The sequence below is a fragment of the Homalodisca vitripennis genome, chromosome 8 (genome assembly GCF_021130785.1).
Source record: "Homalodisca vitripennis isolate AUS2020 chromosome 8, UT_GWSS_2.1, whole genome shotgun sequence".
NCBI classification, from domain to species: Eukaryota; Metazoa; Arthropoda; class Insecta; order Hemiptera; family Cicadellidae; genus Homalodisca; species Homalodisca vitripennis.
This window is the reverse complement of record NC_060214.1, coordinates 16,199,833-16,344,011: the sequence shown is the minus strand read 5'-3', so window position 1 is coordinate 16,344,011 and position 144,179 is coordinate 16,199,833. Positions and strand designations below refer to the sequence as shown.

The window sequence follows — 144,179 nt, the reverse complement described above, 5'->3', positions numbered from 1 at the left end:
CGGGTAGCACTCTGGCTTTACGCTGGCTGTGGGGACAAGAAAGGTTCACGTCTTCAGTTTAGAGGAACGGAAAAGTGTATAAGGGTCATGGCAAGGCCATGAGGGATTACATACACAGCATTCAAAAACAGTAAGTAGACCTTATATAGTCACATTGGGTTCAGCTATTCAGGATGGTGGAAACTTCTTGTGGCTGATATTAATCATAATTTTCACACAAAGAATGTCATAAAAACATAGGTAGAGAAATGTCTTGTTTAGCAGCTAGCCACCCATTTTGTATTTTTATGAAACAATTAGCAAGGGAGCGGTGTGCCCTCTTTGGGTAGTTTTAAACAAGGGTGATGAATGTCCCCAGGAGGGACCTGATAGGTTGTTTTTCTGCAGTTTGTGGAACTGCTGAAATCATAGGCTGGTATGGCCTCATGGTGTTGCTTCCGGGGTGCGCAAAAGACCCTGAGGCATAAGTGCATAGCAATAGGCCGCCCCATAGAAAAAGAAAGAAGAAGAAACCTAGTTAAGTTATTAAACCAAATTTGGCACATATGTTTGAGATAGATAAGGGAAACATTAAAAAAATTATTGTGTTTATTTTCTTAATATTAAAAATGGTATTTGTCGAAAATTTTTTGAAATTAAGTAAAAAAAACACCAGTATTGTTATAAAAAAATGTACTAAACATTAATTGTTTGAACATTTTTCTTAAAATTCCAATGCTACTTGTTTCAACAAAATCTGTCAATGCACAAGTGAGCCACAAACTAATTTAAAGGTAGGCTTGCACAAGCGGGAGCAGCAAAGGGTTTTTGCTTATTCATAGGCATCAGCTGTTTTAAATAGCTTTACAAAAGTTTTTGCAATATATCAACTATTTTTATATCAATTCCAATGGTACTTTTGTCAACGAAATCTGTAAACGCATTAAGCGAGCACAATCACTTTAGAGATACGCTTGCACAAAGCCAGAGCAACAAAAAAACAACTGATAGCTGTGTACAATGATGTGTTTGGCACTTTTTATCATGCTTTTTAAATGAAAAGCATGTAAATTGTTTTGGCATTATTAGCAATTGGGATTGTTCACATTATAAATACCCCAACAAGATTTATTATTAATAAATTTGAGAATAAATATCCTTCAATGGTATTCATTAACCCTTGCCGAGCGGCATATTAAAGATAGAAAAACACTTTACCACGCATAATTTTTTTATTAAACTTTTTTTTTGTTTTTTAACATTATTTAAATTTACATAACAGCATAAAAAATATATAAAATGTTTTTTTAATTAAATATTTACAAAAATTTATAATTAAACACTTGATATTTTTCAATCAATAATATGAAATAAGTTACAATGCCTATAATTTGTGTTAGTGAGTAAAATACTTGTATATTACCCATATTTATATGTTTAGAAATATTATTTGTCAGTATAACTCAAATATACTATCTTGAAATGGCTTTGGTGAACATGTAGTGTAGCGTCCTTGGACTGGCGGGGGGGTTCACGTCACTAAGATGAGCGAGGCATGGGAACGGTGCAGCACGGCAACATGTCCGATTATTACTTGTCACTAATTTCCTACATTAGTCTCTACATTATTTATATATATAACTAAAAACACAAACACATAAAAATACAGCTGAAACAAACATAATGTAAATGTAAGGTTACTTCAGAATCACTGATCATCGAGTTATTTGTTTTGTTTATTTTACAATGATCGCATTGGAAAAGGCGGGAAACAGTAATGTGTACAGGGCTACATTACCAAGTGCTGCTACGTAGTAGGTGACGTTGAAAGTAACGTGTGGCAACAGCGTATCAGCCAGATGGAACGCAGCTAGCGCATATATACAGATGCCGCCGGGCAAGGGTTCAATTGTCAGTCTATTTAATTTTTGTTCATTGGCACAAACACGCGTTGTAATTGTATTTGTTTTATCATTCAAAAATTGATGTAAAATGTTGTTGAATTAAAAAAAAGTGGAACTAAAAATAATCCCTGAAGTACTCCATACTGTATATATAACATCTGTTGTTGACTACTAAAAATTAAAATTATTTAAGATGGCTAAAGTGATGTAACTGTTTCCTAACTTGAAGAAAAAAAGTGAAACCAATTAAGGTTTCTTGACTTCAATCTTGAAAAATTTGGATCATGGTTATTTTTTTTCTTATTGCTAGTTAACTGGAATATCTATGTCATAATTGAGAAACATCTACTTTTGTGAATAGATTTTTGAAAAAGATTTGGTGTTCATATTTTAATAACAGAGATGATCTGGGTTGCAGGGGTTGGCAGCTGGTGTCTGCAGGAGAAGACGGCTCAGTGCGGCTGTGGGACTTGCGACAGAAGTCCCTGACGAACGTCAATCACCACCGCACTCACACGCCAAGGTGGAGCGTCCCTCTCTCGGCAAGTGGTCGGGGACGACCGCCCTCAGCGAGGATTGGTGGTCAGTTACTTGAGCCGTTTCTGTGTCTAACAATGTTTGGGTTGCGTAGAAAAGGTAATTGTTGCATTGTCAGTGAATACAGGTTTAGAGTGTACATTAAACTTCAGGTTTCTGTTTCTCTGAACACTGGACTTGTACATGAAAGGTAACAAAAATCAGGGAATTTTTATTTTCAAAAAGCTAATTCTGAAATATACATAAATCAAGTGGGAGATCCATGAAAATTTAATAGTGATATGTATGTAGTAGTGATAGGTGTAGTGGTATGTAATTTATCTTGAAACATACCATTGCACCCTAAAAATGTTTTAATCATTGCTTTTCGCTTCTATAAATTGACAAAGTTATTAACATTTTTAAAGTAATCTGTTAACCAAGTGACTTAAATTTTTTTGGGGTATAGGAATATTATTAGTACCCTTTTTTATGACACTTCTATTATATGAAAATGGCCTCAGTTTTTTGTAATTTAACTTTGCAACACAAAAAAGCATGGGAAATAAGGCATTGTCCATTATAGATTACCAAGTAATTAGTTAGGATCGACCATTAAGAACTCGGCTTTACTGGCCAGCCATATTGATTTTTATATCCATTTAAAATAATGTTAAATCTTAAACACTCTTACACCTTTATTTTTAATTGTATAATTATGGGAGATTATTAGTTTTAAAGACATAAATTATTATATGCAATAATATGCTTTTTTTTTTTTTTTCTTTATTTTTATCGGTTTAATCAGACAATTTTCAAATTTTTTGTAATTTATCATTTAAGCATTTAAAAAGTACAAAGTTTAAAAAGAAAAATTAATGAATTTTAATAAAAACTAAAGACACATTTGCATTCATTTTAAATAATTCTTTAAAAATTAGAATCTCTTATAATCTTATTACGAAAAGTAAAAACTTTTCAAATTTGATTACATTTTAGAATGAATTAAAAATTTATTTTAAAATAAACTGTTTTATAAATAGTTCTCTCTTTTATTTTTATCAATAAATACGCTAGTTTTAATGTAAAATGCCCTGTTTTATCTACGTTTTTTCTCTTTTATAAATTTAGCTGTAATAAAAATTAGCTTTGAACTTAAGAAACAACAAAATTTTAACTTGTCTTGGAGGTGTTATAGGAAAGTTTAATGGGATTTTTTTTTTAAGGAGAGGCCGATCCCCCTTTTAAGCCTTATTCTGTCCGTCCTCATGGGCCACTGGCCTGTGCGAGGATCTTATCAAACAGAATAAAATAAAGGGGGAGAGTCGATACAGTACAAGGTCGATGGTACTGATAAAAAGTGCAATGGTCACAGACAGGATTTGTGAACTCCTGCGCTATCTCTAGCTCAGACCCAAAGTCCAACGACTCTTTAGACCAAGACCACTCGATCGCCATCTAGGCACTCCCATTATTATTTGATATTGAATTTATTTAGATGGTGTGCAAAGGGTTAAGCTGTGGTTAAAGGCCACATGAAGACTAACTACTGCCTTATATCAAGTAAACACATTTCTCAACTTGCCAAGAGTAGAGTTTCTCACTTGCTAAACGTACCCTAGGTGTGTGGAGGAGGTCCTAGACTGTCCTACTGTGGGCACCTACGTACCAATGGACGTCCATGGCGAGCTTCCATTCGTCGATGACTCCGGTCTCCACGTCACCAGGTTTCTACGAGGACCGTAGTTCTGGCAGAGGTGGCACTAACAGCTCCGCACCTCTACCACCTTTCTCTAACAGGTATCTGGTCATGCAGGTGTCCAAAGAGGGGTTGGGGAGGAAATTTTGCACCACAGAAACATTGAAAATTACTGTTCTATCTCGCGCAATAAAGTGGAATCTGTTATGTTTGTGTCATCTCTATGATGATTTATAGTGAGTTACCACCCTCTATGGTGTACTAGAGGGGGGAAACAATCTTGAGGTTCTTAAGGATCAGAAGTCACTCTCTCTCAAACATTTTTGAAGATTTTTGTGAGAGTGAAATTGGAGTAAACAGTGCGCTGTGTGTGAATTCGTACGCAGAACTGTATGAAAATTGTCGTACCTCTAGTACAGCCGAAACTGTTGTTTAATTTGTTGTAAATTGTAGCTGATTGACTAAATCAATTGTAACTTATTGTAAGTTTATTTCTATAGGGTAAACACAGTTGAAAACTATGATTTATAAATAGAGGTATGTACAATAAAATTACTAATATTTAACTGTTCAAACTATGGTTAAAGATTTTAAAATGTTTACTTTTTAACTTTTTTAGATACAATTCTTTCATAGACGAAAAATGCTCTTTGTAAAAAGAAATATTTTGTTAGTTTTGGTAATGCCCTTATAATGAAAAATATGCCAAACATAAGAGGATAAAATGGAAGTTTTTTTGACATTTCTGTTATTGCTTTAATAATTTTGTTACAAAAAAAATTGAATAATTTTGGAGATAAAATTACTGGTAAATTAGTGACAACTGGACCAATCAACTTGTTACCTGAATTGTTATTGCCAATTCAAAATAAACAAAAAACTGTAACATGATGAGACTACATAAAAGTGGATATTGTGTGCCTAGAACATGTCAATTAGCAGTTATGTATTGAAAGTCTACTTGTCAATTGTTAAAACTACTTTACTGTTTAACTATACAGGCAACCATTATTTGAATAAATGAATAAATGATTTATTCCACCAAATAAAATATCTACAAATATTACAAAGGTACAATACTTGGGAATTAAACCGACCACTGTTTCAAGTAGTGTGGCCGGTGATAAACATAATGAAAACATTATTATCATCCACAGTCCAGAGTTTCAAATTATAAAAACACCTGACCGGCGCTCTCACTGTGACGTTCTGTCAGGTATTACACAGCTGACCAACTTACACTGCATAATACATATCATACAAATGAAATGAAAAAAACTAAAGCATTTACTGTTTATTTTTTTAAACACATTTACTAATACTAAACAATTTAAGAAAAGGAAAAAGATCTCACTTTACCAATAATATACTCATAGACCAGGAGACTACAATTTATAAAATAAATTAAATTCTGCTGAGTAAACACCATATCTTATTAATCCTTAGTTACAAAATTTACCTAATATTGCTTAAACTTTTTATTTCCAAAGGCAACTTCATTAAATAAATGTGGTCCGAGATAACAAAAAGAGTGTTTAAAAAATGATTTGTTAACTTGTAGGCATTCTGAAAATTCTCTACGGTAAATATTTTCTTGTAGCATATATCAAACCAATTGTTCCGTGGTTACCACATCTTGAATAAAGAGTCTTAAAAACTTTGAACACAAAAAGATGCTGAAGGGGCAAAAATTCCCAACTCATAAAATATATAGGGAAAGAGCTATCCCTTCTAGTTTTTTTTGAAATTATTCCTTAAAAAGTAGTTTTGAATAACTCTTATCTTTTGAAATAGGTACCTAAATGTCCCGCCCCAGCAAACTAATCCGTATTGTAATCTGGAGTCACATTAAAGCAAAATATAAACTTGCTCAACAAATCTTTAGAACAAAAATTTCGTAAAAAATAAAATTTCCTAATTGAAGATTTAAGTTTAGTCTGTAAAGTTGTTATGTGTTTATTCCAAGTAAGTTTGCTGTCCAAAAATTACGCCAAGATATTTGAATTGTGAGACTTTACTGATCGTTTCACAGTTGCAGTTAATTTCATTACAATTTAGAATATGTGATATTTAATTTCTTTTTCAAAGTTAAAATGTTTGAAATCAAAATTGACATATTGCTTTTTTTTACATTCAATTGCATTTTATTTAAATGACACCACTTTCTTAGAGTTCGCAAATCTTCTAGTATGTAATTTAACAAGGTCATTATATATTTGTGTGAATAAAAAAATGCTAAACGTCCATCAGAAAACGCATTTGGGCATGCCCTTTAGGTTCATTTTCCAGGAGATCGTTTATGAATATCAAAAACAGGGTTGCAGATATGACGGAGCCCTGAGGCACACCCAGCCCTGACTAGGAGCGGTCCGCTCAGGAACTCGCCAATCCGCACCCGCTGTTCGCGGCCCAAGAGGAAACCGCGAAACCAGGCTGAGAGCAGGTCCTCTCACTCCCAACAATTCCATATCTTGTGTAGCAAAATCTCATGGTTTACTAAATCGAAGGCGGATTTTTAAAATCAATAAACAGTCCTGTTGATTTATTCCCTGAGTTTAAACTTTCGTAAAATCATATTAGAAATGTTTAGAAAGCGCGCATCTTCGGTAGATTTTCCCCTTTTCTGAAACCGTACTGATTGCCATTGAAAAACCCTATGTTATTCAAATATGCAGTAAGTCGTACATTCATTAACCTTTCAAATATTTTAGAAAAAACTGTTAGCAGAAGCATGATAGGTCTTAGATTTTCTAATTTAATCGAAGACAACCCGCTTTTTTAAGTATAGGAACTACAACACTGATTTTAACTTATCAGGAAAAACGCCTGAAATAAAACTTAAATTAATGATGTGTGGACAATATGGGTGGATATTACTTCTGCAATTGTGTTTTATAAGAGCTGTACTTAAACCATCCGATACCAAAAGATTTCTTGTTTTTTAACTTTTTTTAATTGTTTTTAAAACTTCTACATTGTCTGTGGGTAATATGAAAAAATGACGTGTTTCTGGTTGCGCAAATTGAGTGGATCTAAAGTTCACTCGGAAATACACCGCTGTCCTGACCCGACTGTACTGCGATAAGATGTTATATTTTACTTCTTCCGCAACAATATGAGGATAGGTTCCGTAATGACTGTACCATTGTTTAGCTCAACCCGTTCAACTCTTCTTCTCTGCGGATTTTTCGGTTTAAAATTATTTATAATTTTCCACTGAAGTTTCGTATCACCTTGGCAATTTTGAAATTTTGATTTGAAGTAGTATGAATGTTTTACTTTACTGATTTCATCTTTAAGTTTTCTGACAATACACTATGATAAAAATTTACAAAATGTCTGTCATACAGTCTCCTTCTAAGAATATTATACAACCGTTTCCTTCGGTCTATTTTTGATAAAAGGCTTGAATTTATCCAAGGGACTTATCGATTTAGCTTTAGATAGCTTACTATTGTTAAAATTCTACAGACTTTTTACAACTATTAAACAACATTACATAAAACATCTCATGGAAATTATTTTTAAAAAAACATAAATTAGCATCTTCCATTAAATAAAAATGATCCATATTTGATTTTTGAAGACCTCTCTTTTAACTAAATTATAATCAATAATGAATTTGTTTGAGGTTGTTTCAAATTTACATTTTGAGTTACATAATCATTTTTTATTTATTTTTAGTCAAGTAAACAATGGTCTGTTAAACCAATGTCAAATACTCCTGCATTAAATATCGATAAATCTCGATGTCTTACGAAAATATGATCCAAACAGGATTTAGATTCATTTGTAATTCTTGTTGGAGAGTCAATAAATTGGGTGAAAGCCGAAACCACTCATTAAAGAAAGATAGTTTTGTGTGTTTTGAGACTGGTCCAATATATTTAAATTTCACATCTCTATCGCAATATAGAGTCTAATTTGGCAAATCAGAAAACTTAATGCTAAAAACTCATTAATAAAGTCCTTTTCAGAGCAATGAACTATGCAGCCTATAAATCTTTAAGCGTTACTTTTAGAACTAGTGCATCGGCAGTTGTTAAGAGTTATATTTAGATTTGAAACATCTATATCATTAGCTACAAAACAACACACACCACCTGACCCTATATAAACTCGTTACAACAGTGATAAGCATTATATAACCTTCAATATTATTCATTCCTACTTCATTGCTGTTTATCCAAAGTTTTCACACAAAACTAAAATATCAATTTTTGTTTTTAATCTGACTCAACTCTAAAATAAGACTATTAAAATTCTGCCGCATGCTTCTAATGTTTGCATAAATTATTTTATTAACTATTATTCTTATTTTGGAGGGAAAAAAAGAAAAAAAATAAAAAAAACTATTTAAAGAATTTGAATCTATTGAGTTATGTGTATTAATCATTTTTGAACGCACTAAAAACTAAAGGAATATTATTTTTAAATTTTTAAATGAGGTGCTGCATGAACTTACTATCAAAACTAAACTATATTTACACCAACTTTTGTACGAATCCTCGAAGCTGGTGATTCTCTTGGCCGGCCGGCTCCCCCTGACTTTTCCTGGCGAAGAATCTCCCATCACGTGACCAGGCGAAAGCGTAACCGATCTCCTTACACCTCTGCTTGAGTTTGGAGAGAAGTAGTTTATTTTTATCTGGACAGAGAGTGGTCATTGATGTACACAACGCTGTGCTGGGAACTTCTTGTTCACGGGCTGTCAGGGTCTTGATCTGTCGATATTTGCTGATCCAGTCATCTCTCTTAGCCTCTGTTGACAAACTGCACGATGAAGTGCTGGAGAGCGTCCCCCGGTCTCTCCTGTAGGACGGCACGCGATGTGCTGCCGCTATGGGTCGTGGTTCTCTACTTGTAGACCAATAGCTGTACCAACATCTCGCAGTAGGTCACACGCGATGTTTTTCCCCTGCAGTAGGTGGGTTGAGTCTAGACCGTTGATCTCAACATTATTGACACGAGAGTATAGTTCTTGGTGTCGCAGCATCCTGTCACGAAGAACTGTGACTTCATTCTTCAGAACCGCTACGGTGGAATTTCAGTTCCTCATTTTCTTTCCTCAATTCAGTCGAATTGAACAGACACACTTTCCATTTAATTTGTTTAGAATCGTCGATTTTATTTGAGATAAACTGCACCGAGGCCTGACAATTCGATCATTTCAGACCGGAAAGTAAACCCAACTCCGCAAACACTTCTTTTTTAAATCCGTCTAGAGCTGCAATAATAAATTCTTTGGTGAGAACATCAGAACTGGAAGAAGAAGACGACTTTACGCTACTCTGTGTCGAAGTACCTCTGCATTCGTATGCACTTGAAATCCCTTCCAGACCTTGTTTTCTTTCCCTCTAGGTCCGGTTTTGATTACAGGGATGCGTGGAACACAAACCGCACGTTTACCCGAACACTTTATGTCAGTTGCTCTTCACCAGTAGATCTCTTGCAGACGCCACAAATTGCCATTATCACTTAAAAAACGTAAAAATTCACTTTTAAAGCTTGAAGTAAACACGCAGATATAGGCAGACTATCCAAAACGTGCACGCACGAACCTTGAAACTATAGATACGGAGCGATAAGCAATGAGAACCTATCGGCTCGGCTGACACTGAGCTGGACTATTTGTCAGTGTATTCTAGAATCTGAAAATTATCCCTTAATTTTGTTGTAAATATTGCCACTATTTTTGGAGTGTTGGTTGTGGTAAATGAAGCTTAGGAGGGTTCACTTCTGGTCTGGTTTTATAACCTTCTCAGTGTGAACCCTCTCTGGGCACAGCAAAAACCGGTGTGTCACTTACATCTGGGCAACCTCATGGATGTTGAAGAGAAGGTGTCCCCACCACTAACCTCAAATTAATGTTGAGATACTGAGGTAAAAAGGGTTGATCAATCTAGTTTACTGCAGAGGATGACTGTTTTCCGGAGGAGGAAGTGGTGGAATTTCCTTAATGTTAAAAGACCTTTTGAAACCTAATATGAAGAGTACCTTCATGTGGTTTGTCTTTATACCCTCCACTTTTTTTTTTTTGCTTTGACTGGGAGGCGCTAAAACAGAGCTAGTCAAAGCGGGTTGGAGGACTCTACCCCCTCTCGTCCGTTAGTTAATAATCTTTAACACTAGAGAGCTAAAGGGAACACCAAGGGGCTCTTTCATTGAAACAATCACTCATACCAATTCAAATCAATCATAATTGACAAATCCATGCTATATACTCATTGTAATCAAATCCAAGCCAACATTTTTAACAACTGCAATATATTTGAAAGTGCTTCGATACCAATTTTTCAAAAGTTTTGTACAATTAAATCTTTACATGCACCGTTATCATTATAGAGAAAGCCCGAGACTATCATTATAGCAAACTTTAGACAAACCTAGTCGTGACCTGAAACAGTGACAGGACTTCCACCCGCACTCTTTTTTCCCTTCACCAGCCAATTGATTGTTTTGGCTCTTTATTCTAGATGTATATCTAGGACTATACTCTCTAGGTATCGATACCATTCCAAATTATTATTGCTGCCAACAAACAGATTTCTTTCTCCTTTCTTATTTTTGTTTCTTAAAAATCTCTCTTTTCAAATTGCCGGTTCAGAATTTTTATTTCCAAAATAAACTACATTTCGTCCAGGATTTCAGATTAGAACTGAGTCAAAATTATGCTCAGTTATTAACAAAGGCAGATCTTGGTTCAGCTCAGACTTACACACAGACTCCCACCAATATAGGTATGTTTCTGAAGCTAAGAATGTATGTTTATTAATGTTTTGCAAAGTATTTTTTAATTTTAAGTTATTTTGTTTTAGTATTCGAAAGATGATTAATTTTGAGTGATGATTTTTTCATATACAAACTTTTTATTTGCACAAAACTTTTTTTTAAATTATTTATTTTATCTATTTTACCTGAAATAAATATATGTATTAGTTTCATTAATACCTCCATCCATTCCAAAATTCATTATCTGCAATCCACTTCTTTCATCTCAATATCTCAACATTTGCGGTTAGTGATCTGTCAGCTCCTGGACATTCAAGAAGGACATTTCTGGGTTAAACTGGAAGTTTTTTTTTTTCTATTTGGGACAAGAAAGCCTAGAAATTGCACCTAGTCCTATAAGGACCTTTGCATTGCTTACAGAGTGACACAATGTTTTTGGATAGGTAAGGTTGAGGGTAGGGGCCGCCTCTCCTATCGAGATCCATGAGGAAGAATTTTAGGGCACTTATCTCAAGTCATATCCCCTCGAAAGAAGGGGAAGTGAGGCCCAGCTCTGAACTAGTCTCTCCAGTCAAAGCAGTGCAGAGGGGTAGCACACCCTTATGTCTACGGCTAGCAGGAACCTTTGATTCTTGGGGGAACGAACCCCACCAACTCCAACTGTCATCTCTGTAGTAGACTAGACCTATCGAATTATCCTTTCACTCCAGAATATAGACTTTGCAGTTAGTGATGTGCCGCTTCTGGACATCCATAAGGTTGCCCAGATTTAAGTGACTCATAGGTTTTTGCTGTGCCCAGTGGTAGGATCAACTGGAAGGTATAAACCAGCCAGAAGTGAACCCTCCTGAGGACTAGTGAAGCATTAATTATTCCCGTCTCAAATGCTCCGTACTGTTGCAGGCGACATATACGCGCAAGTGGATGTCTCCGCGACGACAGTGTTCTCCGTAGCTATCCAGGAGGCACCACACAAGGTGATGTGTATAGCCGGCTCCAGCCCCGACATCGACGTCTGCACCAACTTCTCGTACCGGGAACAGGTCATCTCCTTCCTGTAATCCCGTCATCCTACTCGCTGTGGTTGTTGCATTTTGTTATCGTTTCCTAAGAAGGTAGATTAGTTTTATTTATTCGATTGCGGTTTCTAGTGAATTGTATCCAACTGAATTCTGTAGTTTAAAGTGTCTTTTGTATAAATTAGGTTTAAGGTAAACTGAAGGTGGTTCAGTTGATTACAGTATTCATCGTTGGTGTCTATTTTAATAAACAATCAAAGTGATTTTGTTGTGTTTATTTTTGGAACTCCTAATTTTAAATAAGTGTAAGGTTGTGAAGAGTCATTTTTGATCGAGGTGTAAGTTTTATTTGTATTTTTTGTAAGGCTAATAAAGGACTTTCTAAAATTTCAATAAATCTGTGCTGTTATTAATTATTAATTTATTGATAGACTAACCAATAGTGTATTACTACAGATTGTCAACGCACTGTGTAGTCTGATGTCCATAGACTGTGTAACCTTATCTGTGGTATTCCTGGTCAATAATAGTTTTGCATGCCTGGATTTGTCTAGGCCTCTATCAATGTCAGCTATCACTTGGCCAACAAAATCAGATCAGCACTGAAGTGTTTAAAGCCCATGTTAAACTGTAAGTTCCTCCTTTCCCTTATTCTACACACCATTGAATTCTTGCAAAAAGAAAGCTGAATCTTTTTGTTGTAAAAAGGATTATGATTTATTGCATTTAACACGTTCAAGACAACATGTACACGCATTCTTTCACAACTGCCAACGTGTACCCAATTCGGTACACACTGGACTTTTGTAGAGTGCGTTGTGCGCCCAATGGGGTACACGTTGCTGTGCATTTCATTATTGCGTTTTTGTTGTTTGCCTGTCTTGGTGGTTTGTTAAATTTGATCCCACGCTTCAATAAATACCTTAGACTATCGTGTACCCCGTTGTGTACGATTGCTTAATTTTTAAGGTAAATTAATTATTTTTAGGGAACCCGTAGGGTACACAGAGAAAAAATTGAAAACCAATAAAACAACGGTTTTGGTGCAAAATTACGAAGCCTACTACATACCTTTCTCGTTATACTTAGATGTTAGACGTAAAAAAATGATGGTTTTTTGCCATTATTATTGAAAAATTCAACGGCAAATAAAAAAGCCCAGGAAAAACACTGACATCATGAACATGTTAATACACCTGGTCACAGGATATTGATGAAAATATTAAGTATTGATTTTGTACACATTTTTATAGCTGATTCTGTTATTCGAGTGAAATAACTGGTAATTTTGACCAAAGTATTTATAGTCGAGTGGTGTATTCAAAGTTTATGACTTGGTGTTCCAAAATTTGTCACTTTAAAAATACTTTCTTTAAGGAGTACATTTTTTAGTACCCCTTTTAAGCCTTACTCTGCCCACACTTGCCGCTTGCCTAATAGTGCAAGGGTCCCGTACATTTGAACCTTTAACTCTTTAACTCAGATCAAAGTCTAAAGTGATAGACAACATTTTATAATTTGAGTAGAGAACATAAATTCTCTCTATCCTCCTGTATTCTCTGTAAATACAATAACATGACGTCCAAGTAACAGATTATTCGTGCTTCCATTTGTATTCAAGATATTTTATTGTCATTAAGCAATTTTCATGCAATAGACAAAGTCATACAAGCAATATTTAACCGTTTACTCTAAAACATGAAATTTGGCGTCGTAGTCAACAACTACGCTGTATTAGTAGAGTTGATTTGACTGTATCCGCCTGACAATTTGCTGCGAACTCGTTTGACACTGCATAATACTGATATGTTACAAAATGAAGACCTTGTTATCAATTGGAGAATAATTTCGCTCAACATTGTGGAGTGTTCATAAAGCAACTGGTATGGGTCTTTGAGGGCCATCTTGGCCTTGTAATAGTATTGCTCCAAGACCCTGATTACTGGAATTAATGGTAAATGTGAGGAGAGCTTTGGGTCATTTTTGAAGAGAGTGTAGCTTTTATTTGGTTGAAAGCTTAACCACAGTCCTTATTCTACTCCCAAGTACGTACTTAAGTATGGGGGGCTGCTCCAAGAAAACAATGTATGTTCCAGAGTTGGTTTTAGGAGTAAGAATCAATCATTCCATGATCCAAGATGTTTCTTTTAAACTTGAATATTTTGCACATCCTGGTAAATCTTTTTTTTTTTCTTTAGCTCTTGAATAACCGAATAACCTCACAAAGATTTCCTGATTCTTTAAAATGCCATCCTGCAACTTACGTGACTTCCAATGGCCAATGGAACAGTGTAGTGGGTACGGCGGTTATCGCAAGATAACCAGATCAAGCAATGTCGAGCGTGGCTGCTGCTTGGATGGGTGACCGCTGAGCGATCCTGTCTTTGCAAGCGGCCCGGCTGTTGGTGGTGGTTCGGAAGTCACCGGTTGGCAGTCCGATCCAAAAATATTTTATTTTATTCGATTTTCAGTTTTTGGTTGATTATTATTCTTTGAAATCTCCTTTTTGCAACGATATACTACACTTAGTATACAAAATTGTTTTTATATTTGAAAAACAAAAATTTGTAAACACATGTCACTCAGTTTTTAGACGAGATTTTGAGCCTCTTGTAGCAATGTGTTTCATACATACTGATTATTCATAAAAATTTTTTATGGAATTTCTATAAATTAAGTTCAATTTACTGATCACAGAGTGTTTAATTTTCTAACGATACAAACATACAAAGAAACTAATCATAACATTAACATTGAGTCCTATTTGCTAAATAAAAATTATAAACAGGAATAAATTTCAAGTGAAGCGACGTATTTTGAATGGAATTGCTATAATTGTATATAATATATATTATTAAACGTATCCAATTAAAAAAATTATGTATAATGGAGTTTATTTTATAAGAAGATTTCCATCTCTTAAAAGAAAATAATGTGAAAGTTTAAATCTATGTTGTATATACTACAACTTATTTTCCAATATTAATTTTATGTTTGCGAAACCTTTCATAATCAAAGATTTTAGCGTCAGGAAAACTTTTTTAAAAATTAAATTTGGAAAATATGCAGTAATTTACTAATGGTATTAAATGAAAATATTTCCAATGCTCCTAGAATCATCATTCTCCTACCTCACTTGTCTGACCACGAATGCCTTTTACTTGGAAGTTTCTCAGTAGCAGCTATGCTTAACCTGGATAAATTAAAGTAAAAAATGTACTAAGTAAAACAAATAAGACTTTAGGAAAGTATTGCAACTAGAACTTTGGAATAGTGTTTTCAATAAAATAGACGTTTAAAAACCTTTTAAAAAGGCTATCTCTTTAATTAAAAAACATCAGTTTACAAGTAGTAATAATGGTTTAGTTGTGAAATTAGAAATAAAAGACAAGGACTTCAAGTTTCCTATATTGTACAGATTAACGGCCCACGAGAATTGAAGAATTACTACAACTTAAGGAGGGTCGGTAGGCACAAACATTTGTTTTAATTTTTGTTGTAAATTATTCTTTAAATATTTAGCTTTAATTTGATATAGGGCTTATGTGGAAATGTCATCAGAAAGTATTTTTAATCCTTTTTCAAAGATAACATTGCAAAATAGGACGACGTTGCTCCGGGGCCAGTGTGAGGAAGTTCGTTGTAGTACACAGTATACTTCGTTATGTTTTTGTGTTGCATAAGTTGGCAGCTTGCTTAGAGGCTTTGACAGTCGAAACAGATGATTTGTCAGAAAATTTGTTTTCTTGTTTACGTCTAGAGTATTGATTATTTATACATCTGTTCAGTGTTTGTTGACAAATAGTGTTGAGTATTCTTGTCCACCTATACACTTATACTTTGTGACAATGATAAAACTGAAAGGGGATATTAAAAAGAGGGAAAATGTTGGTAAAAGAAACTAATGGTTATAGTTAGTCCTGCAACCAAGTTCTTTCAGCCAATATTAATCAATTCTGCCTTTACAAAGCTAACCTACGAAAGTACAAGCGGAAAAGCTACTGAAGATATTAAAAAAGAACCTAGACAGAGAATTAGTTGCCAAGAAAAAGCTGGAAGGTGAGTTTTTAGCTGAAGAAGGTCCAGATAAGTTTTTCCCATGGTCTTGGAATGTATTAGGTATCTAAGATTTTTAGTCACTATATTCTTCTTTTGTAGCTGTATTCCGAAACTTAAGTATTATAACATAAATAACCCATTATCTCAGAGACTAATCAATACATCCCAATTAAAGTCTGTGCCCTTATGAATGCAGTATAGATACAACTTTTAACGGATATATTTTGTTGTAATTATTATGCAACAAAAAAATTTTTAAGCTATGTAAACTTTTGAAACATTTAGATATTTAGTAATAATTATTATTTGACAAAAATACAAGGTTGAAATGTCCCCACCTTTTTCTGTAAGTATATGTTTGAAATTAGGAAGTGATCTAACCACTATTTCCGAGTCATACTAACTTGCATTAACTTACTTACTTTCAACTTACTTACTTACTTTCAACTTACTTTATTAACTTACTTTCGACATTAATAAAGATGAGAATAATGTTTAGACTTTTATAAACTAGCCGTTTAAAGTGCCTCGGTAAGTGTTCAATGCCATTACTCGTCGTCGCTCTCACTCGATTATTGTTACTACATTACACTAATTTAGTTCTATACTCAACTGTGCTTATTTCTTGAAACCAATAATATTATGTATTAATCTCAATTTGGGCTTCATCATAATCCCTCCATAATTGCCGCTGTGTCTTTATTTCTTTAAAAAGATGTAACACTTTTGGTTCTCAACAATTTAAAAATGTAGAAAAGAAAGAACAATTTGATTCTTTTTCTGAGGCAAATAAGGCTTTTGACGTCGTTAACCAGGGAATGTCAGAGTTTCTTAAAATAGTGAGAGTCAAGACTAACATATGGAATAGTTTTCTGGGAAATCTTTCTTCAGAATTACAAAAGAATTTCTTGCACATGGTTTTCCGTATAGTGTTAGGTCTTGGAACGCGAGAAATTTGTAGAGCATAGTTTTCGACCAGATAGTATCTTAACTGTATTCTCTGTTTATATTTATCGTTTTAGACTATTAGGTTTAGTTTTAATAACGACAATGTGTTTAAAATACCAGGTCATAGAACAATAGAAACTGAAATCTAAATATTTCTAATAATTGAATTCTCTATTTTGGTCATAAATAATTTAGTAATTAAAAAAGTGTAAAAGTACAAATCTCAACTTATACATTAAAGGACCATGATATTTCCTTACCTTGGTAGTACATATAGTTTTAGTGAGCATTTGATTATTAAAATATGATTTAAAATCAATTAAACACGTCATTGCATAACTTTAACATATTTTGTAGTAATTTTATTTCCATACACAGATCAACTATAATACAAAATACGTTTTGATAAATATCAAATTTTCTACATTTCCCTATCTTAAGTTTTTTTTATAGAATTTTCTACCATACTGCAGTGAAAAAATTTATTTAGAAACTTGCCGAGAAGTGTAACAGTAACAGCGAATGAAATAAAAGATTTAAAATACTACAATCGGCAAACGAAAAGGGGTGCTTTTATGTTTTTAGTTAAAACTAACACTTGCAACACTTATCATTAACAAAAGTTACTAATATACAACTACTTTCAACATTAATAAAGATGAGAATAATGTTTAGACTTTTATAAACTAGCCGTTCAAAGTGCCTCGGTAAGTGTTCAATGCCATTACTCGTCGTCTCTCTCACTCGAGCGCGGAAAGTGCTGCTGGATAACAAATTAATATTTGTAAGCAGAAAATCTAACAATCAGAAACATTTTGCATTATTTCCATGGTAATCAAAATTAATTGCTCATTCAAAATTCAAAATTAAAGCATCAACATGCTACAAATTTTAGGCCGAATATTATTTGATTTATAACCATAGCTGTCACCTCCATTTTGGATTTATCTCCATAAGGAATGATAGATTGTTAAAGAGCTTGTTAATAGCATGTCAGCTAGAGTTTTACCCCGTCAGGGCGAAGTAGAATGTGCCACCTCTGGCTAAGTTTTGCCAGAGGTGAGTGTATGGTCCCGTGTCGGAGAATGCAGTATAAAGAAGAGTGGAGGATGACGGATATTATTATGGACACCGGCCGGATCAAAATTCATGGTTCCCGTACCTCTACATTTTTTGACTGCTGAGGCCAAGCTGAGTGGAAACCGGCCGGATCAAAATTCATGGTTCCCGTACCTCTACATTTTTTGACTGCTGAGGCCAAGCTGAGTGGAAACCGGCCGGATCAAAATTCATGGTTCCCGTACCTCTACATTTTTTGACTGCTGAGGCCAAGCTGAGTGGAAACCGGCCGGATCAAAATTCACCGTTCCCGTACCTCTACATTTTTTGACTGCTGAGGCCAAGCTGAGTGGAAACCGGCCGGATCAAAATTCACCGTTCCCGTACCTCTACATTTTTTGACTGCTGAGGCCAAGCTGAGTGGAAACCGGCCGGATCAAAATTCACCGTTCCCGTACCTCTACATTTTTTGACTGCTGAGGCCAAGCTGAGAGGAAACCGGCCGGATCAAAATTCACCGTTCCCGTACCTCTACATTTTTTGACTGCTGAGGCCAAGCTGAGAGGAAACCGGCCGGATCAAAATTCACCGTTCCCGTACCTCTACATTTTTTGACTGCTGAGGCCAAGCTGAGTGGAAACCGGCCGGATCAAAATTCACCGTTCCCGTACCTCTACATTTTTTGACTGCTGAGGCCAAGCTGAGAGGAAACCGGCCGGATCAAAATTCACCGTTCCCGTACCTCTACATTTTTTGACTGCTGAGGCCAAGCTGAGTGGAAACCGGCCGGATCAAAATTCACCGTTCCCGTACCTCTACATTTTTTGACTGCTGAGGCCAAGCTGAGTGGAAACCGGCCGGATCAAAATTGACCGTTCCCGTACCTCTACATTTTTTGACTGCTGAGGCCAAGCTGAGTGGAAACCGGCCGGATCAAAATTCACCGTTCCCGTACCTGTACATTTTTTGACTGCTGAGGCCAAGCTGAGTGGAAACCGGCCGGAGCTAAAATTCACCGTTGTCGTACCTCTACATTTTTTGACTGCTGAGGCCAAGCTGAGTGGAAACCGGCCGGATCAAAATTCACCGTTCCCGTACCTGTACATTTTTTGACTGCTGAGGCCAAGCTGAGTAGACACCGGCCGGAGCTAAATTCACCGTTGTCGTACCTCTACGTTCGACTGCTGAGGCCAAGCAGGGGCATAGCCACCGCACATTACGCCTTGCAATCATTATATATTGTTTTCGGCTGGACCCTTCAAATTGTATCTAGTGGAGTGGTCTTAGTCTTGTAACACAAGATTGAGGGGTGGCGGTGGGTTGAGAATATGTATGTTCAATTATTTTTTTAATAAAATTTGAAAAACAGTTATGTACTTTTGATGGTTACATTTTTATATAAAATGGTTTTATTTGCTAAAGGAAAAAAATGTGTTCTCAAAGGAAAGTTGTGATTGGTAAGAGGCGCATTCGTCTTCGCTTTACAATTAGAACAATTGCTGACACAGAAGCAAAGCTGATTATAATTGAAAATTTAATTTCCTATAAGACCTTGCCATTATTCATTTTCAGAAAGTGTTATGGAATTGTAGAGCAGGAGGAATTATGGTATAAGTTTTACTTTTTGTTGGTGGTCATTTACGGGGATATGTAAGCTATTGGTTGTTGGTTCCATGTTCAAACATTGACTGCACCAGAGGTAGTAAACTTATATTTCGATCATCATGCCCAACCTATATCACAAAAGTAATATTATGAGTCACATTGTAAAAAGAAATATTTGTCACAATAACCATAATGATTAAATGTACCAAAAGAGTATTCTTAAGTATTATAGTTGAGGGAGAGGGGTTTCTGGACGAAGTTCCAGAACTTTGAGGCAGACTAGTTTTGGGCCTGTTGCGAGATTCAAACGATATAGGCTATCCATAATGCGGTACAATTAACTGATTTACAGGTATAATAAAACCAGTTTAAAGAGTTTTTGGGCTGAGGTTTTGAGCCCAAAACAAGAAGACTATACCGTAACTCAACGTGTTCGAAGTATATTAGCTTGGCTAGATGTACATAGCAGTATCTTCTCAACTGAGACACAAGATGAGATGAAGGTAAGGATACAAAGCATAGCTAATGTTCCAAATCGATTATTGTTACAACGGCAGGGAAGTCAGTGGAGTGGACATGGTTCTACTCAGTGAGGTTATAACTGGTCACATCGGTGGGTGCCGTTAAATAATGTCTACCTGTGATAGTGTACTATTTTACATTCAAATGAACAATGTTATATATAAACAAAACTCAATCACCTCCTTAAAAAAAATTAAATAGAAATCGCTAATACTTATAACAATTATTTTACGACGTTTAAATCGTTCTGGATTTCTGTGAATAAACATATAGGCGTAATCAAAAAAATGATATGACATAGCTTTGATAATAATTTTCAAATATAGGTGTATTCTTATGAGTAAATTACAATAATAATTGTGGTTTATGTGTTTTTTACTTATCACACTGAACCACAGTATATGAGATTTGTGAAGCATACCGAAACTTACAATTTAACTACATAATTATCAATAATTGTACAAAAGATTGTGCCATGAGAACGATTCAGATAGTGCATAAGTGCTCTAAGAACGGCCTATCTTAAGGAAGAACTTGCAATGTTCGGAGTGTACTGAGTATTTCTTCTTGTAATGTTGAAACCTGGTGTGAGTGAAGTTAAAGAAAATGTTGTCCTTCACGAAAACAATCGATATAACGAGATCGTACAGGGAAACCTTTTGGAAAATTACAGAAATGTAATTATACATTATCCCTTATACATAGTGGGATTAAGATAGGCTGTGATACAGTGTAGGGTAGATTATATTAATAAAATGGATGATGATATTATCACTGACATGTATTCCTTTATGGAACTCATACACACAAAAAGTAATACAAATTGTGACTTGTTGGGTTACGTATTTTGAGTGCTGTGTAGAGTCAAAGAGAAATGTAGTTTTTTTTGTTGGTCCAAGAGGAGATAATAAAATTAATTTCGATTTCGTACATTCAAAAATGTGCTATGAAGAAAACAACTGTACATCTTACAAGATCTGGAAAACCTTCCAAAACTATTTTGTAGTAAGTAGAAAGTTCGCTCCGATAGGAAAAGGGTTTGCCAAAACTGATGTGATAAAGATTTAAAGTATTGGTTGTGACTGATATCACTGACAATCCTTTGTTTTCCGATGTTGTCATTGATAAATCACCACTGTACTCTCAGTTAATAGTTCTATAATTGTTGTGGACCTCTATATATTGAAGTCTGACAATTTAACTGGTATAATGAAATAGAGAACAACAATTTTAAACATTTATACATACAAATTTTGCCCAAACAGGTTTGATATATTGAACCTCATTATATTGACATTCCCTATATATCTAATTTTTATTTGTCCTCTTGAGGTTCGATACATTGAAGATCCACTATATCAATATATATTTATCCTAAAATATTGCTTTATATTTTATATTTCAGTTGGTTTTACAACAAAACAAATATTTTATCCAAAAATATTAATAGTTTAGTAATCCAATATTTTCAGTTCTGTTAAAAGAAAATTATTTGAAAAAATCTAATATTTCAGATTTTGAATAAAGTTAGGCTATATTTGAAACTATAAGAAATAAAGTGAAACTATTTTTAAAAAATAAATGAAATACTGATAGGAAATTGTTCTTCTTTCAGATGTTCGTTTTTACTAATGTTACTGTTCAACATAAACTCTAATGTGTCAGTAAACAAAAAAACTTAAAAATTAGTCTTACAAAGTATAGTTTAAATTGCTAGCTATACAGTAAACATTATATTAATTAAATTTATTTATAGAAAGAATGATCAAGGTGATTAATATACCAGGTGTCTCAAAGTACCACTATTACGTTAATTTCTGAACGGTTAAGCATTTTCAAATTTATTTTAGAGACACATAATATGAGGACAATAGTATATTTTAGGACCCTACATAATTCATATATGAGCACAACATGTGATATTAAAATGAGATGATGAAAAGTTTGACGAGGTGATATTGGATGAAGTCAACTTAGTGAATTTTAATATGGTGGGATTAGAGTTTATAATCTATTATTTACCTCACTCAAACCATCATTTTGGGACTATAGATTAAATTTCTACTTTAATCCCTATTATCTGATACCTAATTGTTGATGATAATAAGAGAAGATTGATGTTTAAAATTAGATATCTCTTGAAAAATATCTCAGAACTTTTGTACCATCAAGACTTTAATTTGAAATATTATTTCGTGGGTTAACCTGGTTTTTTGGGGGAATAAATCTTTTCATAACTACACAAGTTAGATATAATGACAAATTAGGCACATGAAACATTAGAATACAGAAAAATGCAATAAAATGACAATACTAAATTACTAGCGAAATTTGACATTACTAACAAAAGATAATATAATTTTAAACCATAGAATTAATGAATAAAAACTTCAACAAGAAAAATAGTGTAAAATTATCAAAAATCAGGCAGATCCTAAAGTAAAATTGATGACATAGTGCTTGGTATTTGGAAAAACAAATAGTCAACCACATTAACCGCCCCACTCCCTTAACACACCTGTATAAAAAATATATTTACTGGCAGTTTCAGTTAAGAAGCTGGCTGCGCTGAAATAGTCTTGAATTTTTCATCCATAAGAACAACGTTTAACATCAATACATTGTTGGAAAATAGAATTACTGGAGGTTTATTGTTCTAAAGGTGACTTTAACAAATGTTTTTACTTTTCCTTTTAATATGTATACAGTTTGAGTATTTATTCAAAATAGAAAAAAAGCTTTTTTTAAATAACCAAAAATATGAAAAAAATAAAAAGCGTTTGGATGAATAATAAATATATCTTTAAAATGAGACACCTCCGATAATTCTATGACCACAAAGGGGCGTAAAATTATTTGATGATTAACATTGTTCTTATGGAGTAAAAAATCAAGATGGTCATCATTATACTCGGCTCTCACATCTGTTGGATTTGGCTTTACCGTCAAAACAATGTAGATTTTACTGTTAGTTGGTTCCGTCATTTATAAAATACAGAAACATACCAAAGGTCTATTTCAATCTTTAGAACTGTATTCAATGTTATAACCATCTGTTTTAATATTAAACAAAATTTTTAAGAAAAGGATAACAGGAATTCGGTCATTTGCCATCGTTATAGATTGCAAAGGTATAACACAGCGTTTCAAGGATTTAAATCTATCCTCTTCGTCAGGTAGGAGAACAAAGAACATTAGAAAATTGGCTGCTCATGGATTGTATCTTTACCTTTTTCACTTGAAAGGAAATACACAAATTTGGAAAATTTATAACTGCGAAGTTGGAATAGTTTTGCGGACAGATAGAAAAAATCCCCTAATAAAAAATACAAACATCTATCAGAGAGGTAAAAGAGAAATTGTGCCAGCCTACTGAGTGGCAGACTGGAATTTTACAAATAGTTAGTTTACTTATGTTAATATGTCACATGCTACATTGTCATATGATTTTTCTCAGTTTGTTTACACTTTCTTCATTACGCGGTTTTTTTCGTTCCCTTAAGCGGTTGGTCCCCAGGTTAAGTGTTTGAGAGGGCTTCTTAGCCCTAACTTCGCCTGGTAAAATAAGACATTCTTTACTTTTACTTCCTTCTTCCTACGTCCAAAAGTAAATGTGAGAATTCATCAGCTACTAGGACAATATTAATTTGTAATTTTGTGTTTACATGCAAAAATAAAACAATAACAATCCCACTGTAGCCTGTGCTAGTGTGATGTGAGATTTGTGCTCGGGACTTGCATCCTGTGCAATGACGTCTGGACTGGACTCCAAGCAGCTTTTGGGTACGTTTGTATCCTTTTCTTTACTTCTTTCTGTTGTTTATTTTTGTATGTATCAATACCTTCCTCCACCTGACGAAGAGGATAGATTTCAATCCTCATAACGTTGTGTTATAACTTAACCTATAACGATGGCAAATTTCTGAAATCCTGTTACCTTTCAATAACAATGGGCCAAGACAGGATGGCTTAATACAGACTTTAGCTTCATCAGTGCAAGTTCCTCGGGGTACTACAAAATCACCAGCCAGCATCTGTCACCCATCCTGTAATTGACACGCAGCTACACATGTCTTGAGAGTTCTGCTCAAAGCCATAGCACAATCGTTCAAGACAATGGGTTACATCCTGGAGAAACATGGGCTGAGTTGGGTTGTTTTGAAATGTTGGACATTGGAGTGTCAGTAATCAAGTTAAGGGGTAATTAAATGCTGAATGCGCAACATTCCCCCACTCAACAACATGGTTGCTATTCCAGAATATACAACCGGTTTTACTATGGCCTATTCTTTCCTTAGACTTTAAATTGACTAAATATCTTTCCCAAAAAGTAATGTGGGAATGAATCGGTTTTTCAGGTTAAATTATATTCTTATATTTACACCAAAAACACTTCTACCATTAGGCAACAGGAATAAAGTTCTGCTGGAAGATCCTGCTCTCATAAAACATGTGCTCTTATGGATACCAAGGTAAATTATCCATCTTAAAAAATATAAAAGACTGTTGTGTATGTAATTACATTTAAAGAAGAGGTTTCAAATAAGAGAGGGAATATTTGTAATGACCATTGATTTTGCCATTTAAATACAATTTCTAGAAAATTTCAGGAATATTGCAAGGATGGTATGTCAGCTCCTTCGTTAAATTGAGCTAGGCAACATGCACAGAATACACTGAGTATCTAACGCACTTAAGTGCTGAATATTTCAAAATCCTTCATAGTAAACACCTAGATTAAAAAAAAAATACTTTTGCTATGATTCATGGTTCAAACCCTTCAATTTTTGAAGAAGTATGATCAGTCAGTCAATAGTATTTGACTTAAAAAAAAAATAGAAAATATATAAATGGACAAGCCTCACCATTATACCAATTTTTTCATATTAAATTGTATTTATATTTAATGTCAAATATATTATACTTAACTTACATAAACAAAATATTTGTGTTTTTTAATTAGAAAAATTTTATTGAAAATTTCAAAACTATATACGTACATAGCACAGTTTTTTTTAGCGCATAATCATGTAATTTAAAACGATTTATTTTGGGGCCAGTTATAATGATTATGAACACAGGGCAGCATTTGAAAGATAACAAATGGGAGTTAATGAGCTCCTTCCTCAAAATAAGCAAGGACGTAGCCAGGAAACATATTTGGACGGTCCAAACAACTGATATTTCCTGGTAGTGAACAGAGAGTAAGGCCCCATTTTGTTCCTTAAAAAGTTCTTGACCCGTTTCTTTGTTGAGAGCAATCTGTCAGCAGTACATGTCTGTAAAACTCAAATTATTTCAACAATAATAAAAGTTTACTAAAAAAGTAATTTAAAAAATTGAAATTTTGGGAGGTTTATCCGAACCCTTGAACCCCCTTACTGGCTACTTCCTTGAAAAGAAGGTAGGTAATATGCACATCAACTTAGTTTTGAATAGTTAACGTACTTACAGGTTGGTTTTTTCAAAAAATTTTGTGTACGCATCTGTATTATATGAAGAATGTTTGCGGCAAGTTTCATGGTCTAAAGCCATATAGTTTTTGTTGATGCCTTTCAAGTGAAAAACTGCTGCTCCCGGCTTGTGCAAGCGTACTTTTAAAGTGATCGTGCTCGCTTATGTGTTAATAGATTTCATTGAAAAAGTATCATTGTAATTGTAATAGAAAATTACAAAATATTTGGTATTTTGGTTAATTCTTATAATAATGCTGGTGTTTTTATGTGACTTTTACAAATCAGACCATCATTCTTTAAATATTTCTACTATTTATCACTACCTATGTGAAAAGTTTGGATATGTAGCTTTACTAGTTAAAGAGATAATAATTATTTTCAATACAAAATGGCGGCTAAAGGCTAAATGACACATTTCTCAAACTATGTTTTTATGACATTTTTGTTTTGAAATGATGAGTATTATCATCCTCGGAAGTTGTTACACCCTGTATGTTATCATGTAATAATTCTGACTACTTAGGCAATTTTGAACTAAATTCACCCTTAAGGCCCTCTTCTCTGTGTGAATATAGTAATTGTTGTTTACTAAATTGGATGCTGGGTGGCCATTTTCAGAATTGTCAATAAGTTTAAACTCGTTTTAGGTCTAACTCCACTTTTTGTTTAATCAACCTTGACATGATTAGTTTAAAACAAACCCGCTCAAAGTGTCCAGTTTTACCTCATGATCTACAATTAGAAAGTAAACCTTTGCAGAGTCTACATTCCCTAAGTTTAACTAAGCAACATGTTATATTAATTTCCACAATTTTAGAGAAACTTTAAAACGCCATCATTTTGGACAGGGTAAATCTTTTGAGGTCTGGTTTGCGCATTTGTTTTCTACTATAAAAGATTTTTTATTTGATGTAAATCTCGACCTATGCTGTAATTTAAGACTTTCTTCTTATTCCTTGCGCTCTGTCCCCCTGATCAGGGAACACCTGTCAATCTGACAAAAATTAGATTTTTATGGGTAATATTGATATACTCTCATTGCTTTACAACAAATGGTTAAAAATTATTAAACCGCTCCTGGACTTTTCAAGCATACTGTATATTGAATATGAGGATTTAATATGATGATGACATTAGCAGCATTATCGTTTAGAAAAGTCGTATAGGTTTAAAAGACTTCACTTTGTGTACGTGAGGATCAGTAGTTACATTCAGTTCATTATGCTGAGAGTACGCTATTTATAGCAAACAAGCGTCTTTAACAATGTCATAAAGTCTTGCATCATCTCCAGGGTGGGCTTCTCTTGCATCCTGGGATCATCTAAGCCCAAAAAAAACTAACCCCGCAATCTCTCTTCAAGCGTGTTTTAAAACTTATATTATGACGTCCCTGATCTCGAGTGTTCACAAAATGAAATATAGGCTGTTTCTTTATCCCTAGTAATCTTGCCAAACTGAAGATGTCTTTCAGACAATTAATATGATATATTAATTCAAACAAACTCTCCAATAACATAAAGTTTTTTATTTTTGTGAGGCCTTTCGTACTCAATGAGTACATCTTCGGACTCACACAACTGGAATTTATCAAATTAATTGTGACAATTGCGATTTAAAATACATTGGCCAAACAAAAAGAAAGTTAAAACAGAGAGCTAAGGAACATAGGGCATGTTTAAAATACCAACAGGAAGAAAGATCAGCCATGGCAAAACATGCACTTCTAACTGGACACTCTTTTTCAAATGCAAAATTATTAAAAGAAGTACAAAATAAAAAATTCCTTGATGCATATGAAACAATTTTTATAAAAAAGAACCAAAATAATCTGGTAAACAACGAACCTGCACCTTTTCAAAATTCACCGTTACTTTATTTGATTTAACTAAATATAAACTTTATTTTTATATGTACATATAACATACTGTGCTGTCATAGAATATTACCTCTTTGTATTTTTAATGACATATGTTTTTATTTAGTACAAAATTGTTTATGTTACTATTGTTATTATTACTTTCATTCAGTTGTGTGAGTCCGAAGATGTACTCATTGAGTACGAAAGGCCTCACAAAAATAAAAAACTTTATGTTATTGGAGAGTTTGAATTAATATATCATTTCCAATAAGACAAGAGCTTCAAGAATGAATTAATATGATGTTTTATGCTTGTAGAACTCTTATAAAACATAATGATTTTTTTCAAATTCAACTTGCACGTAGGAGTACAATGACCTGTTTATATTCAGCACCAAGGACGTAGCTAATGAGAGGGCCAAAGAGTCCGAACCCCCCCCCCCCCAAATTTTCAATTTTATCAATTACTTTTTTAGAAATTATTATTATTGTTTAAATAATTCAGTATTTACTGACATTTACGGCTGAAAGATCGTTTTCAACAAAGAAACGGGCGAAGAACTTTTTAAGGAACAAAATAAGTAGGGGGCCTACTCTCGTGTCCACTACTGGAAAATATCAGTTGTCTGGACCTTTTCTAAAAAATTCTTCTGGCTACGTTCTTATTCAGCACCATTCCATTTTAGCAGTAAAATCCAGCAGTAAAATTTTAGCAGTACATTAGTTTATGTTCAGGATCAAAAACTCAACATTCACATAAATACAACCTTTCGCACCATAGACCTAAGTTATGTATAGAAAACTCGTTTGCTGTAGAGATTGTGTCTGCAACATCGTAGTTCACTCAGTTGTACTCCTGGTGAGACAATAAGAATACACCTTTTCATTTAGATTGCACTATATTTTGTAGTATCTGATGTCGAAACGATGTAAAGAATTCATTTTGAGGTTCTTCATCGCCGACTTGATTTGCATCTCTTTTTGACGAACACGACTCCAAATTCCAGAGGTCAAGTCTGCGATCCCAGACGCAAGAGGATGGTGAACTGGAGCTTAACTTAGTATTCACATAGATCCAACCCTTTCCACCATATTTACATTACATTACGTGTAGTATTATGTTGTTCTATTATTCACGTAGATTTCCATCTCAAACCGTTGATCATTGTTGAGTCTCCTCTAAATTCTTGTATGTAAGCATTTTACCAACTAATTTTTTGTCGTAAATCCTCATTCCACATCGCCATATTATACAATGTTTGTAATATTTCTAAAATAAATCAACAAACTAGGTAAAAATGTAAAATTTGTATTTTTGATCTATAACTGTCCATTTCAGCAATGAAAACTAAAACATAAAACCTTTGATTTATAGTTACACAAGAGATAAATAATCCAAACGGACGAGATGTGCTCCGTCCGGGAGATTTATCAATTAGTTCTTAGATCTGACGCTAGGCTGCGCCACCTAACTGATTGTTGCAGTTCTAATGTTTTCTAACTGACCTCTCACTTCACAGATGGCAGTCCGAGCGCTATCTTTACCGTGCCTTAATTTATAGCATTGGATATGTTATCTCTTGAGCAGCTAATACAATCAAAGATGAAACAAACGATACTGTTAGTTTATATTAAACCCGGATAGGTTCACAATCTGCACTGTCGAAGATGACTCACTCAGTTCGTCAACACACCACTACCGCTCGGTGACCTTGGTGTAGTAGAGGGCGTGTTGTTTTGTACAGTACGGTACAATATTAATACGCTTCAGGCCTGTACTCGGTTTTTCGGACAATTTTAGCGGGGCCTCTGCCGGGCCCGCCACACGTTTATTTGAAGGGACCGTGTAGACGGACGAGATAGCTTAATTTAAAAACTGTAACGTTTTTTCAAGATAAATTTATAATAACGTTTATTACAATTTCGAATAAACTATGACTATTACGTTTAAATTAAATAATCTTACTTTTGACCTACCTAGCAATCTCGATCGTGTTTATTTTTATTTATATTATGCATTCAAGCGGAAAAGTCAATAATAGTTCCTGCGATCAAACAACAAATAGCTCAACACTTGCGTTCGGTCTTACCCAATGATTCATAACTGTATGTAATGTCGTTACAAAACACGAATTATCTTCATTTGAAAATACAAATAAGATTTAAAAAGCACGCCTTTTAAAGATTGTTCTCATAATCTTTAATATTTACAAAATAATTTAAATCGAACAAATACAGTAATAGACTACTTTGTCATACACTAGCAGTTACCCGCGGATTCGCACTTAATTCCTCAGGTTTTGCACCTGTATGAGCACGTCTGGTTCGAGTAAATTATATTTCTGACGGCAATGTTGAGTTTGCCTTCTACCCACGATCAAGAAAATATTTAAAAAAGTGTGATGGTCATTTTAATTTACTCCGGTTTTAGTATCTTTTGTTCCTAAGCTGATTTTACCTCTCTCCCGATCAAGAATATATATATATATATATATATATATATATATATATATACACACACACACGCACACACACACACACACACACACACACACACACACACACACACACACACACACACACACACACAGTTCTGAGAAGCCTACTTTTGTCAAAAGAAAACTTGGATAGGTTTCATAACAGTCTTTATATGTATAGTAAAAGTTAGACTACATTGTCTCATATCTTCACTGCTAGCAGTTACCCGCCCCTTCACACGCAATTTAGTAGGCGTAGCACGTTTACGACCACTGCTGGTTCGAGTGAATTATATTTCCGACGATGATCAAGAAAATTCGTAAAAACGTTTCCATTTATCGTAATTATAATTTACTTCGTTCTTAGAATGTTTCATTCCATAGTTAATTTTGTGTTGTTTCCGATCAAGAAAATGTATAGCACAGATCATAGATGATGCCTACTTCTGTCAAAAGAGAACTAAGAAGGGTTTTATACAGGGTGTCCAGCAACCATTCGAACAAACATTGCCACATTAGTTCAGCAGGCCAAAACTAACAAATAATGCAATATAACAGGTGCCCTATTTCGCTTCGTTTAGCGTCTGTCTGTATGTGTTTTTTGGGAAAAAAATTACTACTTAAAAACCACTTAAGATACAGAATTCAAACTTAACAGTTATGTTAACCTAGTGTTGGTTCTTTTCAGTGAAAAAAATAAAACAAATATCTCATTGCATTTCAAAATGGCGGCCGTTCAAAATTTTCAAATTGTATTAGCTTTGAAACGGCTACTTTGACAACAAATTCACCAGGATAACTTTTTTTTAGCGTATTTTATTACAAATTCAACAATTTTTGTTTCAAAAAGATTGAATAACAAATAACTGAGTTACAGCACCAAACGTAAAAACAGGTTAAATCCATGCATTGCAAGTACATACAACAATGTAGTGAATTTTTACGAATAAACTTTTTAAGGTTCTTTATTAAAATACTGAACAATTATTATTTGATTGGGCCACACATTATACCAAACAGACTGAACGGACCTACTTATGAAGTTGGTCTGGTCTTTAAAAACGGGCGATTTGAGGGGGTGGTGAAGCGGTACGACGGGGGGCGCCACAGCTGAGTACGGCCCTGATGAGCACTCAAGAGAATATTCTCTGTACGATAATACCCACATAATACTGGTTAAGGGTATTAAAATATCGAATCGGAATTTGACATCGTGGGTTTTGCTGGGGGTGAAGTTACGGGCTACTGCTATTGCGACATTACTGATTTAATTACTACGTCAGGATGTACCAAGGTGGAGGTAAACATACCGGTAATAACTGAAAATGGCTAAACGATACTTGAATAACATACAGGGTGTCTAAGAAGTTCCGGGACGGTTAAATATTTTTAAACCGTTTCAGGTAGAGCAACAAAACTTAGTACAGACTTACTGGAGAAAAAAATCTAATTTAACACATATCCAGTGACTCGCTACTCCCTCAGAGGTACGGCCCACTGGGAGTCAGAAAAAAGTTTTAATCTAAGCATAGGTTGGTTTGTAATGTGCAATGTGATAAACCCGACCTCAATCGGACAACCGATCCGGAAACGGCAGCCGTTCAAAGATGGCTTGAATTTTTAGTTAAGTAATGTAAATAATAAACAACTGTTGCTTGAACTATTGCCATTTCATCTCTAGACCATGCCATTACAATGGGGTTCAGCAATCATCTAGTGTTGCCTGTGAATAAGTAAATCAAACTACCAAGACGTTTGGTTACGTTTACTTAATCATTGTAAATGCAAGCCATCTTTGAAGGGCTGCCATTTCCGGATCGGTTGTCCGTTTGAGACCAGGTTTTCGGAATTGTACTATACTAATAAAAAACTTTAATTTGGCCTAAAACCAATTATGCTAACATTTATAATTTCCGTGTGACTCCTTGTGGGCCGTACACCTGAGGGAGCAACCGGTCCTGGATATGTTTTAAAATAGATTTTGTTGACCAGGAAGTTGGCTATTTTTAGTTCAGCGTCTGAAATCAGACTTGACTCCTGAAATCTGGAGTCATGTTCGCTGAAGAGATCCAAAGAAAGTCGGCGATGAGAAGTGCACCTGATGAGACAATGAGACTGCCACTTCACCTATTTATTGGTGTCTCTGAAGTCGAAACGATGTAAAGGTTCGTTTCTTCATCGCCGAATTTCATTAGATCTCTTCAGACGAACATAACTCCAGGTTCCAAAGTCTGAGACAGCGTCAAGATTCCAGACGCTGCACTAAGAGGAAGGTGAACTGAAGCTAGACTCAACATTCACATTGAATCAACCCTTCCTACCATAGCTACGGTCGGGACACACTTACCCGCACTCATTGAAGAAGTGAGGAAGAGCCTTTTTACAGTAAACTAGTAATGTTTCTTACTGCGCTAAAATTACAAAAAACATATTAGGCGGCATTTAAAATTTGCTAATAATAAAACATTATAAAATAAGTTGTATACTTAGTGAGTTTAGAGCGTCAAAATTAAAAATAATGTAAAATATAATTTTTTTATTCAAAAATAACAAGAATGGTTTTACTTTTGTTGTATTGAAATTACTTTTTAAAATGTTTTCCTGTATTTTGAAGGGATTAGATTTAAAACGTTTCTATGACATTTCATACTTATTTTTTTTACTTATTTTATTTTATTTTTTCTTATTTTATTCTTTTATTTTTCAGTCTTAAAACTAAAATATTTTATTTGCAGTCATACGGTTTGACGGTACGAAATAACGTTATACTCCAGTGTATATTATTAAAAGTTGTCATAAAAAGAGATTTAACTTGCTGAATGTTTTTTTAAAGTATTTGTCACCTTAAAATGTAAAAGAAATGCTCTAGTACAATCAGTGAGATTTTTGCGCTCGGACAGCATACGGACATAGTTTCACAGTAAAGGCCATGTCACATTACCGTGGCGTCGCGTCCGTCCATCCATAGTATGAACGTCCGCGTATGCCGCGACGGTCTCGAATCCCGTCAAACTACCGGACACGAATCCGCGTACGCGGCCAACGCCACGTCTTTCTAGGAGGGTGGAAGCTCAGTATACAATAAAATGTCTGTGCCGGTATTTTGTAGTGAACCAGGAGACCATACTTAACGTTCAGCAGTTCCTTGGCTGGGCGATTCCAGCAGCGATAATAGCAGCAGTGATGACGATTTGGTTTTATTATATACAGTGGCACAAAGAGATCACTGGGTAGGCTACATCCTATCAATAAAAAACGAACGATGTTTAGCGAGTACCGTCATTTAATGCATGATCTTGAAGCCGATGATGACAAATTTCGTACTTATTTTAGGCTAAACAAGTAAAGTTTGTCGAAGTTTTAGATTTAATTGACCAAGGTACTTTATGCGCATGCGCGAGCCAACGTAGCTTCGCCGTCGTCGGCCAAAAATCGCTCCAGCCGCATATCCCAGCAGACGGCGGCCGACGCGACGAACGTTGCGCCACGTCGGTTATGTCAGTGTGACTTGTCCTATTTGACAACATGGTTAGCGATTATTTAAAAAATCCATCCGCAGATGGACGGACATGACGCCACGGCAGTGTGACATGGCCTTAACCCAGTACCGACTCACGTGTCGCGTGTGTTTATGCACCAGAACGGTAAACTACAGATTGCACGCAATAGAGCACCAAAGATTATCACCAAGAGAGGGATTCAAGGGTGTAAACAACCCGGATTGTTTTTACACTGCGGTACACCTTGGCTGGCTAGCAAGGACGACGCCCTCGGAGGCTACACGGCGGTGTACACCCCAGCCCTAGGTGTCGTGAGTCACGGCTGGAAAACACCTCGCCACAATAACAAGTAACAGCCCAGAACATGACTCACGCTCTGACAGATCAACTGTTTGTCTGTACTATTGTGGTCCTCTCTCACCTTGGAGACTGTTTACAGAGGCGGCGTCACCTTGTTTAGTCTCATATACCCAGAATCGGCTTCAAAGTCCTTCCGGGGTTTTAACTTTTACACGAATCCTCTCGTAAGATCGGGGAAATCAAGCAATTATAATAGTGATTATTAAACATTGCAACCAAGAGCATAGCCAGAAAAAAATTTGGGGGGTCAAGACAACTGATATTCTCCCATAGTGGAAGGAAAGTACGGCCCTATTTTGTTCCTTGAAACGTTCTTGACCTGTTTATAAGTTGAGAACGATATTTCAGCAGTACATAACAGTACTGAATTATTTAATTAATAATCGTTTTCTAAAAAAGTAATTGAAGATTTTGGGGGGTTCGGACACCTTCGCTGGCTACGTCCTTGATCCGTTTCTATGTTGAGTACGATCTTTCAGCAGTACATGTCAGTGTTACTGAATTACTTAAATAATAATAATCGTGTTCTAAAAAGGTAATTAAAAATGTTTAATGGGGGGTCCGGACCCCCTTGTACCCCCTCGATGCTACGTCCTTGATTGGAACATACACTGAAGAGAGCGGGAACAGTCACGTGATTGATCAATGGGGAGTGTGAATGGGTAGAGAGGGTTTCACGAAAAATCACTAAGTTTTGTTGGCGAGATATGTCATACCCCCCTCAAAGGATAGGGATACATCCTCCTCAACATTTTCCTAAAACAAATACAAATATACGTATAAAAGCAAATTCAACTTCTTTGTAATACTGAGTATAATGTTTTACTTTGAAATTAGGCCTACATTTAATAGTTTAATTCCATAACTCCCGGTAGAAATTAGATTCAATCCCCCCCCAAACCAAGTCCTAGTTACGGCACTGACAACAATAAAGATGCCTTTATTTACCCAGCATGTTTCAACTTGCAGTTGCTTTTCAAACCATCTGTTGTCCAGTAAATACACATAAACAAATAAAATCAACTTAACCCAAAAGATAAAAAAACTATTGTAATCATCGCACCGTGGCCTTGTGATATATTATAAAGTGATTATCTCTTTAACAGCTTTTATACAAGTATTTGTAATCTGCATACAAGACTTTTTTATCTTGCTTATTAATACGATCTTGCCTCTGCAGACACCGGAAATACCTTTAAACATTGAGTATTTTTTTTTTTTAATGCCTCTCCTTAAACGTTTCGCGTTCATTTAACGTAGTATTACTCAAAATCGACTTCACAACAGAGCCAATCATTATATTAAATAATTTCAAATAGATTTATTGTAAAAACCCGTTTTAATACCCTACCGAAAATTGAAGTCCTGTATTTTCCAATATATTCACAAAACTCAATAACTATAGCTTCTTAACGTGCCCGGATTAGTTCCAAACTGAGCCACCAGGGAGCAGCACCGGAATGAAACAAACCTTTCTGTTTTCCTCTCAATTTTGGACCCATTTAAATTGTAAACTAGGCGATCATACAATTTAATGGATGGAAACAGAAAAATTAATTTATTTATAAGAACAAAATGACTGCACATAACTTCTATTTAAACTTTAAAAAAAGTCAAGTAATCATTTTGGGGTTATATTATTATGTTATGAATTTTGACATTTAACATGTAAGAATTGGTTGAATAGTTCGATCAGAATCCATTTTTTCGTTATTTACAGTATTTATATATGCGTCACTGCCCCCCCCCCCCACCATACGTACTGGCTTTAGCAATCCTCGTCTCTAGCTGTAAAAAAATGTAACATTTTCCGGTATGTTCATCATTTAAGAGCCAGCTGTAGAGAAACGACCTTAAGGGCACCCGAAGTCCAAAAATTGTATTTTTTTTGGTTTTTGGGTTTTATTCTCTGAAATCTTCTCTTTCAAACGATATATAACACTTTATAGTAGAAAATATCCATGGTTACAAAAATAAATGTTTTTTAAATGTCTGCACTCAACTTTTAACAGTTTTGGTGATAGATTCTGCTCACGACCATATTTTTAAATGTCTGCACTCAACTTTTAACAGTTTTGGTGATAGATTCTGCTCACGACCATATTTTTAAATGTCTGCACTCAACTTTTAACAGTTTTGGTGATAGATTCTGCTCACGACCATATTTTTAAATGTCTGCACTCAACTTTTAACAGTTTTGGTGATAGATTCTGCTCACGACCATATTTTTAAATGTCTGCACTCAACTTTTAACAGTTTTGGTGATAGATTCTGCTCACGACCATATTTTTAAATGTCTGCACTCAACTTTTAACAGTTTTGGTGATAGATTCTGCTCACGACCATATTTTTAAATTGTTATGTAACACATTAAAAAAAAAAATTCTAAACAAATGTTTCTTTTACTCTACCTTCACAAAAATCTACGCGGAACTAAACAATGCACCTAGCTTTAAAATAAAAAAAGTTTGGTTTCTAAGTGCTCTGGTTACAGAAATCTGTCACATAAAGTTAACATTGTCGTTAAATGGCACTTCGGGTGCCCGGTTTCCTCTTAAGAACAATGCTAAACCTCTTGCAATTTCACGTCCTTATTCTTCGCCGTAGCTTTATGGGAAATTTCTTATTTTAAAGATATAATTAATATATACAAAGTTATAAAAAGTCCCGCACGGGCTTGATAATTCCCGAACGATTACAGGTAAAGTGATAAAACTGGGTACATCATTACGGCACATATAAATCTACATTTTAAGTAGCTGCTTTTTTTTGTCATGTCAGGGGGATGGCCCATGAGGAGTCAGAAGTAAATCTTAATTGAAAGCATAGGTCGAGTAGTACGTCAAATTAAAGTTCTATATTGGTAGAGTACAATGCTGCAAATCCGATCTCAAAGGGTTCACTATTTAAAACATTACGTTAGTTTAAAGTTCCAAACATTTACATTGTAAGCCCTGTTCTAGATGGTTTAATGTTCTTGTCTTGGCTCAAGTTGTGAAAGTTAAACTTGTAAATGAATACTGCACTTAAGGAATAGTTTTAAAGTAGTGACTCTTCACATCCAACAGAGGATGGTATACAAGGAGTTGGGGGGGGGGAGAAATTTAACGTAAGCATTGTTAGATAAAATGGTAGTTACTTCAAAAAGTACACTTACAGGTTCCGTAATGATGTTCCAAGTTTTATTGTTTTACTTGTAATCGTTCGGAAATGATCAAGCCCGTGCGGGACTTTTTGTACACCCTGTATAAAATTAATACGCACACAACCCCTTGTTTCTTGTGGATACTTTTTGAATATTTAAACGATAAAAAGCATGGAAATGTTTTGGATTTTAAAATACAAACGCTAAAAAATTAAAATATTTGGATTTATATTAGCTCTATTTTTAAAATAAGACCTCACATAATTCTATGACAAAAAATAAAAACGTATTTGAGGTGTAACGTTGTTTTTATGACGCTAAAATCAAAATGGCCGCCAATACAGCTGACTCTTAAGAGGACATTATGCAAAATGTTGATAGATTTTGATAATGTAATGTGATATATCGAATAAAAAGTTTTTATGAAAATAAGTGACAAACATAAAATCCCATTTAACAAATAATGGTATTTTATTTCCTTAACTTATTATTATAAATAGTTTTTGGAACTTAACGTATTCAACCCATATTTTTTCTCTGAACGAGTTGGCAGAACTTGTCTGTTGGTATGACTTGTGATTGTACAATGTAGGAATGTTGTTATTTTTCTTGTTTTAAATTTTGTTGTTAAATGTTGTTATTTTACATTTTAAAGTTGTAAGTTGACGGTATGAGTTTTAACTATAAACTTTTACAGTTTTAACTCTGTTTTGGGAACGTCACAATTAATAAGACTGTAAAGTAATTTAAATTTGTGAACTAATTTTAACAATTGTGGCATTTTATGTGAATGCGCCGCAATAAAGCAATTTCTACGATGTTTCTATCCCAGTCCCTGAGTAGCCTAGTATTAAAGATTATGATCCATTTAATAATTAAAACTTCAAAACCGAGTAACTATGTAAGTTGTTTTATTCATGTATTTTACTATAGCACAGATCAGATCTATGGTTACTTATCTCAACATTCGCTCAACTACTAGTTTAGAACATCGGCCTACCGGACATTTAGAGTTATCCAAAACAGTTCTTGAAACTTTTGGGAAACTTGGGGATTTTGTGTGTAAAAGTGAGAATATAAAAGAGGGTGCTGAATCTGTCCATTACAATGTTATAACGTTTATTAAGATTTAAATTAATATTATTCAAAAGATGACGTAATTAGCAGACGATGTTAAAGCGTCGTAAATTACGACTTTGCCATTTCTAGTAAATCATGAATTAAGTAGTGTGTGTCCATTAAAAGAATCAAGCAATTTTACCCTTTGACGAAATCTTCTAAACTCTTATTGCATGTATCTATTAGTCCATAAAAAGCAAAGAAGGTTGTCCATATAACCTGTTGCATTGCTACACAACTGAAGTTAAGTAATAAAGTTTGTGTAGTTTTTGGCACTTCGCATAGGGCTTGCTTGAGTGATCGATCGCCAAAATATTTATGAAATTTACATTTTGACCAAATATTTTCAACTGTTGTTCCATCTATCAAACCAAACAAGCAAAGATTGAAGTTAATGGACGAAAAGTTCTTTTCCTAAAGTCCATTTCTGAGGAATACGCTAATCCTCGAAACGCAAGGGTTTTGTAACAGTAACGATGGAAAACATCCGAAAACCGGATGTAGCATTAGTGTTTTCTTACTTTAATTATTCTATGAAATAAGTGGAAAATATTGAAACCGGGGGTGCAAATTCAGCGCCTTTACCGTGTCCGTGCACTGAATAAGCGCCCCCTTGAAACCGGGGGTGCAAATTCAGCGTCTTTACCGTGTCCGTGCACTGAATAAGCGCCCCCCTTGAAACCGGGGGTGCAAATTCAGCGCCTTTACCATGTCTTTCTGCTGAATAAGAGGGTGGTGTGGTGACGTCAGAACTCCGGAGTTACGTATTCTAGGGGTACTAAGGTAGCGCCTCCCTTCTTAGGTTTAGTATTGTTCTTAGGGAGGCTACATTCAAGATGGCCTCGAGTACAACCGACTCTTAAATTATGAGTTTAGCAAATTACCTTTTTGACCAAATCAATTGGATTCCTCTTGCATCTATCAAACCAAACAAAGCAAAAATCTATGTTGATTGAACTATATCCACACTTGTATGTCACGTGTTGTTTTCGGCACTTCACTGAGGGCTTGACCCACATCTCGTTAGTCGGGCGAAGCCGGCGTCTCCAGAACAGCATCGAGGCAGCCTAATGTTCGCATCTTGCACATGTACAATGGCGGCAATTAAAAGCAGAAACTCAGTGAGTTGATGGCATTAGTGGTGGCGCCTAGGCGGTGGCTCGGCGGGGACGCATCTGTTTCGCTTTATCCTCAGTGTCCGGCCCCGTCAGAAACAACACTGTCTGCGCCTTTGTGGGCGACGGGCGCCGCCATTCATGCCCTTCCACATCTACAACTCTCTGGACCATCGCTGTTTACTCGGGGACAATTGGGGAGTATCTGTTTCCTCCCTTCTACACCACTGGAGTAAGTGGTTTCATTGAGTTTTGAACAAAGGGTTTTTTTACGAATGAGCATATCGCCGCTTTCTGCAATGCGAATAGTGGAAGCAGAAGTTATTTTCCACCCTTAATAAGAATGTTATTGCAGTTTGAAAGATTTGGGAAAGACGACATGGGTCTGTAATTTACTACATTTCTTCGATGATCTGTTACATTTTCATTATCAAAGAACAAATTGAGGTGTGATGACATCATTGTGAACTGTGAATGAAAGATCTTTAATTACGAACCATTGCTCTCTAACAGACTCGGTCTTCATGAAACTGCAATATCAAATTCTATGAACTAATCCGTCTTAACAAAGCGCCAATATTAACCCTGTGGTAGTTTATAAATAGCAAATAGCTTTCTGGAACAAAAGCAATGCGAATAGTGGAAGCAGCAGTGATATTTCACCCTTAAAAAGAATTTTATTGGAATTTGAAAGATTTTGCAAATACGACATGGGTCTGTAATTCACTACATTTTTTCGATGATCTGTTACATTGTTCATTATCAAGGAACAAATTGAGGTGTGATGACGTCATTGTGAACAGTGAATGCAAGTCTTTTAATTACGAACCATTAATAACCTTTCTCTCTTATTTCTTATCCAATTCCATGAAATAATTCGCCTAAACGAAGATCCATGATTAACTTGTGGTAGTTTATAAATAGCAATTACAGTTCTTTTGAATTAATAAAATTATATAATCCCTAAAATAAAATAAAATAATGATTAACAACCAATCCATATTAATGTATCCCATATAGATTTTAATGAAAGTATACAATACAAGATTTTGACTGTAATAAGCTTCAGAGAATAAAATGAACTTTACAATTTTATCAGAAGTATGTTGGCAAAATGAGAAGGATAAGTATCTAGAACACTTTCAAAAAGTAAGGATGAGAGAACGTCAAAGAAAACTAATAAGGATAAAGACATAAAGGATAGAGCGAAAGGTAGGATATAGTTAAGATGATAAGGTTGAAATGTGCTGTTGGTGTTGTTGAGACAAATGCTTAACAACTATAGAACTGTTCCATCAGAAGTATGTGTTCAAGAAAATAAAAATTTGTGGACACATTACTGCATTAAGGTGCAGTAAACGAAGATTATCAAGTACTTATTATACTGTTCTTAGTATATTTAGTGTAAAATTCATTATACGGCACTATCACTGGTAGAATTTTTATTCAAAACACTGTGTTTTTAATCTCCTTGTAGAGCACTTCTATCTCATTGTTAATAATTTTATTTTCTTTGTTTACTGTTAATTATTGACGATGGAAGGTTTGAAAGTATAACAGGATTTCGGACATTTGCCATCGTTATAAGTTATAAAAGGTATAACAACGTTTCGAGGATTGGAATCTATCCTCTTCGTCAGGGGAGGTTTGTATGGATTTATACCTCTCCGCCTGACGCAGAGGATAGATTTCAATCTTAGAAACGTTGTGTTATACCTTTTATAACCTATAACGATGGCAAATGTCCGAAATCTTGTTATCTTTTCGATTTGATTTTTGTTTGAAATATTATGTAGAAGCGAAATTGGACTGTGGTTATCTACAGTTTGGATCATATGGGGTTCTGGGGATTCATTCCAAACATGGAGGCGCTCTAAAATTTGATTACGGTGCGTAATAGTTCAGTAAACCCCTAGTTAAAAGATCCATAAAGCACCCTTTTATGAATTTAAAAAGCGCTAAAAGATTGAGTAATATTGTTATCGGATATTACTCAATCAAACTGAATATGACACTAAATTGAACTTTTTAGATGTAGAATCAAGTTGTGTAATTATTTCCATCCTTCGAAGGCGAGGGCTGGTAGAAAATACTTTCTCCAAATCTGCACCTGTAAAGAACCATGTGATAATGTCTAACGTGAAATATATTGGTTTGGTGAAGTGTCGCGCCCAAAATGTCATAGAGGATGTTCCGGAACTTGTCCATTGTTCCATTTCTCGGCCTCACTTCAAACAAGAAACTGATGAATTTAGAAACTGTATTAGATGTCACAGACCTGTAGCCAGAACGTGGTGTTCAGGGAAACAATAGACTGTGACAAACCAAGATCCTGGCACTTCTCCAGATGGACGGCACCTGGCCCCGGTATCAGGTACGGGCATGGTTTACACCCGCCCTCGCGCCAATTTTGGATTTGGCGGAAACGACACAAACCTGACGAGCTAGCACTTCATGCTCGTTACTTTCATCGTCTCTAGAGACCAGATTTATTCTATAGCCTACTTTTTTTGTAACCGCAACAAACATAAATATTTGGACTCAGTATCTACTCTGGTGTAGTCCATTCTAAGATTTCTAATCGTAAATCAAACTTATATTCTGAAAATTTGATTTTCTTGTCATACCTCAACATAAGTTACCACAATTGTCTAGGATTCGAGAACCAAGAGCTAAAATCAAATCAAATCACATTTATTTCCACAATTTACTGATAAAACAAAACAAATATTTTATATTTAAAAAGAAAACAAATGTGGAATTTGGATATCTAATTGTAATAAAATATACGATAATATTCAAGTAATACAAATTTGAAATAGTTAACATTAGATAATTTAACGCTAAATAATATTAAATAGTCTTATACCACAAAGACATTTAATCCATATATTGAAATAAAGAGAGAAATTAAAAATAAATACTATAAACCTCGGGAAAACGGCGTTTATGATTCAGTTAATTTGCTGCCTAATTTCTGTATAGTTAAAAATAACATGGGAAAAGAGCCTACATGGGTCTTAATGGCCTGTGCGTAGACTCGAGTTGAAATTTTGAGGATTAGAATTTTATCTTGAGAAGTATGTAGATAGTTTTATAAAATTGTAATTGAAAGAAGTTAGAATAACTTAAGTCTGAAATAGAATAACTTATGGATATAACTTGAGAAATCTGATAATTAGCAATGTTGTAGAGAAAGTAAACAAAATAAATAAAAATATTGAGTGAACAAAAAGCTTAATACAAATAGATAATTACATAATGAGAACGGATTTGCATTGTATAAGTAGGGAACCATTTTTCTCTAGGAACCACTTTTTTGTTTTATAGCTGATTTTTTCTTGTTTCTCGATCAAGAAAGTATATATCACATATCAGAGAAGCCTAATTCTGTTAAAAGACGACAAAGATGGGTTTTATAATCGTCTTTAAAGTTAGATAGTAACTTTGTCTTTTATATTTAATACTCAATGTACGCTACAAATCAACAGTGAAACGTACATTAACAATAACATTATTTACGTAATTGTTTCTTTATAAAGTGAAAATATTTTCGTAGAACATTTAGAGCTGGAATAAGGGTTCGTTCAAAAGTCCAGTCCAGTGATCTCTCATCCAGCATAGTTCTTGCCGACTACTTCAAAGGGAGTCTTCGCTGTCAAAATCATCTTATGTTTTAGGACAATTTCTAAGGTGGAGTACTTACCTAATCCGTTACAATAATAACGTTTACATACATATTATTATTCCTAATCCCTGAAATCTAAAGCAGCGTGAAATCTAACGGTTACTCCTTCGAGAATTTACACACGATAAGTGTAAAAATATTTTTTTTTTTAATCTAAATGCCTTACGGCTGACTTGGCATTACACCATGAAGTCAATTTTCACTTAAAAGAATGTTTTGCACTGGTTTCATCTGCTATTAAATTGCCTCCGATCATTATTTCACTATTATGCTATATGTTTCTTTTTATGGTTGTCAGAAATCGATTTATTTCCTTATATAATTTTTCATCATAACTAGATAAAATTTTTTGGAGTTTTTCTGAGGTATCATTATCAGGTATTCTTCTAATTTGTTAGAAACATGAGTTTCTTGCATATTCAAATTGTGGACATTTCATTAGAAGATGCTCCGCTGTCTCATTTACTCCTGCAGTACAATTTAAGCACAGAGGAGTGAAATAAAGTTTCATTAGATGAAGAGTTTTGTTAACTGTGACATGTCCAATTCTTAGTCTATTATATTTACTATTTCCCTTCTGCTAAGTCTCATATCTTGGTACCATGGTAGTAAAGGACTGATAGGTTGTACAGTATATAGCAACAAGTTGTTTTTTTCATCAAGTATCTTCCTCTTTCGGAAAGATTTAAGGTCAGTTAATGGAAGGGCGGTGTCTTGAACAGATATTCCATTCACCACTGCCTCTTTTGCGAGCTTGTCAACCATTTCATTATATTTCAGACCCACGTGGCTAGGTATCCACTGAAAGGTTATTCTATTCTTGGAGTCTACACAGTTTTTTATTATTTCAAGAGACATGTTATCTTCTATTATGCCATCACATATACTTTGAAGTGATTTGATGGCAGAAAGAGAATTAGTGCAGATTAATATGTCACAGTTGGGGAGGTTATTCATAAGCTGAGAACACATGTATAGAGCAAAAAGCTCAGCTGTATAAATCGATGCATTTGGTGAAAGTTTATATTTCTTTTCCACATTCATTTGTGGTATCAAAATTGCTGCTCCTGTACCTTCACCTGTTTTAGAACCGTCTGTAAATATTTTGATCCTGTCTCTATAGGTTAAGTTGATCATTTGGTTAACTATCTGTTGGAAAACTTCCGGAGAATTATCTTTCTTAGTTAAAATTTTATCATATATTGTATCATTAATCTGTACAGAAATGTTTGCTAGTTGAGGGGGAAATTCTCAATCAGTAGATCTGAATTTTTTCTTATCCATTTCAGGAAAGTCTGGGATGAAGTTAACCATGGAATCTATGGCCTCAAAATAGAGTGGAGTCTTTCTACATTTCCAGTAAGGGTAAAAATATTGAAAGTAGTGGTAAAATTAATTAAACATATGGTTGTGAGCCAGAAAACAATGTTTACACATATCAGTTGATTATTTGACAAGCTCTTCCCATTAATATAACCTTAGAGACCAATATGGGATTTTTGGCTATTTTAAAGACCAGTGGGGCGTAGCCCGGGGGGATTTTCGAAATAATAATAAGCCTATATCCATCCCAGGGACCGTAAGAATGACCATGTAAAATGTCAGTACAATCGGTTGAATAGTTTACGCGTGAGAGCAAGACAAAGAAACAAAGGCATTTTCGCATTTATAATGTAATTAAAATGTTAAATCGGCGTCAGTTAAACTAAACACATTCTGTACAGACAAACCATTTTGGTGAAAGAAGTGACAATCATTACCTTAATTTATGTAAGGTGAAAAAATATCGATTGATATTCTTAACCCTTTCTGTTCCCTCCCTTTTCGACCTCCACGAAACAAGTGGGACTGACATTCAATTTCTTTCTAAAGTGAAATCCCTCTATCGATTAAAAAAAAACAGGTTGTGTGCCTATAAAATTTGCTGCATTCAGCTACTATAAGTGCATTTATGCGGAATAAACTCATTGTTTGACCAATATTTTGAGCTTACTAGCAGTTACCCGCGGCTTCACACACAATTTTCAAAATTGAAGGATGTAGCCTACTTAGTGAAAACAACTATGAATTTAATATGATGGGGTCCTATGATATTTTTCAAACCTAAATAGACATATATTCCCGATAAAGGAAATATATCCATACATAAGCTTAAAAAGCTTAAATATACTTCCGTCGCTTGTGTTCTCCTTCCGGTATCCTTAAGGTTAAGATTGTGCCATCGCTTTGTGTTCCTTAAGGTACAGTAAAACGATGTCATACACAATGTCAAGGGAGCCAACCAGTTTCAAGTGCTATATGTGCTAACATTCACAGCTTTGTTTATTAATGTGGGTTTTATAACAGTATTTAAATAGTATTTCCAATGCATTAGATAGTTTCCCTTGATGACTGGTTCAGTATATAATAAAAATAGATGGACTTTGCAATATGCATTACCCTAATGATCAAGGACTGTATATTTAATATATTCTAAAATGTAAATGTAAATAAAAGTTTCTGCCTCTTTGGTGAACTTCAGTTGAAAGTGCCTATAGCTGTTTGTGTCAGTTAAGTTTGTATTACACTTCGCAAATATTATTATTGCTTTCCCGGAATTCTAAAAAAATCTCAATTGTCGTATTATACAATTTTTTATACTTTCTATGATTAAATTATTGATGTATCATACCTAGGAACCTGCTCTAGTTCGTAACAGAGCCGACAGTGTATCAAAATTCGTTGAGTAGTTTGGAAAATATCGATGCACAAACAGACCAATTTAATGGTTTTGTTGGGGTAGGGAGGGAAGGGTGCAATTAAAAAGTTGTTTTCAAAATAAGAAAACATTTATGAAAATCACCAAAGTAAATGATGATATTCAAAAACCATATGACATTTTTGACAATATGTGGATTCAAAATAGTTAATCCGACAAATACATGCTGATACTTCACTATCACTTACTGGAAATATCAACATTCGTCCGCAGTTATAAAGGTGATATTATTTACCGATATATTACATTAGGCCTACTTAGCCACTCAGCTACGTAAAAGCCAGTAACTGAACATGTCAAAATCTGTTTCATATCAATAACAGTTGTTAGAGGATATTCCAGTTTTTAATTTACGTCATTTATATCACTGATATGATAACAACTATAAATAAATAAAAATAAATACATTTTATAACACTTTTAATACTCCTTTCAGCTCAGTCGAAAGAAGTAGGTAGATTTTGTGACAACTGAAATATTAAAACAAAAAATATATAAAAAAATAAAATAAAAATAAATAAATATTAATCTTTTGCGTGATTTACTTGTAATCTCGAAAACCATTTGAGATACGAAATGACTGTTCGTTAAAAAAGTATATGCAATTTTATAAACATTCCAGAACACTTTTTATTTTTGTCTAGGTCCATAAATAACGTTGTTGTGTTGTTTAAAAATTCAAACGGTCACGAGAAAATTGTCAGTTAGGTTTCTAGTTGCTTCAGCTTTTTTGGGACAGGTATCGTTTTCACAAGCCACGACATTGCATAGGTAAGTCGTATCCTTTTGTAACGGGGAGGGGGGTATTGCGCTCTGGTTGGGGGGGGGCAAGTACTAGTACTACTAGAGCACAATTATTGCAACAGGCCAAAATTGTAGCCACTACAAAATCTGTATACGACGGAATGTGTAGGAGTTTCAATAATGTAGAGTTAAAATGTTTATGTGTTGCTGCGTTAATGAGTTACTACAACTGATGAGCTAAGGATTTCAACTCAGCAGCTGTCGTGTCCATGAGAGATAACATGTCTGCGAAGAGGAAGAAATGTGTCAGCAAATTGGTTCTTAGACATACCTCGTGCATGCAGTCTTCTGCAACCCGGTGTCTATAAGATCTGATTCTGTGAGTTTATTGTAGACCCTCGGGATGTTGTTGTTAACAGTGTCGTGGTAAAAGTTGGTTCTGGTTTAGGTTTACAGATTGTTTTGTTAGGATCCCTGACGGAGCCGGGTCCCGGCGACCTCTCTCATGCTAAACATCTCATTTCAAACGTCTGCCACATTAAAATTACTCAATATTATCTCGGAAGTAACGTTTTATTGTTTGGGCAGTATTCACCCATGTATTCGAGTAAAATAAATAGTATTTTGTGTGTTATTGTGGGTTATGATAACCAATAATATGGAGAAAAACACTGTTTAACTTTTAAGCTTTCTCCACTTAACACATCATTATTCAAAAATTAATGTAAGTAAAAACATTCTTATACGGAATTTGTTGTATATGCAGGCTGTCCCGTAGGTCTATGGACAAAGGTATACCACGTTATTGCTCAGGTCAAGAGAAACATATTTCACCATATGAACATGGATCTCCAATGTTTAGTTTTCCATCTGTCTGTCTGTATTTAAAAAAACTAATATCTTAAAAAGTGATAAATTAAATTATACCAAAGTTGGTTCACATGTTTACGATAACAAGGCCAGTTATTAAAAAGATTATTATGAAATTATCTTTAGTAATTTCAAAATAGCGACCATTAAAACTATTAAACTTTGAATATAAGAACCTTCTGTTTTGCTCAAAAATTACAAGAATGACACTTTTTTGAGGATTTTATCACAAATTTAATGACACCAAGAGTATTTAAATCGAATATTAAATGACTTATTTAGAGCAGATGTACTGTGACAAGACATGGTCCACATTGAGAGCTGCCGTTTATTCAGTTTTTGTGTTGTTGGCTATTCACTGAGAACCTCAATGTGGGCCCTGTCTTGTCACAGTAAATCTGCTCAAAATAAATCATTTACGAGCGATAATGAAATGAAAAATGACTTTATTAGAGGCGAAGTTAGGACTATAAAGTCCTCTCTACCACTTAACCTCATAAAAATTAAACTAACATATATATTAATACATTTATAACTAAAACTTAGTCTATTTATTTACATTATATATTAAATGAATCTTAAAATAAAAACAATCATCAATAATTAGTGTAACTATATACAAATTTACAATAATATCGCAAGACACACACTCGCATTCATTCAACTTGCATGCAATTGCCCTAAGTACCGCACACCAAAGCCGCCAACCGCTATACCCCCCGAGCCCCCAGCATCAAGGCCCTGACCTCCGCCCCAAAGCGAGCGCGCTTATCGATGGCTCTGATGTTCACAGGTAAAGCATTCCACAATCGACAGGCAGAAACTGTAAACGATTTGCTAAAGGTAGTTGTTCGATGAATTGGGATAGATAATACGGATGTACCCCTCCTTTTACTTCTTTCACTTATTTCAGACATAAATCGAAAGTTGTTTGAAAGATAACTGGGACAATTTGTATTTAAAAGAGCGTGCAACAGAATGAGTGAGTGATAGTCTCGAAGGTCTTTTAATTTTAAGATAGATAATTGTTTGAAGTAGGGCGTTACGTGATCATCACGTCTGAGATTGAAAATGAACCTAATGCAAAAGTTCTGAGCACGCTGGAGTCTATTTGAAAGCTCCACAGTCATGTCATTAATGACTATGTCACAGTAGTTGAAGTGAGGCAGTACAAGAGTCTTATAACGAGTTATAACGTGGTATATATATATTGAAAAACGACAAAAAAAATATTGAGTAAAAATCTTAACTTAAAAAGTTGAAAATTAAATCCAATTTCTTTATCTTTATAAAATCTGTTATTAACCATTATGTTGAGATTTTTAAAATACTCTATGATACTACTATACGTACTGGTCGTGAATACTGATTAGGATTCGTAGTAATTTAATTGTACATCACCCCACGAAGAAAGATATTTCAAAACAGTTTCTGGTGATCACAAAGGGTGAGCAGTGGTACATTTTCCTGGGCCAGAAGTACAGCCTTAAGGCGGTAGCCTACTTTTGGCCGAGCGTCATCGTTCTCCAAAGCTCTTAGAAGTTGACATTGGTAACCCAAATAACTTGTATGTTTTGCAAGGGGAAAATTTTCGTTTCGCGTCACGGAACGTCACGCATGTTTATGTTTATGTTAAATTAGAATAACAGCTTTATCGATCTGTAAAAAACCGTTTTTAAACATCTGATCTGAACTAACATGCAATTTAAAGCATGTTTTACTGAAACCAAAAACCCATAATTTCATTTTTAGAATATAATCACAATGAAAACGGTGTAATTATTTAGGAAATACAAGATTGTAGTGGAAATTATACCGACCAAATAATAGAAACTAGTATAAACGATAATAATGAAATTTAGAAGTCGGTAATCATTGTAATATATGAAATGTAAAAGATAGTACAAGATTATCATGAAATTATCTTTAGTAGTACATGTACAAAATCAATTATTGAAAATATAACACTTTTTTATTATAAAGAGTTAATGCCTCATATTATTTTAAAATTTAATTAATAATTAATTAACAAACGTACGTTTTCAAGATTAGCTATTTACGTACTTTTTCAAGATAGCTATTTTGGCGTTTGTTTTGCGTTTATGTGAGAAGTATAAAGAAACAATATGTTAAATATGGAAGGAAGGTGAATCAATTTAGTATTCCATCTACACTCAAGATCAATGGAATGCAGTGGTGGGCAAGATTCGAAATCGGTAATCTCTTTTGAAGTCAAAGAATTTTTGGAAAACTCAAGACGGAAGTAGCCGCCCCACACAGAGAGCAGTGTTTACCCATACCTGACTTTGAAACATTGGGATTTCCAGAATGGTCATTGTATGGTTTGGAGACATTCTCGCTAGGACGTCGGGTGTATTTTATTGAGGGTGAGAGGCATTACAGGCCATCGACCACATCAGGCAAAAGGGTGGCGGTGTTCTGTCCAGCTAAGGACGCTGCGCCTAAGAAATTTACAAGTATTGATCTACATAGTTGCTCTTTTCATTCATACATTCATTCACTCATATACTTCAAAACATTTACCGGTAGTGCCTTGTTACTGGGTACTGAGGCTAGGTCAGTTCAGTTCGTCCAGCGGATAGTTCGGCCTTTTCTTGAATGAAATCAAGGACGTAGCTAGCGAGGGGGTTTAAGGGGTCCGGACCCCCCCCCCCCCCCAAATGTTTCAATGCTTTTTTTAGTAAACGATTATTATTACTTAAATAATTCAGTATTACGGACATGTACAAAGAAACGGGTCAAAAACTGTTTAAGAAACAAAATCGGGCCTTACTATGTATAAGAATTATTTACTTTTTGAGTAATAATTACTTAAAGGGGGCAAAGCCTAAATTTTAAACAGAAAACTATGTTTTCTCCATATTTTTTGTCATCAATCCACAATAACGCTTAACATGTTTTTTGCTTTACTCTTACACATGGGTGAACACTACCCAAACAGTAAAAAAGTATTTCCGAGATAATTTAATTGTACAGTATATTGTAATGTAGTAGAAGACGTTTAACGTGAGAGAGGTCGCCGGGACCTGGTTCCGTCAGGGCCTTCTTTAGTAAAACTAACTGTAGGCGTAGGATTCTTCAATGTAGTCGTACGAACTTTAACCAGTTTTAAATACGTTTTTACGGACCCCCCCCCGCTCCCACAATCACTCAGCAATCCAAAAGAACGAGTCTCGTATCTGACCAGCTGTCCTACCGAACGATTTTGAAAGATTTTAATTCAGTGCCCATATCCTTGATTGTGTTTTTATTTCAATAATGACGACGTCCAGTGTTGCAACACAATCAATTTTTGGCACTGTGGTGACAATGATACGCGAACTCTTAAGCGTAGTGTTGTTTTTGGAATGCTGGCTAAAGGTACGTAAAACATTTAAATTACATTTTGATATTGTCTCGTAAACCCTCAAAGGTCTTTTTAGATGAATATGTGGTTCATTGCTCGTAAATATTATAAAATACCACAGAGCCAAACTTTCACGGCGTTTGATGAAAATAAAAAATCTGATCATACGATTGTTCTATTATTGAACGACAAAAGACAATTAAACTTTCTCTGCGTTAAACTGAATAAATTGTAATTTACACACAGCCATACCAAACTATACGGTATGACGTATTTACAGTATTGGGCCTACAGTATTTGTAAATCGTCAGGAATCGGAAGAATTCCAGATATTGTGTTTTCTTTCCAATCGTATACGATTATCTCCACCCAGATATACGACTGTACGAGAACGGTTGCTATGTCTTCATTGGAATATTGTAAGACTCGTATAAAAAACGTATACAACTATTGGACTCTACGATATGAAACTGTATAAACAAATTCATTAAGGACCCAACAGAGCATTCTTAAAATTGTGTCGTAGTCCGTATGTGTGATAATTATCGATAAAAAGGTCGCGGAGACTTGAAACTTCGTACATCACAATGCTGTGACGGATATAGAAAATTATTTCGGGGGGAGGGGTGCTGATATACTGGGTGGATAGGAAGTATAAAATATTCTTCAAAAATAGGAGCTCGGGAATCTTTCCCCGGAAATTTGTTGTACCTTAAGACGTTATAAATGTGCTCTAGCGTAGAGAGAAATTACTGAGTGCAATGTTCATGTTTTTCTTTCAAATTTTCGGGGGGGGGGAGGGTGCTTGAGCCCACTGAACCCCCACCCCTTATACAGGGTGTTTATTAAAAGTGTGCCAAAACTTTGAGATTTTGTTCTATACATAAAAATGAGCAAAAAAATTCTCATGAAGGTATGCCCTAAAAGCTTTAGTTTTCCGTCCATATGTCTGTAGGAGTTTTTTTATTAAAAAAGTATATCTTTTGAACCAGTTAAGATTAAATTATGAAACTTGAGAATTGTATTAACCTTTTCTTATAAACCGATTTGAAAATAAAATATCAACAGTGCCGTTTTAAAATGGCGGATGTTTTAATTATTTCATAACTCAAAATCGACTAACGTCCGACATTTTGAAACGGGTAGAAAAGGGGTAAAAAGATGTTATTAATATTTTATTTTCAAAAAGGTTAGTACAATTCTAAAGGTTCATAAATATCTTAACTGGTTCAAAAGATATAATTTTTTTAAACAAAAAACACATACAGACAAATAGACGGAAAGCTAAAGGTTTTAGGACATACCTTTATATTAACTTATTGATAATTTTTAAGTGTAGAACAAAAGTATTGGAACACTTTTGCTGAACACTCTGAGTGCGTCCAAGCATCAGAGTACTTTTTCTCCCCAAGGAAGAGCTCTATTGATTTTGAGATCCTGTTGACAGTTCGTCTGCTCTTCTGTACGACAAATTGGTCATCTGTATGTCCTGGAAATTTAGAATGTGGTACATTTGGTTCTTCTTGGTTCAAGGACACATCTATTGATTCTGGACTCAAAAGGTAAAAGTGCAGTCCAAACGTTTGTGCGCTTCTTTCTTTGGATCGTGTTACCCTTCGATCCTCTGTTGCATTGGTTTATTGTGATCTTAACTGTAAAATGTGTACTTATATGCCATGAAAAAAATCATAACAAATAAGGAAGAAGCCTTTTTTGCAGTTTTAGTTTTATACATTTTCTCTAAAGTTGTTGTTATTAGGATATTTATTACCTACTATATCAACGTACATATTTGATAGTTTAATATTCCTTGGAATAAATATACGTAATTAAATATGGAAATTTATAAAAATATAAATAACGAATTGGTAAAACAAATAATTTATAAGCTCTGTTATTTTATTTGTTATAACAAGATAAGAGTACGTTACGCTAGTCTTCGCTCAGATTGTGTTCAAAAATTTGAAATCTAAAGCTTCTTTAATTCCCGAGATGTTCTGTGAAGAGACAGACAGACAGACAGTCGTACAGAAAATAAATATTCACATTTCCCAGCTGGCAAAAAGAGAATTTGTCAGCCTACTGAGTGATAGGCTTCAACAACGCTCAGCCAAATTCCACGGTTGGATGTGCATAATCTTGAACTCATCTTGTCTATAAATAAATTAGTTCTACAGATGAACTTATCACACTCAAGATATCTAGCCACATGATATGTTAATCTCTTTATTCGTTAATAATAAACGTGTCTGGGTCAGTTCCAAACTGGGCAACAACTAAACTGAAACAAATTTATTTTTTTGTTTTGTCCTTAATTTTCAACCGATTTCGATTTTACAAATTGATTCGTAAAATATGATAATAGAATGTTTTGTCTTTCAGTAAAGAAATAATTTTATTTGTAATAACCAATTTGCTACACATAACTTCTATTGAAATTTGAGATTTTGCTGGTACTAATTTTGTGGCCAATATTCTTTTATTAATTTTAAATGTTTACTTTTAAACCCGGTTGAATACTTCGATCAGAATCCTTATTTTGTTTATTTCCGGTATTTGTCTCGGGATATAAACTTCCGGTGAGCTATCAGGGCACTACAACGCAACATCGGTTGCGCTGACGTCATACCTTGCCACCAATTTTTACACTGACTTTCCACTCTATTATTTTCCTTCTAACTCGGTGAATAAAAATATCACATATAAAAATCTCATGTGATTGTACTTAGTTTGTTTACACATTTATTTTTTATATTATTTTCTCGTTGCCACCAACGGTTACTATAAGACCAATGTAAAAGCATTCGCTAACGCTCGGCTCAACCAAGCCCTATGGAGTGATATGTAGGCTACCATCATCGAACTCAGTGTGCTTATATATAAATGAATCTTAATGCTAAATTTCAAGTCTATAGGTCAATTCGTTTTCGAGATTTCGTGCAGAGAGACAGATATACATACATCGGACAGAAATAAAAATTTTCCTAGTGATAGCTTCGCTAGCGCTCAGCAAATAAGTCTGTGGTAAGTCAATTGTCGATATATTGTCCACACGGACAGACTGGAATGTTTACATCCACACGAGTGATATACGCCTCCTCACTACGCTAGAGATGTTCATGAACACCCTGTACCCAACAGATGGATAGGAGGTGGCTGTCCGGTCTCTCAGCCTCCTAGGTTACCTGATCTCAACTGTGAGAACTATTGCCCCTAGGGATTGCTGAAAGACACCATATTCGAAACCCGACCAAAAACTCCAGAGGACATGCAGATCAAAATTGTAAATCGGCCTTTATTGAGTATAGTTGTTTCATGTAAAGTATAAAAACATCTTTTAGGTTTACATCACTTTTGCTATACATTGCTCTTGCAACAAATTTGGCGAATAAGTGTTGAAAGTAACCATAACATCGCATTTGTAACCCACTTTTGTAACTATGATTATTAACGTAATAATACAGTTTTTTAAATATTTTATTTTATATTCTGGCCTCTCAATTGCCTAAGTACCTGTAAAGAGTGAATTCAAATAATAAATAGTTTATTTGCCGCAAGTATGTAAATGGTTAGTTATAAACACATTTTAAATATAAAGGTTATTCAGTTTTGTACGGTCTTTAATTTATATAGCGGAAAATTCCGTTACCGTTTAAAATTGCTGGGTTACTGGCATTTGTATATTTTCAAAAAAGTAAATCTTACAGCGGTAGAAATATTTGGAAAAATACAGCATTGCATGGTGACATTTGAAAGCTTGTCCACTAAATCTGGAAAAAATATTTTGTTGTGGCTTCACATAAAAAAAAAACAAATTGAGTTACAACAAAAAAGCACTGTTTTCTATACACTTTAGCCGCCATTTTGAAATGAACAAGAATGATTAAATTATTTTTCCCTCCACCAAAATGTTAAGGATGCAAAAACCTTTCAGTAATTTCAATCAATTCAACTATCCAGATTAGGTTAATGTTTGTATTAATCAATGAACATATTTTATCGGGTTGGGCTTTATACGTCTAATGAGATTGTACCTTTATAGAAATATTATATAAACGCTTTTGTTATAAAGAAATTGAAAGGTTCCTGGAGGAATAACCCTACTTTGACTGAACCTGTCAGCTTATTGAGGTAAATAAGTATCATATTCTCATATCTACTGTAGCAAGATATGAAAAATCCTTATATTTTAGTGTAGGGACTAAGAGCCAATGTATACTACATACGCACACAATCTTCTTTTCCTGAAACCGATAAGGGAATTATTTCTCAAAAAATAAGTAAATTATCAGTTTCTTTAATTTTTGTGGAGGTCAATATGAAAGCTTATTGAAAATATTTTTTTCTCTATGATTCTATTTTTTCTAGCTCAATACTCATAGAAAATAATACCTATATGATGGCCATAGGCATCTAGTTAAAGAGGTTTAATAAATTCACCACTATGGCGATCTGTAGGCCTATATACTTAGCTCAGGGCTGGATTTACGTATGGGCTGAATAGGCCAGGGTGGCAGAATTCAGGGGGCGGTAAAAAATAAATTATTCCAAAAGTTAAAATTATGTAAAAAAAATTAATTAGTAATTTGTAAACATAACAATTTGTAAATAGGAATTTTTTAAGCAATCATTCGCTTGATATATTCCATTTATTTCGTAGCCCTAACATTAATGAAATATGGTATGTTCCAAAAACAGTAACTGCTACTATAAGAAGCGTAACTTCAATGTTGACAATTCAACCTATTTTATTTGAGTTTTATTACAAGCCTAGCGAGGCCGCCTCGCTGCCGCCGACGTCGCGTCGCCCAACCGCGGTACCGAGGTACTAACTACATGGTTGTGGGGGGGGGGGGGGGGGTCGGGGGCGGCAAATCTTCAAATCCGTCTCTGCCTTAGCTGACGCAGATTTGACATTCCCACGTGTCTGGTGGTTGCTTTTAAAACAAACACTTCATCTAAGAAAAAAATTAACGTTTTATATTTTTAACCCTTTTGTACCGTTCAACTTCGACCTCCACCAAAATTAGCGCGGCTGACTATCGAGTTGTTTCTGAGTGGAACTTCCTCTATCGATTACACTAAGTTCTGTCCTTAGCAATGTTCACAGCAGGCTCCTGGACTATTATTAAAGACAACTGAAAGCATCATTTAAAAATTTTGGCTTCCGTAATTCATTTCAAGAAGGAGCCCTAATTTGACACCACATGTGATTAGAAAAAACACCAAAGAATGAGACATTGCTTAATGTTACACTCATTATTGTAGATAATTCTGTTAACAAATTACTTGCTACTTAAATCTGCAGTAAGCAGTAAAGGCAACAACACATAATTCATTTTTTATACAGAATGTCCCGTAACTCTCTGGACAAAGGTATACCACGTTATTGCTCAGGTCAAGACAAACATATTTCACCATTTATGAACATGAGTCTCCGATGCTTGGTTTCCCATCTGTCTGTCTGTATGTGTTTATTATAAAAAAACTTAATATCTTAAAAACTAATAAATTAAGTTATACCAAATTTGGCTCAAATATTTATGATAACAAGGCCAGTTACTGAAAAATATATCATGAAGTATTTTAAAAATGGAGAACATTAAAACTTTTAAACTTCGCTAAATCACTTATCAACCCCGGTGTCAGTGTGATATTCTTGAATGAGTTATTGATTAATAAATATATTTGTTCAATGAAAATTAAACAGTTTATATATTAAAAGTGTTTTACTATGTAAACTATGATTAGATATTTTATACTCTTAATTTAAATGAGAGCTTATTTAATTGTTTTAGTAATAAAACGCTGTGTTAATGTACCAAAAATGCACTAAAGAAATTTAAATTACTTGTAAAATAGAATTTTATTTTCATAACCTTAAAGAATACCCAGTGTAATAGCCCATTTGACTCTATTCAAAGAAGCAAAAGTTCAATTTATCGTACAATTCATTAATAACATATCAAAAAGTATAAACTTTTTAATAATAATGAATTATGTTTATACATTTTTACATAATTGCGTTGTACTTTTGAATAGTATTAATTACATCAAACTGTGTTCGATGCTGATTTCAAGTATCCAGTATTTTTAACCAGTATTTATTTGTACTCAGTATCGACGAGTAACGGTATCAGAAGTAACGGTTACAGGTTCTTACTGATTTGGCCCATCTCTAATTAGAAAGCGATTTGGAAAAGATAAAAAAGGTTGAGAGATATCAATATAGGGCTGTAACAAAACTGTTGATATTATCGCACCCGGAAATCAGAGTTCACTATCTCTGGAATGTTCAAGTTCATACTTGCACACCTCCCTTCCCCGCCCACCCACTCTCCTACCGCATATTTGCCAGATAAAATTACAATAATAGATTTATATTCTTGGTTATCTGCCTCTAAACTTTTATATGTTTTCTTTTTTGCTTATAGGTGATAATATTGGACAATGCAGTATTAGTTAAGGACATGTTAATTTTGTATAACATTTATAATACAAGTCAGTAAACAAAATCACGAGACTAGTTTATAATTAATTATAATAATCTTTATTGCGTCAACAATTACAAAAGTGCATGCATGCTTTAGGTACTTTCATTACTTTTTTACTTGTTTCATAGTTGTTATTGACGATGGAATGTTTGAAAGGTTGACAGGATTTCGAATATTTTGTATCATGTAATGAAACCCTTTTATCATAATCTTTTATTTTCTCTGTTTACAAATTTTTGCAAAAACTGTGTACTGAAAACAAAATAGATAAAAAATAAAAATTTAAGTTGAGCACATATCCCGAAAATTCGAATTTAATTTGTTTAAGCATAGCTATATTATTAGGCGTTACACTGAAAACCCTTAAAATATCTTTAGATTCTTTCATTGAAAGAATCATTAGAAAAAATTGAAAGAATTTTGTTTTGAGCCTAACCTCTGAAGGGAGTAATGGTTTTGCTATTACGTTACGCAAGAAAAATGTGTCAATGTGCACAAATATCTGCACAGCTAGAAAGAAATTCTAAAAAGAATTTCCAACACTCAGTCCAAATCTGTATATTTGTTCAATATCGAGTTTGACGGAAGCACTGCAAGTACCTACGTGCGATCAAAGTTGATGTTGGTACGATTGACGCTCGAAATAATCTGATAAGGAAATAACAAACGCTTCCTGTGAAAACATTGACAGGAACCTACGCACTCACGGAGTTGCATGCGTAATACTTTTACGTCCTTACATGTATTCCGGATGTGTTTTATTTTACACATTGTGATTAATACGCATTTTTATTATTAAAAAACAATTATTAATACGCCTTTTATTATTAATATTAAGTGTATATTTTTGACAGAAGGCAGAATATTATGTTAGTGAATATTATTCTTAATATCAAACCTTTTGCTCTCATTTATCCCCGTTATTACTGTAAGTATCAAAACAATTTCAATAAAAAATTGGTAAGTTCTTTTTTCAATTAAACATAATAAATAATAAAATGTAGAGAGATCTACAAAAAACTAAGTAAACCATAATTCAAAATTGGCATCAGTTTTTAATAGTTACAAATACTTATTTTTAAATGTATCTTAGAATAATAAAATGTATTTTTAAACTTTGTCAGATCTTTAAAGTTTCTAAAATTAAATTGGTGGCCCATTTTTAAGACCTTCTTCGAACTCAGTATTCCTCATATAGAAATGAAGCTTCATGCAAAAATTCAAGTCTATATGTCAGTTCGTTTTGAGATATCGTCTAGACAAATAGACAGACAGATATGAAATTTTCCAGCTTTACGAGTCATAGGCTTCGCTAAAGATCAGCCAATTATTTACAGAACGATACAATATACAGCGTAGAAATATTTAATACATAACAAATGTATCTTAGCTACCAGTTTGTCCAAAAGTTAGGTACACAGTAGCATTCTTTTCTAAACAAAAGTAGCTTTCACTTAAGTTATTTTCAAACGAAGTTAGACTTTTAGTATGTACAACAGGTTTGAATTCCTATTTTTAGTACAAATATACCCAAATTATCAATCAAGACAGTATTACACTAATAAATATAAAACCCTTTGTTATGTTTCACAAGAAACTTGTCTCCATTGGCTCGATAATATTAAAATATTTTTTTAATTCTATCTAAAAACAAGAAAATTACGTTCTTATAGATGATAGCCGAATTGTATGATAATTTAGACATCGTTTATAACCAGACTGCTCTACACAGACAATTAATTAACGTGTACAGTACAATCATAAAAGAACGATGTGGTGGTTTTTCGAAAGTTATATACAAAATTCATCATTATTTTCAAATCAAATCGCAATATATTGACAAAGAAATGTTTAAATTCTTAAATACACGGTTTGTTTACACATGTTGGAACCAAGATTATATTAGTAATTGAAAACAACTTTTTATTTTTAAATTATTCACAAATGGGATTTTTATAATCCAAAACTGGAGTTTGATGTTTTTGTTTGAACCCTGAAAATTTGGTATAAAGTCAACCAAATGGCTAGGATTTTTAGAAATTTTTTGAGTTTTTCATTTTTCAATGTGGTAGTTTTGTACTTAAATTTGCGAGGGTTATCGTTTTTTGATTGGAAAGAGCACCAGATAAGTCTTCACACGGTATGTCGTATGACAATTTTCGCATGTTTCTCTTCAGATTCAAGTAGAAAAATACCATAGTAAAAAACACATAAATTTCCAAAATATCCTCGTCATTTTGAACTTAAGATATTTTTGAACATATTGTACCAAATTGTTCAGCTTTCAAAGTTATCTAAGATGAGCCACGTTATCTGTTTTGTCATTTGAAATGTTCAAGATTGGATCCTGTAACCCTAGTTTTCGGGTACACCCTGTATTTAAAATTGACAAAAACAATTTTACGACGTTCGCCGCTTGAGATTGATTAGGCATACAGTTTACTGCATCTCTCTATGTCAAATGGTTCAACCACAGGAGATTATGGTCGAGTGGGTGGTCTGACACACCCTGTGTATATACTGGAGCCTAATAATAATAATAAACTGGAGCCTAATACTGGAAGTTTGTTACCAAACAATCCACAACTCTTATTTTAAAATCCATAAGATTTGTATGTACTTAACACACTGAGAAAAATTAATTAATATATTCTAAGAGTGTCAGTAACATGTTTGGTTCGAAATTCTGAAACTATAAAATCGATTTGATCCGTAAATAAAAGAACTACTAACTGAAACGTTATAACTGCCTGTGAACCACTCGGTTAACAATACTATTTCTGCGGTCTTTGATGTCGAATCTCAACGACAGTCAAATTTTCAGTTTACGTCTTTACGTAACAATTTGCCATAAATGAGCAGATTATTCGTTAGCAGATAATTAATAATTAATTTTACACTTTGGTTTGATAAAAGCGCTCAACTAAATTGTTTCCAGTCTCAAACATTGACTGCATAATTATTCCAGCTTTATTTGTAGCCTACTAGGAATATATAAAGTATAATATTCACGGCAAAGTTCAGCTACATTGCCAATATTTGAATAAGATTTTCTTGAAATTATATAATATAAAACAGATTATTTGTAGAGTTAACATTAAGAAATGTCACTGCAGGTGAATCGATCGAATGGTTCAGGAAGAATACGTCTAATTTAATTTTAAACGGGATTTACTCATAGAAGCATGAAACTGTCAAATATGCAAGATGTCATTGTAACCATTATGTCTTGTATGATACTGCATTAAAAGAGTTAACCTCAAAATTGATTACGTTAAAAGTGCATTGTCTCAATTTATCACACTACTGTTTTCACATAATTAAAAGTATTCGTATTAATAAACGTTTAAAAAATAGCGTATACCGGAATTGCGCGAATTGCGGCGCGGCGTAATCACCTGTTTGTTGAGCGTGAGGCGATTAGCCAATGGGAACGAAGCAGCAGTCGCGCATGCGCCCCGGACTCACCCCGACTGACTCACCCTTCCCCTCCAGTCGACACTCGACACATTTGCCGCTTGTCTGTCAGTTTGTGTGTGTGTACATTTGTTTACTGAATGACTGTGTCGCGCGCGCCCGGAGTGAGTGAATAGTGAGGAGCGCGCATACTTACTTGGTGGCCTGTGATTCATACTTATTTTGTAAGTATTTTAAAATTATTTCCAATCGTATATTATTGTAGGGAAAAGTAGATTAATTTTATTTTTCGCTTCACAATTTTTACAATGTCAATTCATTTTATTTGCGTTGTTAAGTAGGGAGAATGTACTATCAGTACAAAATAAATCCTAATTTCCAACTGTACATTAAGTACCTAATTCACTCTGATATCAGTAACTTTACTTTCAACTAATTAGCTATTTTTACGTATCTCGGAGATTCAAATTATTTCACTGTATTGTGATTCAATTTTATGTGGAAATGTGTGTGTTTTTAACCAAAACAGATATAGGTCCGTGTTTTCATTTTAATTGCGCCTTTTACGACTAAACTTCACCCCTTCTTCAAGTTATCGAAATCGTATTGCTGCATAATTCAATATTGTAATTATTCGAGTTCGCACAGTAGCCGATGTTATCAACCAGAGGAATGTCACCCCTACCTCGGCGTGTCTTATCACTTCCCCCATACTGATAAGCCGGTTCAGGTTTTGTCGCGATAAAGACAGTGGTAGTCGCACAAGCTTGTCTGATTCCTTCCTTTCTTGTCGAGTCTTAGCGGAACATTGCAAGCACAGTCTAGCCTAGGTAGGTGTACGTGTTAAAATGAGTTTTATTCACATCTTTCAAATTTTTTCGTTTACGTACTCTACACATAGTTATTATTGTTTACACATTGTAATAGAATATTTTTATGACTGTATGTATGTAAGATCCTTGCTGAATTGTTAGCGAAGTGTAAATGCTATTAACTGCAGTATATGATACGTAAAATTAAGTATTTTAGATTATCTTGGAACGAATAGACATATATCATTGCAAGCTAGCATAGAGGTAAATAAAATATCGTTTAATTTAAACTTCGCGTGGACATCGGATGTTAATTTCTTACAATAACACTAGTATTAAAACTATTAATTGATATCACTTTACATTATTAATATATAATAAAGCAAAATGGCCAAATTGTGATGATATGTCTTGTACTATAGAACGATAAAACATGTAAATTGTTATCTTAGGTCTAAGCACAAAATTCCGAACTAAAGAGTTCCTATTATTTATTATATATCATTTTAAAATTGTCAGTCTTTGAAGTCATAAATTAATCCCGATTGAAAGCGTAATAATAATTCATGCAAACTATCTGCTAACTAAGGATTTTTTTTACTAGCTCCTGACAAAGGATTTTAACGTCATTTACGTTTTCCGTAATACTGGGTTACAAAATTGTCAAAACAATTAAAAACTTCGGTTTCGCTGTGGAGAAACATCTTCAGTCAAAAATGAATCTCAAACAGCAAACCGGTTTTGGTGTGAATCGGATAACACCGGCCTGCAATCCTGGGAATTATGGCGGTAAACTGTGTAGAATTTAAAACTAATGTCCCAAACACAATAATTGTATGTTACCATAAAGAACTGAATGGTCTAAGATATAGGGGTGGATAATTAGCAGAATATTTCTCTGTAATACTTTGTGTGCAGTATGTTGTTAATTAACCACATTGTCATGGGTTCTTCGCCTTATTTCTGACATAGCTGTCACTCTGAAGCGCCTTGTCTCAGATTCTCAGAACAGGCAAAGACGGTTGACTTGCATCGCTTGTCAGGCCACAGACTATACATAACTAGACAACGGTGTTATTGTCTCACCATCGTACCGCCTGCTGGGACAGTATCGGACTAAATGTCTGGTTAAGCACAAAGTTATAACATTGCATTTAAGGTGTTGTTGTTGTTTTTGTCAGGTGCTGCAGTGTTATGATACATTATATAAAAATAAACAACTAAAACATTAACATGTTTTAAATAATACTTTGTGGTATTTTATTTTCTGTATGATTTGCTTGAATTTTTTGAGGAACGAAATTAAATGTTTGTACATAACATCGTACCATACTTTAAAAATATTTTTAGGTTAATTTTGGCACTTTTTTACATTTTAAAATAATCTAGTTGAAATCTTAAAATTTGCTACAAATAGTTTTTAACTCGTCAATTATGTTTTTAACTTAATTCCGTGATGTTGGCATTTGAACACGAAATATACACAGCCTAGTACAAAAACAATATTTTGAACCTGTCGATGGTGTATTATTTTTTAAATTAAATTAACCTATTATAACTCAAGGGATTTGTGCCTCATATCATTTTGACATGAATTATAATTTAATAAAACGGGGGTTTTAAATGAAACTTTACTGAAGAAAATTAATTTCTTGTGCATAAAAAAATGTTCAGCCAGGTTTCCTATACACGTTGTTCCAATTCCTATTCTTGTCTTGTCCTTTTCCGCGGTCCTCTTTCCAAAGGCAGTTTATTTCCAAATGCATACAATTCCTTGTAGAATATTTTACGGCTTTTGTCTCGTGGAATGGTACCAGGGCTGTTACTATATATACAACGTAGAAGTACGAGTACGCCACGTCACGTTTCGCGTAGCAGGCTACGCTGAGGTTTCAGGACTTACAATTTTAATATGTACGATATTTTTTTCTTGAGATGTCCTGCGCTAAGGTAAGACAGACAGGCAATATTACGGAGAAAACATGTTTAACCCCCTGTTGACAAAAATTGTGTCAGCCTACTGTGTGACAGGCTTCACTGAGGCTCAGCCAAACTCCATGGCTAACACCATAGAACTTTTTGTCTAGGTAAAAATGGTGTCATATCGCTAACAGTATTTTTTTGGTTACCCAGAAGCCAGTGTGAGAATATTTTCTAACGCTCAGCCAAATCCCGCGGAGTGACATGCACCGTCATTTAACTCAGACAGGCAGACAGAAATGTATTCATCTATCCCTTCAAATGACAGACTTCGCTAGTAATTAAAACCATTAAGAATTTGGGGGGGGGGGATCCGCATTCCCTAGCTGGCTACGTCGTTGAAAAATGTCAATAAGTTTGGAGTCGTATAAATTGTATTTTTAATGGCAAATCTCACAACTCTGCGACCATAATTAACGTAGTAAAATGGGTTTAACTATTTTAACTAAAGACAAGATGGCCGCCAGTAACATTGTTTTAAACCAAATTATTGGTATGTGATATCATATTGTAATATAGCGTACGAAAATACTCTGGAATATATAATCTGCCAAACAAATTAAGTAGTACGCTCATTCTTCTCGCAACAGGTTCAGTGAACACAATACCTATACTAAAAGTATTATTGAATCTACAACAATACATAAGCGCTGGTTGTTTTTCACTTCTTGGAAATCGCCTGAAACGATAACGTAAATAGTGAATTACTCCCTAATACCATGAGTAAGCCGTGGACATTGACAGAAACGTCATCGCCCCAACTAAGAAGATTGAATAGGAAGTTATTCGGAAACAATTAAACTCACATTACCGCGTTGGTTGTAAATTTATAATGTTCCTAAATTACAAGACTATTTGTGTTCATAATTTAAGGAACTTTATGCATGTAAAATTTGCCATTTAACGCTTATAGGTATATACTTGACAAACTGTCATCTGAACAAAATTATACAGGGTGTCCCGTAACTCTCTGAACAAAGGTATACACCACGTTATTGCTCAGGTCAAGACAAACATATTTCACCACATGAACATGGGTCTACGATGCTTAGTTTCCCATCTGTCTGTATGTGGTGTTTTTTATAAAAAATATCTTAAAAACGAATAAGTTCTCAGCGAATAGCCAACAATACAAAAACTGAACAACGACAACTCCCAGTAGGTCATGTCTTGTCACAGTAAATCTGCTCTAAATCAATTATTTATTATTCGATTTAAATAATGTTGCTGTCATTAGATTTGTGATAATATAATCTTCTTGTAATTATTGAGAAAACTGCTGGTTTTAAGATATTAAAAGATTAAGTTTTAATATCCGCCATTAAAAAAATTAAAATAATTTCATTACATTTTTTTCAGTAAGTGGCCTAGTTATCGTAAACATTTGAGCCAAATTTTGTGTAATTGAACTTATTAGCTTTAAGATATTAATTTTTTATTTAAAAAAACCTACTGACATACAGATGGGAATAAGTATCAGAAACCCATGTTCATAAATGGTGAAATATGTTTGTCTTGACCTGAGCAATAACGTGGTATACTTTTGTTCAGAGAGTTACGGGACACCATGTATATTTTCATGGTTGTGTTGCAAATAGTATAAACATCGTCTGTATGGCACTAGTTTACTGTCCTCAGTCTTTCGTTAATACTGTACTTGACACTTTTTAAGTACTTTCCGTTTAAAAAATCAACACATCATGCGAACTGGAACTTGTAAACGTTTACCGTCGTTTGTTTCCGTGGTTGATTATTTTGAAGGTTTCATATTGTGCCTTCCCAAATACAGTTATTTTCACCTCGAAGCCCTTGGCGACACATCTGTTGTTTACCAACACTGCGTAGTAGGGAAAACATGTACGCCGTTATTAAATACAGTTTATTCTCTTAGCCTAATCACACAGTTACAAATTGTATACAGTGCAAGGCTAGGGTACGATAAGCGGACCCGGTTTTTTATATCGAAGACTGTAATCATCGATACCTAATATTCGCATCTCAAATCCTAGACTATCGATCGATATAAAGTATCGATAATTCTCAGTAACAATCATATGTTTTAAATTAAAATAGGAATCTAATATTTACAGTGGTCAAACAAATTATTATAACCAAAAATTAGGATAACTGAAGACGACCATATTTGCTTCTCTCACAGTTACAGTTGTTTCTTTCCCACAAATTTCACATAATGGGGTTTTCCGCACGAGTCCAACATGTTGAAGTCATGAAAAACATGTCTTATCATCATCTTCCAAAGCTATGTCGCGTAGTTTTCTAAAATTGACTGTCATTTTTAATAATCAAATGTTACTTACCGTATATAAAATTGAAATATTACATTAAGAGTATTAGAAAGTGTTTACAGCTATTTATATAGATTATTTAATTAATCGATAAAATAATTAATCAGTATCGATTGATTATATCGATGGTTATGATTAAGTAATATCGTTTGCCAATTTCGATATAAAAAACCGGTTCCGCTTATCGTACCCTACCCCAGTGCAAAATTACATATTTAAACTGCACAAAGAATAGATGCGATCAAAGACATTTAAAAAACCAACTGATTGAATTTAATAAAAAAATCAATCAATTTTGAAAATACACGTAATTGTTTCGAGTCACAGCGAGTTTTAAATATCACTGGTAATAATGCAGAATATTAATCAGTTTCGTAAAATCGATTATTATTTGGGAGTTGCGTGGATTTTCCTCAGTTAGACTTTACTTTAAAATCATAAATTATTTATGCTGCAGCGTTATAATTTTATGTATGTTTATCACATTATAATTCAAATGAAGGAAATAAGACTTTTCCGGACATTTGCCATTGTTCGTGATAAAAAAAACCAATAACGCTACGTTTCGAGATCTGCAATCTGATCTCTTCCTCAGGTGGATAGTTAACCTAAGAACCCAAAACGTATGTAGTAAGGCAGTGGGTGCAGACCTATTGTGACCTGTGTTCTGAATAAATTTATAATTATTATGGTTTTGTTATTATTAAAGAGCATTTTTATAGTTAGTCCACATGGGTTTGACAAACAACATAGTTGTTGTGATACCTGACTTGTGCGTGCCACAGCGCTCTGGTTGATTTGTTTATCTTAACCTAGATTATAATAATGTGTTAGGTTAGTTATTTACCTGAAGAAGAGATCAGATTGCAGATCTCGAAACGTAGCGTTACTGATTTTTTGTATTACTGAATAATGGCAAATGTCTAGAAAATCCTGTCTCCTTCATAATCATTCCATCGTCAAAAAGAAACTTCAAAGAATTATTCAAATATAATGTAATAATAAAGCTCTAAAATACAAAATTTTTGGCGATTTACAATTATGTTTGAACTAAAAACTGTTACAATGTGGATCGAAGAGCTATAAACCAATAAACGGAAGCAGTAATATGTGTACCACTTTATTTTGTTAGAATCGGATGTAAAATAACTGGTTTTACTGTGTAAATAAATATTAGATTTGTGTTTTTAAATGTTTTAACAAATTTAAATTTACTGTTATTTCCTGAATATATTGTTTGTTTAGATTTTCATAAAAACTGTATTGAATTTGTGATATTTACTATTTCGAGAATTGTAAATTCTGTGAAAAGGTTATATCCATACAACTTTATTTGTTTAAAGTTTGTTACTAGCAATAGAATGATAATAGGATTTCGGACATTTCCATCGCTATATGTTACAAAAATAGAACAGGACTTTTCGATGACTCAAATCTCTTATCTTCATCAGGTGTGGAAATCTAAACGCAAAAGATTAAGCATTCAAAATAGGTTAATAAAATCTATTGTGCACAGTAAAATTGAATAGATTTTTAATATACTGTGAAATTGTTTTACTTCATTAAGCAAGTTGTACACACTAGGTTGGTGAATAAATAAAAGATGATTGGACAATAAATGCCTAACCAATATTTTAATTACCAAATGTATTGTAATAGATTATTTTTAACCGTTATTAACGGACGTTTATGTTGAGACATAAGTATTGTTTTCTCTATTTCCCAATGGCCAATGATTTCCCCCACCCTCTGGAGGTGGTAAGGATTATATTTGGTACACACAGGTTTACTGAAACTTCTGTACTTTCGACTCCTCTTCTCATACACGTCTTTTATCGTCCTGGTGTGTGAGCTACCCTATGCTGCCTGCTCAAGAACTTTGCCGACCACGGTGGTTGTAAATAAACCTGTCAACAGTGACCATTCCGGAGAAATTGTGGTGGCGGGGAGCAGGTGGAGGGAGTAGAAGAAGCTTAGTGTCCAAAGTCCAGGCCGGACTGTGGTTTTATTGTTATACAAGGTCTTATCTGTCATGACAGACACATTGATTTATTTTAGAACCACCCAACGCCATCAGTATATGTTAGAAATAATTTCTTGCTATTTTCATCGTAGCATATTTCACTCTCAGTTGATAGAAGCATAGAAGCGTACGTATTCTTCCGGTATGAAAATAACAGCAATTAAATAGTTGTCGTTAGCACCCTATTCAGTACCATGCAGTAAAATTACTCTCTGTTTAAAACGTATTTTTTCGAATAACTCGGTGGAATCGAATAAAACTGTAAATACTTGTCTGTTTCCAAATTCGTTTTATACCATACGGCAGTTTTTCAGAGTCATTAATAGCATGATTAGAAAGTAGTGCTTCTTTAATCGAAATAATTTAAGGTAGGTCGCTGGTGAAATGTAAATTGTTATTTTAGATAATTTGTGTTATAGTGTTAAAAATGTCTTCTAACGTTGCTTTCGTTTATTTATGGTAGCAAACTACACATGTGTGTAAGAATGTTGTCAGTTTGTTATCGTTTTAATTAAAACGAAAATCCGTAGGATGGCCATACAATCTTTGACTAAAGTACGCGCTTTCTTTTCCGCGTTTTCACTTATCGGGAAACCGTCGTTGTGTTTTTTTATAATCTGTAGTCCGTCTGTGCGATAAGTCATGATATCGCAGGCCCTTGGGACTCGAAACCTGCACAAAGGTAAATCTAGATCCAAGGAAGATATCTGTTCATTTTAGGGTCAAAAGGTCAAAATCACTTGGGTACATTTTTACCTCGAGTATTTGTCACAAAATTTGCATTATTCGTAAAATTATCAAGTAATTCCAAGCAACACATACTCCTGATTATTTTTCGATAACTTTTAATTTTTCAATATGGTGATCGTTTAAAATTATGTGAGTATACAATTGAAGTTATAAGTACAAACATAGAAACATAATTTCTGATTAATTGTAACTAAACTAAATCAAGTTTTTACAAAGAAATTAATATGGTTCTAACGAACGATTTTGTCCATTCCAACGTAGTTTCGGATTAATGGTACCTGATCAAGTCCACGTTTTACACAAAGAAATTAATATGGTTCTAACAATTTTGTCCATTCCAACGTCGTTTCGGATTAATGGTACCTGATCAAGTCCACGTTTACACAAAGAAATTAATATGGTTCTAACAATTTTTGTCCATTCCAACGTAGTTTCGGATTAATGGTACCTGATGAAGTCTACGTTTACACAAAGAAATTAATTTGGTGCTAACAATTTTCGTCCATTCCAACGTAGTTTCGGATTAATGGTACCTGATCAAGTCTACGTTTACACAAAGAAATTAATTTGGTGCTAACAATTTTCGTCCATAACAACATAATTTCGGATTAATTGTGATTAAATGAACTCCACCCACGCTTTTACAAAGAAATGTATTTGTTAATAACAACTTTTCAAACGACGGTTACAACGGTTCAATTGTATACGTCCACACAGTTGAACGGCCACCATATATTTAAACCTGAAAAGTTGTCGAAAAATAAATAAATGATTAAAGGCGATTGTGAAATACGAGTTATTAAAATTTTGGCTACACGTGAATAGCTTCCATCTCGAAATATTGGTTAAAGCTGGCTAAAGAACTCATCCAAACTATATAAAAATACTGCCTCTGTACGAGGTTTAGTCAGTATCTATTAAGAACTATCTATTGTAAACTATCTACATCGTGTTTACAGTTATTCCCGCATTGTTTTATACGCTACTTAAAACTTTGTACACCCGCTATCTGGAAACCATACGTGATGTAAAAAAATACTTTAGAACAAACATTATTGTAAATTACCTGAGAATTCTAAAACACTATTTCGGTTTGCGCTATAATGTACTAACTTATATAACCTTTCATTGATTAAAACTTGACCCATGTGGAAATACTGCTATTGTACTAAGTTAAGTCTGGATATTTTATAAATTAATTAATGTATTTAAGTGTTCACAATTTCAGAGTTTATTAAATTTTTCGGATTACGGTGGTCATGATCGGTGAAATTGAAAAATCTTCTGAAAATGCCTTCATGAGAGCTTTTGCAACAGGTAGATTTCTATGAATTCTATTTAATATATCCACAACAAATGACTAATTAAACAATTGAATGTTCCATTGTCTATTTTCGGTCAGGCGTTGGCTACCATGAAAATTAATATACAATTGTGGCCACTGAATGAAAAAAACGGTCTAGTAAATAAGCTAAGAATAATAGGGAAATCTTAAATATTCGGATATGGATATTTACACTACGTATTAACATTATTGGTCACGCCCATTTCACTGTTTCATAGGCTATAAATATCACAAATACAACAATATCTAACAATACTTTAAGAACTGTATGTTTCATATCCACCCCAAATGTAACCCACTTTTATAAGAACAAAACATTGCTTATATTGTAAGTTATTTAAACAAACCGATAATTATAACGGGTTGCCAACTGAAACTAAAGTAATTTTGAAGATTATTTATTTAGATGTTTGAAACACAACCTGAAGTAGTAAACCAAATTCGATCTCAGTTTCAAATGGCAACAGAGTAAAACGTGTTCCAAAGGTGTCGGCAACTATACATTTTCCAAACTTCAAAGGTAAAAAATGTTTAAATTCGTCTACTTAAGTGAAATGATCTTGAATTTACGCTCCTGAAAAAAATGTTAAATTTGTCAAATTTTGTACGCCCTTATGTACGTCCATTTCATTGGTCACAGACTTAAGAGGAATTTCTCATTTTAAAGATACTATAATTAATACACATCCAAGCGCTTTTTAGTTTGAACTCTAAAATACCTTTTTAGTACTTAATCTATGAAGTACAACTTATTTGAGAATTTTGCATAGAGCAGCTTAAACAATAAAAATAATGAAAAAAAGGTAAAAGGAGTTTTGTTGTGAATTAAAGTTACTACATTTAAGGTGCGACAACTCCTAACAATATTATACCACTAAAAAAATAACAACCAACATTATTGTACGACTAAATAGGTCATAAATTGTTTGAAGTTTAACATTATTCTTATGGGGCTAAAACCAAGATGGCCGCTAGTACAGCCTGCTCTTAAGAGGACTAAACAGTCCTTACGTCTGATTTAACACTGTATATCGGTCCTGTACACTGATGTACGTCCATTGTTGCAGCACGATGTCTGTGACGACCGCGTGCCATCCCGGGCTCGAGTCTGTGAGGGTGACCCTCCACAACGCCGACCTCTGGCGCGAGTTCCACCAGTACGGCACGGAAATGATCATCACCAAGACAGGGAGGTCAGTATCACAGTCTTGTCACCAGCTGTACTAAGAACCATCTTCTGTAATTTGCATTCGAATAGGTCACTTAACAAGGGTTTGGTAACGATGGTAACGATATTCCTACAAGGATCTGCTAACGATGGTAACGATATTCCTACAAGGGGATGAAGTATACCACTCAATCTATAAGGATTGTGGCGATGTTCTTACAAGGGGAAGTATAGTATACCACTCAACTGATAATTGTGGTAGCGATATTCTGACAATGGGATGTGGTATGCCACTCAATCAGTAAGGATAATAGCGATATTCTGACAAGGGGATGTGGTATGCCACTCAATCAGTAAGGATAATAGCGATATTCTGACAAGGGAAAGTGGTATGCCACTCAATCAGTAAGGATAATAGCGATATTCTGACAAAGGGGATGTGGTATGCCACTCAATCAGTAAGGATAATAGCGATATTCTGACAAGGGGATGTGGTATGCCACTCAATCAGTAAGGATCGTGGTGATAACACTTACAAGGGGACATGAAATGCCACTCAATCAGTAAGGATGGTAGCGATATTCTTACAAGGGGGATGTGGTATGCCACTCAATCGAGAAAAATAATAGAGATATTCTTACAAGGGGATTTGGAATTGCACTCAATCGATAAGAATGGCAGTGATATTCTTACAACGGGATGTGTTATGCCACTCATTGGGTAAGGATGAGGGCGATATTACACAAGGGAGTATCGTATACACCGATCCCTACATGTACTCCAACTGTCATACAGCACAATTTCCCAGTAAAACGGCAGTGTTCACCATTAGCTATCATTATTTTCTCGTCCCTGTAAGATACAATGGTGAACAGTCATCAGTCATCAACGTAGCAGCTGCTGCATCACCTGTTCGGACTGTCGACTCAGCGATGATAACAGTTATCGCTGTACTCTGCTACTCCCTGCTGCCGTACTTTTTGCAATGTGGTATTCGTAACTGATGTCAGACAAAAGGTAAAACATTCATAGAGTTCGCAACAGATTAAAACTGTCAGTAAACAGCTTATCCTATAAGCTACATTAACTGATTAATTAATTATTAAACATGAACTAAAGATAGATCATTCAATTTTTATGAAGTGTTTGACTGTTCTCTTCAAAAATAACATTTTATAATACCACATTACGTACAAAATACAAATTTAAGTATGTGAACGGAACATTTGTACCCAACGTTATTTGTCAAATAGTACTAAATTTTAATAAATCAATAATTTAAAATATGGTTTATTTTTGGACGAGCTCTTTCGAAACCAAAGGTGTCATCATTAGGCGCCTCCACAAATTAATATTTACATTATTTTTATTACAAATTAATATTAAAATACCATATGGTGTAAATATTCAAATACAAATATTTTGGGATATTTCAGCCAGTATGAAAACTTAAATATGACTATAGTATAATTTTTGAATGATTTGAGAAGAAAGAAGACTGGAATTTTCAATAGGGCCATCTTAATTGTTAATGAGTTTTTTTATATTTCTGTTTATGTGTAGTGAATGTTTCTATGTGTGTTTATGTGTAGTGTGAAGTCTTGCTCCAAGAGTTTTATAAGTTGTTTGTCGAGCATAACTATAGTTATTGTTCGTATTTCCACCTGAAAAAGAGTGCAGATCTTTGCTCTCAAAACGTAATGTCTCAATGTTGAAGATCCTGTGAAAGTTGCAGTATCATTGTTACCAACATTTGCAAACCAGACGTGGTATTTCCGAACTTCCGCACAATGTACGCAAAACCAGTTAATCTCCCAACGTCTACATAGATTCTATTTCAGCCGCAATAAAGGCGCCAAAACGGTCTAATGAACTTAACCTCTTCACACTGCAGACGTACTTAGCTGGATTTATGGTCTCGGAACCACGCCACAGTTAATGGTAGGGGTAGACAGAGGACACTTAGGGATGTGTGAAATTTGCTTTCAGCCTGTTAGCGGCTAGTGGCGCCTGAGTCGGCGCTGGGCTCCTAGGCGCCGCCTACTCCGCTCTACAACTTGCTAATTGAAGTGCTGCCAGTGTCGCCAACCGTATGTTGTTTTAGCAGAAACCATTTGTTTTCGGCGTCTGCGCGCGGCGGTCAGCAGTTCCCGCCCATTGTTTCAGTCAGATGTTGCAGACTGACATAACCTCAAATTGGCCACAACGATTGTTAACCGCCTTGTTTTATAAACTACGCACTTCCTTTTCTCTCTACATTCTACCTTGTGGTTAATTATGAGGAAGGCAACTGATTTCCGCATTATAGTCTTCATACATGGCCACAAAGTTTATTTGTATGTTTGTCTTTATTGCTCGACTTAAATCGTTCGGAACATTTAGCCATAACAAGCTACTGCGTAAATAATAAATTTCAAACAATTACTGTCTTATTTTTTACCGCGTGGTCGTAAAATTACAGGAGATTATTAGATACAATTAATACAAATACAAACGTTATTACGAGTTTTTTTTTGTAAACAGAGAACCGTTGGAGATAATTGTTTCTAAATAAACATAAAAATATTTAAGAAACTAAAATACGTAGTGATACTTAATTTATAAGACACCTTTTCATAATTATAGGACTAAAGATATGACGGTGTTTGACTTTTCATATTGCTCCTAGAGGGTTAAAATCAAGATTAGCGGCCATCTTGGTTCCAAAATTGTAATGTAAATTCGTTTACTTAACAGACTGATGTATTGGCACGACCTCGAGTTCTTTCCTAAAAGAACAATGTTAAACCTTTTACACTTGTATGGTCTTATTTTCTATCTTAGCGTTATGGGAGAACTTTCACTTTATAAATTTATAATCAATACACAACCAAACTTTAATTTTTTTAATTTTACACTTTTTAAATAAAGCTAAAGTACTAAAGCGTTTGGGATTCTTTTTGAAAACCCATAGGCTACAAGTATCGAAAAACTGAACGCATTTGGTTGTGTGATAAATTTCTTTAAATTTTGACAACCCCCATAATTTTTCGACTTAAGTAAATAAGTGCATGAATTTTGGCTTTGTCCTTACAGGGTTGTAATAAAGATTGTACCAGCTACGATTAACTATGCCATTTAAAAGGAAATGCTTATGGTAATTTATTATCTGATCATCGCGTTTGAGATTTTTTAAGCCATACAAGTATTGTAAAACTAGAACGCATTTGGTTGTGTGTTAAATTTCTTTAAATTTTGGCAACCCCCATAATTTTGCGACTTTAAGTGCATGAGTTTTGGCTTTGTTCTTACAGGGTTGTAATAAAGATTGTGCCAGCTACGATTAACTGTGCCATTTAGAAGGAAATGCTTATGGTAATTTATAATCTGATTATCAAGTCACACTAGTCTTTAATTAAATGAGAAATGAAGTATGTGCAACCTTTGACTTTGATATTGAGGAAAGTCCATCGCAAAGTACAGTAGGTCTATCGATGTCGCGACTTCAGTGATCTCGGCGTTGAAGTCACCCAGAAGCCACGGAATCTCGGCGAAGACACGATGTCGGGATATCAGGCTCATTACCTTCACACTCCTATCAGCGCTACCGGATATCGCAGGGGAGGGCGGCGCGTTTGTTGTGGTTAAACAGTAGCAGGTATTCAGCGATAGCGGGAGGGGAGGCTGGCGCCAGGACACTTTGACACCCCTCGGCCCCTCCCCGCCCCGCGGCCCGGCGGTCAGCTGTATATCACTGCAGAGTGCCCGTGTCGCCCCTTTGTCCGCCTGTTCGCAGGATGATGAACCCGCCTGTTAGCGCCGTTTCCGCATTGTCCGTGGCCGGACCTACGAGAAGGGTTGCTCCTTCCCGGGCGAGCGCCGACACCTTTTATTGCAGCAGTGGACAATGCCGGGAGTATATGAATTATGGGCAGAGAGGTTCTCGAAATTTCACACCTTGTGAACACATTGACTGGGCCAGACAACGTGCAAGTAGACCAACAGTGTAGAAGAGTGACTTTTCACAGTCTTTTGGACTATAGATTTGGTTTTGTAAGTCTTGTTTCTCATCAAAAAGATCACAGAAACAAACGTAGGCAATTTATTATACAACTCACAATTCTTTGCAAAACAAAGTAATAACTATTACTATTTTAAAATATTCACGTACAAAAATATTTTACGTTCAGGTGACCGTTTAGTACGGTTTAAATATTCGTGAACGCTGTAGGAGAATGTTAAAAATAAAATTTTCACGCCTTTTCCAAAGTTTTACAGCACTTTCGGCCTTGAACTCAAAAACAAATCGTCTTTATTTAAAACGGTATACACTGTACAATAGCATTATTTTCTATAAAAAGCTATACAAATAAAAAGCTGTATTACTCGCCTTTTAGTTTATAACCGCTTTTAATTTTAATAGTTATGTTCTTTTAGCTAAAAAGGTTTGTTTATTTTAACCTAGTTTATAATTATGAGTTAGGTTAGTTATTTCCCTGAAAAAGAGATCAGATTGCAGATCTCGAAACGTAGTGTTACTGGGTTTTTTGTATCACTGAACGATGGCAAATGTCCGGAAAAATCCTGTTTCTTTCACAATCCTTCCATCGTCAAAAACAAACTTCAAACAAATGATTTATATGCTCATTGTCAACCTCTGCCGTTAACTCAGATACTCCTCAATACTGTAAGAGTTTTTTTTGACAAGTTTCCAAATTTCCCCAAAAGCATCCCCGCTCTCCTGCCTCAGCCGCGCTGGCACGTCCTTTTTCGAAAGCTTTTACGGCACTTTCGGCCTTGAGCATTGAAAAGTTTGGTGCCGCTGATAAGGAGATGCCGATCGAGTAAATTTATGCGACGCTAATGAATTTTGATGTTTTTGGATTATGAAGATTGTAACGGATTTTGGTATTTGTAATGTGAAATAATTCAAAGTGTTTTCGCAAAAAGGTTAAACAGTTAGAGCACCGCAGTTTTGTGGCATTTCTGGCAAATACTGCTAGTGACAATAAAACGTCATCGTTGCACTTGGCGTAAGGATTAAATACAGTACTAAAGTTGTCTATTTGGTTTGGAAATGGATTAGATAATCGGAAATTTTCGACCGGGAAATCCGGGAATTTGAAAAGAGGTTTTGAGTGGCCATTCTGTTTAAAGTAAACAATTTCACTGCTGTATTTCAACCGTATTTTATCGCTGAATGAATATTTTGTAACCTTTAGAGCTCTTTGGGATGGGGGAGGTTCTATCTCTCTCACCGCCCTAAAGTTATTCAACTGGTAAAAACTGAACGTTTAATGTTTTGTTCTGTTTTTTTTTCGATGAGCTCAACACGTGTATGTATATTACATGTAGTAACAGATCGTTATCAACACATCATTAAGACACCAGTGGACTGACATCGGAGTTGTACTCCTATTATAATTATATTTGAATAATAATAATGCATTTTTGTTACTTTATGTTATTCAAAATTAAAGTTTTTTATTTTTGGACTTGCAAAAAAATAAAAAAGTGTTTGAACGCGTATTAAATGATTAAAAAACGACACAACGCTACGATAAAACACAATGTTGCAAAAGTGCACGAGGTGTAACATTGTGCTCATGGGATGAAATTTAACGTCGTTTCACTCACTACAGCTGACTAAACTTTTACCAGGATGAAAAAACTAGCTGAACAGTCATTGTTTCCGGACATATCAGGATTGTCTTTTTGGCTTCGCCAAACTTTGCAAAACGAGCGTTCTCATTGGTAATTACCATCTCGGCCCGAGACAAAGACGCGTTGTACACGTCAGCGTTTTGCAAAAAAAACGAGCCGAGCGTAGTCAAAGTGCCGCGCGGGCGAGTCCGAGACAGACGAAACTGATAGTCGCTGGACAAGCAGCGATAGCATCGGTGGTAGTCATCTTCGGCGGCGCGCCAGGCGCCACTCGGTCATGGCCACTAATTAACAACCGAGTGTAGTAGTGGTAGTGGTAGTGGTAGTGGTGGTAGTACAGCTTGCGTGACCGACCCGTCCTGGCGCCCTCCACACCCCAAACTGTCCTTCCCATCCGATAAGTAAACAGAACCTTTGAGGCGCCGCCGTCCTGCACTGATACCCTGCCCTTTTACGCGCTCCTGGCACATTAATCCATTTGTGGGACATTCTCCCGACGACAACGGCACCTTGTGTTCTGCTCGATTTGACGCAACAGAGGCCCGCGCCGCCGAGCCTTTCTTCTGTTTCCGCCTGCGCTCCCCGCGGCCGTCGGAGATCTCGAAAACAAGATTGGATCAATTGGATCGTTTTCACTGCGGCCCAATCGTAGAAAAGGCTTTTAGAACTGCCATTGTGCGATTGTGTCCCCCCACTTGAACAGTCGTCCCTCCCCAGCCTCTAGTTGATTGGGTGAAATGGTCCACGGGGACCAGTGGAAAGTAATTCTGTCGTATAAACTCTAATACATGTAGCCTAGAAACTGAGAACCTGTTTTTTGTGAAATTTATAAAAGGAACCGATCGTCAGCCATGCTAGTTTTGTGAAGGCCGAAATGAGGTGGTACCAAAAGGGTTAAACATATGAAATAATAATTCTTCAGGACTATTTTTTCTTAGCTTGCCTCAATTAAAATTGACCGCCATATGTAAGTGAATGTTGAATCAGCTTCGCTAACCACATACAGACAAACCCTTAATGTAGTGACTCTCAGTCTATCGAGACGGTGGTATAACTATGAGCATAGCAAAAAATTCAAGTTAGTAAAAATATAACGCGAGTAAAAAATTATTTCATATTTTGTAACTTTTCGATACCCTGAAATTTGGACCTGTACAAAAAAGCGCGACTAACAATACATTTTTTTATCAAAAAAATTCTCAATCGATTTTAAGAAAAACACCTTGTGCGGTTATACTGGGCAAATTGATTCTCCCCGAGATTTCATAGCATTGTTCATTGTACACAAAATAGTGTATGAATATAAGCACTAAATGGTTAGTCTCTATGTTCGTTTCTTTAGTTGAATAATTAACACATTACGCATATTTAAGTTATGGTCTATTTAGTGAATTAGACAAATTAAGCGGGGTTTTGTTAATTCAATTACAATTTTCTTTTATTAAGAGTCGGCTGGTTTGGTAACCATCTTGATTTAACCCCATTTAATCAATATTACGCCCTTATTTTTCACTGTAGAATTGTAGACTGGTACGAGTGGTTTAATTTTTAAACTATAATTGATATGGATCTAAGCACTTTTTAAACTACGTTTTTACAGGACTTTCAGAAAAAAACTTTATCTGAGGAAAAAACATTTTTACTGTATCGTGTAAATACTAAAAAGTATAAACTCTACAAGAAAAACTATAAACTGTTTCAGTGTTGATTAATTACATCTTATTACATTATTAATTAATTAAATCTTATTTAAATTATTATTACATCTGCAAATATACGCTTTTTTAAGAAAAAATGGCGTAAAAGTTCATAAAAGTTAACATTGTTGATGTGTGTAAAAGTTCATGAGAGTAGTTAACATTGTTCTTATGTGTAAAGGCTCATGAGAGTTAACATTGTTCTTAAGTGTAAAAGTTCAAGAAAGGTAACATTGCTCGTATGTGTAAATGTTATGAAAGTTAACAATGTTCTTATGTGTAAAAGGATGTTTAACTGCAGCCAGTTCTTAAGTGTCTGCAGTGCATTAAACAATTATTTTACTTTATTAAAATTGGGAGTAATTGTAGAAATGTATACAATAGTGGATGGTAACGGAACTTAAAGAGTAACATTGAGAGCGCCGTATCGTTGATAATGCAATCGGCGTACAGCTGCGTCGTGCGGGGATTGCAGCTGTTGATCTTGACTGAGATTATCTTTTAGAGGAGGGAAAGATAATCTCTGTATTATCGTTAAGATAATACTTGTGTATTTGTGGAATGGGAAAGTATTTTAGAACAAAATTTTGTAAAATCCTCGCTTCTAACTACGTTTTTTTGTTCTTTTATGACTATTTTTTTATAACCATGACTTATGAATAACTTGAAAATAATATTTTGGAATCATCTAATAACCTAAAAAAATTTTATTTATTGCTACTGCAGACAGAATACTATAAAACAATAACTGTTTGTAAAATAAATATTTTTTACATTCAAATTTTATTTAAAATTTTTTTTACATCAACCTGGGCAATTTCGACCCAGAAACACGAAGTACAAGAGTTCAAGGATTTAGATTTTTGTTTATTCAACACCCAAAATTTACATTACAAGCAGCAAAATTGTAACTTTGAAACTAGACAAAACATGACAACATAAAGAAACATTAATTATACTGTATTAACTACAGTAGTAGGAAAACGTTAGAAAACCAAAATGATCCTTCCAAACATAATCCCTCTAGCTCAGTGAAGAAGTAAGTAGATTCTGTCACAACTGGAATATTGTTTATTTATTCTCATGGGATCTACAAGTACTCACTATCTCAGAAAATTTTAGATACAAAAACATTATCACGAAATGTGTAGGAAATGTTACAAAGTATTCCACAATACTTTTGTTTTTTATGTTTTTGATAAGAGTTGTGATTTTTTTTAAGTTTCAATGGCTGCCATATTGAAACAACATGGTGTACCAAGCTGGCCAAATAACTTAGTCGAGATATTTATAGCATCAGTTTGTGTACCAAGTTTGAACGTGTTTCAGCATTCCTACTGCGAGCTTCTGCTGACAGAAAAATTCTTATGGGATTTACTTATAATTGGTATACTAACAACCGTTGAGGTACAAACAAATTGTTCATTACAAAATGTTTTGGAAATGTTATAGGCACTCCAAAATACAATTTTTCTCTCTAGGTTCATAAATAACGGAGTTGTGAATTTTTTAAAGTGTGAACGGACACCATACTGATACATTTTTGTACCAAGATTTAACTTATTTAGGCTTTTTGGAACATTTACTGTTTCCACAAGCCACGTTACATAGCATATATATTAACAAACTTTAGAACGGGTGGTGGTTTTGGGTTCTGTAGGTCGAGTTTAGTGAAGTTACGTAGAAATATGTCTTAAATACTACCACAAGGACAATTTAAATATATTTCCTCCCATCTCTCTTTTGAAAGATTATATTGAGTACTTATACCGATTGCTGTTTCCCAAAGGTGTAACGTAGGCAGGTTGCTATTGAAGGCTACATTGGAATGGTGGGCTTCTAACAGTATTTTTTTTTTTGCGAAGACCGTTAAAACAAATTTGTGTGTTCTGTCATCAGGCGGATGTTCCCCTATCTGAGACTCCAGGTGAGTGGGCTAGATCCGTACGCTCGCTACTTCATCATGGTGGAGCTGTCCTCGGCTAGCAACAGCCGCTACAAGTTCTCTGGAAGCGAGTGGACACCTGTGGGCTCAGCGGAGCCGCAGCTACCACCCTCCGCCAGACTCTACATCCACCCGGACTCCCCGGCTACGGGAGCCCACTGGACAGGCCAGCACGTGTTGCTCAACAAGATCAAACTCACCAACAACACCTTGGACCGATCTGGCAATGTAAGTTATATGATCTCGATTTATTTATCATTTCCCCAATATTACAACAACAGATGGTTTTGTAACAAGTAATTAGTCAATTTAACAGTAATTATATACAACAAAAACATATAAAGTTATACAATATTTTATAAAGTAACATCACATTAAACAATAAAACAAATATTCCTTGTTTGAAATTTGTTTTTGACGATGGAAGGATTGTGAAGGAAACAGGATTTTTCCGGACATTTGCCATCGTTCAGTGATACAAAAAACCCAGTAACACTACGTTTCGAGATCTGCAATCTGATCTCTTTTTCAGGGAAATAACTAACCTAACTCATAATTATAAACTAGGTTAAAATAAACAAACCTTTTTAGCTAAAAGAACATAACTATTAAAATTAAAAGCGGTTATAAACTAAAAGGCGAGTAATACAGCTTTTTATTTGTATAGCTTTTTATAGAAAATAACGCTATTGTACAGTGTATACCGTTTTAAATAAAGACGATTTGTTTTTGAGTTCAAGGCCATTTGCCATTGTTCACTTGACACCGGACATTTTGTATCAATAAACGATGGCAAATGCCCGGAAAAATCCTGTTTTCCTTCAAAACAACAATGGCATCATGACAGATCAACAATACATTACACACATAAATAAATTGTAAGAGCTAAATAATTCATCTGGCAATGATTTTTTATTCATGGTCAGAGGTCTTATTTTGGTAGAAAAGTGTCGTATTACTAGTTAAAAATGCACAGCGTTACAATAATAAGTGGAACACGTTGAATTACACCTCATGCCACCTACATCACAATACGGACAAGATTGGATTTCATTCTCATGGCATTTTGCTAAGGAAACAGTTTTGTTGACCTATTTTAAGTTTACTGTAATAATTACGATATCAAAATAAAAACTGATTTTTTATATTATAAAAACTTCAATATGATCTTAGGACGTTTTACAAAAATTTAGAAGCTTTTTTATATGACAACATATTGATGTAAACGTGTCCTGTTCAGATTGTGTTGAACTCAATGCACAAATATCTGCCTCGCGTACACGTCGTCATGGCGACAGATGTCCTGGCTGTCCACTGGAGCCCCAGGACTACATTCGAGTTCCCGGAGACAGAGTTCATGGCTGTGACTGCTTATCAGGTGAGTTGCTTATCTATATACTCTTACTGGTGTGATGTACTATAGCGTATAACAGATGTATTACGTTTCCGTTACGTTTTATGTAAGTGGATGATCATTTTACGTTTAAGGTCATTCAGAGATTATCAACTACCGTTTTGTGTTGGAAATCCTCAATTATTTCTGAACGATTTCAACATTAGTAATTAACCCTTTGAGTGCCACGGCATATTTTCCCAAGTCATACGCATAAATTGCCGGAGCATTTCCTTCTGTTTTGCAAGCGTGTGTGGAAAAAACTATATTAAAAAACTATTCAACCGATTTGGATAATTTTTTTTTAGTTTGTGTGTTATTATAATTTTATTTTTATTTACACAAAAAGAATATAGGTTATAACAAAAAACTAAAAAATGAAAAAAAATAAATTTCAAGTTTGAACTAAAATTTTATTTATACAATATTTTTTTTTAATTTTTTTTAGCTATACCATATGAAAGAACATGAAAAACTGAACAAAAATCATGCATAATATGGTGTGTTACAGTAATATTTAACCAGATACTATATATACAAAATACAACAAAAAGCAATTTTTGTTCAAGTTTGTCAAAAGTTTAGAAACAATATTATAACTATCCTATTTCACTCAATGAAGTAAGACGTTAATTAATATAATGTAAATTATAAATTAAAGCGTGGGAGATAAGTGCTTGTCAAATTGAATTAAATTTAAACATTATTTTCATAAATTGACGAGTTCCTCACAAACACCACTTAGCTGTCCTTGATTTGAAATTCAAAAATGCTGATAGTTGTACAAATTAATATAATTGGACAAAATTTAATTTCTAATATCCTTAAACTTAATAATAGTAATTTCATTTGATAATAAGCAGAATTCGCTTAAGTTTACTGAACAAATCAATAAATGTTTAATGAAAAGTGCCTTAAGCTTATGTCCATGCAATAGACAATCTAAATTTTTCTCAAAGGAATTTTTTTATAAATTATTAATATAAACTTCGGAGACTATAAATAAAACATTTGTACACTGTTCCTATATATCTAATCCTAATAATATGTTCAATAGAATACAAAATAATGGTGATTAATTATTAATCTAATGTAAAACCCTAGTTCTCAGGGTTACACAATGTTATAACTGATATCCAGTTAAATTTGCATTAATAAATACTGTTCAATGTTGAACCTACAGGATTTTTCACTATTGTAAATTGTCTAAAACTTCAAAGGCTATAATTTTAACCAATTGTTGTTGGCATTACAGAATGAACAAGTGACCAAACTGAAGATTGATAACAACCCGTTCGCTAAAGGCTTCCGTGACGTCGGGGTGTCTCGTTGCAAGAAAAGAAAAGCCGAGCAGCCCAAGGAACCTGAGAGTAAGTATATATTAAAAGTAAAATTTGAAAAATGATCCGTCAATGCTTCCCAACTATTACAGTGCCTTACTTCTGTGTATTACAATCATTATTCGGTTCATATAAAGTATTTTAATTTGGGTGCCTGGGTAAAACTAGCCACAAATAATTTTTTGTTTAAAAATGTTTATGAATACACATTGTAAAATTATTATAGCCTGAGGTTTTATACATTCACGGTTTCTTATGGTTTTTTGGGGGTTTTCTGGGATGAAATTATCTGTTTAAAGTAGTTTTTAAAAACTTGGTGTAATAAACTAAACATGCCTGATTAATAAATATGCTTCTTCCCTGTGTTCTGTTTTGATGTAATTACATATCTACAGACACTTTATTAGCAGTGTCAATGTATCATGTGGTGAAAGATCAAACACACAACTGATTGCTTATGAGTCCTGACTGCACAGAACACGAAAGTGAATGTTAAAGAAGTTGGTGTAATTTCATACTTTTGTTGCACTAAAATGCATGAAGCAATGGACTATCATTCGTATGAGATATGAGATTAAAACACATAACCATTTTTTTTCATGTGCATGTTGCTCTATGATAAAGGTTATGCCATCACTACCTGTTTTTAACTGGGTATTAATTCCACCCTTACGACTCCTTTGGTTCAGTAACACAGCTTTTTCACTCTCTTTGTCACATTCATAACCGCCTTAACACGTTCACGACAATGGTAATGCTCTGGAATTTTTCATACCGTCAAATTTTTCAATAATAATGGAAAAAAAACCGTTATACCGTTAACCGTTCGTTTTTTCTACGTTAAACATCTAAGTATAATGAGAAAAGTATGTAGGCTTCCCAATTTTGCACAAATTATTTCACTGTGTTTTTTCAATGTTTCTCTGTGTATCCCAGGGGTATCTAAAAAATTAATTTACTTTAAACATTAAGCAATTGTATGCACAATGGAGTACACAATTTAGTCTGAGGTATTTAAGCGCGGGATCAAATTAAACAAACCACTAAGACAGAAAAAAAATTAAAACGCAATAAGGAATTACATAGCAACGAGTATCCCATCTGGCGGACAATGTTTTTTACGTAAGTCTGGGAGGAACCCGACCGGGTTCACAATGGCAAGTTGTGTACTTGACGGGATATATGTCGTCGTGAACGTGTTAAAATGTGGAGTATGGTGGATACCAACTTAAGAACATAGAAACCGTCTTGAGTACGTAGATACGGACTTGAGTACGTAGATACATTCTTGAGTACGTAGATACAGACTTGAGACGTACGTTGACTCTCAAACATGTAGTAATTAATAATGAATTTTTGTAAACGGAGATATAATTTCTGGATTCAGAGATATGCTTAGATGATTTTCTTAGATGTCACCTAATTATTAGAGTATACCATCTTTGAATGTGCAAGCTATGGTGTTTTCACATGTTCTCTCGGAATTTAAAGAGTCTGTATCATTGATTCAGCTTTATCACACCTTTCTGACTACGAGGAATGGTTCTTAAAGGTTTTATGTCCTAAAATTTCATCTTTTGTTACAGAAATCAAAAAGGAAACACCAGATGTTGCTCAGTCCGCCAGCACTGATGACAGTGGGGTCTCCTCCATCGGCTCGCCCACCCCGCCAGTTACCACCTCCCCGGTAACTTCCTTCAGCGACTGCTACTCGCCACCTCTCCCAATGAGGTTCATCATGCCTGAGTATCCTCCTTACTTCCATCCCCCCGTGTGGCCCTACCCTTACTTCCTGCCCCCTCCCCCACCTCCACTCTACCCGTCCCCGTACTTCCCCTACCTTGTGCCCCCGACTTACCAAGCTCCCAGTGAACCCTTCCTCATCGACCTCAGTGTCAAGAGGGAATCTGTCACAATTACAGAGCAGTAAAATCTTAAATGTCCTTTATTGTGTTACCAAAGATAGTTTTTTGTTACTAGTTTTTGTACATAATCGCGTTATTTTGTATATTGTATAAAGAAAAGGTAGTTTATTTGATTTGAAAAGTTATTTTCTTTCTCCGTTTGAGAGTGATTATTACTTTCCATAACGGATTGTCTAAGAAAGGTGCAGCTTTTGTTGGACTAAAATTTTAGACCGAAATGAAACAATGCTTCGTTTTGTTGAATACATTGTCGATATATGTTTATTATAAAATAATATATTTATATGAGCTGAACAAAATTGAACTGTGTGTTAACAATTTTAAAGCTGGCTTATTTTCCAAAGAAGTGATTAAGACCAGCTCACTTCTTTTTAAAGTGGGACAGTAATATTTGGTTGGAGCTAACTTTTTAAAATGTAATCAGGAAATTAATCTTTTAAATAAAATACATGTCACTCTCTTGAGTAATTTTATATAAATATTATAAGACTTTCATGTATATCTTATGCTATTTTTCTATGAAACTGATTACTAGTACTTTAATATACTGCTTAAGTGCCTATATTTCCCTTGAAGAATAAAAATTTGTTTTCTATTTTCTTCAGACAAGATGTAAGGGTTGTGACTATAACATTTAAATATAGAATAAATGTCCTCACCAAACACTCACTGCTTCAATCGTCTTATGTATTTGGAAATAGTTAAAATTAATATTTAACCTTTAAATTATATTAATTTATTTTGTATTATTTTTAAGTACATATATATTGTTTACATTTATAATACGTGACAGATAATAGGCTATTGGTGTTAAATTAAAATAGTAACCAATGAAGCAAAGTTTCAATATTTATGTTTTGTATTATACTGTGTGAAAATTATGTATCAGTATATTCTATAAATAATAGCAATATTGTATCTGAATGCCAAAATTATAAATTGTTAATTTAATGGCCACCAATTCAGATCTTATTCTATGTGCAATGAAAATTTAAATACTTTTATTTATGAAGCTATCTTTATTTATCAAGCCTTTATTTGAGTAAAAGTATGAATAATATATGGGTGTAGATTCTGTCATGAACATGTTCAACTTGAGAATGTTTCATTTAAGTTTGGCATGTTAATTCAAAATCCAAAACCCTTTTGTGGTCCACCCAGAATAATAATTTTGATTGTACATTTTTGTAAGTATCATTATTGTTAGTTAAGATATTATACGTTTTGTTTTAAGAGAAGTAAATCGTTTTCGTTGTTAAAGCGTGTTTTGTTTTCCCCCATTATAACATCATTATTTTTGTTCGTTGTATTAAGCAAAAGTTAAAAATTACACCAATACAGAAGTTATTACATGATTTTGATGTAATTCTAAAATTTTTTAAGAAGAAAATTGTTTTAGCCAGGCTTCTTAATTAAATTGTGTGTATCATGGGTCTCTGAAAAGTATTGTAGTTATTATATAAAAAAACAGTATGTTGACATGTATACAATTTAAATAGCGCTGCCTGATTTGTCACAAAATCTCACAGAGCTACAAAGTGGATTTAGATGGAACATTGTGAAAATAGTCATCCTACCTCTTAGGTGGTTATTAATTATTTTAAAATTAAATAGGCTACCACAGAAATCCGTGGAAACCCACGATACTTTTAATGAAAAATGTTCCACATTGACTTGTTAAAACATTCAAATTACCATTTGGTCTTAGTTAGTTCTATAGATATGTTCAAGAAGAGTTTTTTATGTTTCACAACCAATAAAAAGTCACGAAAAACAGTAATAACCACTAATACTTCCAAAATATCAGCCACTATTGGGAGCTGACACCAAAATGCAAATTTAATTCGAAGTGGTCACTAATAGTGTTAAAAATTGTATGATGAAATCTTAATAATGCATGAAAAACCGCCACACTTTTGTTAATAACATGTATGTTGGTGTTTTAAATTTTTAAACAATCTGAAAAATAACATGATATTAGGTGAGTTGAATAGGTAATCACAGATAGTTTATTTACATTTTTTATTGCTTCATAGTTATAAACTTAATTATTAATTCGAGAGTTTTTACTTTTGGAACAAAGAAAAAGCCTGTTTTAAATTAGTTTTCGGTGAGAAAAATGTCAACCATTTATCTACGTACCTAAATTGTAAAATTTTGTATTTGTTTTTAATAAAGTCAAAAACTAAATATAATTTGCTCCAAGTGTTGCAAATGAGCATCATTTTAAGTAGATTTTAATTTTAAAAGAATATCAGTTTTTTTGTAGTTTGCTACAAGATCAGTTCACTCAATAGCCTGGTCATCCTCCATCCAGAGGGAAAAACCAGGAGTATTTTTTACATAGAGTTACTCATCACATTTTAAAACCCAGTAAGCAGAAGTCTATAGACATAGAAAGATTAAAAATCCTGTGAAGTAGAATTCAAAGGTATATGATTAATTAAGATTCAAAAAGGTATTTATCAGTAACAACATTTAAAAATCACAATAGAATTGTAATATTTAAAAACTTGTATTCAATAAAAATTTTGTGTGTGTGTGTGTGTGTGTGTTTTTTTTTTATTAATATAAACAATGTTAGTGATGTTTGGGAACAGGTCAATACCACCATAAAAATTCCTGCCAATCCTGCAGATAACGCCTAGACTCTAGGGCAGAGTTTGGAATATATATGGGCGTGGAGCAAAATTAGCAGTACTGGGAAAACACGCCATGGTCTTCCAAGCTGAAGCCTTGGCAATAGAATCATGCACCAGAAGGCTCATGCAAATGACGCCAAAAGTAGCAGAATATTTAATACTTTCAGACAGTCATGCAGCAGTAAAGGCGCTCGATTCCTGCTCCTTTGACTCAAACATTATGGGAATTTTAAAATGTACTAGTGGAATTTGCAAAGAGGAACTAAGTTACCCTAAAGAAGGGTGCCAGGCTGTGGGTGAAGGCATCAAGGGGATTGAAAAGCAGAATCTTTTGCCAAGACAGGCACAGAAACCATTCTGGTAGGGACAGAACTATGTTGTGTAGTAGCCATCTCCTACAGCAAAGCTCTAGTAAAATATTGGGCTAAGAGGATTAGATTCCTCCACCTGGCGAAATGCCTCAGGCATTGGCAATCTAAATTGTTATCTTTCCTTATGCAAAAGGAATGGTCAGCACACAACGCAAGGGGGATATATGACTAGTATTAGGGACGCTGACTGGACATGACTATCTTAAGAAACATCTCTGTGGAGAAGCTGAAGAATTAGCGGAACATATATGTCTAAACTGTCCTACCATATGAAAAATCAGGAAAAGTCTCCTTAGCTCTGGGGACATTAGAGATCAGGAACTCTAAAATCTAATAGGCTTCTGTAGAAGCCTCATTATGAGGGTCTAAATATTAAGGCACAAAGGTTCTTACAGGACTACGTGCAAAGATCCTGGTCTCTTTCTCTCTATAAAAAATGATTCCGCTGATTAAAACAACCATCAAGGAACTTATGATAAACTCACAACAGGATTATGTTGTCATCTTGGCCGGTACGAACAATGTTCTTGACCTCTACGATGGGCTGCGCATGTCTCTGGCATGGCACTGAATGCCTTGGTTGACACCAATGTTATTGTATTGGGAATTCACAAGAGATTTGATGCTCTAAATTTAAATGATGTCATAAGTGGCGTTCTTCTACGGTTGGGAGTCATGACCATGAAAGCTTTGTTTCCCTCGAGTCTATCCCAAGGAGGCATGGACTCCATTTTTGAGGAAAATCAAGTCTTTGTCTCTTGGACTTAGGTTTCGAGGAAGTTCTCGCAAAGGAAGCGATCCTTAGGCAACAAAATGGAATGATGCGCTGAGCAGAACCAAATAGTGTACAATTCTAACTTTTAATAAAAAAGCGAATTAATCCCGAGGTAAAATACAGTTTTTCAACGGGACAGGTTTAGGAGTTGGAGAGGCTGACATTAGGCTTTTCCTCTGATAAAGGTGTCGTTAAATGAAGTGGGCTTTGACTATATTCCTTCTAAAAATACACATTGTGCTTCTGAAGAAAAGCATAAAATAACTCGGTGGTTCAGCATCCATAGTAAATAATGAAAAACTCAAACAATTAATTGTTTTATCAGAAGGTCTCCGGATTAATTTAAGATTACATTATATTTGGGGGACGCAGAGATTTCTTCTTGTGGCTCATTAAAGTTTCTTGGCATTCAGATTGACAACAAATTAAGCTTCCACAACCATATTGAGCCATCTGTAAAAAATCAGCATCGGGGGTTTTCGATGCTATTACTATCAAAGTTTGCTGATACCAAAGTAACCTTGTTTCCTTACTATGGGCTTATCTACCCCTTTCTTAAATATACAGTAGTTGTTCAGTGTACGTACGAAATTTGTTTTCAAGCTCCAGAAAAAGGCGTTAAGAGCTGTTTTTGGGAAACCTCGAAGAACTTCATGTATGTAGATTGCTTTTTAGGAGGGCCAAAGTTTTAACATTCCCCATAAATGTATATCTTGAACTGTATAGATTTATATTTGCTCACAAAAACCTCTATCTTTTCAAAAAAATCTCCAACACTGCCACAAACTACGTCACTCCAATAAAATTAACATCCCTATTCATATAACTAGTTTTCTTGAAAGCGGCTTTTTGCAGCGGACCTATTACAGTGTCAATAAGTTTGTTAAGTGCTCTGATCAAACTAGTTTACTTTCAGGTGAAGGCCACCTGTATAAGCTTTAATTTATTTTACCGTTAACAAAAACTTCAGTATTCTTTTAATTATTCTGACTTTGTTTTTAGACTTAATTGAATTATATTATTTCTAGTCACGTAATTATCACACATTATTGTTGACGTTATTTTGAAGTGCTGTTCTGTCTGTCGATAAAGAATTTGAGTTCTTTGTCAAGGCCATTGGAAAAAAATTCGATATAATAATTATAATAAATATTTCCATTGCTATGAATAATTAATTGCAATGTTTAAGCTTTTATCATGCAATGAAAATATCATATTATGGATATAAAATAGATCTATTTGGTTTTCTCCTGCATCCACAACGTCAAATTCATAAACGGATGGCTTGCTATTGGCTTATTTTTATAATTTAAAATCATAAGGGACAAAATAAACCCATTACACACAATCCCTAGTCCCTCCTTCGACTTTAAAACCTTTTGCATTTGCAGTAAAATTGGCTAATCGATTTCCACATTTTCATCAGCAAAATAAAATGTACAGTACCTACATCAAAATTCATCCCGGGCGTCGTGTCATTTATTTCTGTCTAAAATAACCCAAACCAGGGTCCCACAAAAGTCTTCTTTAATCGCACTCTTTGATCAACTAAAAAAAATTCTGCCTGACACTACTCCACTTATCACAAATCCAGCAAAATTCAGCACATTTTACACCAGCTAAATTGTGATGCAACCCGATTTTCAACGTGTTCATAAACATCGAATCCCTTCGACTTTTACTGACTCGAGGTGGGAAGGTTGCATCTTGTTTGAAAACACGATTTTTGGTAGTACAAATTTTTATATTGCTTTTTAAACTTATGTACAACTATGTTGTATAACACAAGTTTATTGAACAAGTTTCATCGTGTAAACGCGGCTTAAAGGGTCAATTTTACACAGTATCGATTATACTTTTCACCTGCTAATTTTCTTTCCTCTGTGAATAAAAAAACCAAGAATTCTGTATTGTCATCATAACATAACAGAAACAAGCATTGAATGAACAACTACAACAGTTCGTTTGATAAAAATTAAAATGTCTTTATATTTTCAATTACGTGTAGTTTTAATTCAATATTAAGTTGTGCCGTGTCAAATTATCTATCAGATAACTAATATGATGTGATTGTTGATTATAAGTGCTGCTATTTATTATAAAAAAGATTAGTTATTTTATTAGAATCATTTAGTTAAATAACCATAATGTTAGAAGAAAATATTTTAAGGTTATGTGTGGTGCTGTTACCGAAAGGAGTAATGATAATTACCAAATATTCTGAAGAGAAATGTTAATATAGTTTAATGTTAAATTAATAAATTTGAGTAAACATGGATTTGAAGAACAACCCGTTTGCAAAGGTTTTCCCTAGTATTGAAGCAGCTGAAAGATATGCTGAAAGAGTGAGGGAAGAGGGCAGAACTGTTTTCTTAAATGAACTGGAAAACCACGAACTCCAAGGAAAAGACTTTTTAATTAATCTTATCGTAGAAGAAGTTTTCAATTTTACTTTGTGTAAAAATCCGCCAGCTTTCAAGAGAGGTAGCGAGACTCATTTATTATATCTCGAGGACGTATCAGGGATAGGAAAACTAGGTATTGATTACATAGAATCTTTAGAACTGGTATTGTTTGAGAGATTACTGTTAGAAGAGCCAACAAAGCATTTGATTTCTTCAAACAAGTCTTCAAGCCCTAAAATCCATGTAGTAGAAACACAATGTCTTTGTTATTTATTTGAATGTTATTGTAGATTAAAGAAACAGAATTACCCTGAGTTTAAAGAATCTATTAAAAAGATGATTAGTTATGTTGTACGGAATGCATCAACAGCTTTAAAACAGCCAGAAGTTTACGAAAAGCAGAATGTTTATCAGCAGGTTAGTAAACCTAGGATTAGGTATTTCTTAAATTCTAATATTCATTTCATTCACATTATGTAATACGACCTAAAACCATTTTTAACAATTTTGTATAGGTTAACTTATAGTCTATACAGCACGTCATCTTAGTTTATTCGGACTTCATTTAGGCTACGCAGATAACTAACAATGATTGGTTTGTGTGATGACCGACATAGAAATTGTATCATCAGCTTGTTATTTAATGATATAAGACAGTAAAAACAGTTCTGATGATGAAGAACTGAAAAATGTCTTATGAAACTGATATGGCACAGTTTGACCGACCAACTGTATATTTTTTGCCCAAAATTGGCTGTAGTATAATAAGTGTCCCCCACATAATCAAATCAATTATTGATTAGAAATATTTAAAATATGTAATTTATATAAACATTTGATATATAGATATTCATAATGAATCATGGTAATTGTAAATTAAAAAGCTGGAGTGGCAAAATACGAGTTTCACGTTTATTGACCTTTTGTTATCATCCTCCTGATCAAAACAATATAATGATTCAATTGGTGGAAATGACAAATTAAAAAGTTATAAAAAATTAAAAGTGAACTACTTTTCTTGAGTTGAGTAGTATTTTTTTTTTGTTCTATGGACATCATGTGGTCTTGTTACAATCGTAAATCAACCTTGTATTGGTTGCTGCAGATGTCAGCTGCTATCCAGATCTTTGGTTACATAAAATAATAATGTTGAAATACTTAAGGGAAATTTGATCCAAATAAAAGAGGTTTTTGTTAGTTTAGACCTTTTAAGAATATAAGTCCATATCAGCCTGACACAAGTGCCTCTGGCCATTAGCGTGGGCTATGGCAGCACCTCCTGGGCTACACTGTGCTGATGGCAACATATGAAAAACATCTCTCGAGATAGGACCTATCAGTAACAAAACAAATTAAAAATGGTCCAATCACGAATGCCTCCGGCCATTACTGTTTTATAAGAAAAACCAACAGATATCGTAAATCCACCTAACTGTTACTGACTACTATCTTGCAAGAAAAGTACTTTCCCTTTTAATTTTCTAACATTCATTTTCATATCCTAAAATCTTATATTGTTTTGTTCGTAGGTCAATAGCAATAGGTGAATAATGCAAATTTCGTCTCTGGTGTGAATAAAAATAAATTTGAAAATAATGCATACAACTTGAATCAAACTTTCAACAAACCAATAAATAGTGTAATAGTCCAATCATGTAAAACTAGCTTTTCTCGACTTAAAAATAACATATGATTACACAACGAACTTACACTCTCACTTTGGAAAACACAATGACCAATTAAAAAGGAATAAATTAATGTCTTAATATTTTAACTGCTCAGGTAATCCACAATTAAACATGTCAATAACTTTCAATACTAATAAACTGCATAGAGTTAATGTGCCGCTATTTGGTAATAAATGTCGTTGTTATTGAAGAGGCAGTGAAGGGTACTGTACGAGGTGGTTAATGGTGCTTAACTAAGCAGTTCTGACAAGAGAACTCTCAGATAAGCTATCGTGAGCAGATGATGCTGAAAATCATAGATAACAAGAAACACAGTACACAAATATAACCACAAATTGACATTTACGTTTCAATTATTAAACAAAAGTTATTTGTGATTTCTACACCCTAAAACAATATATATTTTTGTTCAGGAGTGTATTAGCAGAATACTTTTAAAATGTTTAAATTTTGATTGGCTACTCCGACTGTTAACCTCACTGATACCTTAATCATTGCCAGCTGTTTTTATTTACCAGAATAATAATATTGTTGAAAATTAATGTAATTCAATCAAGTCAAGTGGAAAAGAGAAGAGCAATAGGCTACTCTCAATAAAAACTAACCATGTAATAATATTTGACCCTATTGCATTTCTTGATGATTTGTAAAATAAAGAATTTGTCTATTTCCTATTGTCTATTAAGTCAAATTATTTACGTACTAAGTAAATATTTAGTACGATTGCCAATGGTATCGGCAAGAACCAGACACAGAGAACAGCTATGGGCCGCAAGAGTGGCCCGGTGATCTGAGAAGGCAATCGTACAAGTTTAATGCTGATCACAAAGGGTTAAAAGTTAAGGAAACTTTTCCACTTTTCCACTTTCAACTTTACTGTGACGGACGTAATATACAATCATGAAACTTTTAAGTGTCTAAAATCAACATTGTATATTTACAAAAGAAATTTCAGTAACAATAATAGTTGATTCACTTTATCTTACATTTATCAGCACACATGTTGTCATCGTACAGATGATCTAAATATAATTGTTGATGTGCTTGACAAATTAAAAATAGCACTAGATTTTTGTCATATTTAAAGTATGAAAAATGTATAAATTTCTCATTATAGACGAATTTGACTCATTGATTTGATGCAGAGCGCTCTGATTCATATGTTCTTAGATATGCTAGCATTGCATTTCACTATGACAAATCTTGAGCAAAGAGTGTGCAGAATCTTGGCCATTCTGTTTCAGAGATAATCTCTATGATAATACAGAGCTTTTGATGTCGATCTGTGGGTGATGCCCGGATAAAGTAGTGGTTTAGGCAATTCAAGACAGCCACATTTAATCAGAGAGTGATCCACGGTCTGGCAGACCTGTAGTAGGCAGATATCAAGGAACACGGTTAGTTTTCAAATCTTCTTGGAAAATTTGAGAAACTGCAGATTGAGATCCCAAAATCTTTCCCAAAATTACAGTCAATCAATGTTTTCATTCATTGCAGCACAACACGTTCAATGTTTGCAACATTTCTAGCTGTTATAACACTGCTAGGTTGTAAACATTTCAAAAAATAGAAAGCATAAAATTGTTCTATTTTGCTTTGGTTAGGTCTAAGCTTGAGTTGTCATCGGTAATAAGGAAGCCTTTTTACATGTATTAAAATATTATTGAGAATTTCCAAAAAGGATTTTCAAGGTACTTGTTTTTTACAGGACCTTCTCTTTCTGTACTTATTCGGTTTCGTACAATTTAAAACTAATATTTAATGTCAACGATCTGTTATAAGACACGTTTCCTATAATGTATCTAAGAAAACTGGTTACTGTTAAGACTGATGATTAAAATCTTGAAGTGTCTTGGTCCAGCCGAGACCTTCAATTAATTATTGTAGAATTTGTGTGGCTGAGAAAAAATTTTTAGACAACTGTACTGTGCGCTAAGGAAAATAGTCTACAATATTTTTATAATGTCTTTTTTTACAGGTTTTAGATTTATTTTCCGGTGGCCTATATAACACCACTGAGCTAACGTCTTTTCTCTCGGAAATCACAGATGATATCGACAAAGAAGAGGGTAGCGAGACTGTCTTCTCAGCTTTTTCCCTAGTTCTTTCACTTGTGCAAGAAAACTTGAACCAATCAAACATTTTGACGTACAGCCAATACATGATACACGTGCTTCACACGTATGCAACTATACCAAAGTTGGCTGCGGTGAGTACTCTTTACTAAACTTTTGTTTGACTGTAGTTCTATTAGCACCATTACTGCACATGTAGTAACACTTCACATTATAGTCACTCCTATTTTTGCATGCTTGATACCTAGAGTGATTTTCAACAAATCATTGATGTGCTGTGCACACGTCAATATATTTAGTAGGTCTTCACACTTGGCAGAATTTGTTCAATTTTGGTACAAATGTGTATTAGTTGTATGATTGTTAAACAAAATTATCTAAAAATTAATATTAAGTACAAAACGAATTAATCTTTTTAAAAGTTTTTCTATGAATACAATGCCCTATTTGAGACTTATACCTTGTTTGCCCTCGGAGTGTGGCTGGGCAAGAGTTTATATGCTCCAGTCCCCATTCACAAACAACCTTGTCAGGGAAACCAGACCGCCCTGGCTCAGTAGACTTCTGTATTACCATAAGTAACAAGTACAATTTTAATAGATAGCTAGAATCATAGAAATATAATAATTGCAATCAGTGTATTTGTTGTTTTAATGTGAGGGAGATAATATTTTATTTAGTACTTATACACTGCCCGTATGTGGTTGAATTCTTAGAAATTCTTCACAAATTAACCAAAAACTGATGATAGTTTGTTGCTCAATAGTTTTGTCAGTTTTCGTCATGATAAACAGAAAAAATAAGCTCAACAAAACTCTTACAACAATATCGATGTGAACAAGTTGTGACAGGTATTGATGGGTCTCTGTCAGAGTACTTGTGAGCCAGTAAGTGGGGCTGTAAATCCTGCCACATATTGGATTAGTTGCGTATTTATTGGACATACATTATTCCTTGTAAAAAAAAACAGTCCAGATTTTTATAATAATCACCTGGATTATCTTGTGATCATCACGTTGTGTGAATTCTACAGTTATGGTGCTGAGTAAGAATGTACATTTAAATTGTTATCACTTATTTTGGAAACTGATAGTCAAAGGATTTTTACAATTGACAATGGTCAATACTGTTAGTATATGCCTGAGACCTCCTTGAACAATGTTTTAAAACAATTTAAATGACATTATACGTAGCAAACAATTTCAATGACATTTTAGTAGCAAACAAGTTCAATGACATTGTATGTAGCAAGCAATTTCAATGACATTTTATGTAGCAAACAATTTCAATGACATTATACGTAGCAAACAATTTCAATGACATTGTACATAACAAACAATTTGCAATGACATTGTATGTAGCAAGCAAGTTCAATGACATTGTATGTAGCAAGCAAGTTCAATGACATTTTAGTAGCAAACAATTTCAATGACATTATACGTAGCAAACAATTTCAATGACATTGTACATAGCAAACAATTTCAATGACATTGTACATAGCAAACAATTTCAATGACATTATACGTAGCAAACAATTTCAATGACATTGTACATAACAAACAATTTGCAATGACATTGTATGTAGCAAACAAGTTCAATGACATTGTATGTAGCAAACAATTTCAATGACATTGTACATAACAAACAATTTGCAATGACATTGTATGTAGCAAACAAGTTCAATGACATTGTATGTAGCAAACAATTTCAATGACATTGTACATAACAAACAATTTGCAATGACATTGTATGTAGCAAACAAGTTCAATGACATTGTATGTAGCAAACAATTTCAATGACATTGTACATAACAAACAATTTGCAATGGCATTGTATGTAGCAAACAAGTTCAATGACATTGTATGTAGCAAACAAGTTTCAATGACATTGTATGTAGCAAACAATTTCAATGACATTGTACATAACAAACAGTTTGCAATGACATTGTATGTAGCAAACAAGTTCAATGACATTGTATGTAGCAAGCAAGTTCAATGACATTTTAGTAGCAAACAATTTCAATGACATTATACATAGCAAACAATTTCAATGATATTGTATGTAGCAAGCAAGTTCAATGACATTATACGTAGCAAACAATTTCAATGACATTGTATATAGCAAACAATTTCAATGACATTATACATAGCAACCAATTTTAATGACATTGTAGTAGCAAACAATTTGCAATGACATTGTATGTAGCAAAAGTATATGTTTTATTTAATTTTTTAACTGTTCACAATTTATTCTTTGTTCATTTTATTGCAATGTTTCAGATTTATACAATTTATTTAAGAAATTAAACTCTAATATTGTTTATTATCAGATTTCTAAGTATGTAGAGTATGATTAGTTTACGTTTCTCCTCTAAAAACAATAAAAGGTTTAAATTGGTTTGAAATATTTTGTATATTAATTTTCAAGGAGGGCTCTGAAAACTATATATTGTGCTCTAATAATGTATTGGTTGGTAAGAATTTTGAATTAAAAATTGAGAAATGTTACTTTTAAAATTGGTGGCACCACTGTGTGTAGGTCCTGCTGAGACAAGGACACCATAGAGATTCGAACCATGTGGGAAGATCGTTTGCGGAATCTGCTCTTGGCGCTGCCTTCAATATTTCCATTCTCCCGAAAAATTCCTATCTCCAGTATGAGTTCTTCGATAGACCATTGGATTCTGTAAGTTTTTTCTCCACAATTATACAATGAAAACAATTTGTGGTTTAAAGAGTGAATAGTTCAATGAAAAGTGCTATAAATACATTTTGCCGTATTTATAGTTTTGGATTCTGATCATTTTGTCGTATAACTACATATTAATATTTTATTTCAACTGGTTTTTGTTTTTCATCTTACTTACAGTTAAAGTACACAATGAACAGTCCCAAGAATTTTCTTGGTCAATATAAAAATATACTTAAAATGATTTGAAAATAACAATTAGTTTGGATGTAGAGTCACTGCAAAATAAGGCAGAAGGAGAAAGGTAAATTGAAGTGGGCTTGTTAAAAGGATAGAAGATTGGAAACCAATAAGGATGTTAGAGTGGAGAAAGATTAAGGTGTGCCAGTTAAAGAAGGAAGTCCAACTTATTGTCTTTAGCTTTGAGGAGACTAGGGGTATGAAGAGTGCAAGAATAGAAGAGGGGAAGAAAAAGTATGATTTAGAGGAAAAAAGGATACAGAAATGATTACTAGCTGTAATTATTTTTGGTGGTCTATCAACAAGTTGAAGGTAAATTCTGAACAAAAATTTGTATATGATTATTTTAATGTTTCCAAAATATTAAAATAATTTTTCAGAATTTGAAAGTGCTGGAAGATCAGCTGTGGACGAGTACAAACGGCGTTGTCTGCAGTCTTCACAACATCGTGATGGCCCTTTTGAAGTCAAATCGCCATGAAACGCTGACATGGCTAGGCAACTGCCTTGACAAGAACGCCCCACGCGGCCGTCTGTCTGCCCTGAATGCATTTTCCCTAGACACTCTCAACTGTGTCTCAGATGGCTTCATGTTGAACCTCAGTGGCGTACTGCTGCGGCTGGCCGAACCCTTCATTGCTGACATTCAGAATCTTAAGTGGCTCAAGATTGACCCTACCTACCCGGCAGCAAAGGTATTTTGGATAGAAATTGCCAGGGGTATCCAGAAAGTAGATTACATTTTCATACAAACAAAAATTACAAGAAAAAAACTGTATTATATACATTTTAAAGCGACTTTAAAATACAATTTTTCAACATAGTCATCATAAAAATTTAGGCACTTATCATAGTGGTGAACTAGTTTTGAAATTCTACTTCCTGAGAATCAGGTAGTCATACTCTCTTGCAGTTCCCAATCATCATCAAAGGGGTGCGTCGCAGTTCATGTGTTTTACCAAAGTCTTGTTTCCTATAAGGTGTCCAAAAAATGTTAACGAAGCAGCCATACGCTGATTTTTATGGGTTTCTGTTTAGATTTTTAGTACCCTTCTTGCACAAAATGTATGATAACCTAACTTCTGTGTAACAATTTTGTGTAATAAACTCCTTGAAATTTTAGGAAAACTAAGTGAGAGTTCTGTTATTATGAATCGGCGGTCTTCTTTAATCATAATGCTTGACCGTCCACTTTGTCATCATGCATATTAGTTCGGCCATTTTTAAACCAGACCTATGCACCATTGATGCACTCAACCTTCAGTAATCACATCCCATAAACTTCACAGAGTTGGCAATAAATCTCAATCGTTTTATTGTGCTTAACCAAAAAAAAAAAAACCGTATTACAGACTGCACTTTACAACTCAAGGGATTTTCAATTGAATCACACATTTTAAACCACTATTGTAAAACAACAAGGAGCGATAGTAACATCTCACTAGCACGGCTGGACAGCCACTGAACAGAGAAACGCCCTGACATCAAAATGGCCGTGATAGTCCAGCCCCTAGCGGCTACAGAGCAAAACGGAACATACTTTCTGGATAGCTCTCACATGTACAATTTAAGATGTTTTGTTCCACAAGTTTAATAAGTTGGAAATAGAAGCAAAAGTTTAAAAAAAATCACTGAATCAGGTCTGAAGCAAGTCCTGTGTGTGTGTAGGTATCTGCAGACGGGGAAAACGGTGTCCACATGGGGTCTTTGGGCTCCGACACATGCTTGGTGTCCGCAGAGGAGGGTCAGCAGAGGCCGTGCGCCAAGCAATTCTCGTTCATCTCCGAGTGTTTCTACATGACGCATCGAGCGTTGAATCTGGGCGCAGCCGTGGTACAGGACAAGGCCCAGAGCCTCTATCAGGAAATAGGCATGATGCAGGCGAGGCTAGGGCCCGATGCACGCAACGACGAGATGGAAACTGCTATGGCTAAGTAAGACACAAAATAACACTTTGCAGTAATGTATATAAATGCAAAAACGTTTGAGTACTTATTTGTGGTACGGTAATAAGTTTGAATTAACTCCTCCCACACCGTAGATAATGGTTTGACCAAAATGGCAAACACAGTTATATAAGATATTATAGATTATGTCTCTTGGTGAGTTTTTTAGTTCATAAAAGGTCTTGGAAATGCTTATAGCGGTTACCAAGGAAGTATTTATAAACGACCTTCACTCTGCGGCAGGGGGAGGGGAGCGCCCTTTGTCTAACTCTGATCACCTGCTCATCAGTTCTGCGTCTCCTACAGAGCTCTAACCAAACATATCCATGGCATTTATTACTGCTTTCATGGTTGTCACGAGCGCGCGGGGCTATCTTGTTATTATTCTTCATCATGTGGTAGTGTTGTGGTTAGTTTCAAATATTTTTTTATAGTAAAATTTTACTAAAACTTTTCAGTTTAATTACATTTTTGAATAAAATTGAATTTTTATTTAAATAAACAGTTTTGTAAATAGTTCTTTTTTATTTTTATCAATGAATACGCTAATTTTGTAAGTAAAATGCCCTGTTTTATACTTGTTTTGCTTTTACCTTTTAATTATAATTCAATCTTAACAAAAATTAGCTTTGAGCTTAAAGAAACAAAAATTTTTTACTTGTTTTGGTGCTTTAGGAAAGTTAATGGATTTATTAGTTGCGTGCGAATGGTTAATCTACTAAACATATTTTTAAGGCAGTAACTAAACCATCTAGCCTTAAGGAAGACTCATAAGGACTACAATTTTTGGTTTGAATGTCCTGGAATTTTAAAGGTACGTACTAGAAAAATGTGAGAATTTTACAGGTACCAGAGTACCAAGTTTTCAAGACTTCCCTCCAAATTATATTCAACTAGCTGTTACCCGCGGCTTCGCACACAAGTATTAGAACCAAAGTCCTTATATTACTTGGTAAAAACAATTATGATGTAATATGATGGGAGTCCTATAACAATTTTAAAACGCAAGTAGGTATACATCAGGTAGATATTATTTAAGTTCGTGGTAAATAGTATCAGAGTTTAACTTAATTATTATATCATGTTTGGCACGTGTAGGAGCATTTCTGGTTCTAATTAATTATATATATACAGGGTGACCGCCGGGAACCGGACGTTTTTGGAATTGCTAGTACACGCTCAGCCAAGATGGGAGAGGGGGGAGAGTGTGGTGAATGACTTTGCTATACAATGCCATTTCAGTAGCCATGGAGCAGTGGACAGTGGAGCATCACATGTTTGCATACGACGCGTATGTGCAAAATGGCGAATCTGTTACAACGGTACAACGGATTTTTCGCACTCATTTCAACCTTGGACGCCATGGTACGGTTCCTACCCGCAATACTATTCTCAGGTGGGTTAAAAATCTGAGAACGACAGGAGTTATTTTAAAGAAAAAATCTCCTGGCCCAAGGAAGACCGTAAGGACGCCGGAAAACGTTGAGAGGGTGAGACTAGCCCTCATTCGGAGCCCAAGTCGTTCAGCAAGAAGACATGCAAGTGAACAAAGGTTAAAGCGTGAATCAGTGCGGAAAATTTTGCAAAGTGATTTAAAATTTCATCCCTATAAAATGTGTGTTGTTCAGAAGCTATAGGAAAGAGATTACGCTCAGCGAGAGGACTTCGCCGTTCACATGCAAGTGTTGCTCGAAGATAATGACAGCACAATAATCATTATGAGTGATAAGGCACATTTTAATTTAAATGGAGAAGTTAACAAGCAAAATCCTGTCTAGAGGTCTAGACAGAAATGAACACGTTTATTTTCAACAAGATGGTGCCACACCGCATACTGCTCGCTTGTCAATGGCTGTGGTCCGTCGGATGTTTCCAGGAAGGCTCATTTCCCGTTTCGGCGACATCCAGTGGCCCCCAAGGTCACCAGACTTGACGACTTGTGACTTTTTTTGTGGGGGTACCTCAAATCACAAGTCTGCAACAACAAACCTCGCACCTTGGCAGAGCTAAAGGATGCAATCAAGACCAAAGTGGCAGCAATTGATCAAGAGCTTCTCGAACGTGTACATGCGGATTTTCTTAAAAGGTTAAAAACCTGCATTCAAGAAAATGGACACCATCTATTTGACGTTATATTCCATAAGTAACATTGTTCTTAAATGGCATGTAATTACAAACATTTCTATGTAATAAAATAAGTTTTATGTTAAAAAATAAGTGGTTTATGTTTATTTAAAAAACGTCCGGTTCCCGGTGGTCACCCTGTATATAACGTCACAGCCTTGTCATCCCAATCAAGAAAACACAAATCTTAGATCACACAGGTCTCGGAAACTTACTTCGGTCAAAAAGCGTATATTTCCAGTCCTTGTCATATATTTCAGGTCTAAGATATTTCCAGTACTATAGTAGAGTTTGCCTTGTTGTTCTGACAAAGAAGAAATATATATATATATATATATATATACTTAAGTAGGACCGAGGTGCCTACTTCGGTTAAATAGTGCCTACTTAAGACCATTTAAATTCACTTACCTACTATGTCACAGTTTAGCTTGCCATATTGCCTCGATCAAATTTTATATACGTTCGATTATCTAGTTCTCGGAAATCTACTTTGGTCAAAATCGTGTTGACATAGTTGAGTTTACCTTGTCCTGATGAAGAAAATACACACATAAGTAGGACTGAAAAGCCTATTACGACGATTAGGGGGAGGTCCTACCTACTTACTATGTACTTCCGGTATAAGGGGGAAATCCTTATTAAGGTTATGCAACATTCCAAAATAATTATTATTAAAGTTTTGTGTTACACTTGTTTTTTGGACAGTAGCCAGGGAAAGAATGAATCGTTAAGTTATGTTAGTATTCATTTCTCTTTTTTTCCATAAGCTATTGTTAAAATGTAATATCATAATGTCAAGGAAGCCCACCAGTTTAAAGTAACTTATGTGAAAACATTTATAACTTTGTTCATTAAGGTTAGTTTTATAACAGTATTTAATGCATTAGATGATTTCGTCACTGGCGCAATCTGGAGTAAAATTTATATATTAATGTTTTATTTACTATCTGCATTACACTACCGATCAAGCACTGTTTATTTATTATTGATAAAATTCAAATGTAAACAGATGTTTTAGAAATGTTGTCGAACTATAGCTGTCAACAGCTGTCAAAATACGTTTCGTTCTTATCATAACATAGTGTTAAGTGTTAGAGAGGGCTTCTTAGCCCTAACTTCGCCTGGTAAAATAAGACATTCTTTAATTTACTTTTATAACATTTGAATGTAAACAAACTAATTTTGCGATATGAATTCGACTTTATTTGGTGAAATGAATGTGTTATGGGTGGTAAAAAGCACTCTAAATGTTAATTCAGACCAAAAGCTATACCTGTTCCAAATTTCAGCACAATCCGTATAGCAGTTTCAGCGTGATTCGAGGACAAACCTCCAAACCTCCAAACATCCAAATATGCAAACATTCAAACTTTCGCATTTATAATATTATTAGTGGGATGCTCTCCTTCCTGGCAGATACCTGAGTCTGCGCTGCGCGCTCATCGAGCCTTCGACGCTGATGCTGGAAGGTCAGTTTGTGATGACCACCTGCACATGGCTGGTTCAAGTGGTGCTAGACCCTGACCTGCGAGAGGACAGGGAGGCCTTCAACCTCACAGAGGTCAGAGAGGTCACCTTTCCTCTTCCAACCACGGCTCCGCCAACTCTGAGGTATGCTTGTACGGTGACATCGAAAGTTGTAGATGGTAGTCAAAGTAAAAGTGTTGCACAGTAAATTATATAACATTCTATAATTTGGGTTTATTTTGCAAAATCAATGCTTATGAAAATGTACCAACAAACTTTGGATGACCTTTGACATGAGTTTATTGAAAATTTTGTAATTATGCTTGTACTATAATGTGAAGAATTGGACAGTCTTTATAGCACTTTTCTGTTAAGACAAGATGTTTTTGAGGATTTAAGAGGCTGATTAATGATTTTTAAAGTATGTACTCTGAAGAGTGAATCCATTGTAACCTTATTCTACCTGTCTGTTGGTCAAGGTTAGTGTAATGAATAAATTCAATTGTTGTTTCATTATCATCATCTGGTATAATAGGTCCAGCAATCTGCTGGTTTGATTGGCTCAAAGTCATCGCCATCATATTTTGCCCTGTTTTGTTCATTCTTCTAGTCCTCTTAACTCTTCTTAATCTAAACTCATAAACCTTAACCTATAACTACCCCCTTGTATTTTTCAATCTACAAGACTAATGGCAAGTACTTGATATAAAATTACTCATGTTCTGTCTTATTCTCTTTCATTACATAAATTTCATTCTTTGAGATCTATAATTACTTATTTTTTACAGTAATTTATCGTAATTGGAGAATTATATACTATATTAAATTTTTTTTTACTTTTTTGGAGTGTGTGTTTTGTCTCACTAATTAAAAAATTGGTTTTTACAGATTTCCATTATTTCCTTTTTATTTTTTGGTATTTTTTCTTTGTTTTCTAGTTTCTCCAATCCGCTACCGAGGCATTTAATTAATTGTTTATTCACAACCCATTTAATTGTATATATTTTCCAATCAAACCAGTATTTAACTTGGCCTTTATAAGATTTTTTTGCTTTGTTAGATGTATACCTGAAGTCTTACTAGAGAATGTGTCTCACTACCTCGTGGCCACGAAGAGATTTGAAGTTGCTGGAGTGATCCATGAGGATCTACAGCAGCTGGAGCCTGTGCTGACGTACTTGCTCGTGTTCATGAGCGGGTCGGCGCGTGCGCGCAACCCCCACCTGCGAGCTCAGCTGGCCGAGTGTCTGGACTGCCTCCTGCCCAAGGAGAAGGCCAGCTCTGCTATCTCCACCTTCGTCAGGGAACAGTTGTTCAAGACACATCCCCACAGATCACGGGTGAGTTTGTCGGTTAAAAGTGAGCGAAAATATATTTTTTAATAATTGCAAAGGAACTATGTATATAAAGTTCAAACATCAGAGACATTGCTGACTTTGTCGTAGCAATGTATTAGTAAGTAACTCCTTTGTAGTTAGTTAACACACAAGAGATTGCACCCACAAGTTTGCAAAAATTTTCAAAATTCTGTAGTATTATTATGGTTAACATTATCAGCAGCTTGGAAACACGTTTGATCTCTTTTTAATATATTTCTTTCAAGACCTTGAACTGCTATTCTTAAACTCATTTTGTTTTCAAAATAATTAAAACTTTGTTGTTTCCTGCACCTAATTGGAAATATTCCCTCTTACAAACATTTAAATCTATGGATACAATCATACACTAAATAATAAATTTCAGTTCCATTTTGGATAGTGTTTTATTTTTTATTAGGCACGTTTTCTTTTTTGGTACAAATAAATTTTTTATTTACTAGTTTAAAAAGTACTTGCGGCTTTTTTCTCACATGCGACCTCCCACATAGTCTAAATTTTACAGGAAATAGTACAGCACTTGTAATATGATTTTTATTGACACAGTTTTATTTCCAGATAATATAAAGTAGCATATTCTGAGACACAGTTAGTCAAACCAACCACAGGATATTTTTAGAAGGTTTTGTATTGAAGGAAAATAAAAAATAATGAAAAGGTAAGCATTGGCAAATTGCCTTCACGTGACCTCTCGCGTTTTTATTTTATGGTCCACTACATATTGAAGTGAGGCATGGGAGCAATGTAACAAAGAGTCGGGTCTGTGATACTTGTGTTCATTTCTTACACATATCGGTGTAAGGCATGGGAGCAATGTAACAAAGAGTCGGGTCTGTGATACTTGTGTTCATTTCTTACACATATCGGTGTAAGGCATGGGAGCAATGTAACAAAGAGTCGGGTCTGTGATACTTGTGTTCATTTCTTACACATATCGGTGTAAGGCATGGGAGCAATGTAACAAAGAGTCGGGTCTGTGATACTTGTGTTCATTTCTTACACATATCGGTGTAAGGCATGGGAGCAATGTAACAAAGAGTCGGGTCTGTGATACTTGTGTTCATTTCTTACACATATCGGTGTAAGGCATGGGAGCAATGTAACAAAGAGTCGGGTCTGTGATACTTGTGTTCATTTCTTACACATATCGGTGTAAGGCATGGGAGCAATGTAACAAAGAGTCGGGTCTGTGATACTTGTGTTCATTTCTTACACATATCGGTGTAAGGCATGGGAGCAATGTAACAAAGAGTCGGGTCTGTGATACTTGTGTTCATTTCTTACACATATCGGTGTAAGGCATGGGAGCAATGCTAAAACTCTGATATATATTTTACCAAATTATCAGCATGTGTAAACAGGAACTTTATAAATTATGGTCCGTCATTCATATTACAGAATAAACCATTACCACTGTTCTAAAAAGGAATACAATAATATATAAAATTTTCTTGTTCTCTTAGGGCAAGAAGCTTAGAAATTGCACCTAGTTTTATAAAGACCTTTGGCTGCTTGTGGAATGACAGGATATTCTGGATGGGTAAGGTTAGGGCTAGGGCCCGTCTCCTGTTGAGATCCATGAGCAAGAATTTAAGGCACTAATGTCAGGTCATAGCCAGCCTCTCCAGTCAAATCAGGCAGGGTGTGGCACCCCCTTTATATAGACTAACAAGAACCTTTGACTCTTAGGGAACGAATCCCACCAACTCCAACTGTCATCTCCCACAGTAGACTAGACCTAACGACTTAACGCTTTTGCCCTAGAATCTCGACATTTGCGGTTGGTGATGTGCCGCTCCAGGACATCTATAAGGTTGCCCAGATTTAAGTGATACATCGGTTTTTGCTGCACTCTAGGTTCAACTGGAAGGTATAAACCAGCCAGAAGTGAATCCTCTTGGAGCAGAAGTTCAGTTATCGTCGGCCCATGTACACAGTGATGATTTCTCTCTCCTTCTCTAACTCTGCTATTGTGTATCAGATTGTGGAGTCTTTGCTGGATGTGTTTGTGGGAATCGAGATGACAGGACAGAGCGTAACGTTCGAGCAGAAGTTCAACTATCGTCGGCCCATGTACACAGTGATGATTTCTCTCTCCTTCTCTAACTCTGCTATTGTGTATCAGATTGTGGAGTCTTTGCTGGATGTGTTTGTGGGAATCGAGATGACAGGACAGAGCGTAACGTTCGAGCAGAAGTTCAACTATCGTCGGCCCATGTACACAGTGATGATTTCTCTCTCCTTGCCTAACTCTGCTATTGTGTATCAGATTGTGGAGTCTTTGCTGGATGTGTTTGTGGGAATCGAGATGACAGGACAGAGTGTAACGTTCGAGCAGAAGTTCAACTATCGTCGGCCCATGTACACAGTGATGATTTCTCTCTCCTTGCCTAACTCTGCTATTGTGTATCAGATTGTGGAGTCTTTGCTGGATGTGTTTGTGGGAATCGAGATGACAGGACAGAGCGTAACGTTCGAGCAGAAGTCAACTATCGTCGGCCCATGTACACAGTGATGATTTCTCTCTCCTTGCCTAACTCTGCTATTGTGTATCAGATTGTGGAGTCTTTACTGGATGTGTTTGTGGGAATCGAGATGACAGGACAGAGCGTAACGTTCGAGCAGAAGTTCAACTATCGTCGGCCCATGTACACAGTGATGATTTCTCTCTCCTTGCCTAACTCTGCTATTGTGTATCAGATTGTGGAGTCTTTACTGGATGTGTTTGTGGGAATCGAGATGACAGGACAGAGCGTAACGTTCGAGCAGAAGTTCAACTATCGTCGGCCCATGTACACAGTGATGATTTCTCTCTCCTTGCCTAACTCTGCTATTGTGTATCAGATTGTGGAGTCTTTACTGGATGTGTTTGTGGGAATCGAGATGACAGGACAGAGCGTAACGTTCGAGCAGAAGTTCAACTATCGTCGGCCCATGTACACAGTGATGATTTCTCTCTCCTTGCCTAACTCTGCTATTGTGTATCAGATTGTGGAGTCTTTGCTGGATGTGTTTGTGGGAATCGAGATGACAGGACAGAGCGTAACGTTCGAGCAGAAGTTCAACTATCGTCGGCCCATGTACACAGTGATGATTTCTCTCTCCTTCTCTAACTCTGCTATTGTGTATCAGATTGTGGAGTCTTTGCTGGATGTGTTTGTGGGAATCGAGATGACAGGACAGAGTGTAACGTTCGAGCAGAAGTCAACTATCGTCGGCCCATGTACACAGTGATGATTTCTCTCTCCTTGCCTAACTCTGCTATTGTGTATCAGATTGTGGAGTCTTTGCTGGATGTGTTTGTGGGAATCGAGATGACAGGACAGAGCGTAACGTTCGAGCAGAAGTTCAACTATCGTCGGCCCATGTACACAGTGATGGAGTACCTGTGGAACCTGGAAGAGCAGAAGCAATGTTTCAAGTGAGTCCTTTATAAAAATCTTTCAGTACATGTACATGGAGCTTTTATACTGTAAAAACCAACTTTGAAAAAAATCCAAGCAGATTTGATACGCTTACTAACTCATGTAGGGTAATTTGAAAAGGAAGGTTTCTCCCGATAGGAGAAAAGGAGTCCATGCATTGTCACTGCACATGATGCAAGTCATGTGCATGCGAATTCAAGAGCATTGTCACACACCAGCACAGACGAAAGTGGGAAACTAACAAGAAAATCATTATAGGCATTTCCTGGGGTATCGCGGTGTGTCATCTGAAACAATGAGACATGAATGGTCAGGGTGTAAAAGGGAAAAGACAGCTGCCTTTGGCCCTATGTTTTGGTCCTACACCTTAATGTCACTGCATCCTGTGCAGTGACAAAGCCTGGATTCATTTTCACCTGTCTGAATTCTAAACAGATTTTGAGTATGTGTGACGCATTTACCTTCTCTTCTTTTTGTTTCCTTCCTTTCATTTCATTCTGTAATGTATAACGACGGAAAATGTCCAAAAACCTTTTATCATAAAGAACAAAATTTAAACAAAGAATATTCGAGTAAAGAATACATGTTTACATTACCTTGGCAGGAACCTGGCAGCAGATGCTGAGGCCAACATGGAGGCAGTGAACCCCCCACTGTTCCTCAGATTCCTAAACTTGCTGATGAACGATGCTGTCTTCTTGTTGGACGAGGCCCTCAGCAACATGGCCAGTCTGCGGACCATGATGGCTGCCAGGTGAGTTATACCTGGCCTCTTGTCTTCAAATTGTATAAAGGTCAGTTATTGAAGCATGCAAAATGCTTTTGGTCTCGAGTCTATTGAGTGAGTGAATCAGAGAACTTTAAGTAGTTTGGTAAATAGCTTTAATGAGAATGTTCTTAATTTTTAACTATAGTCTAGAATTTAATTGTGTAAAAAATGACTTGGTGTAAACTGGAATTAGATGATTGTTACAATTCTGACCACACAAGCCTAAGAACTAAGATCACTGAATTTTTTGAAATCTGTGGTGGATCCAGGGAGGGGGCAATGGGGGCCATGGCCCCCTTCGAGGTTTTAAAAAAAAGAAGTTTTTATGAAATAAAATTTTTACTCTCGTATTGCATCTATAAACAGTAAAATCAATTTGAGGAACTAAAGTTTGAGTATGAGTAAATCTGTTTTTGTAAATTTTATTTTGTATTATATCGAGATGCAAATAACTTGTTATAGTGAAGATAATGGTTAGCTAAAACCAAGGTGACCCTCTCCAAAAATCAGTACTTGATCCGCCCTTGTGTGGACCCAATTGGATTGTGATTTTATTTTTATTTTTAAGGATGTAAGAAAGAGAGCTTCGAAAAGACGAAACTTCACAGAAAATGAGCCGATTTTGATAGTAGGGGAGGCAGGAGGTTAGAAGTGAGGGAAATTTTTGTGCTGATGTTGGTGTACTGACTAAGTTTGGTGTTTGGTCAGTGACCCAGCAGTGTGTGCAGAAGAAGGGACAACATGTATTTTATTGAAACTCAATTAGTAGATGGTATTCCTGCACTGACTTGTTGCAGTATTGCTAATGGCATTAACTCTTTATCATGCATGATCATCTGGTACAGAATTTGGTTGTTTCGTTGAAGTTTTCTATGTGTTAAAAGAGTTGCAGGAACATTCCCAGCTGCGGGAGTTAACACAGGTCCCTTCCCATCACAACTTTCCTTTCCTACTTCAATATCTGAACCAGTGTGATTGAAAACATTAATTGGAACTTGTTGAATTGTGTGTATTTAAGAAAATCAATGTTTAATTTGACCTTATTATTTGGAATTGAGAGTTCAGTATTTCAAGAGTAATGAATGAATGTGCTTTGAATTTCAGGGAGGCAGGGGAGTGGGAGAATCTGCCACCTAATGAAAGGCAAAGGAACGAGAACAGTTTTGTCCACATCGGTATGACGGCAAGGTAAGTTGTGTTTTAAGTTTACGTTCAAAACATTGATGTATAATTTTTGGTTGATAACCTAATCCAGTAAATGCAGACCTTATCGTTCCAAATCGAACAATGACCCTAATATACTATGTACTTTCTCTGAATTCTTCTTTCCCTTTTCTCAAACTCTGCGATTTTGTCTTGTTCATGATAGTAGTTAAATACCCAACTATTTTATATATAATGTGGTCAGAAATACGGGTTTTTTTGAGTTTTTATCTGTTTTAGACTTCCACCAAGTATATCATGTTATAATTACTCCCATAAAAGAGTTTTAGTGAGTTCTTAAAACTAACTGTTTTATCATGGAGCCAAAAATAAATGTTTTATTACTTTAATTTTTACCTCATATAAAAGTTTTAGAAACTTTGCTCCATATCTTTTTTTGTGAAGGTGGTGTAAAATTAAACATTTTATCTTGAATTTTATATATATCGCATGTTTTTGTACTGATTAGAAAGAAGAGTGGTTCAAGGATAGAGCCCTGTGGAACACCTTACTTTACTGTAATGCCTTTAGATGTAACACCATTTATGCTAACAATCTGTTGCCGATCATGAAAATAGGACCTAATTTCAGTGAAGGGCCTCAGAAACCATTATAATTAGGCTTTGTGATGGGATTGCAAAGATCAACACAACAGAAGCAATTGCTCATATCACAGGTTTCCTAGTCTGTAAAAGTTTCCATCAGAATTTGAATCAGAGTTGCGGATATGTGTGGTTATAAATTCATAAAGTATTTTTAACGTTATCAATTGGTATTGTATAAACCTATCTACATATTAAATTAGATGCATTCTTTACTTAGAATTTTTAAATACTAGCATTTGAAAGTGAACATTAGCAGTTACATTAAATTGAACACAGTAGAATCAAAATATAATTCAAACGCCAGATTTAATATTTAGCACACCTTTTTGACAACCAAACAAATAAATTGACCAATAATTAGTAATTTTTAATTACATTCAGTACTTTTTATCATATTATACAGAGTAAAACATGTTCAGTAATACTTGTAGTATTTAAATTGTCTGGTAAGTTAGGGGGAGGGAGGAGTGAATGGGAAGGCAGCTGAGATAAAGAGGGTTTATAGTAAAAGAGTAACAATATACAGTAGAACCTCTCATATCCAACCATAACGGGACCAAGCCATGGTCGGAATGGCCAAAAAGTCGGATATCTGGAGGAACAAAAACGCCTTTCCCAGGTAAAACAAACCTACATGTATGCAGTGTACTACAATAAGTGAACAACTTTATTGTACTTGTAAATACCAGTGTTCTTATGTTGCTGAATACATTTCAAACATTTACAGTTTTTAAATTAAATTAAATGTGTAAGCGTATTTACAGTACCTTATTTAAAGAATTCAGTAATGGATTTTTGTTTCAATTTTGACTTTGTGGAATTGTCCCTCCATTTTTTTGCCTGCAATACATCCATTGGAGTTGCATTTGGATGTTGCTCGATGTACCTTCAGTGCAACGTCGAAGGTGTCTTTAGTAGCAGAATGACTCACTTGTAGTTTCCTCTTTATCTGAGTCAATTACTTCTTCCTCGGCTTCGTTCTGCACAGTAGCAATGATTTGTCCAAAGTTTGTTTTTGAGGATAGTAGGACTGTGAAGGAAACAGGATTTTTTCCGGACATTTGTCATCGTTCAGTGATATAAATAATCATTGATTTTTTGTATCATTGAGCGATGGCAAATGTCCGGAAAAATCCTGTTTCCTTCAGCAATGATTTGGTCGTCGCTGAGATCTTTATTGGCTGTAACTTCTGAAACATCACCTTCAACAACCCACTCTTCTACATCTGTCATCTGGAGATCGTGCTGAAACACTTGTAGATTTTGTAATGTTTTTGTTTTGTCTGTCTCAATATCTGCTTCTGTGGAAGTTTGCTCATGATCAGTCTCAGGTTCTTCTTGTTTCAATGATGGCCAAATCTTTTTCCTAGCCCTCCAAAGGGTGGTTTGTTTAGTTTCATCCCAAGCTGCAGCAACGATATAGATGGCATTTTTTATATTGAAACTTTTTTTCTGTTTCTTCATGAGAGAGCTGACATATTTTCTTCTGAATCTTCTCTTAGCCACTCAATGATGCCCTGATAAGCTTTGTTAAAGGTGTAACGTGGGGCGGTAAAAATTAAGCCTTGATGTTTCCTTTTTTAGTTCAGATTCAGAGGGGTGACAGGGAGTGTTATCTAAGAGCAAAACAGCATGAGTAGGAAGGTTTTTAGATTTTAAATGGTTTTATACTTAGGGGACAAATTCGTCAAAAACCCGCTCCTTAAAACAAATGAGTATTCATCCAAGCAGATGATTGTGTATGATAGAAAACTGGAAGTGTTGCCATGTTTAGCTTTTTAAATGCTCTTGGCTTCTTAGATTTCCCTGTGACGAACAACGGAATTTTGTGGCTTCCTATGGCATTCCTATAAGTTGTAATTGTGGGTCTATCTTTAGCAAGCTATGTTCCTGACACAGGCTCATTTTTAGCAGCAAGAGTGGTTTTTGGAAGCATTTTGTAATTTAGGCTCGTTTAATCTACATATGCCATGACGCAATTTCCATTTATGTAGCCACCCTTCAATAGCGCTAAACTTTTGTAGATCACCTCCCAACTAGTCATGTAAATTTATGGCTTTTTCCTTTACGATGGGGCCTGACAATGGTGTTCCTTTGGCCTTTCCTGACAAAACCAAATCCATAACGCTTCATGAACAAGTTCCAGTTTTGGTTTTTTAAACATTTTTCTGCTTTTTAACATATCATCTGTCTTGACTGTCGTTGAGTACGCTTCCAGATCTTTACGGCTTTTCTTCCAGTCCTTTATCGTAGTCACCCCTACACCCCACTCAGAAGCTAGCTTAGTAACAGACTCACCATGGTCCGATCGTTGCAACACTTTGTTGCAAAGAAACACTTTTACGTTGTTGAGTTGCAATTATCACACATGCAACCTCACGTTAAAGCACTTCACAACCATAGTCATGAATTGGGGAAAAACAGTATTGATGTTACCAAACATAGAACAGTACAAGTTTGTAGTCAGAGCACATTCCACATCTGTATCAACAACCACAGCTGACGGTTTGTGGCACAAAAACAGTATTGATGTTACCAAACATAGAACAGTACAAGTTTGTAGTCAGAGCACATTCCACATCTGTATCAACAACCACAGCTGATGGTTTGTGGCACAAATACAAAGAATGGTGTAGTGTAGATGAGTCACTGTTTCGAGTCTGAACAGGCTCTCCAACAGAGTATGGTCGGATTACACAGACGGTCGGACACTAGGTCGGATATCGGGAGGAGTCTGATATGAGAGGTTTTACTGTAGAGGTATAAATTATCTTGCTTAGAAGTATCAGTTGGTACTTTGTGACAGACCATAGGTTAAGAATTTAATTGAAATCAACTTGATCAACCTGTTGTGATCTGAAATCATGATAGGATGCAACTAATTAGTTCTGTTTTTGTGGCAGGTTCGATAACATTCTTGGCACCAAAACTATAGAATGCCTGGTGTACCTGAGTTCGGAGATCAGGACCATATTCTGCCATCGGACCATGGTCGACAGAATCGCAGCCATGCTCAACTATTTCCTTCTCCACCTCGTGGGTCCCAACAAGAAGAATTTCAAGGTAAAAATAATAACTGCTAGAAAACCAGCAAAACACACACTTTTATTGACTGAGCTTTAGCGAAGCCTGTTTCTCAAGGGACTCGAAGAGTTTCATTTTTGTCTCTCCACAAGATATCTCGAAAACAAACTAAGCTATAGATCTGAAGTTTGGTATGAAGACTCAATTATATATGAGGGACACTAAGTTCGATGATGGTGCATGTCACTCCATGTGATTTGGCTGAGCGTTAGTAAATAGTTTTATGTTGATCTCGTGGGTAACCATGAAGGAAACAAGACAAGTGCTGAATAAATAAATTTGTATGCAAAATGTACAATCTTAAGATTTTTAGAGTCAAAAGAAAATATAATAGACTAGAGTCAATGTTTAAAGTCGGTGACAATATTTGACTTCAGCGCACTCTTAAATTCTAGTACCGTCGCTAGCTAACCAGAACTTTGATTTAAACACTGCTATAAAACCTAACTTTCTGAACAAAAACGTGAATATATCATGTGGCAATATATCTCGAGAAATATTCCATTTATTCACTGAATTTTGCATGAAACTTCATTTCTACATAGACAAGAATAAGGCCTATGATGGTGAATGTCCGACCATAGAATGTAGCTGTGTGTAAACCTATCACTCAATATTTTAACACAATTTCTCTTTTGTCTGCTGGGGATGTAAACATTTCTATATAGACAAGAATAAGGTCTATGATGGTGAATGTCCGACCATAGAATGTAGCTGTGTGTAAACCTATCACTCAATATTTTAACACAATTTCTCTTTTGTCTGCTGGGGATGTAAACATTTCTATATAGACAAGAATAAGGTCTATGATGGTGAATGTCCGACCATAGAATGTAGCTGTGTGTAAACCTATCACTCAATATTTTAAACACAATTTCTCTTTTGTCTGCTGGGGATGTAAACATTTCTATATAGACAAGAATAAGGTCTATGATGGTGAATGTCCAACCATAGAATGTAGCTGTGTGTAAACCTATCACTCAATATTTTAACACAATTTCTCTTTTGTCTGCTGGGGATGTAAACATTTCTATATAGACAAGAATAAGGTCTATGATGGTGAATGTCCAACCATAGAATGTAGCTGTGTGTAAACCTATCACTCAATATTTTAACACAATTTCTCTTTTGTCTGCTGGGGATGTAAACATTTCTACATAGACAAGAATAAGGCCTATGATGGTGAATGTCTGACCATAGAATGTAGCTGTGTGTAAACCTATCACTCAATATTTTAACACAATTTCTCTTTTGTCTGCTGGGGATGTAAACATTTCTATATAGACAAGAATAAGGTCTATGATGGTGAATGTCCAACCATAGAATGTAGCTGTGTGTAAACCTATCACTCAATATTTTTAACACAATTTCTCTTTTGTCTGCTGGGGATGTAAACATTTCTATATAGACAAGAATAAGGTCTATGATGGTGAATGTCCGACCATAGAATGTAGCTGTGTGTAAACCTATCACTCAATATTTTAACACAATTTCTCTTTTGTCTGCTGGGGATGTAAACATTTCTACATAGACAAGAATAAGGTCTATGAATGGTGAATGTCCGACCATAGAATGTAGCTGTGTGTAAACCTATCACTCAATATTTTAAAACAATTTCTCTTTTGTCTGCTGGGGATGTAAACATTTCTACATAGCAAGAATAAGGTCTATGATGGTGAATGTCCGACCATAGAATGTAGCTGTGTGTAAACCTATCACTCAATATTTTTAACACAATTTCTCTTTTGTCTGCTGGGGATGTAAACATTTCTACATAGCAAGAATAAGGTCTATGATGGTGAATGTCCGACCATAGAATGTAGCTGTGTGTGTAAACCTATCACTCAATATTTTAACACAATTTCTCTTTTGTCTGCTGGGGATGTAAACATTTCTACATAGACAAGAATAAGGTCTATGATGGTGAATGTCCGACCATAGAATGTAGCTGTGTGTAAAACCTATCACTCAATATTTTAACACAATTTCTCTTTTTGTCTGCTGGGGATGTAAACATTTCTACATAGACAAGAATAAGGTCTATGATGGTGAATGTCCGACCATAGAATGTAGCTGTGTGTAAACCTATCACTCAATATTTTAACACAATTTCTCTTTTGTCTGCTGGGGATGTAAACATTTCTACATAGACAAGAATAAGGTCTATGATGGTGAATGTCCGACCATAGAATGTAGCTGTGTGTAAACCTATCACTCAATATTTTAACACAATTTCTCTTTTGTCTGCTAGGGATGTAAACATTTCTTTTTCTGTCAGGAAACCTGTCGATTGAAATGAGCTGTAAAAATTAGAAATTTTGCATGCAACCTCAGTGAAGCCTGTTACTGATTACCAATTATTGAAACCTATTAGGACTATTATCCAGTCGTAACTCAATTTATGTTACTTATACTTTCCTTCTTGGATGAAGCTTGTGAAAGTTGTTTCCGTTATCAAGAAGGGAGATGTTTTGAACTCAATCTCCATATTGCCGACTTTAATACGTTCAAGCCCAGCTTTGTTTCGTGGTATGGCACCCGAAATCCCAAACTTAGTTTTTTAGTCTATTTTCTTTTATTTAGCACTACAATTATGGAATGCAATCACTTTATGAAAAAAAATTTGTTTAATATACAAAAAAACTGATACCACTATGGCAGCATTGGTGACACTAACGATGTGGACACGCATCACACTGACCAAATATTCGTGTTGAAAATCTTGATGTAATAGTAATAACGTAGCTTAAGTGCATGGCAGTAGGCCGACCCAAGGGAAAAAAAAAAAATAAATAACGTAGCTAAATAATACCATTTTGTAGATGAAATGTTTCTTTTTACATATAAAGTAACATGGGGCCACCGCTGTGTCATTAATACTAATAATGTTCAAATGCAACATACTTACCAAATATTTGTAACAAATAATAATTGTGTAACATATGTGAAAGATTGGCAGGATTCGAGTTAACTGATCAGAACACCTGACTACAATTCAGCTGAAACTCAAGTTGTAAACATTAAAAAATAATCAACACTTTTGAAGACTGGTTACATCTAAATAAATATTTAATGTAGCAATAACTATGATTTATTATTAACTAGTACAAAATTCAGCAGCTTAACCCTCCAGGTGCTGACATCGCGTAGCGCGATGTTAGCGTACCTGTTTCCAGTGCTGACCTCGCGGAGCGCGATGTCAGAAACGCGATCTCTTTAAACCACGCTAGTGGCTATATATTACGGAATATCACGAACTATTTTATATAGTATTAAACTAGAAGAAATGCGGAACTCGTTATACTCTATGGAGCACGTCTTTGCTCAAAGACCGGCGCTATACGACAGCTGTTTCTAAGCGTATGTTTATTTCCAAGTCATACGGTTCGGTCGTTCTGTTTATTGCTGTTCCGTCGTTGTTTGCATCATACCTTTGGTGTTGTAGTTGACTATTACTGTTTTATATTGTGTTTTATTGTAAAAATGAGTGAATTAAGTAGGTCTAGTGCAATAAGGAATGTGAAAGGTGTTACAATGTAGTACACAATGTTTCAAATATCACTGATTTTTTACGTGTTACAATTTATCGTTTTTTGCTCTGAGTGAATTCTGTCAATATGTAAACCCATAAGATGTATATACTTTTGGGTTCATTATTAAATTACCTACAACTTGTATATCTTGGATTTTTATTTTCATAACTTTGGTGAAATGATATCTAAGCTCAAAGTGAAAAAATAAAAACTTTTTTTTTTTTTTTGTCAAGATTTACATTCAGCAATATTTTACCATGTAAAGGTAAGTCATATAAGTATTATTATCATATTCTGTGATCTTTCCTGAAAATAATGATATATAATATGTAGTATTTACATTAAGGTAACAGTATATAAAAAAAAACTTTCTAAACGCTTGCAAACATACTGAAAAATGCCCAGCACTTAAGGCAGTTCTAACCAGCACTTGGAGGGTTAAAAATACCCTTGTACTTGATACCACCGTGGCATCATCAGTATTATTGGTGTGAAATGTGTACGAAGCTACCATCACCGGAATTGAACTTAGTGTGTAAGGTATTTGATAAATCGATTTTGAATAAAATGTTGCTTTCTGAGCCAGAATCATATCCTTTCCAAATGGTAGTTTGATTGTAGGGAAGGAAAATTAACAGTTGGTGCAGTCAAAAATAAATTGTGTAATAATGAAGAGATTGGAGAATCATTGTTTATCGCTCAGTGTAATCTTTCATCTCTCAGGTGCTATCGAACATGTCGGTCATACGGGTTTCTTTCGATATACCACATTGATATGGTATAAGGCATGTTCGTCATAAATGGTTGTAATTTAATCCTAGATACATATGGTGACAGGGTGAGATCTATGATATATTTTTGTGTGTTACAAAATAAAATTTGGAGTTCCTCAAGGATCAATCTTTGGACCTATTCTTTTCTTACTGTATGCAAACATAGTACATTTGGGTAATGTGATTCAATAAGCAGAAGACACTACTATATGTTTGAAACTTAACAGAATTAAAGATTTTTAAGCATCTGTTTATTGAGGAACTAAATGATTCTATTTGGTTTTTCGGCAATGAACATTAACAAACTAATAATATATATCATGAGCCAAATGTTTTAATCACTAACTGATGCAGACCATACAAATACTTCATGAAACTCTATTTGTCAATAGTTCCTTATCTGTACATGCTACAGACAATTATGTCCAGGTGAAAGACCAGCTGGAGGAGCCATTTGACCTTCGTACAATTAGACTAAACATCTGCAAGATCTACATCCACCTCAGCGACAGTGAGGAGTTCTGTTCCGCTGTGTCTAGAGATTGATAATTGTACAACCCTCAGCTGTCTGGTCTTGTTTACAGAGCAGTCATGTGACTCTAATAATTAATGCTTGTACAGGTGAAAGACCAGCTGAAGGAGTACTCGTTTGATCCTGCATCAATCGTACTGAACATCTGCAAGATCTACATCCACCTCAGCGACAGTGAGGAGTTCTGTTCCGCTGTGTCTAGAGATGGACGCTCCTACAGCCCTCAGCTATTTGGTCTTGCTGAGAATGTATTAGGTAAATTAATAAATGTTGATTTTCGAGTGCTATAAGGTATATTAAAATAACTAAATGTGTGAATTAAATCTTTGACTTAACTGAGAATGAACTTAAGGCCTTGCATCCATATTGGGATTTAATGGCAGATATTTTGCTTGAAAAAGCTAGTCTGTTTTTTAAAGAATAGATATCGCTACTATATTATATCTTACTATATTAAAAGAGTTTTAACCCATTTCTAAGAGTGATTACCTTATTTTTATGAATCATATTTAAATTGTTCAATATCTTTGATTATTTTCAGAGTTTTATTATTATAACATGTGTTTAATAGTTTTCTGTAATACATTCATAATTGCTTTCTTTTTGCTTGCCACTAGATAGTGGACTACCACATCGTTTTAAGTGGAAACTGATATAGCATTGAATGCAATATCTTCTCATAGACTGATACTTAATCAAGGATTGGCAAGCCTGCAACAAATCCCACGTTTGGTACAGAATTGTCCGTGACATGGTTATAGGATTTAAAAAATAACTAAGGGTGACATCAGTTTATATCATTAAATGTAAAACTTAATTATTTTATAAAAAGAATGTTTTTAACCCTTCACACGCCACTAATAAATCCATTAACTTTCCTATAACACCAAGACAAGTAAAACATTTTGTTTTTTTTTTTTTAAGTATTTTTATTATAACTTAATTATAAAAGGTAAAAGAAAAAAGTATAAAACAAGATATTTTACTCAAAATTAGCATATTTATTGATAAAAATACAAAAATAACTATTTACAAAACTGCTTATTTCAAATAAATTTCAATTTCATTGTACTATAAAACAAGATACTACTACTACTACTACTGTCGTGGCTCTTGGTACCCAAGGTGGTACTTTGCCTCGCCAACACACTGCCTCCAGATCTCTCTATCCATTGCCTCTTCTTCCCTTCTGCCCAGTTTTCTTATGTCTCTTCTGATCTGGTCTCGCCATCTCAACTTGGGCCTTCCTGGTGGTCTTCTGCCCTCCGGATTGTTTACAAGGACGTTCTTGACTAAGGAGTTGTCCTCCTTCCTTAGTAAATGGCCAGCCCATCTCATTCTCCTACTTCTCACCTATAAAACAAGATAGATATTTCAAACTAATGACAACACGATGAAGAATAATAATGAGATACGTAGTAGTCGAGCACTTGTGACAACCAAGAAAGTGGTAATACATGCCACGGATATGTTTGGTTATGGCTCTGTTGGAGAAGCAGAACTGACGAGCAGCTGAACTGTCTGTGTCCGTTGCACTGTTTTTCAGTACCATCGACCTTGTACTGTATCGACTCTCCCCCTTATTCTGTTTGATAAGATCCTCGCACAGGCCAGTGATCCATGAGGACGACATAATAAGGCTTAAAAGGGGTTCAGCCTCTCCTTAAAAAAAGTTTATTGTTAGTCTCTTACTATAAATAAGTTTCTATCTTCAATTCAGTTATTTTCGTAAAAAAGTGATTGATTTAACCACTTATTTCCAGCAAATCTTGATATTAATTTAAATTGTGAAGTTTTTCATTAAGTCTCGATTAGTTTAAATTTCTATAAATGAAACTATAGGAAGTAATTTTGTTCACATTCAGTCTAGATCTTAAATCATGTCTTTTTGATTTTAATAAAAATTAATTAATAAACAATGAGCTATGTTAACAATGCAATGTGTAGATAGTTTCAATGATCACTTGTAACTCAATTTTTGCTCTAAATAATTGATGTTATTCAATGTTATTATTGATAACAACAGATTATAATTGATGTCATTACTCTATTTGAGAGACATCTATGTCACTCACTGGTTATGAATCATTGACTTAATTATGAATCATGAAGGACAAGCGTCGACAGAAATGGATGATGATGGCTCACTAAGTACTCATAATTACTGTATTACATAACAATTCTGTACTAAGTACATGATAACGATTCTGTACTAAGTACGTGATAACGATTCTGTACTAAGTACGTGATAACGATTCTGTACTAAGTACGTGATAACGATTCTGTACTAAGTACGTGATAACGATTCTGTACTAAGTACGTGATAACGATTCTGTACTAAGTACGTGATAACGATTCTGTACTAAGTACGTGATAACGATTCTGTACTAAGTACGTGATAACGATTCTGTACTAAGTACGTGATAACGATTCTGTACTAAGTACGTGATAACGATTCTGTACTAAGTACGTGATAACGATTCTGTACTAAGTACGTGATAACGATTCTGTACTAAGTACGTGATAACGATTCTGTACTAAGTACGTGATAACGATTCTGTACTAAGTACGTGATAACGATTCTGTACTAAGTACGTGATAACTAGTCTGACACCCTAATCGCTACTAACTCCGAGAGTATCCGAAGGACACAGAACTATTCCCTTCCCTTTTCAGTGATAAAGGTGTATGACAACAATTCCCACGCACTGCTCCTTTGGTGTGATACCAATGTCACGCTCTGCCCGCATTATTCACCCTCTGCCCGCATTATGTCTATTTTTATAAATGCCAACATATCAGCACCAAAAGTGTTGAAAATTATGATTCAGTTAAATGTTATGAAAAGTTATCAATGAGTTCCAATCTCTAATCACAAAAATAACGTATAAAGTTTTCAAAGATTTTCATAATCGTATGTGAATGCGTTGTTCAATAGTCGAGTAGTATAAGATTTTCTCTCTGTAAAATTGAACTGAATGTGTGCGCTTGTGTTACAGTGCGTATTGGTGGCGGTATGATCGTATCAAGCCTGCAGCGTGTGGCGGAGGAGGTGCATAGGTTGGCGGACCTGCAGCAGCAGGAGGAAGGGCTGTTGGGAGAGGTACCGGAGGAGTATCTCGACCCGATCATGTCCACACTGATGACCGACCCAGTGATACTGCCGTCCAGCAGGCAGATTGTCGACCGTAGTACCATCGCTAGGTGAGAACACATAAACTGTTGTAGTATATTGCTGTAGATATCAACCCTTTGAGTGCCGCAGTGTCGCTAATTTTGACGTTTCGTATGTCGATAATATATATAGTACAAGATTATTGTGGCCAAATAACCAGAGAGCTGAATAGGTTTCTACTACTGATAAATAAATAAACTATCGATAAATACGAGTTTTATGTTGTCTCTCTACTCTTTGATCTGTGAAACATGTGTTGATGTGTACTTATCAGGAGGCCACTATTTTTGGACGATTTTTTTATGTGGGACAAAATAAATTACAGTATTAAACTTATTTTGAAATTTAAAAGTTGTTACTACAATGAAAACAAAAACTAAAGAAATAATATTTTATTATTTGAAAGTGACAGGTGATTGGTGCATCTAGGCGTATTTGCAGGCGATTTGGAGGTAGGAAGTATGACTCATCGAGTATTTTTCGATTCATTGCAGAAGAAGAAAAGTTTTGGGAATGTATAATGAAGTTTATTTTGGCCCCAATAAGAAAAACTCACCCAAAAATAGTGGGCTGCGATGATACCGAAGTGCCTATGCGATGATTTTGTCTTCCAGTCGCGACGTAGCGGACAAGTACCGTGTTGCATAACGGCCATTCTTGTTGTTTTTATGTGCCGATAACCAAGCATTTGAGTAAATACAAACTATATTAGTAACTTACACACGGTTTTATTGTATTTCTCTTTAAAAGTAATTTAGTCATTTGAGTTGTGTCCAAGTGAAAAATGTGAGTTTTCAGTGTAAATATAATAGGAGAATTTTGGTTTTTACAAAGTTGCTGACATCCATACAAAAGAAATGTATTCTAGTATTTGTCTCTACATTTATTAATCATATTTTTCGTGTTATCGTGATGTTTTATTTGATGCATTGTGAAAACTACTCTATAACGGTATAATTTCTAAACTCCAACAAATAAAGCACAATTTATAAAATGTTGGTACTGGGCAGCATTTTGTTTATATATATATATAGTGTCATGTTTGTTTTTATTGTAGAATCGTATATTGTACATGGGTTTTATTTAGAATTTTATGGCCTTTATCATGGTATAAAGAAACAAAATTGTAAAAATGCCGTATACACTCAAATTAGGTTAAAACTTATCTTTTTATAAAAAGTAAAATATTTTTTTGTAAAAACTGATATTTTTATATTTTACAAAGCAAATTTTGTTTGTAATATCTTTTATATTCTTCATTTAATTAGAAAAAAACAAATTATTAAATTCTGTTGTATAGTTATTTTACAACAACTATTTTCCCAAAAGCTTACAACTATGCAAAGAACAGCCTGGCACTTTATGCATATGACTTGAGAAAATGCCAGTGGCACTCGATGGGTTAATCCCTTAAGTGCCACATTTTTGTGTGCAACAAAAATCCCTCGTGTCATATAAAATTATTATTGTCAACGGTAATTCCTTACAATTAACAATTATAAAAACGTGTGATATATGTGTCCATACATTATCGTGCAGTGAGCATGGCTACTTCATGATTATCAGTCAGTACTTACGATACAATATCCAGTGGGATGATTTCAATAATAGTCCTTCCGGCTGTCGGAAGAATTAGGAACATTTCCTGTTAATTATTAACTAATTATTCTCATGGGATTTGCATATTCAATATTTTGAAAACTATAGGATACAAAAAAATTGTTTGCAAAAAAAGTTTAGTAAATGATATCAGCATTGCGGAACATTTTTGGTTTTTTCTCTACAATTTTATATAATGGAGTGGTGGCCATATTTGAAAACGAAAAGATGTACCAAGCCGGTCAGTGAACTTAGTTGCGACCTTGATTAGAGATATTTATACAATCAATTTTTGCACGAAGTTCAACTTGTTTTGATCTTTTTATGAGACCATGAATGTATATAAGCTTTTTATAGGGGTGTGGTTTTGTGCTCAAGGGTCACATTCAGTGAAGAAGAAATTCTCTGTAAATGCTACCATGAGAATGATGGCAATAGACTGATTTGTATTCAAAATCTACCCAAGATTAATTCTTATTGTTACTAGTGTGTCTACAATAGTCCCTTCCGCTTATGACAGCTACAGAACATTTTGCTATCTGCGAGTTTATGACAGTAGACAGCGTTGTCAGGCTGTCAAGAGTTTTCTGTACTAATTGTGTGGATTGCTGCAGACACTTGTTGAGTGATCAGAGTGACCCGTTCAATCGAGAGCCGCTGACGATGGACATGGTACGATCAGCGACAGAGTTGAAGGAGCAGATCGAAGCTTGGGTGTCACAGCGTCATGGCGACACCGGCTCGTGATCTGATGTGAGTCTCTCTCTCTCTCTCTCTAAACAAAATATTATAAAGTAGGCATTTACAGTTATGTTATAATCATACATGAACTATTTTACATTTTTGTATGGAATAAAACTTTTTAAATACACACTTGTGTGTATGTGTAGTTAAGAATAGTTAGCACACGTCTTCTAGTAAAATTTTCTAGATTTCTATCCCTTCTGTCAATGTATTGGCCCACTACACGTCATTCGTCTTACTTCACAGTTAATGTTTAGAAAAAAATTATAGGTTAATTTAAAGTTTACCTAAAAATTACTTTAAAAACAGCTACTTGATATATCAACGTTCTTTATGAAACAAAGAGAATATTAGAAAATAAACACTGCTATGTTTAGTAGCCTGTGGTGCTAGCCTTATGCGCTATGGACGTATTATATTTTGGTCAGTATAGCTGGACATACGAGCTGAGATAACATTACAGCAAATATTAGTCCAGGCTTCCAAAAAAAATGGCGGTGGCCAGTAGAGCTGGCCATACAAGCTTCAAGGACAAATTATCAATACTGCTTTAAATAACTGATGGTGTTCGCTACAACTTCACAGATTCCACTTCCATAAGTTTAAGTAATTAACCCATTCAGGTAGTAGTTATATTAGACTCTGTAGGCCTGACAACAGCAATTCAATACTGCTTTAAATAACTGATGGTGTTCGATACAACTTCACAGATTCCACTTCCATAAGTTTAAGTAATTAACCCATTCAGGTAGTAGTTATATTAGACTCTGTAGGCCTGACAACAGCAATTCAATACTGCTTTAAATAAACTGATGGTGTTCGATACAACTTCACAGATTCCACTTCCATAAGTTTAAGTAATTAACCCATTCAGGTAGTAGTTATATTAGACTCTGTAGGCCTGACAACAGCAATTCAATACTGCTTTAAATAACTGATGGTGTTTCGCTACAACTTCACAGATTCCACTTCCATAAGTTTAAGTAATTAACCCATTCAGGGTAGTAGTTATATTAGACTCTGTAGGCCTGACAACAGCAATTCAATACTGCTTTAAATAACTGATGGTGTTCGATACAACTTCACAGATTCCACTTCCATAAGTTTAAGTAATTAACCCATTCAGGTAGTAGTTATATTAGACTCTGTAGGCCTGACAACAGCAATTCAATACTGCTTTAAATAACTGATGGTGTTCGATACAACTTCACAGATTCCACTTCCATAAGTTTAAGTAATTAACCCATTCAGGTAGTATTATATTTAGACTCTGTAGGCCTGACAACAGCAATTCAATACTGCTTTAAATAACTGATGGTGTTCGATACAACTTCACAGATTCCACTTCCATAAGTTTAAGTAATTAACCCATTCAGGTAGTAGTTTATATTAGACTCTGTAGGCCTGACACAGCAATTCAATACTGCTTTAAATAACTGATGGTGTTCGATACAACTTCACAGATTCCACTTCCATATGTTTAAGTAATTAACCCATTCAGGTAGTAGTTATATTAGACTCTGTAGGCCTGACAACAGCAATTCAATACTGCTTTAAATAACTGATGGTGTTCGATACAACTTCACAGATTCCACTTCCATAAGTTTAAGTAATTAAACCCATTCAGGTAGTAGTTTATATTAGACTCTGTAGGCCTGACAACAGCAATTTCAATACTGCTTTAAATAACTGATGGTGTTCGATACAACTTCACAGATTCCACTTCCATAAGTTTAAGTAATTAACCCATTCAGGTAGTAGTTATATTAGACTCTGTAGGCCTGACAACAGCAATTCAATACTGCTTTAAATAACTGATGGTGTTCGATACAACTTCACAGAATTCCACTTCCATAAGTTTTAAGTAATTAACCCATTCAGGTAGTAGTTATATTAGACTCTCTGTAGGCCTGACAACAGCAATTCAATTACTGCTTTTAAATAACTGATGGTGTTCGCTACAACTTCACAGATTCCACTTCCATAAGTTTAAGTAATTAACCCATTCAGGTAGTAGTTATATTAGACTCTGTAGGCCTGACAACAGCAATTCAATACTGCTTTAAATAACTGATGGTGTTCGATACAACTTCACAGATTCCACTTCCATAAGTTTAAGTAATTAACCCATTCAGGTAGTAGTTTATATTAGACTCTGTAGGCCTGACAACAGCAATTCAATACTGCTTAAATAACTGATGGTGTTCGATACAACTTCACAGATTCCACTTCCATAAGTTTAAGTAATTAACCCATTCAGGTAGTAGTTATATTAGACTCTGTAGGCCTGACAACAGCAATTCAATACTGCTTTAAATAACTGATGGTGTTCGATACAACTTCACAGATTCCACTTCCATAAGTTTAAGTAATTAACCCATTCAGGTAGTAGTTATATTAGACTCTGTAGGCCTGACAACAGCAATTCAATACTGCTTTAAATAACTGATGGTGTTCGATACAACTTCACAGATTTTTTTTCTTTGTAAAAAATTAAGCTAGGGTTACATACCTTATCAGGAAACTAAAGTATAATATCAGTACTGAAATGTTTGGTCACAGCATATTATGCCTTTTTCCATTCCCAGCTCAGCTATGGTGTAACACTTTGGGGAAACAGTACTAGTGCTAAAACTGCTTTCATTTGGCAAAAGAAAGTAATTAGAATTATTGCAAATGTTGGCAATAGAGTTTCTTGTGTCCCACTTTTTAAAAAATTTAGAATTATGACCCTTCCATCCCTGTATATTTATTGTACTTTACTTAGTATCAAGGAAACAATTAGATAGTTTTATTAGTAGACCAAGAAATACACTCCTACTGTACAAGAAAAAAATATATGCTTGAACAGATGAATGTTCGATTGGAGAAACCAAAGGCACTTTTATTTATATGAAGATTAAACTTTTTAATAAACTTCCTGAAAAAGCATGGCATGTGTCTATTAATAGATTTAAAAATGTTGTGAGTAATTGGCTTGTTGATAACACATTTTATTCTTTAAATGACTACTTAACCTGTGATATTAGTACGTTAATTTTTTAATAGTTATGATTTTGTTGATAGTTATCTCTTGTTATTTATTTATTGTTGTTAAATCTATTTCATTGTTAATTTTAATTTGTTGCATTTTTATCTATTTATTGTTACTTTTTATTGTTTTATTGTTATATATTTATTGTTTTATTTGCTATTTAATTTATTGTGTAATATAATGTTTTAGATATGTTATATATATTTAACGAGATGCTGCTAATACCATTTTTACTTTTATTTTCTTTTAATGACTAAAATTGTGGCGTTATTCACATGTTCATATAAAATTTACTTTGACTTACAGTCTAATCATTACACGTATTATGGGGTTTTAAAGGTGTGATAGGAGTAGGTAGCCTTTTAGATATAATAAAAAAGTGACGTTGTCCATTGCATTGTCAAGTGCTTAAAGACAATAAAGATTTCTTGATTTCTTGATTCTTGATTCTTGATTCTTGATTCTTGATTCCACTTCCATAAGTTTAAGTAATTAACCCATTCAGGTAGTAGTTATATTAGACTCTGTAGGCCTGACAACAGCAATTCAATACTGCTTTAAATAACTGATGGTGTTCGATACAACTTCACAGATTCCACTTCCATAAGTTTAAGTAATTAACCCATTCAGGTAGTAGTTATATTAGACTCTGTAGGCCTGACAACAGCAATTCAATACTGCTTTAAATAACTGATGGTGTTCGATACAACTTCACAGATTCCACTTCCATAAGTTTAAGTAATTAACCCATTCAGGTAGTAGTTAAATTAGACTCTGTAGGCCTGACAACAGCAATTCAATACTGCTTTAAATAACTGATGGTGTTCGATACAACTTCACAGATTCCACTTCCATAAGTTTAAGTAATTAACCCATTCAGGTAGTAGTTATATTAGACTCTGTAGGCCTGACAACAGCAATTCAATACTGCTTTAAATAACTGATGGTGTTCGATACAACTTCACAGATTCCACTTCCATAAGTTTAAGTAATTAACCCATTCAGGTAGTAGTTATATTAGACTCTGTAGGCCTGACAACAGCAATTCAATACTGCTTTAAATAACTGATGGTGTTCGATACAACTTCACAGATTCCACTTCCCATAAGTTTAAGTAATTAACCCATTCAGGTAGTAGTTATATTAGACTCTGTAGGCCTGACAACAGCAATTCAATACTGCTTTAAATAACTGATGGTGTTCGATACAACTTCACAGATTCCACTTCCATAAGTTTAAGTAATTAACCCATTCAGGTAGTAGTTATATTAGACTCTGTAGGCCTGACAACAGCAATTCAATACTGCTTTAAATAACTGATGGTGTTCGATACAACTTCACAGATTCCACTTCCATAAGTTTAAGTAATTAACCCATTCAGGTAGTAGTTATATTAGACTCTGTAGGCCTGACAACAGCAATTCAATACTGCTTTTAAATAACTGATGGTGTTCGATACAACTTCACAGATTCCACTTCCATTAAGTTTAAGTAATTAACCCATTCAGGTAGTAGTTATATTAGACTCTGTAGGCCTGACAACAGCAATTCAATACTGCTTTAAATAACTGATGGTGTTCGATACAACTTCACAGATTCCACTTCCATAAGTTTAAGTAATTAACCCATTCAGGTAGTAGTTATATTAGACTCTGTAGGCCTGACAACAGCAATTCAATACTGCTTTAAATAACTGATGGTGTTCGATACAACTTCACAGATTCCACTTCCATAAGTTTAAGTAATTAACCCATTCAGGTAGTAGTTATATTAGACTCTGTAGGCCTGACAACAGCAATTCAATACTGCTTTAAATAACTGATGGTGTTCGATACAACTTCACAGATTCCACTTCCATAAGTTTAAGTAATTAACCCATTCAGGTAGTAGTTATATTAGACTCTGTAGGCCTGACAACAGCAATTCAATACTGCTTTAAATAACTGATGGTGTTCGATACAACTTCACAGATTCCACTTCCATAAGTTTAAGTAATTAACCCATTCAGGTAGTAGTTATATTAGACTCTGTAGGCCTGACAACAGCAATTCAATACTGCTTTAAATAACTGATGGTGTTCGCTACAACTTCACAGATTCCACTTCCATAAGTTTAAGTAATTAACCCATTCAGGTAGTAGTTATATTAGACTCTGTAGGCCTGACAACAGCAATTCAATACTGCTTTAAATAACTGATGGTGTTCGATACAACTTCACAGATTCCACTTCCATAAGTTTAAGTAATTAACCCATTCAGGTAGTAGTTATATTAGACTCTGTAGGCCTGACAACAGCAATTAATTTTGTTGAAAATGTAAGCGTTTAGTTACACCGTAATTACTTTTTTTTTGTTTATGAATTTTGAAACATTGTTCAAAATAATTGTTCCTCTACATTGTTATATAAAGTTTAAAGAAACAAACTGTTTTAGTTAAAAAGTTTTAGTTTTATAAAAAACCTGTTTGAAAATAAAGAAATCAAAATAAAAAAAACACACATTTTTAAAAGTGAAACATTTCAAACTGTGTATTTAGCTTTTCTTTAAATAGTCTGTAACGTTTTTTACCCAGGATAAAATAATTAACCATATATCTAAAACGTTTAACGTAAAACAAACAATATTGGATTGACCTATCAATAAAAGAATTTTTGGAACCACAGTCATAGGTCTAATACACCTACGTCTAATACAGTATTTCTCGGTCTACAAAAGTCAAGTGTACTTTTTTGTTGCTCATCGTGATGATTTGAAAGAAGGATAATGTCATCCGAGTTGTCCTGGCTGGAAAATATTAGATAATCTCCACCCTCAGGGTCTTAGTCATCTACAACTGAATTAGTGAAATGCTTTCTAAATCGGGTATAATGCAATCTTCAAAGCCATTGTAATGTCAAATGCCAACCACGTAACCAGCACGTGACTCAATGTTCAGTCCCGGCCAAGCAACACGTAACCAGCACATGACTCAATGTTCAGTCCCGGCCAAGCAACACGTAACCAGCAAATGACTCAATGTTCAGTCCCGGCCAAGCAACACGTAACCAGCAAATGACTCAATGTTCAGTCCCGGCCAAGCAACACGTAACTAGCATGTGACTCAGCGTTCAGTCCCGACCAAGCAACACGTAACCAGCACGTGACTCAATGTTCAGTCCCGGCCAAGCAACACGTAACCAGCACATGACTCAATGTTCAGTCCCGGCCAAGCAACACGTAACCAGCAAATGACTCAGTGTTCAGTCCCGGCCAAGCAACACGTAACCAGCACATGACTCAGTGTTCAGTCCCGGCCAAGCAACACGTAACCAGCACATGACTCAGCGTTCAGTCCCGGCCAAGCAACACGTAACTAGCATGTGACTCAGCGTTCAGTCCCGACCAAGCAACACGTAACCAGCACGTGACTCAGCGTTCAGTCCCGGCCAAGCAACACATAACCAGCACGTGACTCAGCGTTCAGTCCCGGCCAAGCAACACGTATGTGTTTACCTCAGTGGGTTAAGCGACTAGCGTTTGTTTGATATTCAAGGTTAATTAGTAAAATCCTGCTGAACTCACAGCATTTATTGGTGGTCCAAAGTATTTGAGGTCAGCATTGTAGGGAGACCTTGATTTCATAAGCAAACAACTTAGTGATAGACAGCCAAGATCTAATCTGTATTTTATAAGCACACAACCTAGTTTTTAATGCAATCAATAGAGGAATTTCTTCTGCTAAAGAAATTGATCATCATCTCTGCTGCTTCTGGTGGAAGTTGAAATGTTAGGGTATCAAAAGGATTAAATATTCATAATTCTTTTCAGATAATTTTTTTTAACCTTTGAAGACATAACCGTTATACATGTAGACTATAGTAATAACAGGTCAGCTAATGAAATAAAAATTTAAGTCCCCGCCAATTAGTAGCTGTTCATATCGTTGGCTGATGCCGATTTAGTTTTCATTGATTTAAAATGTGCCTAGCTAAAATAATATGATGGTGGAAAAAACCAATATTAACACATTGGAGTCTGGCTCGCTATTTGCTGTTTTTATAACCCGGTCTGCATAAATTAATTGGTTTTCAGATTTTTTTTATAGAAAACTGTTAAATATTATGTATAAGATATTATATTTTCTTGAAAGTTCTATCTTTCCTCTTGATATGTAAAACTGTATTCCTATAAAATCTAATTAATTTTTTTTTTAATTTCAAAACTTACATTTTTTGAAGAAAAATAAAAACTCCCGCATGTCTTGTGTTACTTGAAAACTAACTTTTGAATAAATAAAACAAGTAATTTCAATTCTTTTAAAAGCATTTACTATATACATATTTACAAATAATTATTTTAATTGCCAAAAAAATTTCAAATGCTAAAAAAATGATTGTTGTCGTAGACAGACTGACGACGCGCCAGGCCACGTCAGTGGATAAACAAAAGCCTCAAGCGGGTATGACGTAGTAGCGCCTAGCGGAATTTTTCTGAACTAACCATCAAAGCTGGCTTTTTAATGCAGCAGACGGCACTCGAATATCACTCGAGCAACTCCGTATATCAATCGGCAAAGCTGTGCTCGAGTCACGCTCGAGCGCCGGCCGGGGGTTTAAACAATGGCGCTCGCGTCTGGCTCGAGCGTAGACTGGAATGTGTAAATGATTTTTTTGGAGTACATCTCAAGGGTCAATTTCACAAAAAAATTAGGTAGTGTGCTTATACAATGTAAATTGGTTTTCGACTCCTGGACTACTGTAAGATATCATGTTTCTCATGGCAGAGTCACTAGCAGTCTAAAGCATAAAAAAGTCTGCAAATGATAGAGTGGTCTTTGGAAGTAAGGTTAAATATTGTTAACAACCCTGAAAAACATCCATATATTAATTGTACACAACTTAAAAAAAAAGTCCATACAAAAATTGTACACAACCTTGTAAATCGTCCATATATATAGTAGGGGAGATTTTTCGTGTTACTAGAGCGCGTCAGAAAATTAAATTGGGAGAAATGTCGCACCCCTAGCACATATGAACCTTTAATATAGGGGTCTGCGTTGAGGGCAGACCGTCAGACTAGTAAAAAAAAAATCAATCCTCAGAAAAACTCGTGCGCATCAGATAAATACAAGGTAAATTAAGTACATGTAGAACAGTGTAGATTTCAATAATCTGACGATTTAAGCATGGTATAAGGAAATAGGCAAGTCACAAAGGTGTAAAAAAAAATACGTTACCTCGAAATACTCAAGCGCAATTGAACTTTTTTTTATTTTGAAGGAAATCTTTTAAGGATTACGGAAAAAATATAATCTGACGATTTTCATGGGGTGAGGTAGCTAAAACTATAAATAATACAGCCGCTGAGAACTGTATATTTCCCACTCCGCGCCTCTCTTTCCTTCTCACTCTTTCTCTGTCTTTCACTCTCTCGCACCATCCGCACACTACCATCTGCCGCCATAATGCCATCTCAGCTGACCACAATAACAACGTGTTTTTGTAGAAGTACGTTTTTATATATTTGTTTGATTGTTTAATGCAATAAGTTTTATATACATTACAATAATGAGTGATATAAGTGTGAAATGTGTATTTTGTGGAAAAGAAACTTGTGAAAAAAAACAAAAAAATTTTTTTTTCAAATGGTCAAATGGACAATATTCCTTCACATTATTGTCAGATTATCATTTAGAATGGTCAGGACATCGAAGTGAACTGCCTGTATAAATATCTGATGCGCTCGAGTATTTCAAGACCGCATTTTTTGTTACATTTTCACAAATCTGTCTTGACTTTCGATCACGTCCAAATCGTCAGTCAGTCATTTAAACGGGATACTTTTTTGAGTTTACTTAACATTCCCTCTGAATATCTGACACCCTCGAATAACTTTTTTCTTTCTTTTTTCTATCCCTTTTTATGGCCACCGTCCACTAATTGCTCGTCAGATTAATATCGCTCGGTTATCAGAAAGACATTATGCATTATGCAGTATGCATTATGAATGTCTGACGCGCTCAAGTATTTCCATGTGAATGTTTTTTTTACATTTTTAAAAATTTGTCCACGTTTTCCTCCACACTGAAATAAAAAACTTAACATAAACTTTTTTCGTTTTAAGACTTAATCTTCACAATCCTATAGGCCCCCATGACGCTTTAGTCACTGCAAATTTAACATCCCGGCTCCCCTACTATAATAATTGTATGCAACTTTGAAAAACGTCTATATAAAAATTGTACACAACCTTGAAAAACGTTCATATAATGTGAAGGAAACAGGGTTTTTCCGGACATTTGCCATCGTTCAGTGAAACAAAAATCAGTAATACTACATTTAGAGATCTGCAATCTGATCTCTTCTTCAGGTAAATAACTAACCTAACACATGATTACAAATTAGGTTAAAAAACACGCCTAAGTCAGGAATCACAACCACCATGTTGTGTGTCAACTTCACCAACTCGTAAACATGCATTTAATAAAAAACCTAAACACAACACTATTCATTAAAACTGAACTACAGAATACAGGTCACAATACGTCTGTATTCGTCTATCAACCACCTAAGACTGACCAGAGGCCAATAGCAAATGGCAATCGTCACAGCTGAAACAAGATGGCAGAAATAAAAAGGAGGGGGGACAGGAATGGGTCTTTACTATTATTGGTTCATGCCAGATAAAACCATACTGTGACCCCGCATTGGTATATTACAAATATCTGATCTGTTTGATACATTTGGTTTTCTTTTTAGTTCATTTTTTAGAATTGGCTACCAAAGCGGCCTAATCTCGAGTAATGGTTGACTGATTGGTTGGTCTGCCAATTTAATGTATGTTGCCTCAATTAATTTCCTTTTAAAGAAATGTGGTTCCCGATGTATTAGTTATTCTAGTTATGTATTAGGTTAGTTATTTACCTAAGAAGAGATCAAATTGCAGATCTCGAACGTAGTGTTACTGATTTTTTTTCACTGAACAGTGGCAAATGGCCGGAAAAATCCTGTTTCCTTCATAATCCTTCCATCGTCAAAAATAAACTTCAAACAAAGAGTCCTTATAATAATTGTACGCAACCTTGAAAAACATCCATATAAAAATTGTACACAACCCTGAAAAACGTCCATGTAGCACTCAGATCGTTGGTTTGCCTAGTGTAACATTCCCCTTATTGTTCTAAAAATTTACATAATTAATTTTGTTACAGACAAGAATAGAAGTGACACTGTGTTCTACAAACAATGGCAAGAGGGAACAACAATGAATAAATCATCAATTATTACATTGTACAAATAATTGTTTAATTTTTAATGGAAGTGTCTGAGCAGTGAAATTATTTTTACTGTTTATTGTATAACCCCTTTTCTTTTCAATTATATTACAGTGTGATGATGCCCATCTCCCATGGCTATGCAAAGCTAACTGTGCCTGATCATTGTATTCATATTTTGTGTGAGTTGTTTATACTTTGATTAATTTAAACACAATTGTATGATTTTTCTTGCCCAGTTATCCTTTCCAAAACACATTTTGATATTTGCTCAACATCGTTGTATTTAATGTGTTTATGTTGATGTGTGAAACAAGTTGTCATTTTTGCGGATTTTTTCAAATATTCCGTTAAGAGTTTTGTTGCGTTTGTAACATACTCTATTTTGTTTTATTGAGACTACTTATATAATTATGCCTGTTTTGTAGTAACAGAATATTTTTAACAGCATCCCTGTCCAATTGTATAAGCAATATCCTTGAATTATAAATGAGTTGTTGACGTTATCATATTGAATTTTTACTGAAGACATGTGTATAGAAAATATTCATGGATTCATAAAAACATACAAACCATACCTTGCATTTTATCAAATAAAACATTTTAAATTATTAAAAGTAACGTATAATATGTATTTTTTAACGAAAAATAACCAATTTTTTTTTTTTTCAAAGAAATAAACATAAACAATTTAAAAGAACTAAATTCCATAATTTTGTTTAAATAATTTAAAAAAGCTTTTAACCCATTGCGGACGGCTATAATCACCATAATATGTAAAATTTTTAGGTTTGGTCAGAAAATTTTAAATAAAAACATGTTTTTTTGCCACATGTTCATGGAAAACTTGGTATGTTATAGTAAATTTACACCAAATAATTTTTTTATGGTTTTTATTGCAAAAGAGGTATGCTAAAATATCCAACTACAGTGTTGGCAATGCAAAAAGAAAATTTAAAAAATCATTTAGTTCTTGCTTAGAAGGTTTTTATTTATATTTTTATTAATAACCTCTGATAAATACAATTTAATAGTTTTACATAAAAAAACAAATTGGTATGGTTTAGCACTGATTTTGCGGATATATCCGTGGACTGTCCGTGAAGAATGTAATCTTAAGTGGATGTATCCACATCCATCCGCAAAGGGTGAAGTTTCCTGTAGCATAAAAATATTAATGTTATTTATTCTGTGTAACATTTAATAGCTCGAAAACGTGCTGGAGTGGGAAAGCTCAATCGTATTGCTGAGTTTCATAGTTTGTTTTGTTATATACAAATATTCTTTTATATTTTGTTTTAGTTTTAGTTGTATGAAGAGTGTATGAGTTATAAAATGTTGGTTTTTTTATGGCTAACAGAGTGATTTGTGGAAAATCTGGCCGTCGGTATAAAAGATATGAGCATTAATAACGAATAAATCTTTGTGTGCATTTTGAGACTGTCGTATATATTGATTTTATTTTTTAATTTTTTATGATTTAATTACATTGTTCTCTTACTATAAATAAGTCCAAAGGTTATGGTTACATGGTATTATTCACTAAGGCGTGTGTGACTTAACCAGAATTTAGCACAATGATTTACATAATTCTTAATAAATTCAATTCTATAAAAAGAAGATTGGTGTTTTTCCTGAAATGCTTATTAAGCATCAATGAGTTACAGACAAGTCTTGCCGAATGTTACACAATAATTAATTATGTTTAGACGTTGAAAAACGAATAAAAATGTTGCAGTGTGCATTTTTTGTGCGTTTGTTAAACTGGTTTTTGTTACTTTGTCAATGTTTGAACTGGACCATTTGTATGTAAATAGCAGTGCAATAGTTTATGAAAATCCATCCCAGTTAAATTTGCTTTACAAAATGTTAACACCTTTTGTTAGTCATTCCACTTGGTACTGTGTATAGTAGCTTTATAAAAAATAACAAAAAAAAAAAAAAAAAACAGATATACATCATGTTATATGTTATTGTTTTCAGAAATAAATAAAGAACATTAAATTGGAAAACGTGTTTGATTTATTTGTATATTGTTTATTTATGGATTTTCAGGATATGGTTTTAAAAATGGGAGACATCGTTCTTGTAAAATATATTACTTATGAATAAATAACCACTTTGAGATATATTTATAGAATAAATTACTTAAAAGTTTAGATAAAGTAAAAACCATACTAGCAGTCAAACTATATGTGGTTTACTTGCGAACTATACCAAAGTTATAAATGAAAATGGCCCAAATAAATAGAAAACGGGTGATTGTATGTATCAAAAAACAATAATTTTATTAATACAAATATACAAGACTGTTTTAAGTTTTATATTTCGCTTAAAAGTAATTATTTAATAAGTTACAAATAAAATATAATTTAATAACAAAATAAATAAATACCACCTTTTTCGGTATTATGATAAAGTACTACTATAAAATACACTAGGGAAGCGATTGTTGGAAGTAGATTGGAACTCTTATTTGTTGTACATTTTTAACCTCAATATTTCTGTAAGATATTGTATAATCTCATTTTCTGGTGGCGTTATTTCCTTCTTGTTGAAATAATACTGTTTTATAACAGAATGTTATTAAAGATAAAATGACCAGACACTATACCAATGCAATGCAGAAATGAAGCAGTGCTTAGTGTCTGACCTAGTACTTATATGATTGGTGACAAACATTTATAAATTTACCATCAATTATGAAGTACTGTGTACTTGGAATGTTGGAGCAAACCTTATTCTCATATTAATACTGTCTAATGGTTGTCAAATGCATTTTATCTTGTGAAATATTGTTATTGTTTTTATCTGCAATTTTTCTGTAAATACAAATTTGTATTGTTGCAAGTTCTTTATTGCCTTGCATATTCCTATTCTTCGCAATATGTTTATTACAGAAACAGAAATAGTAGGATTATGATTGCTAAATTGATAAACGACAATCCAAAACCCAATGAGGTGTTTGTCAGCTACATGTTTTAGAGAGGTACTTTATTATCGGAGTCATTTTGTACTGTAGTTGTCCAAAACATGTTTCTGGGAAAAACGTTATCGGCTTTGGATTTGATGGAATCAATTGTCATCCAAAAAAAAACTACGAGTTGATAATAATCCAAAAGAGTCCACATACCAATGGATTTTAAAATTCTAAAATAAAACTTAGCTTTTATATAGAAGAAATAAGTTAACTTGAAATATTCAGACGATGAGGTATTGAGGTGGTACTCTTAGATCTGCGAGCAAATTACACCATTTTCTAAGTGTTGAGCGCTTTGAATAACTTCATTTTTTTTATATCAAAAGAGAAATTTCCCCTAAGCTAATAATTGATATTCAACCGCATCAGTTTTGGTTGAGGGGTATCAAAAGGTTTGAAGGTTATTTTTGACGATGGAAGGATTGTGAAGGAAACAGGATTTTTCCGGACATTTGCCATCGTTCAGTGAAACAAGAAATCAGTAACACTACGTTTCGAGATCTGCAATCTGATCTCTTCTTCAGGTAAAGAACTAACCTAATACATAATTACAAACTAGGTTAAAATAAACAAATCTTACCAAAGCGTTGTGGCACGCCTAAGTCAGGAATCACAACCTACATGTTGTTTGTCAACTTCACTAACTCTATAAACATGCACTTAATAAAAAACTATAAAAAACACTAATCATTAAAACTGAACTACGGAATACAGGTCACAATACGTCTTCATTCGTCTACTAACCATCTACGACTGACCAGAGGGCACTAGCCAATGGTAATCGTCACGGCTGGCTAAAGAAGAGATCAGATTGCAGATTTCGAAACGTAGTGTTACTGATTTCTTGTTTCACTGAACGATGGCAAATGTCCGGAAAAATCCTGTTTCCTTCACGTATCAAAAGGGTTAAAAATATGAAATGATAATTCCTCAAATAATATATTTCTTAGCTTGACAGACTTAAACCATGTTAAATCAGCATCAGCTAACTTTATACAGACCCTAAATGTGGTAGCTTTCAGTCTCGTTTGTTGGATAGTAGGATTTTGGGACATTTGAAATCCTATTATCCTTTCGATGGATCAATAACAAAATTAAACAAAGAACTCTTTATCTAGTTGTCCGATGATGAAAGAGTTGTTGATTTATGTGTCTGACAATCAGTTTTAAGTGTATCAAGCCAGGAAAATGTATCATTTCATATTTTTAACCGTTTTGATATCCTCCATTCAACCTCCACTTAAATTACAGTGGATGACGATAAATTTCTGTCTTAGGAAAGTTTCTCTTGAAAAACAAGGTTGTGTGCTTTTAGAGTAAAATTAACTCTCAGCTCCCAGACAGTAATATAAAGTGTTGTATACCACTTTATTTTTGCAATGAACTGTGCTTTCAGACCGTGTAAGTATGAAGTTAGAAAAACAAATTTCTTATTTAAAAAATAAAAAAAAATTAAAAATTAGCAAACAAATTTTGCATATGTATTTAAAATATTACACATATTCAAAATTCAGGATAACCAAATTGTAGGAAATTTTGTTCTGAAGACAGAAATTTATAATGTTGAACAGTTTATATTAATAACATTTTGATACCTATATTTTTATAACCTATAATTTCGTGCGTTAGGAACACTTGGTTCAAATGAGTTATATTTATGGCACCACATTTAAGTGTTTTGCCTGACGCCCGTAATTTTTAAAAACTACTAAAGTTACACGTTCGCTGCGGCTAACTACGAGGGTAGCGAGAGTATCAAGAATGTAGAGGTTCAGGTTACGGGCTGGTACGTGCTGAAACCTAGCGACAGCAGCCTGAAACTTTTCAAGCTCGTTAGAAATGAAGTATATTATTATTATGTAGTCAACAATACTGTGACTGTTTCGTGCTGCTATCTTTGTATACATTGTAGAAACACGTTCCTTATTCGGTATTCCTGTGGTCATGTGTTTATTATGAAATACGAACTGGCGGGAAACGTTTTATGCTGATATCTTTGAATACATTGTAGAAACACGTTCCTTATTCGGTGTTCCTTTGGTAATGTGTTTCTTATGAAATATGAACTGGCGGGAAACGTTTTATGTGTAATGTTTAGTTGGTGCGAGAAACGTTTTAATGCAAAATGTATTCTTTACGAATCTTTACAAATTCCACAGTTATTGTTGTGTGCGTACAAGAAGTATTTTTTGTGTGAATTCAACCAGTATTTTGTGTGTGCATTATTACAATAAATGCAGTTCCGGGTCCAAGCGGCTTGTGTAATCGTTCGGGGACATTATCAGACAGTGAATCAGAGGTTATGTCTTCAGATATCAGAGATCAAATAGAAAACATTCCACATGAAGTAAAATCGTCTAAACTGATTAAAGGGGAAACGGTTGAGAGATATGCTATCGCAGTAATGATAGGGAAATGGAAGGACAAGAGGCAGGTCCTATATATTTCAACGGAGTACGAATATGAAATGATGACTTAAATATAAATGCCAAGAATGTAGAAAAGGAAAAGCCCCTGTCTATAATAAAATATAATGCTTTCTTGAAAGGGGTCGACAGATCTGACTAAATGATGGCCTATTATCCATCAGAAAGGTAAACCCTCCGTTGGTATGAAAATTTTCGTGCACTTCCTACAGATGGTTATGACTAATGCACACCAGCTCCATAACATGCATGCTCCCAACCCAAGAGCTAAGAAAATGTCAACGTATGAATTCAGAATGCAAGTCATATAAACTTTACTTTCGAAGAAGGAAGAACCATTGCGTCTTCCAAGAAATCTTGAGCACACACCTTCACTGCTTGGACCTCGAAGTGAGGGAAACAGAACCAAAGTGAAGAGATGTCGAGTCTGTTGCAGGGAGGACGAAAGGTCACAAACACGATACCGTATGTCTGTAAAGCTTGTATCGGTGAACCAGGTCTACGCATTGTAAAATGCTTTGACTCCTACCACAAGAGAGAATTTACTTGGAGGGAGAAAAGGGAGGAGGGAGGGGATGTACATATTGTAAATAGTGTTTTGTGTGACTATTACGTGTTTTTATCTAGTGTAAATGTAAGGGGAGGAGGAAGGTACTATGAGTAGTTTATGTGTAATGTGCTGTGTGCGGCTGACTACCCGGGTAGTCACGGTGAAAATGGACAAAAACTGACACAACCATGCCCACTACTACGTCCTAAGAAGTTTTCTGGTATTTTTGAAACTTGGCTGATAACATAGGTAAGTTATTTTTTTTTAATTAGTTTTAAAAATTTGTCTTGACCTGGGTGCGGCTGACTACCCAGGTAGTCACGATCATTGCGCATGCACAGATACCTATGTTCATATAAAATACCATTTTTTAGTCAAATTGAACAGGAATTACGCATTTACAATAAAAATTACGAGATTGAATTTTGCCGCATATCGGGTACATCATTGGGCCATTTTGCCGCAGCGAACGTGTTAAAAAAGCATTAAAATCCTGTGAATAATTTAGATTGAAATAAAGTACTTACGTTTAATTATATTTTTTTGAAAGACATTCAATGTTTACATCGTACACCAAAGTTTTTGCTTGAAACAATTTTTGTGCGCCAGGCTGTATTTATTAGAAGAAAAAGGCCACTAAGACGATATTTTATTGTTTATAAATTTAAATTAAATATTTAGAGGGTTTATGTAAATTTTTTTAATATATTTTTTCAAACAGTAATTGTATTGAAATTATTACGTTTATAGAAAGGAACATTGTGAGTAAGGTACATTTTTCAAACAGAAGATTAAATTTTGCTAAATATTAGTTTTCATTACAAGACAAATTTTAATGGTTTTGAAAAGTTCAATAAATATATTTTATTGACAAAAGTTAAGGTGGGGGGTTAACATTGAACAGTTTTAACTTAAATTTAGGAATATGGATTGAAGTTCACATATATCTCAAAAAGCCTTTATTTTTAATCTTAAAACAGTCCTTGTGTTACATATTGGTTTGAATTGTAACGACCCGAACCAATATTAACAATAATTCAAGAAATTATGCCTTTATTTGGTTTTATAAAAATTTCATTCATTTAGTAAAATTTAACTAAAGACATAATAATTGTAAAGTGTACAGCACTGTTGAGGAGGTCAGCAGTAAGACTGCTGACAATGCAGAGTCAGCACCTGCGTGTGCTGGGAAGCTAGTCTAGTTCAGGCCTCAGACTCGTAGACATGTAACTCTCTGTTGCCCTATTTTAAAACTTTTCTAAATTCTTTCAATAATGTAATTCAATACTTTATATCATTCAGAAGTGCTCTCCCCTTTTTAACCAATGTAAATTGTGTGATTTCTATAAATAATCTTTAATAAACAGTGGTTTTAAAAATTCAATCGTTGTGCACAAAACTTTTATTTCTTTTTCCGGAATCATCCGGTGGTGGCAGCGGATACCAATTAATCCCCAAATCGGTCGCGTTACAGATTTGGTGGCAGCGCGGTGGGAATGATCGCGTAAACCTTGGACAATTTAACTGTACAGTTGATTGATTTCCCGACGCCGAAGTGACCACTGTGAACATCAAAATTATTTAAACAGTGTAATCCAGTGTCAAGTATAGTTTTAACAGTTAGGAAAAGTGTTTCCAAGTTGGATTTTTCAAAATTTTGGTATTAAAAAGTGCAACAGGAAGACGATGGAATTGGATAAAGAAATCTACACGTGAAGACGCCAAGCCGAGAAAGGACGCCATCTTGCCATCTTCATCACGTCGCCAGCCTAGGAGACGGAAGCGGAGCAACCAACCAACATCGTGGGTGACGCTGACAACAACCAACATCATCTGTCCACAGCCTCTAGCAACCATGCAGTCACAATGGCGGCGATATTTGGTGAGCCTTTGTTCACATTCAGAAAAACTAAATAAATATAATAAAGAAACATTGGCTATACTTTTAAACTAATTTTACCAAATATTCTACGTTAATTATATACTAAAATAAGACATAGATATAAGAGAGAATAAAGGTGCTGTGGTGTAATAGTGAATGCAGCATTGAATGATAGCACAATTTCTTATTAATTTTGTGATCAATTATTAAGTATAAGTAAATCTAAATTAAATTGCTCTAACATGGAGTAACAATGTGCACTTCAAATGTCAGTCGTCACTTCCAGGGCACCTATTTCTCATTTTAAAATTAAGATAAGAATAATTATTAAATAATATTTAGTAGGAATTTGCCAATGTTTCCAGATAAAAAAATGAACTATTAAATCCTTTGTAATGTAGAAGCACTCTTTAAAACAAGTGTCATAGTTTTGATAAAATTAATATTTTGAGTTTAGATAATTGTTATTGAGAAAAATATTGATGTTTTAAAATTAATTTGAATTTGAAGTTAGACACTATTCCAGTGCGTTATTTAAAATCTATACTTATACCTTGCTGTGTAAATTAATATTGTTAATTGATTAGGCATTGCTAATCTACTAATTAGTTTTATATGATGTATATGGATTATTATCACTGACACCAATTGATGATGATTGATTGATTAGATAGGTATAGCTAGGTTATCAATCATTGATTGGTTATCAGAACATTTTATTTTTATAGAAACTTTTGGGATTTTGAAGAAAAAAATAGTATTATTAGTCATAAATTCAGTCGTATATTTAAATCGAACTTCGTAAAATTTTGTAGAGTTTCCTAAATTAAATGTTAGATTATTAAGATCATTATAATAAATCAACAATCATGAGTTCCACAGTAACGTTCGAAGGAAAAAACCGTTGAATTTCAAGAAGCATTTGATGCAATTTCAACCAAAGTCAGGTCTCTTCAAGACTGCATAGACGAAACCATCGCGGGAAATTCTGTGCTGAAACAGAACAGGAATGTCACCATCCGCTATGGATATGACAATCGGAGCAGCAAGCAGGCCATCATTTGAGCTAGTGTCTAGCATTACTTTACTCCCTACGATGGAGAGAGAGCCGATCTACTCAGCTCATGCCATTCTTCGACAGCATTCAAGGCATAGGAGAACTGAGCAATTGGAACGAAACACAAACATTACAAGTATAGAAATTAAAGGTTAAATTGTAGTGCACTACAGTTTTCAAATCAGATGAAAAATGCAAAAACGCCACAACACTTAAAGAAATTAAGTCTGCTCTAACAGAAAGGTTTGGAGAATAGCCTACCAGATCATTATTATTTTGAACAGTTAGCTAGCATCAGACAAAATAAAGGAGAGAGACTATCGAACAATTTTCTGACAGAGTCAAGAGGGTCAGTGACAAAACACAAAGAACCCACCAATAACGAAGAAGTAAATAGAGTATTAAGAGAAGAAGCTGACCGAAGAACAATGGAAGCCTTTGTCAGAGGACTTTACGGAGAAATTGGCAGACAAACAAGGATTAAGTTTCCAAAGAATTTTTAGAGAAGCAGTGACTACCGCAATAGCAATAAATAACTTAGAAAAAAGGCCCAAATCCATTTGAAGAAAAACCAAGGAAAGTTTTTGGAAACAATTTAAACAAGGTAAATGCTACAATTGTGGAAAGATAGGACACGTAGCAAAAGACTGTAGATGTAGAAGCTCTACAGACAGGCAGATGAAGGAATGTGGATATTGCCGTAGAAAAGGGCACAGAGAATCAGAATGTAAATCAAAGGCAAACTCCACACGTCCATCACTGCAGCTTCTGCAAGAAGCAAGGTCATACGGCTGATAATTGCTGGGCCAGAACAAAGAACACGGGTAACGAAAGAGGTCAACCTTCGGAAGCGGTTATAGTTCAAAGAAACGCTCTACCGTTAAACTACAGCGGGGAACCCAGAAGCGCCGCTGGCAACCCCGTGAGGAAGTAAATCTGAACCTACACAAGATAAGGTTTGGACAGGCGAAGAAAAAACCTAAAATTGCATACATCACTGAGCAGGAAAACAACTATGAAC

At 34.5% G+C, this 144,179-nt stretch overlaps 3 protein-coding genes across 6 annotated transcripts; all 3 read left to right on the top strand.

The window, feature by feature from the left end:
* The first annotated feature begins 77 nt into the window (after positions 1 to 77).
* Positions 78 to 2,618, top strand: LOC124367108. The gene is made up of 2 exons (XM_046823762.1): positions 78 to 130; positions 2,302 to 2,618. The coding sequence occupies exons 1-2, from the start codon at positions 99 to 101 to the stop codon at positions 2,612 to 2,614; spliced, it is 345 nt and encodes a 114-aa protein (XP_046679718.1). The 5' UTR covers positions 78 to 98; the 3' UTR covers positions 2,615 to 2,618.
* Positions 2,619 to 60,493: 57,875 nt separating this feature from the next.
* Positions 60,494 to 85,996, top strand: LOC124367106 (T-box-containing protein TBX6L-like). Of its 2 annotated transcripts, none has more exons than XM_046823761.1 (6): positions 60,494 to 60,633; positions 70,693 to 70,818; positions 80,033 to 80,306; positions 81,319 to 81,456; positions 82,727 to 82,841; positions 84,398 to 85,996. In XM_046823761.1, exons 2-6 carry the CDS (start codon positions 70,697 to 70,699, stop codon positions 84,739 to 84,741), a joined length of 993 nt encoding a protein of 330 aa, XP_046679717.1. In that variant the 5' UTR covers positions 60,494 to 60,633; positions 70,693 to 70,696; the 3' UTR covers positions 84,742 to 85,996. The 2 variants fall into 2 exon arrangements, with proteins under 2 accessions (XP_046679717.1, XP_046679716.1); XM_046823760.1 differs by lacking the exon at positions 60,494 to 60,633 and adding an exon at positions 61,138 to 61,239.
* A 4,463-nt stretch (positions 85,997 to 90,459) lies between these two features.
* LOC124367360 (ubiquitin conjugation factor E4 A) lies at positions 90,460 to 137,113 on the top strand. Of its 3 annotated transcripts, XM_046824116.1 has the most exons (15): positions 90,460 to 91,346; positions 94,596 to 94,826; positions 97,231 to 97,377; positions 98,001 to 98,315; positions 99,289 to 99,554; positions 103,110 to 103,304; positions 104,221 to 104,500; positions 107,812 to 107,957; positions 108,566 to 108,715; positions 109,835 to 109,918; positions 113,442 to 113,601; positions 118,550 to 118,715; positions 121,460 to 121,664; positions 123,849 to 123,987; positions 134,201 to 137,113. In XM_046824116.1, the coding sequence occupies exons 1-14, from the start codon at positions 90,798 to 90,800 to the stop codon at positions 123,979 to 123,981; spliced, it is 3,027 nt and encodes a 1,008-aa protein (XP_046680072.1). In that variant the 5' UTR covers positions 90,460 to 90,797; the 3' UTR covers positions 123,982 to 123,987; positions 134,201 to 137,113. The 3 variants fall into 3 exon arrangements, with proteins under 3 accessions (XP_046680072.1, XP_046680070.1, XP_046680071.1); XM_046824114.1 differs by lacking the exons at positions 108,566 to 108,715; positions 109,835 to 109,918; positions 113,442 to 113,601; ... (2 more) ...; positions 123,849 to 123,987; positions 134,201 to 137,113 and having other exon boundaries at positions 107,093 to 107,822; XM_046824115.1 differs by lacking the exons at positions 107,812 to 107,957; positions 108,566 to 108,715; positions 109,835 to 109,918; ... (3 more) ...; positions 123,849 to 123,987; positions 134,201 to 137,113 and adding an exon at positions 106,518 to 107,082.
* Positions 137,114 to 144,179: the final 7,066 nt, after the last annotated feature.

What these genes read in the sequence shown, in the direction of transcription:
- LOC124367108 (XM_046823762.1), top strand. Translation starts at nt 99, where the DNA reads ATGAGGGATTACATACACAGCATTCAAAAACA. An exon ending in ATACACAGCATTCAAAAACA is followed by an intron (nt 131 to 2,301) that starts GTAAGTAGACCT and finishes TCTGGGTTGCAG; the next exon opens with GGGTTGGCAGCTGGTGTCTG.
- LOC124367106 (XM_046823761.1), top strand. Translation starts at nt 70,697, where the DNA reads ATGTCTGTGACGACCGCGTGCCATCCCGGGCTCGAGTCTGTGAGGGTG. An exon ending in CCTTGGACCGATCTGGCAAT is followed by an intron (nt 80,307 to 81,318) that starts GTAAGTTATATG and finishes TGTCCTGTTCAG; the next exon opens with ATTGTGTTGAACTCAATGCA. An exon ending in TGGCTGTGACTGCTTATCAG is followed by an intron (nt 81,457 to 82,726) that starts GTGAGTTGCTTA and finishes TTGGCATTACAG; the next exon opens with AATGAACAAGTGACCAAACT.
- LOC124367360 (XM_046824116.1), top strand. Translation starts at nt 90,798, where the DNA reads ATGGATTTGAAGAACAACCCGTTTGCAAAGGTTTTCCCTAGTATTGAA. An exon ending in CTACCTACCCGGCAGCAAAG is followed by an intron (nt 98,316 to 99,288) that starts GTATTTTGGATA and finishes GTGTGTGTGTAG; the next exon opens with GTATCTGCAGACGGGGAAAA. An exon ending in CGGACCATGATGGCTGCCAG is followed by an intron (nt 108,716 to 109,834) that starts GTGAGTTATACC and finishes TTTGAATTTCAG; the next exon opens with GGAGGCAGGGGAGTGGGAGA.